A 129,799-nucleotide genomic window follows, 5' to 3' on the forward strand; every position below is an offset into this window, starting at 1 on the left:
ATGAATGGATAAACGAACTATGGCACATACACACAATGGAGTACTATGCACCAATAAAGAACAATGATGAATCTTTGAAGCATCTCATAACATGGATAAATCCGGAGGGCATTATGCTGAGTGAAATAAGTCAACCACGAAAGGACAAATATTGTATGAGACCACTACTATAAAAACTCATGAGAAGGTTTACACATAAAAAGAAACAATCTTTGATGGTTACGAGGGAGGGGAGGGGTGGAGATGAAAAAACACTAAATAGACTACAGATAAGTAGTAACTTTGGTGAAGGGTAAGAGTACAAAATACTGGGGAAGCTAGAACAACTTGTCCAAGGCAAGGTCATGGAAGCTCCACAGACATATCCAAACTCCCTGAAGGACCAAATTGCTGGGCTGAGGGCTATGAGGGGCATGATCTCAGGGAACATCTAGCTCAACTGGCATAACATAGTTTATAAAGAAAATGTTCTACATTCTACTTTGGTGAGTAGCGTCTGGGGTCTTAAAAGCCTGTGACGGCCATCTAAGATACTCCACTGGTCCCACCCCCTCTGGAGCAGAGGAGAATGAAGAAAACCAAAGACACAAGGGAAAGATTAGCCCAAAGGACTAACGGACCACAACAACCACAGCCTCCACCACACTGAGCCCAGCATGGCTGAATGGTGCCTGGCCACCACTACTGACTGCTCTGACAGGGATCACAACAGAGGGTCCCGGACAGAGCTGGAGAAAAATATAAAACAAAATCCTAGCTTGTGAAAAAATACCACACTTACTGGGTTGACAGAGACTGGAGAAACCCCAAGAGTACCGCCCCTGAACACCCTTTTAGCTCTGTAATGAAGTTACCCTTGAGGGTCACCCTTCAGCCAAAGATTAGACAGGCCCATAAAACAAAATGAGACTGAAGGGACATACCAGCCCAGGGGCAAGGATTAGAAGGCAGAAGGGGACAGGAAAGCTGGTAATAGGGAACCAAAATAAAAAAGAGAAAGTGTTGAAATATTGTGGTCTTGATAACCAGTGTCACAAAACAATATGTGTATTATCTGTTTAATGAGTAGTTAGTTTGTTCTGTAAACCTTCATCTAATGTACGAAAAAAAAAAAAGATACAAAGAATGAGCAGAAATTAAATAGGAAAAGCAAGGAAATAAATTCTGTGCACAGGTAAGAGCAAGTGCAAGTGGCCTTCAACAGTAGAGATCATAGTATGATTACGAATGAAAAGTGCGGTTGGAAACCAAGAGGTATGTCTAACTCCAATCTCTCCTCTGGGGTCCACACCCATATATCCACCTATTTGGTATCTCTACCTCAAACTCAATGTGTACAAAACCAAGTGTGATGGTTAATGTTATATGTCAACTTGGATGGGCCATGATTCTCAATATTGTGTAATTGTCCTCCATTTTGTGGTATTGTATATCTGACTTGCAATACTGAAGAATTCTACAGGAAAAATATTAAGCAATGCAGGAAGCATCAAAAGAAGGTGGAAGGAATACACACAGTCACTAGAATGGGTTGACATTCAAGCATTTCAGGAGGTAACATATGATCAGGAACTGATGTAGTGAAGGTAGAAGTCCAAGCTGTACTGAAGGCATTGGTGAAAAACAAGGCTCCAGGAATTGATGGAATATCAAATGAGATGTTTCAACAAACAGATGTAGTGCTGAAAGCACTCACTGATCTATGCCAAGAAATTTGGAAGACAGCTACCTGGCCAACTGACTGGAAGAGATCCATATTTATGCCTATTGCAAAGAAAGGCAATTGAACCGAATGCAGAAATTATTGAACAATATCATTAATATCATATGGCGGCAAAATTTTTCTGAAAATTATTCAAAAGCAGCTGCAGCAGTATATCAACAGGGAACTGCCAGAAATTATAGCTGGATTTACAAGAGGATGTGGAACCAGGGATATCATTGCTGGTATCAGATGGATCCTGGCTGAAAGCAGAGAATACCAGAAAGATGTTTACCTGTGTTTTGTTGGCTATGCTAAGGCATTCAACTGTGTGGATCATAACAAATTATGGATAACATTGCGATGAATGGGAATTCCAGAACACTTAATTGTGCTCGTGCGGAATCCGTACATGGATCAAGAGGCAGTTGTTTGAGCAGAACAAGGGGATACTACTTGGTTTAAAGTCAGGAAAGGTGTGCATCAGGGTTGTATCCTTTCACCATATACTTATTCAATCTGTATGTTGAGCAAATAATCCCAGACTATGGACTATATGAAGAACGGGGCATCAGGATTGGAGGAAGACTCACAAACAACCTGCAATATGCAGATGATACAACCTCGCTTACTGAAAGTGAGGAGGAGGACTTGAAGCACTTACTGATGAAGATCAAAGACCACATCCTTCAGTATGGATTACGCCTCAATATAAAGAAAACAAAAATCCTCACAACTGGACCAGTAAGCAACATTATGATAAACGGAGAAATGATTGAAGTTGTCAAGGATTTCATTTTACTTGGATCCACAAATCAAAAGATGCATTGCATTGGGCAAATCTGTTGCAAAAGACCTCTTCAAAGTGTTGAAAAGCGAGGATGTCACCTTGAGGTCTAAGGTGCGCCTGACCCAAGCCATGGTGTTTTCGGTTGCCTCAAATGTATGTGAAAGCTGGACAACGAATAAGGAAGACTGAAGAAGAACTGACACCTTTGAATTGTGATGTCAGTGAAGAATATTGAATATACCATGGACTGCCAAAAGAACAAACAAATCTGTCTTGGAAGAAGTACCACCAGAATGCTCCTTAGAAACAAGGATGGTGAGACTACCTCTCACATACTTTGGACATGTTATCAGGAAGAATCAGTCCCTGGAGAAGGACATCATGCTTGGTAAAGTAGAGGGTCAGCAAAAAAGAGGAAGACCCTCAACAAGATGGGTTGACACAGTGGGTAGAACAGTGGGCTCAGGCATAGCAACAATTGTGAGGATGGCACAAGACTGGGCAGTGTTTCATTCTGCTGTGCATAGGGTCACTATGAGTTGGAACTGACTCAATGGCACCTAACAAAAACAACATGACTATCCTCCATTTTATGTGTTGTAAATCATAAACCTCTATATGTTAGTGAGGCACGATTAGTGTGGGGTGTATCTTGAGTCACATACGTTACTAAAGGACTTGACTCAAGTACAGCCTTACTCAAGTCATACCCTTACTCAAGTCACACCCTTACTCAAGTCACTGCCTTACTGAAGTATCTGATATAAGGGGAGTTTCCTTGAGGAGGTGACCTACATCCAATATATATGGATGCTCTGGCAAAGCATTATCTTGCTCTAGATCCTGCATCCAGCTCATCATCATCTGACCTCCAGTTTTTGGGACTTGAACGTGTCATCGGACTTGCTGATTCTGGGATTCGCCAGTTTCTGCAGCCCCGTGAGCCAACAGCCTGATGCCTGACCCACAAATTTAGAACTTGCCAGCCTCCACAGCCATGTGAGCCATTTCCTTGAGATAAATCTATACATATTTTTATACATACATTTCACTGGTTTTGCTTCTCTAGAGAACTTAGCCTAAGACACTAAGCTACTGAACTCTCCCCCAATATCCACTATTTTAGTGAATGACACTTCTTTGATGACTTAACCTTAATATATAGCTTTTAAAGTCTTCTACTTTTTACTACCCCTAGGAAATAATGTCTCCATCCTCAATGATATCAAGCAAAAAAAAAAAACAAACAAACAAACCAGTTGCCTTCAAGCCAATTCTAACTCATGGCAACCGCATGTGTTGTAGAGTAGAATTGCACTCCATAAGGGTTTCATGGCCGTGACCTTTCAGAAGCAAATCACCAGGAATTTTCCAAGATTCCTCTAGTGGGTTTGAACAGACAACCCTTACAGTTAGTAGCCAAGTGCTTAATTGTTTGTGCCACACAGGGAATCTAGTGATATCAAATACTGTATAAACGCTTCATCAACCTTGTTGCAGGTTGGGTTGTCTGGGAAGCTGACTTTGCAACAGAGTAGTTTACAGGACATTTATTAGGAAGTACTCTTGAAACCAGTGCAAACGGAAGGAGAGGAAGGAAGCAGGATTGGGGAGAGGCAGAACTGAGCTGAGATGCAGCTTATCCCATGAAGTATTCTGAAGCTAGGATAGCCCTATAGAACTGTCCCAAGTTGGGGAAAGAAGGTCAAGATTTTATACACCCAGGCTGATCAGTCATTAGGTGGGGGCATGACCTTGGCGAAGGCAGTTTCCCTTAGTAGCCACCCCCCCAAAAAAAAAAGTTTAGCAGGGATGTCTTCTGGCAGCATGCCCAGAGTTGGGGAATAAGTCTGTGATGGTTACATTTGTGTATCAGCCTGGCTGGGCCATGATTCTCAGTATTTATACGTGATCACTCTCATGATGGGATCTGCTATGAGTCACCAATCAGTTGAAAGGGGGTTTCCTTGGGTGCGTGGCCTGCATTCAAATATAAACGGACGTTCTGGCTTTTGCCTGCACTGGAACCTGCAGCTGGCTCCTGTTCATCTGACCTCCAGTTCTTGGCACTTGACCTAAGCAGCTTACCTGTCAATTTTGGGATTCATGGATCTTTAGAGCCTGTGGGCAAGAGCCCTGCTCTCTGCCCTGCCAATCTTGCATTCACCAGCCCCTGTGGTTACATGAATCAGGAGAAGCCTCTATTCTGATCCACAGATTTGGGATGTTCCAGCCTCTACAATCACGTAAGCCGGTTCCTTGCTTCTCTAGAGAACCCTGCCTAAGACAAACTTCTTCATTGCTGAAGGGGGGTCTCAGTGATACATCACAGTTTCCACTACAAACTGCATGCTCAAATCAACTCACCATAGCGATACTCTGTGGTATTAAATGTATTTCAAGGAAGGGTCCATTGTATTCAATATGATTTGAGATTTTCGAGGACAGAAACCATGCATTTAAAGCAAAGAGTTTGCTGGGGTCTTAAACACTAGCATGCGGCCATCTTAGACGCATCAATTGGTCTCAACCCACTTGGAGCAAAGGCGAATGCAGAATGCCAAAGACACAAGGGAATTATGAGCCCAAGAGACAGAAAGGACTAGATAAACCAGAGACTACATCAGCCTGAGACCAAAAGAACTAGATGGTGGCCGGCTACAACCTATGACTGCCCTGACAGGGAACACAACAGAGAACCCCTGAGGGAGCAGGGGAGCAGTGGGATCCCACTACCCACTGCTGTCGAGTCGATTCGAACTCATAGCGACCCTAGAGGACAGAGTAGAACTCCCCCATAGAGTTTCCAAGGAGCACCTGGTGGATTCAAACTGCTGACCTTTTGGTTAGCACTTAACCACGATACCACCAGGGTTTCTGGGAGCGATGGGATACAGACCCCAAATTCTCATAAAAAGACCAGACTTAAGGGTCTGAGACTAGAAGCAGCCCAATGGTCATGGTCCCCACACCTTCTGTTAGCCCAAGGCAGGAATCATTCCCAAAGCCAACTCTTCAGACAGGGATTGGACTGGACACAGAAAATGATACTGGTGAAGAATGAGCTTCTTGGATCAAGTAGACACATGAGACCATGTTGGCATCTCCTGTCTGTAGGGGAAATGGGAGGGTGGGGGGGTGGGGGGTGGTCAGAAGCTGGCCAAATGGACACGAAAAGAGAGAGTGGAAGGAAGGAGTGTGCTGTCTCATTAGGGGGAGAGCAATTAGGAGTATATAGCAAGGTGTATATAAATTTTTGTATGAGAGACTGACTTGACATGTAAACTTTTACTGAAAGCACAACAAAAAAAATTATCTTCAGAAAGAAACAGTAATGGAGGTACAATGGCCAAATTAATATACAGCACAATAATGGTGACATATATAAATGCCATACTTAATAAATAATAATAAAGCAGAGTTTTGATTTAATTTTAAAAATTAGTGAAGTAATCATTAAATAAATGGCCCAAGGGGACTGACTCACCAAAAGCACAGGTACCTAATTGACAGAACAATCCTTTCCATTCCACCAGTGTTTTTCAACCATTTTTTCATTATCACTTCCTCAAGGAGCCTTTTAGACATTTTTTCCTAACGACCCCCTCCATAAAATTTTAATACCATAGATTTACTGTATATCTATGTACTATATTATACTGTACTTTATACATAAGATTTTCACCCCCAAGACCCAATAATCTTTCCCTGTATGGAGGAAATGTTGTTCCATTGAGAATGAATGATTTACAGTAATAAATATAACTGTGAAAAGGATCAGATTGCTTAAAAGTCAGCTAGGGGACTCAGTCTCTTATTTAGTAAAGGCCACATGTGAAGCCACATTACTATATGGGTCTGGTGTGTTGAGCATGAAATCAGAGCAAAGGGGATTAGATGACCTTAGGGGATAGCTATCGAGCTAAACAGTCCAATATACTCTTCCCTACTGTAAGGCTATATCCACCCAGCAATCGTGTAGCACGGGAGCCTCCATTATGCTGTCTAGCTTCCATGCAAACTATTACCTGTATCTCTCAATTTTTATCACTTAAATGTTATAAAATATTTCAGGTAGAGATAATAGTGAGCACACTTAAACCCATAACTTAGTTTAAAAATAAAACATTATAGATAACATCTGTAGCCCCTTGTATATTCCCCCAATCCCATTTTTCTCCTGCTCTCCCTGAAAATAGCCACTATCCCGAATTTGGTGTTCATTACTCCCTCCATGCATGGTTTTACATTTTCACTACATATGTATCTATAAACCTGGTTTTTCTGTTTTTCTTTTTAATTTTGCAAGCCTGGTATCAGGGTGTAAATATCCATTGATACGTTTATTACTGCCTAGCACTCCACTTACAAGCTACAAGTTGCACTTTTGCTATATCACCTTCACAGCCCTGGCTGATCCCCTGGTTCCCCTCCTAGTGCTTAAATTAGGTACAACTGATACAATTCCCATTTTTATATCCATGCAGGTTCTAAGCCTATCTCCTAATCTTTTAGGGAGACTTGGAAATACCCTGGCCCTTTCAGCAACTATTATAAACTACTTTTCAGCTTAGGTATTTCTACAGATGATTCATTATTTACTAATTTTTACTAGATTTATTGAGTGTAATGCTTTCCTGACCATATTTCCAAATTCTCAGGACCCTCTAGTTCCCTTCTTTACTGTCAAATCTAAAATCGTCTTCCTAGAGTGCATAACCCTGTGACCCAGCAGGGAACTGATTTCCATTACTCTCTATATTTTGAAGGCCCAAGCCAACTTTTTTCTTTTGTCAGCCCTCAAAAATGAGCTACTTGAGTGGAAGTTAGCTTTCTGCACTAACACCATGGATTGTACAGCATAACTGAAGCGGAGTAACCAAGAGGGCCACTCTGACTACAGGGTATTAATCATCTGAAGCACCCGTCCTCTTCTGGAAGCCCCTGTGCTGTAGTGGTTAAGAGCTACTGGTGCTAACCGAAACGCTGGCAGTTCGAATCCACCAGGCGCTCCTCGGAAACCCTATGGGGCAGTTTTACTCTGTTCTATAGTGTCGCTATAAGTCGGAATCAACTCGACAGCAACAGGTTGGGTTGGGTTTGTTCTCTTCTCGACAGCAGTGCGTTTTGTTTTTTTGGGTATAAGGGGAGAAGCTAAAAGTAGGTAACTTCTTCAGGTCCCTTTAAACTTACAAATTAAGTGTCTAATTCACATATAACAGGTATGGCTTAGGCAATTACAGCACCAGTATCTTATCCTCAGGAAGTAATTATATTCACAAAGAGTTACAAGCATGTTTATGATGGATTTGCTTTTAACAGCAAAAAGAAAAAAAAAAAACCCTATAATCTAAATTTCCAACAATAAAGTATTAGTTAAATAAATCCCAGTAAAGTCGGACAGTAGACTACATAGCCATTAAAAATGATACTGTAATAGAATATTGTGCAAACATGTAAAATACTCCTTTTGTTAATATCAAAGAGATAGTGCTGAGAAACCTTGTTCTCTAAAATCATGGATTGACAAAAACCTTGTTTGAAATCCCGTCAGTCAGAATGAAACATCCCACCCATCTGGAGGATCTGAACAATGCGAGTCACTTTTTTTGAACTGCTTTATTGAGGTTAAATGACATACAATAAACTGCACATATCTAAAGCATACATTTTTATAAGCTTTGCATACATCCCACCACCCACTGCGTACATACATACCCATAAAGCCATGACCACAATCAAGACAGTTAACATACATCACTCCCAAATCTCCTCTCGCCCCTTGATAATCCTCCCTCTCTCCTTACCTCCCTCCTTGCCTCCCACCATCCCCAAGTTACCAGTGATCTGCTTTTTGTCAAGTAGATAAGTTTTATATAAATGAGATCATATAGTATGTACTCTTTTTTGGTCTGGCTTCTTTCACCAAGCATAACTATGTTGAGATGCATCTATGCTATTACACGTACTCATAGCGCATTCATTTCTGAGTGGTATTCCATTGTGTGGATAGACCACACTTTGTATATCCATTCCACATGGGTTGTCTTTATTTCCAACCCAGGTGCAGAGCTTCAGGTAAGGGGTTTTGGACATAACATTTCACATTTATGATTTTCAAAGAATTGGGATTCTGAGTCTACTTCTCAGGCCCAGCTGATATCAACCCCCTTACACAAACTCCTGCGGCAAGTTAATAAAACTAACTTTGTGGGACTACAGGTGTGTCCCCAGTGGGCTTTATCAAGTGATGGGCATGTTCATGACTATGTTAAGTGCAAAGTAGTAAACAGTGTGTGACCTGATTTTTGTTTTCTAAATACAAATCCATGAAAAGATGACTAGAAAGTTATACATGAAAAATGAGTATCTCTGGGTGGTGATACAGTAAACGTATTCTTGTTTTCTAGGTTAAAGGGCAGTCACAGAAAGAATAAAAGTGATATCATTTAACTGAATCAATATTTGCTAGGTTACTCAAGGAACAGGCAAACCCCTCTACTATTATACGTATGTTGTTGGGTGCTGTGAAGTTGATTTCCGACTCATAGCAACCCCATGAGACAAGACATAACTACCTCAAGGGTTTTCTAGGCTATAATCTTTATGGAAGGAGATCACCAGGTGGTTCTCCTGAAGAGCCCTGGGTGGGTTGAAACTGCCAATCTTCCTTGGTTAGCAGCTCAGCTATCAACCTTTGTGCCACCAGGGCTCCTTTGTAATAGCTTAATTTAAAAAATCCACACGTTAGCCCAGAATGGTCAGCGAAACTTCTTAGGCAAAGCATTGCAACCTTCACCTTTCTGGAACCAAAACACATTGTAGGATTATGAATGTAATTTCACAAATATAAATGGAATTTGGAAACTTTTAAAGTTAAAGCAGATCCTGATGACATCTTCTTTAAGTTTTTAGCCTTGTAATTTACACTGTCTTTAATTATAAGTGTGTATATTTTTTTTATAAAGCTTATAATTGCAAGAGTAGTTCATTTTCATTATTTACAAAACTCCCTCCCACTCATTAATCACAACACGCATTACAATATTGTTGCAAAGTAGGTCAAAACGCTCCTTAATACATTTTTGGCATTTGGTGCTTATTATTATTACCCCCATTCTATTATTTGAGAAAGCCTGTTGTATTAAGACACTTGCTTACGCGCTAGTTTTCATTTAAAGGTAAAACCTTTAGTTTCCTTACAGCAGAATGGAACTTAAAAACCCATCTTGTCATTAAAACCTTGAAAAGGCAATTCATTTCCTTCTAAAGCTACCTCCCAGACATGGTCCACCAAACAAACAAAAAAAAAGCAAAACCCACAGCATATAAAAATAAGACTTTCTGCAACTCCTTTTGCCACGTTGCGTAAAAGCTTAAAATAAAGCTCAATAAGGAAGCTACTTCTATACGTAAATAGTCTAATTTGTTTCTTTCTTATTAAAGTTACAAATTTGGAAAAGAATAGTTCCTCCCACGGGCTTTCCAACTTTTGAATTCTGGGGAGTAACAGTGAGAGAGTGAATGAGCGAAACGACGCGAACGTGCCCAAGCCAGGTTGGCAAACAGTAGGCAAGCAACCTGCGTTAGCTGGCCCCGAAGAGAACTATCCAATTTGTGCGTTAAACCCAGGCCCTGGGGGAAAAAAACGAACAGCCTCAGACTCAGCTGAGCCCAGTCTGGAAGCATCTACCCGACCGGTGACCCTATGGGGAAGAAGCCGCTTCCACTCACCCCTAGGAAAAGCAAAAAAACGCTATACCTACTAGGACGACTTTTGACCTAGACCTTGTGACTCGGTTCACTGCTCTTCACCCTCTTCCACTCCCCCACCAGGCTTCCTCGAGAGCTCCTCCTCTTAACTCTCTCAGAGCGACACGTCTCTTAAGCCAGGCCCACCGCCTCCCCTGAACCCCTCGCAGGCTCTACTCCGTACAGTGTCACCCTGCTCCCTAGCTCCGCACCTCGACCGCGCCCGAACCCGTCACTTTCGACGCAACCCCGCGCCTCCGCCCAAAGGCTCCCGCCCCTCCCGGCCCCGCCCTACCCACGTGACCCAGCGCCCCGCCCACCGGCCCCCACGTGACCCGCGGCCAGCCCGGCGTCCCCGCGCGCCGCGTGAATCACGGCCGGGGCCGCCATTGTTCCGCCGAGGGAAGACTGCGGGACCCCAGCATTGGCGCCGAGACGCCGCTTAGCGGCCGCCACTGGAGACACCACCTTCCGCTTCCCTCTTCCCCTGGCGGTGGCGGAGTGAGGCTGACTAGGGGGAACCTGGGAGCCCCCTCTGTCCTCCCCGCGGCGGCAGCGGCCGATCCCCGGCTCCGGCGCGAGGGGCGGCCGCGATGCGTTCGGCCTGAGGCCGCCTGGCCCGGCCTTTCCTTGCTTCCCTTGACTCTTCCACGGCGTCTCGGCGCCCCAAGGTCCTCCTGCGAGTCGCTCTGACGGGGGGAAGATGGCTGCACGGAGCTGGCAGGACGAGCTGGCCCAGCAGGCCGAGGAGGGCTCGGCCCGGCTCCGGGAAATGCTCTCGGTCGGCCTAGGCTTCCTGCGCACCGAGCTGGGCCTCGACCTGGGGCTGGAGCCGAAGCGATACCCGGGCTGGGTGATACTCGTGGGCACGGGCGCGCTCGGGCTGCTGCTGCTGTTACTGCTCGGCTACGGCTGGGCCGCGGCTTGCGCTGGCGCCCGCAAAAAGCGGAGGAGCCCGCCCCGCAAGCGGGAGGAGGCGGTGGCCGCGGCGGCCCCAGCCCCTGACGACCTAGCCCTGCTGAAGAATCTCCGAAGCGAGGAGCAGAAGAAGAAGAACCGGAAGAAATTGCCGGAGAAGCCCAAAGTGAGTAGGAGAGTAGCGGCGTTAGAGTAGGGGCGAGGGGGTCGGCGCAGCGGGCGGGCTTGGAGACCCTCCTGTGGGAGGCCGTGCGCTAGCCAGGAGTGGAAAAGAGTGAGGTTCGTCGAGAGCCGAGACGCACGTCTCCCAAGGTGGAGGAGGTGGTAGGTGGACATGTCACTGACGAATGGTGGAAACTCAGGAAGTATAGGACGAGTGGAGAGGACCAGTTTCGAGGAAGGAGTTAGAAGGTCTGGGGGATATGTTTAATGACAACGCCCAGAGGTTAAGACATTGGGGGAACCTTGACGGCTTGAGTAACACACCAACCTTAATCGAGGCCTACTGGGTAACCTGTATGTGGAGGTTAATGGGACCTTAAGGTGGTGCTGGGAAGTTGTGGAAAGACTTCACCTGGAAGACAGATGCTATCTCGAGTCACATTGATACTCTAGCCAATGGAGGAAATAACGGTGACCTAAAAAATCTGGGGCTTACAGAGCATTAAAGGTGCCCAGGTCTAGACGCACTTTCATTTTCGCAGGAACTGTTAATGGCAAATGGTTGCACACTCTTGGGCTGGTGACTGTGGCCCGTGGAGGCCAGAACCACCAGCAGTTGGTTACCTCATATACTTTAGGGTATCTAGTCCTGTGAGAGAAGTGGTCTGTGGTACACCCCATGGTGTGGCAGGTGTTTGACAAGGGTGTGACAGAGCACAGTGGTGCAGACAGAGAGAGGGTTCAGATGCCGAATTACTAGACCACGTGTGGAAATGCAGGGAGCATCACATCCCTTTTATCATGACTCCTTGCTGTATTTATACGTTGTTTGTTTCCATCTCCCCGTAGTTCTCCCACTATACTTTTCATAGTGTTATTCTTTAAATGCTCACTTTACAGCTGAGCAAACTGAGGGTATGAAGGGTGTGTGAAAGTAAAAATACATCCTAACGTATTTTGAAATCCACTAATTAAGCTCATCTTCCTTTCGGTACAATTCAGCAAGCCAATACCAAGGCCCTACTATGTGGAGTGCACTGCTGTTTGGAGGGCAATGCAAGGTATACACGTAGAAGTCAGATTTAATCATGGAGGCCGAGGGTAGGAGACGGAGTTACAAATAATTCCAATATTGCATAGACTGATGAGTGCTACAGAGGGGTGAGCAGAGTGTTAATGAGGTTTAGAGAGTGGGAAACTAGTTCTGTTGGAGGGATTTAGGTAAGTTATTAGAGGAAGTGGAATTTGAGTTCAAAGTAGTGTAATGAAAGTATTTTTGGAAACAGTGCAAAGAATAAAGCTGTATTAGAGACATGACAGCCCCCAGTTAATTCATTATTAAACCTAGATAAGCATTTACATTTTGCTTGCTGATTAAAAAGATGCAAGATATGTACAAAACCTAGAAAAGAGCACAGCTTTTTTAGGGGGAGTACTGCCTTAAGTTAGGAGAAGTTGTTAGGGGTACTAAACCCAAACCAAACCCACTGCCTTTGAGTCCAACTTATAGCGACCCTAGAGGAAAGGGTAGAACTGCCCCATAGGATTTCCAAGGCTGTAAATCTTTACGGAAGCAGACTGCCATGTCTTTATCCTGTGGAGCAGCTGGTGGGTTCAGACTGCAGCCTTTTGGCTAGGAGCTGAGCGCTTCAGCCACTACACCACCAGGGCTTTTTTAGGAATACAAGTATATATAATTAATTTTTAGAGAGCGTTAAGGGGATTACCAGTAGAACTGCCCCATATGGTTTCCAATGAACTGCTGGTGGATTTGAACTGTCGACCTTTTGGTTAGCAGCCGAGCTCTTAATCACTGCGCCACCAGGGCTTTTAGGAGTACCAAAAAAAAAAATAATAATAACAACAACAAATCCGTTGCTGTTGCGTTGATATACCTGTACTCCCATGAGTTTAGGAGTACAGGTATTTATAATTAAATTTATAGAGAGCGTCAGGAGGATTACCAGAAAGTCATGTTATGGTGGAAATAAATAACCTGGCTCCAGGGTAAGGAAAGAAGGTGATTTTGGAAAAAACCGTATTCATTAAGCCTAAGCCTCGTATGGATGAAGCAGGTTGTGAAAATTTCAGTGCCTTATTTGGCATGGCTAGAATTTCAGATAGACTTGAGTTGCAAGACAGGTGCTCCAAGAGCCGGTCTGAAGTGCATCATAACACCCATATGACTCATCTAAAGAAGGATCCCAGACTTGAAGGCTTGTACTGTGAAGAGTGCTCATTAGACTTAGGATCTATCATTTCCCCCTTTTCATTTGAGTTAAAGGGGAAGAGGTTGTAACTAAATAACCTAGTATTAGCTTTGATGAGTGGAGAATGAAAAAACTGATTGGATGGTTGAATGTGAAGTGGGTGAAAAGTATCTTTGCCAACAGAATGGTGAAGACGTATGGGAGTTCAGCTCCATCAGCATTTACCAAATCGTGCCTTTCACACTTTGTTGATTGCAACCCACAGTAAAATATATATTTTCCATTAAAATACCCACCCCCCACAAAACTGTTCAGTTTTTCTTTGATGATACTAGTGACCCACAGTTAGAAAAACACTGTTTTATAAGGCTAAGGAGTATAAGCTGCCATTTATTTAGTTCTCATTTTGTGCCTTGCACAGTGCTAAGAATTTACTTGGAGAAAAGCAGGATACGGTTTGCAGATTGAAGGCAGTAAAAAGGAATACAGTATTTGTATGTGTCACTGTGAAGGGGATATAAGAGTAAAAGCTCAGTTTCTCCCCAGGGAGCTTTTTATTCCAGTTGTGGAAAAAGATAAACTCACTTAAAAAATCAACGATACCACCCCAGTGGGGACTGAGATGGGCACGGAAGGCCATATCCCAAAAGTTGGCTTTCAAAGTAGGTGAAGGAGGAGGACATTGAGAGAGGCCGACCAAATGGCCCATAAGGAAAACTTTGTCAGCCTGGCAGGAATGGGGAGCTCTAAACTTGAGTAAGGTACTTAACCTTGCTCTGTGTAGCTTATCTTGTTTATAAATTGAAGTTTTTCATTAAGTTAAAACACTGCAGGATTTCTCAAAGTTATCCCTGACTACTTGCAAAAGAGTCACTTTGAATGCATGTTAAGGTTTGTAGATTCCTGAGCCTCAGAAATCATACGCATTCACAATTCCTGGAAATTGGTCAAGGGAATCTCATTTTTAACAAGCTCTCATGATGAATCTTCGCTTGCTTTGAAAATTACTCACTGGCTAGGGCCATAATACCTTTAGTGAGAGGGATCTCCAAGTGGAGCCCTTAAATTTTATAATCCATCTCTTTCTTCATTACTACATCCTTCTGATGAACATTTTAGAATATACTTATTCTGGTTCAGATGGCTTCAGTAATGTAAACTACTACAGCTTTTTAGAAAGGGCATTGCAAGTTCTTTTAGGACATTTTGCTTAAGTATAATTTTATTGTCATGTTTTCTATTATTTTTAGTTTTTTCTTAAATCATTCCAGTTTTGCAACTTCAATTTTCAAAATTTGTTTCTGGGAACTTGTCTTTATTTGTAGAGCAGTTGGCATTTAGCTTTTCAGAATCTGTGTTTGGACCTATTCATAAACATTTTTTGAAATTATTTTTATTGTGCTTTAGGTGAAAGTTTACAGAGAAAAGTAGTTTCTTATTAAATAGTTAATACACAAATTGTGTGAAATTCTTATGTCAGTTTGGCTTTAGCCCCTAATAAAATCTTAGCATAGGTCTTTTAGGGCTATGAATTATAGTTTGTTGCCTTACTTAAAAGAGGAGGCTGGGGTACACTTTTCATTAGGCTTAGTTCTTGTTACTTTTGGAAATCATTATTATGCAATGAATATTTTCCATGACACCTAGCTCAGTGTAGGTATTTAATAGGCACTCAACAAATATTTTTTCACGTGGCTTTTAGTGGTTCAGAATGTTCACTTTCTGTCTGATGGACCCAGGTTTGATTCCCAGCCAGAGCACCTCAAGCTCAGCTGCCGACTTGCCTGTCAGTGGAGGCTTGTGTGCTGCTGTGATGCTGAATAGGTTTCAGCAGAACTTCCAGACTAAGATAGACTAGGAAGAAAGGCCTGGTGATCTGCTTCTGGAAATCAGCTAGTGAAAACCCTATATGGATCAGAGCCGTTCAAATGGATTGTGCATGGAGTTGCCATGAGTTGGGGGCCAACTTAACAGCAGCTGACAAGGCCTTAGATAAGTAATCTTACCAATTGATGCTTTGGATTTTAACTGAAAGCACATAACCAGGGTCAGCTTCAAAGAAATTTATTTTAGTGAACAAGTTGTTCGTATTTTAATATAGGAGTTTTCATAAAGATTTGCCATAGCGTACTTATAAATATCTGTAAATTCCACGAAGAAAAGAGCACTCTCTTGTTTTGTTTGCTACTGTATAACCTTGCATAGTGCTTGGCACTCAGTAAATAATGATTGAATAATAGTATGATCAAAGTATTTATACAACTTAGATTCATATTTTTCAAGCCTGCTAAACAGCCATATGAGCATCTTTTTATTTTTGCAGCAGAGTTACGATGGCTTATTGCCTCATCTGCTACACTATTCCTCATCTGGCTAAAATTTCTTAAGGTCCACCTTTCTACAGTCAATAAACTATCCTAATGGTATCCAGTGCCTTTTGTAGTCATTATTTCCCATTCTAGTTTCTCCCGCTGCTGCCCTCCTCAGGGCTTAAACACCTTTTTCTTCTTCCAGTTACTTTGTCACCAGTCCTTTCTATCCACTTATGCCACTTGCTTGAATCTTAAAGCCCAGCTCTGATCATGTGACTTTCATGTTCACATCTTTTCAGTAGTTTCCCTATTACCTATTGAGTAAAATCCAAAGTCTGTGACTTGGCATTCAAGTCTGATCCTGATCTAACCCCATCTTGTCTCTCTTCGTTACCCCTAAGACAATTCTGCTCAGCTAGACTTCTGTTACTCTTTGTTGGTATTATTTATCATCTTTTAGAAAGGTCTTGCCACCTGCAGGGATACCCCTACTATAAAGCTCCCCCACCCTCTCACCTAGATTTAGTCTTCTTTTTTAAAAAATCATATTGGGCCACATTGTATAAATAATTGGTTAATAATAAAGTCGTTAGTTGTTGGTGACATCCCAACTCATGGCAACCCCACTTGTGCAGCATAGAATTGCTCCAGAGGGTTTTTAAGGCTATGACCTTTTGGAGGTAGATCGCCAGACCTGTCTTCTGAGGTTCCTCTGGGTGGCCTAAAACCACCAACCTTTCATCTAATGGTCGAGCACTTAACCACTTGCACCACTACGCTACCTGTATCACTTTTTTATGTTTCTTGTAGCACCTGGCATGTTTAGTGGAAACTGCAGTTGCCATATTTGTAGGTCCAAATGGTTGGATATCAGAATTTCATGTGGTTAAGTCTAACAGTCATTCAACAAGTATCTGAGCATCTACTATTTTGTCCATTATCATAGCAGTAGCATAGAGTACAGGAACCCTAGTGGGACAATGGTTAAGCACTCAGCTGCTAACCAAAAGGTCAGCAGGCCTTTCTTTTTGAGGCATCTCTGGACAGACTTGAACTTCCATCCTTTTGGTTAGCAGTTGATTACATCAGCCATTTGCATCACCCAGGAACTTTATAACACACATAGAACATACTTTATTAAATAAAAATGGAATGAATAGATGAATATAATAATCTGTATCTCTAGCTGGACCGTTCCTTTTATCTCCAGAATCTCATGCCTAGGTGTGTACTTGACTTTTCCGTTTAGAAGTCTGACAGCTATCTCAAACTTTAACATTTACCAAACTCTTAATTCTCTGTTCTCTTCCAGTCTCCCCCCATTTCTGTCAATGGTAAGTGTGTCGTACACTTTCAGAGATTACTCCTAGATTTTTCTGTTGTCCTTAGCTCATCATATTTTCTTACCCCCTTGTATCTAATCCATCAGCTTGACGATGTTGTCGTTACGTACCATGGAGTCAGTTCTGACTCACAGAGATCCTGTGTACAACAGAACAAAACACTGCCTGGTCCTGCGCCATCCTCACAATCATTATGCTTGAGCCCATTGTTGCAGCCACTGTGTCCATCCCCTTTGTTGAGGATCTTCCTCTTTTTCACTGACCCTCTACCAAGCATGATGTTCTTCTCCAGGGACTGGTCCCACCTGATAACATGTCCAGAGTATGTGAGACAAAGTCTTGCCATCCATGCTTCTAAGGAGCATTCTTAAAAGCTGTACTTCCTCCAAGAGAGATTTGTTCATTGTTCTGGCAGCCCATGGTATGTTTAGTATTCTTTGCCAACACCATGATTCAAAGGCACCAGTTCTTCTTCGGTCTTCCTTATTCATTGTCCAGCTTTTGCATGCTTATGAGGCGATTGAAAATACCAGGGCTTGAGTCAGGCACACCTTAGTCCTCAAAGTGACATCTTTGCTTTTTAACGCTTAAATGGGTCTTTTGCGGCAGATTGCCCAATGTAATACATCATTTGATTTCTCGACTGCTGCTTCCATGGATATTGGTTGTGTATCCAAGTAAAATGAAACCTTTGTCAACTTCAGTGTTTTCACCATTTATTGTGATTTTGCTTACGGATCCAGTTGTTGAGGATTTTTGTTTTCTTTATGTTGAGGTTTAATCCATAATGAAAGCTATAGACTTTGCTCTTCATCAATAAGTACTTCAAGTCCTCTTCACTTCAGGAAGCAGAGTTGTGTCATCTATATATCGCAGATTGTTAATGAGTCTTCCTCCAGTCCTGATGCTTCATTCTTCATCAGCAAGTACCGTTAATTTTAACTCTAAAATAAATACTCAGATCAGTTACTCTCCAATACTACTATCACTGCAGTTCAGGCCACTATTGTTGTCCGAATTGCTGCAGTAGCCTTCAGTTGACTGCCTCCAACCCTTTCCTAACACCTTAATATGAATTTTTTCAAAACAGATCACTGTTCTGCCTAAAAACACTTCAGTAGCTTTTGCGTATAAAATAATTCTAAACTTCTTTTCCTGGCCTACGTCGGCCAACACCTGCTTATCTTCCCAAGCTGATTTTGAGTTACTTCTCATTTGCTACCTCTAACTATACTGATCTTTTTTCAGTTCTTCAAACTCTTTCACAACCCAGTGCCTTTTTATGAGCTATTGTTAACACTCTGTGGAACAATCTTTACCCCCACTGTTCTCATCATCTTCAGATCTCACCTTCTCAGAAAATCCTTTCCTGATCACCCGGTTTCACATAGGCTTCACCTTCTATTTTCTGTCTCAGCTCTTGTATATTTCCTTCACAATACTCATTAGTTTGTAGATGATTTACTTTTATGGGGTGTTTTCACTCTACTAAATTATTTATTTTCTGGACATATAATTGCAAACAATGCCCGGCATATAAAAGAGCCTTTGATAATTATTTGGTGAACTAAATACTGAACAATGTGGCTAAAATGACATCGCATAGTTTTACTGGGTAATCAGCTATTGAGCTAAGTAACTTTGTCTTTTAAGGTATTTCCAATAGAATTGTGGCTTTTATTCTAAGATGGTGGTTTTGCTGTATCACCCCAGGTAATATTAAAGGTAAATTGTCATTTGCCACCTATATATGTCATTATCAAAGAAATTTGTAAGATTTCTTTTCACCTTTAGATCACTGTCCCCTTAGTTGAAATTCTTTAAAGAATAATCATTTGATAAAACAACCCTGAGTGATAGATAAAATAAATATTCCTGATTTCACAGAATAGGAATCTTGAAATTCAGACCATTTAAATAACTTATTCAAGGTTAAAGAGCAAAGGAGTTTCAAAGGCAAAACAGTATCCTGATCTCTAGCCTAAGAACTCACCATTATTTTCAGTATACCGGTCTGGTCTCCATAGCGTGTTCCAGGATATTGAATTACATTCAGAGAACAAATCTAATTTTCCCAGTGAGTTACACCTTTCTTTATTGCTTTTAAATTTTACTTTTATAATCATAAGTTTCTGCTGAAAATTATGCCGACCTTTACAAAAGCTCTAGAATTTTGGCTCCATTTTTTGGGCTTCTTTTAGTTATGTGGTGGAATTTTTTCATCTTTTCATTCTCTTATGCCAGAGGCCTAGCAGAAAAGACCTTTAATAGTTATGACAGAAAAAGACCTGTAATAATTGTGCTCATCGTAGTCAGACACCAAGAACAGCAGTAAACCCTCTGAATACATGTTTTGTTGTACTTTGGCATTATTGCCTTAACTGTACTGCTTCTCAGGGAGCCTTTGGGTGGTGCAAATGGGTAACATGCATGCCAAAAGGTTGGAGGGTTGATTCTACCCAGAGGTGCCTCAGAAGAAACCTGGCGGTCTGTTTCTGAAAAATCAGCTGTTGAAAACCCTATGGAGCACAGTTCTACCCTGACACACATGGGGTTGCGATGAGTCAGAATTGATTCCACGGCAACTGGTTTAACTACTTCTCAAGGTTGTGAAATCCTTGAAGTTACTTTATAATTAGTATTGTTCAGGCATAATCAAGAGATCTAAATGAGGAGTTGGTGTTAGTCCACCAGTTTTAAAATTCACCATTTTTTCTCCAACTATGCCAGTAGTCTTCAAACTGTTGCATAGAGCATCAGGATTCCAGAAAGCATCCATCAGGATTTAAGAAAGAAGAACATGGATATGTGTCTAATATATCACTTTAGTCGTTATGTCAGTACCTATCGGATGGAACCTTGAAATCAGTGTTCCATTTAGTTTTTCACAAGTCATCATTAGTGTAATTTGGCCCTTTGGACAGATACTGAGTGTCATCTCCTCATCCCATAAAAATACCCCAGAACCTCCCTGGTACAGTCAATAAGGAGATAGTGTGGAATACTGAAATAGCTGAGTTTTTGACTAGCTGTTTAAAAGGCACTAGGAAATACCTCAGAATAAATAGCAAGATTTTATAAATTTGAATTATTAGTCATATTTGTAAGATTGTTCTTTTGGTTATTAAGAGTTTCAAATTGGGGTTGAACTGAAAAATGAGTAGGTAAATTACTATGGCTGACACCGTATGTGTACGTTCACGTTCACGTTTAGGTATCATTTGTGTAGTTTATATACACACACAGTTTGGCAGAGAAAAAACACAGGGTTTGTGCTTTCAAACAGACTGCCCACAAATTGTTCTGTTTTGAATTTGTATCAGAACTCTTCACAACTAAAACTATGGAACAAATCAAGACTAGTCTTTTCCATTAAAGGAGATAGTCCATATAAAGCATCTATTAAGGTGCCTGCCACGGCACGTACATACTCAGAGATCATTAGTTGTTATCATCAGGCTGTCTCCTAGTCTAATCTGTGATACCTCTTCTGAATTTCCATAACATCTTGCCTTTTATTTTTTTAATATATATATACCTCTTGTATGTTTAGAATATTTTTGAGCTAATAATGTTGAGATTTCAGTAAAGTAGTAACTTGTCCATGGTAACACATTTGGAATTTCAACTGTAGTTTCTCATCTTGGCTTCAAATCCCCTACTTTTTCCCTTAAAGGATGGGGGCGGGGGGAGGATGAAAGTTTACCTTTTGTCTTGTGTTTTAGTATGTGCTGTTGCATACATTTCTTCTTCCTTTACTTAGGCTCTAAGATTCTTGAGGGCAGGGATTGTGCCTTACTTGTCTTCGATTCAAGGTTTTAAGGGTTCAACATATTGCTATACCATGTTCACTTTGTATTGAGTGAATGAACAAATACTATATAATTTCTTAGAAAATGATGAGATTATAAGCTGTTTTAAAAAAGAACAACAGCATTACAGTGCTGTGGCTGGAGTTAGTCTGAACTGTTTTTAGCCTCTGAGAGAATGTTATCTACTTAAAATTTGTATTCTATTAACTTCCCAGAAGAATTTGTGTCTGGGCCTGGTGGACACAACTTTTTCTTGGCCCCTTTGACCACCAAAATTTAACATTCATTTTGAACTTGCTAGTTTTTTTTTTTTTAGTATAAAAAATAACCCAAGTGCTTTAACATGGGAATAGAGGGCGCGGTGCAATGAATCGCTTTTATATGGTCTTTCTCACCATGGTCTTTTAACTCCCACCAAATGATTGGGTGAGACTGTGTGAATAAGGTTCATGAACCTCTTGTGGAGGGGATGGGACCATGCAAATAAGATGGAACCCTAGCGAGGGATTGGTCAGTTTTGACATCCTGCTAGAGAAGCAGTAGCAGGCAAACAGCAGCAGCAGAGGCAGCAGAACCAGAAGACCGGCAGGAGATGGCATGGTGGGCTTTCTTGCCTGTGGAGTGAGAAAGCTGAGTGCCTTTGAGCAGGGAGCTTGCTGGTGGAGTGGGTGTGTCTGGGCACTTGGCAGAGCTCACCGACTCACGGAGTGGGAGAGCTGAGCACCTTCAGGCCCGGGCTTACTGGTGGAATAGGATGTCCATGGGCACTTTTTTTTTTTTTGTCCACGAATTTTTTTATTGTGTTTCCTTTGAAAGTTTACACGGCAAGTTAGGTTCTCATTGGACAATTTCTGTACAAATTGTTCAGTGACATTCATTAGATTGTTCACAATCCAAAGCCCACTGTTAAAAATATAATTTATATTTTCTTTTTTTTAACCGTACTTTAGATGAAGGTTTACAAAACAAACTAGTTTCTCATCAAACAGTTAGTACACACATTGTTTTATGATATTGAGTAACAACCCCACGACATGTCAGCATTCTCCCTTCGCAACCCTGTATTCCCTATTAACCAGCTTTCCTGTTCCCTCCTGCCGTTCAGTCCCTGCCCCAGGGTTGGCTCACCCCTCTAGTCTTGTTTTGTTCCATGGGTCTGTTCAATCTTTGGCTGAAGGGTGAACCTCAGGAGTGACCTCATCACTGAGCTGAAACAGTGTCAGGGGGCCATACTCTCAGGGTTTCTCCAGTCTGTCAGGCCAGCAAGTCTGGTCTTTCTTTTTGATCTGGGCAATGATCTGGTGGAGTTAAAGAGGTTTGTAACACTTGGTGGGCAAGGGCCGGAGAGAGGCCTGCCTGCAGGCACGGCTGAGAACAAGCTGTCCTGATAGAAGGGCTATATCCTGAGTTGTCCCTGATCCTGAATTGTACCTGTTCCTTCCCTAATAAACCCCATAACTTCCACCTGGTGGCTCAGTGGTTAAGAGCTCAGCTGCTAACGAAAAGATCGGCAGTTCGAATCCACCAGCTGCTCATTGGACGACCTATGGGGCAGTTCTACTCTGTCCTGTAGGGTCGCTGAGTCAGAATTGACAAGACGGCAGGGAGTTTTCATAGGAATCAGCCTTGGGCTGATGATGATGGTGATTCTGCCTCCTCTTCATGAAGTTAGAGGAGGTCAGACGCCCCAACACCACCATTTTTACGGAGGATAATGGGCCATCATAGCTCTGAAAGAGAAGAAACTGTTTCTTGAGTAAGTGGTCTTTCATGTGTTCTCTCACTTAATGTAATTCTAACAAGAAAGTTGTAGGGTAATGACATTATTTTCTCTATATACAAGGGATGATAATTTACAAATGATGAAATCAAAGGGGTAGGTTAAGGAAAATGCTTAAAATCACAGCAAATAAATATTGAACTTAGGTTTTAATTTTAGGTTGTCTGTCTTCACATCGTCTTCTTTTTTTAATAGATTTTATTTTTAGAGTAGTTAGTTTTACAGAAAAATTACATAGGAAGTCCAGAAAGTTCCCGTATACTTCCCCCCAAACACAGTTTCCCCATCTTTACTGTGGTACAGTTGTTATAATTGATGAGCCAGCACTGGTTTATCATTATTAAGTTATTGTTAACTGAAGTCCATAGTTTACATTAGGCCCACTTTCAGTATTGTACAGTTCTGTGGGCTTTGGCAAATGCTGAATGACATGTATCATCATTATAGTGTCTTACACTGTTTTCCAGCTTTTCATCCCTTTCCCTTTTCTCCTGAGTCCCTGGCGACCTTTGATCCTTTACTGTCAAGTTGAGGAAGTTTCCCTCTATTCCTAGTTCGCTGAGAATTTTTATCATGAATGGGTACTGGATTTTGTCAGATGCCTTTCCTGCATCTGTTGATATGATCATATGGTTTTTCTTCTTTACTCGTGATGGATTACATTAATCAACTTTTGAATGTTGAACCAGCCTTGCATACTTAGTCCCTTTTACAATGTGTAATTCTTTTATACATCGTTGGATTCTATTTGCTAATATTTTGTTGAGGATTTTTTGCATTGTGAGAGGTACTGGCCTGTAATTTCCCGTTATGGTAATGTCTTTGTCTGTTTTTTTTTATTAAGATAATGCTGGCATCATAAAATAGGTTAGGAAGTGTTCCATATGCTATTTTCTGGAAGAGACTATAGAGAATTGGTATCATTTCTTCTTTACATGTTTGGTAGAACTCACCAGTAAAGCCATCTGGACCTAGTGCTTTCTGTTTTACAAGGTTATTGTTAATTCAAGGCACATAGTCTTTTCATATTTCATTAGTTCCTAGTTGATAGGCTGCTCTTGGTTTCTAAAACTAAGAAGTTTCCAAGTAATCTGAAGTCATGGGTTTTACATTCTGTGGCTAGGAATAATATTTACGTAACTAAGTGAAAATAGGGTTCTAAATGGTTTCATTTTAGAAGTCAAATGCTAAACTTTTTATATATGTTTATCATTCAGATACAGACTTGTAATTTGGAATCAGTTTAATAAATACGTGAAGGCTGCTCAGATGAAGTAGAAGTCTATTATTAAACATACCTTCTTATTCTGAACCTTATAACTCCTTAAGGGCAGGTTCCTTTTATATGTCTTGTTTGCATAACGCCTAGTCCTAGTACTTAATAAACATTTATGGAATTTTATGGAATTAATAAATGGAATATTGACTAACCTGAGTATTGTTTCCTTAAAATCACGAGTCATGAAATAACCCCTTGCTCCCCTGCTGTTTAGCCCCCTCCCTCATTCCATTTGGAAACCCTGGTGGGATAGTGGTTAAGAGCTACAATCTGCTAACCGAAAGGTCAGCAGTTCGAATCCACCAGGCGCTCCTTGAAACTCTATGGCGCAGTTCTGCTCTCTCTTGTAGGGTTGCTATGAGTTGGAATTGACTCACCGGCAATGAGTTTGGATTTTTTTTTTTTTTTTTTGGTTCTCATCCCTTTCTCCTTATTGTCAGCTAGGTGTCTTCATTCTGGCTTACCACTACCCCTCTTAGCACACACACAGTGTCTACTGTGGTCATCTGTTTACTGTTGTATCCCTAGCACAGTTCCCGAAATATTTTAGAGATACAAACATTTATTGGTTGAAAGAATGAAAATTTAAATCTGGGAATATATGTCCCCAGACTAAAAAGTCATATATTCTAAAGCAGTGGTTCCTAACCTTCTGGAGATAATTAGTAAGTACAAAACCCAGACAAAAAATGAATGTGTACATACGTTCCTACAGTTTGGGAATGCCAGGTAGGTCCTTGTCCTAAGTTTAAAAAAAAAAACTGGAACTTAAAAGAATCTTTCCTATCTACTGTATACATTTCTACTTAAGAGGGAATGAAACCGCCTAATTAAAAAGCCCTTTAGTACTTCACTTTCTTTGCATGAAGTCTGAGATTGAGAAATTTGATATAGGGTTGGTTCTCTAATAAATGGTGGTATAAACAACAAAAAAAAAACCAAACCCATTGCTGTCGAGTCGATTCCGACTCATAGGGACCCCATAGGAGAGAGTAGAACTGCCCCATAGGGTTTCCAAGGAACAACTGTTGGATTTGAACCACCGACATTTTGGTTAGCAACTGAGCTCTTAACCACTGCCCCACCAGGGCTCCAAATGGTGGAATAGTAGTTTTCCAATATACATCATAAGCCACTTTTTTAAAACATGCTTTTATTTTGACTGAATTTTTAACCATGCATTTGGGACTTCTTCATGTGAATACTTTTTAGAAGTTAGTGTAATTGTGGTACTTGAAGTAGTTTCTCTTCAGTTAACCATAAAAGACTGGCATTAAAAATAATGGAGATGCCCAGTTAAGTCAGTTCATAATTATTTATGAAGAGAATTGAGGTATAAATGAAAAGCCTTGCTTGTGATGACTTTCTTTGTGTTTGCACATGTCAAATACTTATTAGTAAGTTGATTTTGTCAAATTGCATTTGTAGTTGAAGTTCTACAAAAATATTTACATATATATGCATACATGGAAGCCCTGGTGGCATAGTGGTTAAGTGCTACGGCTGCTAACCAAAAGGTCGGCAGTTCAAATCCACCAGGCGCTCATTGGAAACTCTATGGGGGTAGTTCTCCTCTGCCTTACAGGGTCACTATGGGTTGGAATCGACTCGATCACAGCGGGTTTGGTATATGCATACATACATAGAGATTAGAAGGTGCGGCAGTAAAGTTGGAAGTAGCACAGTGGAAAGGAAACCAAGTCGAGAGTAAGGAGACCTGGATATTAGTTCCAGATTTACCATTAGCTATGTCTTTTTCCCCCACTGCATATGTCTGTTAATTTTTAACAAATGCAGGAAAAGTCAATTACAGGAACTTTGAACATTCAGATTGTTTTGTTGAGTATATCTTTGCTGTATTGAGTAGACAGTCTTTTTTTTAATTCTGCAAGAACTGGGCAAGTGAAAAGAAGTGCTGGGGTGCAGAAAGATGTTAGAACACCGAAAACTGGGCCCCGTTCATCGGAATCCTAAATCTACATAAATTTTTGGTAATGAGGTTCAGAAATGCTTATTGAAAAAAAATCAGTGATTTTGATTAAAGAGCCAGATTGGAGGATCATAGACTCAGTTCCACTCATGAACACCTCTAAATTCTATCTGTTATTTTAGGAATGTGAGAGAAGTTGAGATAGGCTTTTTTAGTTGTGGCAGTGATTTTGTAAGATTTTTAATCCCAGAACAATAGTACATTGTAGGACTAGAGGAGACATTAAACATTACCTAATACCCAGTAAAAAAGGTGCTCCTTACCTAATACAGGGGTCAATAAACTATGGTCCATGGGCTAAACCTGACCCTCCATCTGTGTTTGTAAATAAAATTTTATTGGAACACAGCCATGCTTATTCATTTACATATCATCTGTGGCTGCTTTTTTGCTACAATGGCAGAGTTGTGCAGTTGTAACAGAGACTGTATGGCCTGCAAAGCCTGAAATATTTACTATCTGGCATTTTACAGTTTGCCAACTTTTGAGCAGATCAAATGTATTGTTTTAGAGATGTCAAAATAAGGCTCATGGATGAGTAAAATGTGTGATTACACAGCTAACTGGTGGTCAGACTGCAAATATAGTTTAGTTCACCTTTTCCTGTCTCCATTCTAGTATTTTTTATTGAAGGAACTGATATACCTGGGTGAGATCAGAGAATACACTTGTGGTACAGAATTTTGTGTATAAGTTCATTATATCATTATACAACAAACCACTGTTACTTGGGGGCAGTGGTGCATCAGATCTTCGATAACATTGCTGCACAAAAGCCTTTTTAATTTGGGTCAGGGGTAGAATTTGATTGTAGCATATACTGTTGCCTAAGTAAAAGTCTTTGGTTTAATCTGCCGAGTGCTTTTATAACATGCTTTTTTTTTTTCCCCCTCACATACAGCCAAATGGACGGACTGTTGAAGTGGCTGAGGATGAAATTGTTCGTACTCCTCGAAATGTGTCAGCAAAGCAGCCATTAGAGCCAGACAAGAAAAATGAAAAGGTAAGTTTGGGAGCATATGAAATACACAAAACCCTTAATAATGAAAGTGACTTGTTATGAAAATGATGCTTTTCTGTTTCAAAACATTGTAAGGATACCCCATTAAAAGGAAAAATATGAAAATAGGAATTTACAGCAGTATGTGGATGGGTAGTGAGAATTTAAGTTTATTTTAATAGGAAGTGCTCATCACCAAGTATTTTAAAATTCCTTAGGGATTTTAAATATTCATTATGCCAAAAAAGGTTTAATCATGACTTCAACATTTTTTGAATGAGTAAGATTCCAGATATATAACATATCTCTTACTAGAAAACAGAATCGTGTTATCTTTGTTAATAGTGCACCTCTGATATAAAAAGCTTAGCAGGATTGTCCAGTGGTATTGTTAAAACAGATTTCTGTTGTGATGGAGACATAATCATCTTCATTTTAGAACGAAGTCCTGTACTCAGGTCATTATTAAAAGGTTTATAACCCTGGGGGTGTTGTAGTTAAGAGCTATAGTGGCTAACCAAAAGATTGGCAGTCAAATCCACCAGGCGCTCCTTGGAAACCCTATGAGGTCGTTCTGCTCTGTCTGTAGGGTCGCTGTGAGTCGGAATCGACTCAGCAGCAGTGAGTTTGGTTTGGGGTTTTTTTTTTACAAGCACTCTGAAGCTTTCCAAAAAGACTATTACTCGTACCCCAGTAAATGGTACCTTCCTTTAATTTTATTAATTTTCCAGTTGCCAGTGTTAGAATTAGCCCATTTTTACTCGACTTAATCTGGTTTGGAATTAAGTAAAATTGTGCAAGAAACTGTTAGCAGTCGTTCCTCCAACTGTGGGAAACTTTTCATTGAACTCATTTTCATACATTGAATACTTTCTCTCCCCCCACCCCCATTTTTTTCACCCTGTACATAACTGCTTTTGAGGGAGGAGTGTTTGCCTAAGTGTGTTAGTAGTTTCTAAGAACCGGGGTGGAATATCGTCACCCCCATAAAATAGTGGTGTGAAATGGTTGCTGCAGTTTCTTGATGTTTTTAAATTTCAAAATAGCTTTGAAAGAATTAATGATATCAATTCACCTTCTGTAGCCCTGGTGACGCAGTGATTAAGCGTTTGCTAACCAAAAGGTCAGCAGTTCGAATCCACCAGCTGTTCCTTGGCCATGACCAGTTCTGCTCTCTCCTGTGGGGTCTGTATGAGTTGGAATAGACTCGACGGCAACAAGTTTAGTTTTGGTTTAGCCCAGTGAAACTGGTTTAGGGCTAAGACGGTAGGAAGTGTGATGGCTTGAAATAAAAGATAATTGTGTAGAAGAATTAAATTTATATCTGACTTTGCCTTTGGCAGATGAGTAGTAAATGACTTGCATAAACAAGTAAGTGCTTAATTTAGGGATTGTTGAGTTTACAGGGTGAGTAGTTTACATGCCTATTACAGATTTATACTGTTCGCACCTAGAGTTTCCTTGTTTCTGTGCTTTCCCTCTATTAGTGACTAATTTGTATTTACTCCTGCTTCCTATTCCCTGAATTACCGTGACAAATTTGTTCTTGGAATAATTCATGAACTATCGTTAATCTCTGATTGATTAATTATATGTAGATTAAGGGTATCAGGGTGTAAAACCACAGTTTAAAGTTTATAAAATCATGATTCTGAAATTTTTATGGTAGGAAATAATTGTAATAGTTGACATTTATTAAAACAACAAGAAAAAAACCCAAAACCAAACCTGTTGCCATTGAGTTGATTTGAACTCATAGTGACGCTATAGGACAGATCGGAACTGCCCCATAGGGTTTCTAAGGAGCAGCTGGTGGATTCAAACGGCCTACTTTTTGGTTAGCAGCCGACCTTTTAACCACTGTGCCACCAGAGCTCCCTCTGAGATTTATTAGGTATCTGTAATATTCCAGTCATTGTGCAAGGTGAGGTATTTTTATGAATATATTTACGTGTATCTAGTAGGAACAACTTATGGAGTATAATGGCGCAGTGGTTAAAGTGCTTGGTTGCTAACTGAAAGTTTGGTAGTTTGAACTCACCAGCTGCTGTGCAGGAGAAAGATGTGACAATCTACTTCCATAAAAATTATAACCTTTCAAACCTTATGCAGCAAGTACAATTGCCCCGTTAGTGTCACTATGAGTCAGAATCAACTCAAGGGCAGTGCCGTTTGATGTGCCTTTTTTTTTTTCTTTTCCTTTTTTAGTAAATGCTAGGTGTACTTTTATGACTCTGTAGAATATTTACAGGTATTTTATTTATCCTCACAAAAGTTCTGAGAAGGTGTTATTATACCAAACTTACAAATGAGAAACCTGAGGCTTAAGTCAGTTACCTAAAGCTGTAAAAAGTATGCTTGGTTCTCAGCTTGACCTGATAGACATATACAGAACACTCCACCCACCAGGGAGGCATCCAAGTAGACTTTCTTTTCCAACGCACATGGAACACTCTCTGGAATGAACCACTTATTAGGTCATAAAGCAAGCCATAACAGAATCCAAAACATCGAAATACTACAAAGTATCTTCTCTGACAGTAAAGCCATAAAAGTAGAAATCAGTAACAGAAAAAGCGGGGAAAAGAAATCAGAAACAAGGAAACTGAATAACACTTTGCTCAAAAACTACTGGCTTATAGAAGAATTAAGGACAGAATAAAGAAATTCATAGAACCCAACGAGAGTAAAGACACTTCCTATCAGAACCTTTGGAACACAGCTAAAGCAGTCCTCAGAGGTCAATTTATAGCAATAAATGCACAAATCTAAAAAGAATAAAGGACCAAAATCAAAGAATTATTCCTATAACTTGAACAAATAGAAAGAGAGCAACAAAAGAAACCCTCAGGCACCTGAAGAAAGCAAATAATAAAAATTAGAGCAGAATTAAATGAAATAGAGAACAGAAAAACAATTGGAAGAGTTAACAAGACCAAAAGCTGGTTTTCTGAAAAGATCAGCAAAATTGATAAACCATTGGCCAAACTGACAAAAGAAAAACAGAAGAGGAAGCAAATAACCTGAATAAGAAATGAGATGGGCGTTATCAAAACAGACCCAACTGGAATTAAAAGAATCATAGCAGATACTATGAAAAATTGTACTGTAACAAATTTGAAAACCTAGAAGAAATGGATGAATTCGTGGAAACACACTACCTACCTAAACTAACACAAACAGAGGTAGGACAACTAAATAAACGCATAACAAAAGAGGAGATTGAAAAGGTAATTTAAAAACACCCAACAACAACAACAAAAAGCCCTGGCCTTGACGGCTTCACTGCAAAACTCTACCAAACGTTCAGAGAAGAGTTAACACCACTACTACTAAGGGTATTTCAGAGCCTAGAAAAGAATGAAATACTCCCAAACTCATCCTGTGAAGCCAGCATTTCCCTGATACCAAAACCAGATAAAGACACGCCAAAAAAAGAAAATTAGAGACTTATATCCCTTATGAACTTAGACACAAAAAATTCCTGAACAAAATTCTAGCCAATAGAATTCAACAACATATATTAAAAAAAAATTAACCATGACCAAGTGGGATTCATTCCAGGTATGGAGGGATGGTTCAACATTAGAAAAATAATCAGTGTAATCCATCGTATAAATAAAACAAAAGATAAGAACAACATGATCTTAGAAAAGGCATTTGACAAAGCCCATTCATGATAAACACTCTCAGCAAAATAGGAATAGAAGGAAAATTCAGCAGCATAATAAAGGGCATTTATACAAAGCCAACAGCCAACATCATCCTAAATGGAGAGAGTCTGAAAGCATTCTCCTTGAGAACGGGAACCAGGCAAGGATGCCATTTATCACCACTCTTATTCAACATTGTGCTGGAGGCCCTAGCCAGAGCAATTAGGCTAGATAAAGGAATAAAAGGCGTCCAGATTAGTAAGGAAGAAGTAAAAGTATCTCTGTTTGCACATGACATGATCTTATACACAGAAAACCCTAAAGAATCCTCAAGAATACTACTGAAACTAATAAAAGAGTTCAGCAGAGCATCAGGATACAAGGTAAACATACAAAAATCAGTTGGATTCCTCTACACTAACAGAGAACGTCAAAGAGGCAATCACCAAATCAATACCGTTTACAGTAGCCCCCAAGAAGATAAATACTTAGGAATAAATCTTACCAGAGACTTGAAAGACCTCTACGAAGAAAACTACAAGACACTACTACAAGAAACCAAAAGAGACATCCGTAAGTGGGAAAACATGCCTTGCTCATGGATAGGAAGACTCAATATTGTAAAAATGTCTACCCAAAGTGATGTATAGATACAATGCAATACTGACCCAGATACCAATAGCATTTTTTAATGAGTGGAGGAACAAATCACCAACTTCATATGGAAGGGAAGGAGGCCCTAGATAAGTAAAATGTTACCGAAAAAGAAGAACCAAGTGGGAGGCCTCACACTACCTGATTTTAGAACCTATTATACCACCACAGTAGTCAAAATAGCTTGGTACTGGTACAACAACAGATACATAGACCAGTGGAACAGAATTGAGAATCCAGACGTAAATCCATCCACATATAAGCGGCTGGTTTTGACAAAGGCCCAAAGTCTGTTAAATGGGGAAAAGATAGTCTCTTTAACAAGTGGTGCTGGCTTAACTGGATATCTGCAGAAAGATAAAACAAGACCCATACCTCACACTATGCACAAAAACTAACTCAAAATGGATCAAAGACCTAAATATAAAATCTAAAACGATAATGATCATGGAAGAAAAAATAGGGAAAACACTAGGAGCCCTAATACATGGCATAAACAATATACAAAGCATTAGTAACAATGCGAAACACCAGAAGAGAGACTAGATACCTGGGAGCTCCTAAAAATCAAACAGTTATACTCATCCAAAGATTTTACCAAAAGAATAAAAAGATTACCTACAGACTGGGAAAAAGTTTTTGGCTATGACAAATCCAGTCAGCATCTGATCTGTAAAATCTACATGATACTACAACAACTCAACAACAAAAAGACAACCCAGTTAAGAAATGGGCAAAGTATATGAACAGGCACTTCACCAAAGAAGGCATTCAGGTGGCTAACAGAAACGTGAGGAAATGCTTATGATCATTAGCCGTTAGAGAAATGCAAATCAAAACTACAATGAGATACCGTCTCTCCCCAACAAGGCTGGCATTAATCCAAAAAACACAAAATAATAAGTATTGGAGAGGTTGTAGAGAGATTGGAACACTTATACTATGCCGGTGGGAATATAAATTGGTGTAACCACTTTGGAAATTGATTTGGCACTTCCTTAAAAAGCTAGAAATAGAACTGCTGTACGATTCAGCAATCCCATTCCTTGAAATATATCCTAGAGAAATAAGAGCCCTCACACGAACAAATATATGCACAGGCATGTTCAATGTAGCACTGTTTACAATAGCCAAAAGATGGAAGCAACCAAGGTGCCCATCAACGGAGGAACAGGTAAATAAATTACGGTATATTCACATAATGGAATGCTACACAACAATTAAGAACAACGATAAGTCTGTGAAACATCTCATAACATGGAAGAATCTGGAAGGCATTATGCTGCGTAAAATTAGTTGGTTGCAAAAGGACAAATATTGTATGAGACCACCATTATAAGAACTCAAGAAAAAGTTTAAACACAGAAGAAAATATTCTTTGATGGTTATGAGAGTGGGGAGGGAGGGGATATTCACTAATTAGATAGTAGACAAGAGCTATTTTATGTGAAGGGAAAGACACCACACAGTGCAGGAGAGGTTAGCACAACTGGACTAAACCAAAAGCTAAGAAGTTTCCTGAATACAACTGAATGCTTTGAAGGCCAGAGTAGCAGGGACAGGGGTCTGGGGACCGTGGTTTCAGGGGACATCTAGATCAATTGGCATAACAAAATGTATTAAGGAAACATTCTGCATCCCACTTTGGTGAGTGGCATCTGGGGTCTTAAATGCTAGCAAGCAACCATCTAAGGTGCATCAATTAGTCTCAACCCACCTGGAGCAAAGGAGAATGAAGAACACCAAAGATAAAAGGTAAAGATGAGCCCAAGAGGTAGAAAGGGCCGTATAAACCAGAGACTAGGTCAGCCTGAGACCAGAAGCCTAGATGGTGCCTGGCTACCACCAATGACTGCCCTGATAGAGAATGCAACAGAGAATCGCTGATGGAGCAGGAGAACAGTGGGCTGCAGACCTCAAATTCTTGTAAAAAGACCAGACTTAATGGTCTCAGACTAGAGGGACTCTGTAGGTCATGGTCCCCAGACCCTCTGTTAGCCTGAGACTGGAACCATTTCCAAAGCCAACTCTTCAGACAGGGATTGGACTGGACTATAAGACAGAAAATGATACTGGTGAGGAGTGAGCTTCTTGGCTTAAGTGGACACATGAGCCTATGTGGGCAGCTCCTATCTGGAGGCGAGATGAGAAGGCAGAGGGGGACAGGAGCTGGTTGCGTGGTAATGGAGAATACAGGGTGGAGAGGAGGAGTGTGCTATTTCATTAGAGGGAGAGCAGCTAGGAGTACGTAGCAAGGTGTGTATAAGTTTTTGTATGAGAGACTGTCTTGATTTGTAAACTTTCACTTAAAAAGCACAATAAATAAATTTTTTTTAAAAAAAAAGTACACTTCGTTCTGATCAGATCCATCTGATTTCAAAGTCTGTGCTTTTGACTGCCCTATATTATTTCTGACCCCCTTAAAAACTGTCAGGCAGATAAGAGACCCATTTTACAGATAAGGACTCCAAAGCTTAGAGGGATTTCATGATTTCACTCATGTCATACAGTTTCTGAACTAGGATTTGAACCCAGCTTATTCCATCACCAAAGTCCATGCTCTTTTTATTACTCAGCAGTGCTACGTCCTTTCAGTTGCTGTTGCTTTTCCAGCACAAAGCTTCTTTCCTTTGGTTCGTTACCTATTTGTTTTTTTTTTAATTTTATCATTGTATTTTCTGTGTAATAATAAATGCCACAATTCAAGGCTGGTGTTCTTTTTTAGCTATCCTGCATCTTCAGTTCATACTTTTTAACTTGGTTCAGTCCAAGTAACTTGTTTCGGTTAATTTTTTATACTATTACAACTTTGTGTGTGTGTTTTAAATATGTGGTGTTTTTTAGATTTCTTAGTACTATCTTCCTTTATAAGCAGACATCTTAGAGCCCTGGTGGCACAGTGGTTAAGAGCTTAGGTGCTAACCGAAAGGTCAGCAGTTGAAACCCACCAGCTGCTTCTTGGAAACCCTATGGGGCAGTTCTACTCTGTCCTGTAGGGTCGCTGTGGGTCCAAACCAACTTGCTGGCATCCAACAACAACAACATTACTATCTTCCTTTATAAGCAGACATATCCTAGATCTACTTATGCACCTTGATATACATTATCATATCTTTGTTTTCATCTCAAAGCCACATCTTGGGCACTTAGAAAAGTATGATTTTTTGCTTATAATCACACTCTAAACTAGGGTGTTGGGTTCCTTACCTTGTTACTTAGTAAGCCTCATTGATAGAAACTGTTTATGACAAAAGCTATAGATCTTATGGCTGTAAAGCAGGTTAAATTACCATAGTTTTCTAAGTCTTTATTTGGATATGCAGGTCAGTGCCTCATTGATGCTGGTCTCTAGTAAAGTGCACGTAGGACCATTAGCCAGGCTGAATGCATTGTGCTAATATATGGTGAAAGGAATAAAGAAGTATAAGATGTACTTGCCCTCACAGAAGATTAATCTAGTTAAGGAATGACAGGCATTAAGTGCCAGATAGTCAGAGGAGAAAGATAATCCTACTTGGGTAGTCAGAAAAGATTGACTAACTTGGACTATTAATGTGGGTGTGGTATTTCAGTAAGAGGAACAGTTGAACACAATCACATTTTTCAGATGAAACAAATGAACAAATTCAGACACATTTGAGGGAAAGCCCTAAACCAGTTGAACTGGTCAGGATTAGGTGACTTTATGATAAAACTTAAATGTGTTAAGCTAGCAGCAACACTTATACTTAATAGATGCATCTTGCATCTACAATAATAAAAAAATAAGGATCAGAATTAAGGTAGCAGTATTAATACCGGTAATGAGAGAGATAGTAAAAGCAAAAATGTGTAAAACTGGGTCACCAAGGTTGTCCTTGAAGTCATTGGTGTGCCAGTGTAGTTGACCACTTTAGTAGTTAAAAGTACTAATAATCCCTTAGATTTTTTTGATGTTACACAATGTACAAAATATTTCTACATCTCTTAATCCTGACTAACAACTCCAGGAGAAATATGAAATTTTTTCCCTTTATACAGCTCAATAAAGAGTTTAGTGAATGGCCCAAGATCACATAGCTAGTAAATAATGTTCCCTCAATTTATCTAAGGCAGCAGTTCTCAAAGTGTGATCTGTGAACCTCCGGGAAGAGATCCCAGGGACGCTTTGTGGGTCCCTGAGAGCAAAACTATTTTCGTAATAATTGAGACATTTGACTTTTTCACTGTGTTGATGTTTGCAGTAATGGCACAGAAGTAATAGTGTGGCAGACTCCTAGTACTAATTATATTTTTCACTGCCATTCACATGCAGATAAAAAAAAATTAAATCCTAGTTTCACTAGCATCAAGTGTCCCTGATGAAGCAGTAAAAATAAAAATTACTAGTTTTGTTAAATATCAGTCCTTGAATGTATGCTTTTTAAATGTTCTGTGTGATGAAGTGAGAAGTATGCATAAAGTAATGCTGTATATTGAGTAACAATGGTTGTCTTGAGGAAAAATACTTGTGTAATTGAGTTGCAAGCTGAACTACCTGCTTACTTCATGTTACCCCATTTTTACTTCAAAGAACAACTGATGGACAAACCATGGTTATTCAGTTGGATGTATGCAGACATTTTCTCAAAAATAACCAAAATGATTTGTTGCCAAATGAAAATTAGAATTTTGGAAAATTTGTGTGTCTACCATGAGTCTGACAACTTCCCAGTACTTTACTAATTTCTGATGAGAGTGGTTGTTATATTAACATATGTGTGTGTGTTTTTTTTAATATTGTATAATGAAATATGTTAACATTTGGAAGAAATGTGTAACTAAGTGAACCAGTATTTTCTGAATGACCAATGCTTTCTTGTTACAAAATCATGCAAGATTAAAAGATCAATTCACAGTGTGAGGTAAACCAGTGGATTTTAATGTAATAGAGTACAGAAAGTTCATTGACAGTTTCAGATTCCACATTGTAACTGATTTTAAGAAACTACCACTCAATGGATTTTGGTGTAATATTTTTTTCCCTCCTCTATCTGAAGCCTTTCATGACTTTCACATGCTTTTAGGGAACACTCCAGAATTTTTAACATGACCTAAAAGGCCTTGTATATGGCTCTGTCTCATCTCTCATCTCTTACCCTCCTCTAAGCTCTAGCAACATTGATTTTCTTTCTTTCTTTTTTTGCTAAACAGCTTTATTTTGAGGTATACTGTAAAATTCATTTAAGTGTATAAATTTAGTATATTTCTAGAATTGTACAGCCATCACCACAAAATGTATAATTTTAGAACATTTCCTTGACCCCAGAAAGAAATTTCATGCCCATTAGCAATCACACTCCATCTCCCTATCTTTCCTTTTACCCCCTCAATCTCAGGCCCTGGCAACCACTAATCTGTGGTGTATTTTATCAAAGAAGAATATCCACAGTTATCTAAAAATACTGTTAAAATAATCAAACCCATTTCTGTCAAGTTGATTCTGACTCATTGCAATCCTATAGGACCGAGTAGAACTGCCCTATAGAGTTTCCAAGGCTATAATCTTTTTTTTTTTTTAGCTTGTAAAACTGATTTAATGGGTTAACAAGGAAGCACACATATTTAAAATTTTTTAATTTATTTTGTTTTTGAGAATATACACAGTAAAACATACCAATTCAGCCGTTTCTACATGTGCAATTCAGTGACATTGATTATGTTCTTTGAGTCCTGCAGCCATTCTAACCCTTCTTTTCTGAGTTGTCCCTCCCCTATTTACATAGACTCTCTGCCCTCTGATGTTCCTATCAAATCTTTTGAGTTGGTGTTGTCGATTTGATCCCATGTAGATAGTTCTTAAAAGAGCACAGTGCTCAAGGCAGACATTCTTTACTAGTTAGGCAAAACTATTATTTGGTTTAAAGAAGACTTCAAGGGATATTTTTGGTTTGAGTTTTAAAGATTATCTCAAGGCAGTAGTTTCAGGGATTCATCTAGCCCCCATGACTATAGAAAGTTTGGAGTCAATGAGAAATTGAAATTCTGTTCTGCATTTTCCCCCTTGTGATCAGGATTCTTCTATAGAAATCTTTGATCAAAATGTTCAGTAATGGTCAAGGCTGTAATCTTTATGGGAGCAGATCACCAGGTCTTTTCTCCGGCAGAGCTAGTGATGGGTTCAAACTGCCTACCTTTCAGTTAGCAGCCAAGCGCTTAACGACTGCACCATCAGAGGTTCTTTTATTATTAAAATATTCCTCCCTTTTCCAGTTACATGTCTGTATGAAATCAGATTTTCTTCACGTTTCAATCAAAACAACTTATCATAAAAGCAAAAACAGGTGTGCAGATCCAGCTGTTATTAAGCCAGTCGTTAAAGGTATTTGCAAAATGTAAAACATGCCACCCTTCTCACTAAAGTTTTTTTTGTTTTGGAAAATATAGTTAGTTATATAGGTATAGCTATTGTTTAATATTAATATGTAATATTAATATTATTGTGAAATAAAGTAATCCATATTTAAATAATTTCTCAGTTTAAAAATTTATAATATGATAAATATCAATATATATAATTCACATAAACAGAGGCTCTTTGAAGTCCTCAGTACATTTTAAGAGTATAAAAGGATCCTGAGAACTGCTGCTCTGTGGGTGATTGGTGTTTAGAAGGCGAAAGATAAAATAATTCAGAGGCAGTGCAGATTAAAGCAAGCATAAGCCAGAGCAGTCCTTAGCAAAACAGAATACCTGCATTCCCAGAGAGCTTATGTACATTCATGTTTTAACTTCCATGATACATCTTAGAAATTGTAGTTTAAGACCAGGGCCTGGCAGACTATGACCTGCATTCTAAATCTGGCTCTCCGCGTGGTTTTGTGAAAATCAAGTTTTACTAGAACACAGCCATGCTCATTCATTTGTATATTGTCTGCAGCTGCTTTCCTGCTAGAGAGCAGAGTTGAGTCACTGCAACAGAAACTTCATGACCTGTAAAGCCTAAAATGTTGACTGTCTGGCCCTTTTTTTTTGCCAACCCCTGGTTTAAACCGTTACAGTCTTTTGCATTTGTTAAAATGTGTCGTAATCCATTGTGCTTTGATAGAGTCTAGTTCTCTGGGCCTTAGACCTTTGACCTCTCGGGTTCCCTGGTACCACAATGTTTGTAGCTTTGTGATTTCTTAGAATTAGTTTTCAAGGTCATCTTTAAGGTAAACAGAACAGTTTTCTATGAAAGAGAATTGTGTCTTCCCAGGGAAACCTTATTTCCGCCCCAGAATTCTCTGTTCAAACACCTAAAAAGTAACAGAACTGAAACCAGAACCAGGACTTGTATCCCAGTGCATTGTTTTTTCACTGTACCACAGTAGTACCAGGGAGGGGATTGAAACACAGCAAGATGGTGGATTTGGTTTTAATATAACGCTGAGGTGAGAATGGGAACGCAACATGGAACGAATTGATTAATTAGTGTATTGGAAATGAAGGAACCACATCTGGGAATGTTCAGGGCTAGATAAAAGTTCTTATGAAAGGTTTCTTATAAATGTTCTAAGATTGTGAGTTGATAACCATGCTGCTGCTACATGAGCAGTATACCATGCCTTGTGAGCACACACCATTTAAATAATTTAGTGACTTGAATTATGGATCAAGTATACAAATATGATAGCTCAGCATTTTATTGGGCAGGGAGTAGTGGCAGAAGGAGAGTTGGACGACCTAGTTTTAGATTCTTTGCTTGATTGACCAAGTATTTATTGAATACGTTCTGTGTGCAAAGTACTAATTCTAGGTACTAGGAATATGGCAGTTAATAAAACAGGAGTCCCCACTCTCACGAAGCTTGATGGAGGAAACCACTTAAAAAAACAACAGATATATTCTCTGTCAGGTGATGATAAATGTTGTGGAAGAAAAGAATTAAACAGGGTAAGGGGATAGAGATAAAGTGCAGGTCGTGGGGAATTTCCTGTACTTAAAATTGCACTCCTGTTTCTTTCACTCAGGAAAATGTATCAGAAGAACAGTAGCAAGGAGAATAATTTTCAGTCTAGTTTAAAATAACCAAAAAAGCAAACTCGGGCAAAGGATATGAACACACATTTCACTAAAGAAGATATTCAGGCAGCCAACAGATACATGAGAAAATGCTCTCGATCATTAGCCATTAGAGAAATGCAAATTAAAACTACGATGAGATTCCATCTCACACCAGCAAGGCTGGCATTAATCCAAAAAACACAAAATAATAAATGTTGGAGAGGCTGCGGAGAGATTGGAACTCTCATACACTGCTGGTGGGAATGTAAAATGGTACAACCACTTTGGAAATCTATCTGGCGTTATCTTAAACAGTTAGAAATAGAACTACCATACAACCCAGAAATCCCAGTCCTTGGAATATACCCTAGAGATACAAGAGCCTTCATACAAACAGATATATGCACACCCATGTTTATTGCAGCTCTGTTTACAATAGCAAAAAGCTGGAAGCAACCAAGGTGTCCATCAACGGATGAATGGGTAAATAAATTGTGGTATATTCACACAATGGAATACTACGCATCGATAAAGAACAGTGACGAATCTGTGAAACATTTCATAACATGGAGGAACCTGGAAGGCATTATGCTGAGCGAAATTTAGTCAGAGGCAAAAGGACAAATATTGTATAAGACCACTATTATAAGATCTTGAGAAATAGTAAAAACTGAGAAGAACACATACTTTTGTGGTTACGAAGGGGGGAGGGAGGGAGAGGGTTTTTTATTGATTAATCAGTAGATAAGAACTGCTTTAGGTGAAGGGAAAGACAACACTCAATACATGGAAGGTCAGCTCAATTGGACTGGACCAAAAGCAAAGAAGTTTCCGGGATAAAATGAATGCTTCAAAGGTCAGCGGAGCAAGGGCGGGGGTCTGGGGAACATGGTTTGAGGGGACTTCTAAGTCAATTGGCAAAATAGTTCTATTATGAAAACATTCTGCATCCCACTTTGAAATGTGGCGTCTGGGGTCTTAAATGCTAACAAGCGGCCATCTAAGATGCAGCAATTGGTCTCAACCCACCTGGAGCAAAGGAAAATGAAGAACACCAAGGCCACACGACAACTAAGAGCCCAAGAGACAGAAAGGGCTACATGAACCAGAGACCTACATCACCCTGAGACCAGAAGAACTAGTTGGTGCCCGGCCACAATCGATGACTGTCCTGACAGGGAGCACAGCAGAGGACCCCTGAGGGAGCAGGAGATCAGTGGGATACAGACCCCAAATTCTCATAAAAAGACCAAACTTAATGGTCTGACTGAGACTAGAGGAATCCCGGCGGCCATGCTCCCCAAACCTTCTGTTGGCACAGGACAGGAACCATCCCCGAAGACAACTCATCAGACATGAAAGGGCCTGGTCAGTGGGTGGGAGAGAGACGCTGATGAAGAGTGAGCTAATTATATCAGGTGGACACTTGAGATTGTGTTGGCAACTCTTGTGTGGAGGGGGGATGGGAGGATAGAGAGAGAGGGAGGCTGGCAAAATTGTCACGAGAGGAGAGACTGAAAGGGCTGACTCAATAGGGGGAGAGCAAGTGGGAGTACAGAGTAAGATGTATGTAAACTTATATGTGACAGACTGATTGGATTTGTAAACGTTCACTTGAAGCTTAATAAAAGTTAATAAAGAAAAAAAGTAGGTAAGAAACATTAAAAAAAAAAAAAAGCAAACTCATTGCCATTGAGTAGATTCTGACTCAGCAGCCATATAGGACAGGGTAGAACTGCCACAGGATTTCCAAGGCTATAAATCTTTATGGAAGCCTGCTACCATGTCTTTCTCCTGTGTAATAAATAGCTAGTGGGCTCAAACTGCTGACACTTCAGGTTAGCCACAGGGGCTCCTTAGTTTAAATTACACTTCCCCCAAAAAAGGGGGAGATCAGTTGCAAACATTTCTACTTTAAAAAGATTTATTTGCAACACTTCATAATTAACCTGACATTGTGTTAAAAATTAAGATTGCGAACTGCTGGTATAGAGAAAGTAAAGAAATATAATCGGTACATCTCTTGGAGCATCCATCCATCCTTTCCCATTTAACCATGTCCAATTTGCCTGTGTGTTTGAGACAAGTGAGAAAAATGAATAGTGTCAAAATACGGAGCAATCTAAAGTAGGGACTTGCAGATGATAATATTATGTGGCACAACAACTAAAAAGTGACAGAGTGGACACTACTGTTCCTAGTAGGAATTCTGTATCAACATCATCATCACGAGATTACATATATGTTGTAGAGATAGCACCACGCATGAAATTCATTTAGTGCCTTACTTCTAGGAAACTAGGATGACAGAAGAGATCGCACATTGAAAGGCAAAAATTTTATAGTAAGGACAAGGTGGTAGTCTTCTAAGAGGATTCATTGGTTATCTTGTGACAAAATAATTTTATAGTGGTGACCAACTTTTAAAAAGTGAGCCACACGTTTTTCTTTTACTGAAAATCAAGTATTCCAAATGTATGTTTTCTTATGTCAAATGGCTCTGTACTTAGCAGATACTTTGGGGGGAAATTTTATACTTTATCTGCCCATTTAAGGTTAACAAGGACTCAAAAAGCAGTGGGTTTTTGAAAGAAACTCATGCAATGAAGAGAGTATTCTGAAAAAAAATTACATCATTGTGTGATTTTGTTACTAAAAATGATTTGTGTATTACTCATAAAAATTCTCATGTCTGTACAATTTAACAGCTTGGAAGTAGTTTCTAACAGAAAAATTACATAGTGGTTAGAAGCCCAGAATCTGGAGCACTATTTAGGATCAAAATCCCAGCCCCTACCCTTACTACACATGTGATCTTGGGGTTAACCAATCAATATGCCTCTGTTTTCTTATCTGTAAAATAGAGATAATAGCATTACTTATAGGGTTACTTTGAGAATTAAGTGGGTTAATTAGAGCTATGTAATAGCTGTACAACCAACTTAAAAATCCATAAGACATTTTAGTGAAACCTTTCGTTACAAATACAAAAAAAATTCGTAAAAATTTCTCAGGAACAAATGATGTCGAAGATTAAATTTTATTACTTGAATTTCTACAAAAACCTTTGCATAACTGGAGGATGACATTGAAAAATTAGTGTCATGATTTAGTAAGACTTTAGAAAAGATTTTTCCTTACCATTAATGGAATAATAGTCGCCGAAATTCTATAGTCAGTTCATTAACAGGTCTCTTTCCTATTGCCAATTTTGTTTTTAACTAGTCAAACCAAATATATTCGCCTATCTCAAAGTTTTGGGAATAAAAAGTTCATTCACTTGCCAGTTTGAAGAAGGAAGAGAAAAGAGGGGCATAAATAGAAAATGATGGGTTTTAATTTATCAAACAAAATTTGTGTGTGGTAACTTTAAAGCACTAAATGTAAGGTACTTCTTACTCCCACACTAAATTACCCTTAAGACCAGCCCTGTCCGATATGGTAGCTGCTTGCCACATGTGGCTACTGACCACTTGAAATGTGACTAGTCCAAATTGAGATTGCTGTTAAGCATAAAATACACACCAAATTTTGAAGACTTAGTTTATGTTTTTTAATATTATCTTTTAATAATTATTTACATTGATTACATGCTAAAATGATAATATTTTGGATACGTTGGGTTAAAGATGTTATTAAAATTAATGCCACCCATTTTAATTTTTTAAATATGTCTCCTAGAAAATTTTAAATTACATTTGTGGGTTGCATTATATTTCTGTGGGACAGCCCTGCTCTAGACCGGGGTTTGGCAAATTAAGGCCAACCAAATCTGGCCCAAATCTACCCAGACATGTTTTTGTAAACTACATTTTTTGGAACAGTCACACCCTTTCATTTATGTATTGTCTGCACACCAGAGAAACACTTGCATGGTTGCAACAGATACCACATGGATCACAAAAGCCTAAAATATTTACTCTGTTTTTTTACAGAAATGATTTGACCCCTGCAGTAGACTGTAGATGATAGATGCTCAAATGTGTTATCTTTGCTTAAGAGTGAATGTGATAGAAACAGAGAAGGGTAGAGATAGAAGGCAGATTAGTGGTTGCCTTTGAAGAGGAGAAATGGGGAGTGATTACTAATGGGTAGGGTGTTTCACTTTGGGACAGTACACATGTTCTGGAATTAGATAATGATGCTACTTAAGCAATTTTGAATACTCTAGAAACCACTGAAGTATACAATACGCTTCAAGAGGGCACATATTATAGTATATGGAGGATATCTCAATTTAAAAGAAAAGAATGGGTATGAGCCTAATTTGGTAAATGGGATACAACAGTGTATTAAACATGATACATGTTAATGATAATCAAACATGGAAAGAAACAAGCATGCAGGTTAATTATGGGGACAGTAAAAACTGCCAAAAATAGGTTTTCGTATACTCCCATTGTCGATTTTTGATGGCCTTTAGAAGGTCATGCCCCATGAAAATATTTGAGAATTGTTTATTGATAGGAAAGGCAGTTAGTTGCCATTTATTGCTTACTCTTTAGAAGCTTATCATAAAAAAGCTTATAATCAAGGTGCAACCTCTTACATAGTTGTAAACTTAATTAACTTAGTTGTAAACTTAAGTTCACAATAACACATACCAAAAAAAAAAAAACCAAACCCAGTGCCATCGAGTCAATTCTGACTAATAGCGACCCTATAAGGACAGAGTAGAACTGCCCCATAGAGTTTCCAAGGAGAGCCTGGCAGATTTGAGCTGCCAACACTTTGCTTGGCAGCTGTAGCACTTAACCACTATACCACATTGCTAATCTCAAATAATTAGTTGGATAACTACAAAGTATATATGAAAACACTGTTTTGTGAATGTTAATTATTTTCTCCTGGAGGCAAAGCTTGGTAAAGTTTTTAGTAAGCAATTGAAAGGAGAAAAGAATATAATTTAACAGAGGGAATTGGAAGGCCATTCCACAATGCCTGTATCTTGTGTGTGTGAATAGTTTATTGAATTATTAAACACAGATCCTAGATATTTTCACATTGCTTTGAAGTTGACAAAACATTACCTACTTTGTACAATTGGCTCATAAATTTATTATAGAAACAAAAGATGTGCCAACAATCTGCTTTATGCAAATTCAAAAAATCAATAATCAAAAAATCAATTCAATTGTTCTGAAAGCACCATATTATAGTACCTCACTTAGGATGTCAGTTAAGATAGCATGGTGGCTGAGGGCACAGACTTTGAAACCAGGACGACGTAGTTTGTAACTTACTGCTGTTACAGTTTCTACTATTTACTAACTTAATGTGGTTTAGTATAGCCTACCTAACATCTCTAAGTCTTTGTTTCCTTGTCTCTAAAACGGAAGTGATACCATCCCCAACAAGTTTTTTTAAGGAATAAATGAGAAAATGAATGTACTCGGCACAGAGTAACCACTCAATAAATAGTAGTAGCCTCATATTATTATGTCCATATAATATATGTTGTTTTTTAAATCAAACTTGTTAAATTATATTGGTTGTCAGCATCATACATTTCATTATGTATTTTACTGACTCCTGTCTTTTCAAGAATACAATGAAGTATTGTTAAGTAACATTCTATTTTACTTTCAGTCAAAGAAAAATAAGAAGAAATCAAAGTCAGATGCTAAAGCAGCGCAAAACAGTTCACGCCATGATGGAAAGGAAGTTGATGAAGGTACTTGAGCAGGGGAAAGACCGTAGAAAAAATTGTTAATTCTTTTTTTACCAAAGTGTGTTATATAAAAGCTGCGTTTGTTTCACTTAATCGTGTATCTGTAGCTCTTCTTTTTAATAACTGCAAATTTTAATGTACAGATGTGTAACATTGTTAGGAAACACTTTTGCTATCTGAATTATTTAAGGATCCAAGAATGCCTTTCCAGAAGTGGGAACCACCTTGAAATCTGAGGTCTAGCTCAATATCTTAAGCGATTGAATAGCAGTTTTCTTGTCATTGTTTCCTAGAAATGTGGTTTTAAATATACCATCCCTAGAAGGCCGTGTAGAAAATGCCTGAACCATTTATTGTCATCACCTAATAAACCTATTAGTGATTATATATAACTTTCTCCTATTACTTCTACCCAGCAAGATAAATGATTTATACCTATCACCTTCCTAAACCATAGATGAGAGATTTAACAAAATTACCATAGTAAATAATGACAGTTTATTGGTTAAACAAGAAAAATGAGAGTAGGATAAATTAATACAATTAACACTCTTGGATTTTAGCATAATATCTAAATTTATCATGATACTGTGTGTGCCCCACCCCATTTTCCTCCCAAAGCTACAATTCTTTTTGTCTCCCCTTACTGAATTAAATTTTTTTTCTGGGGCTATGTTAGGAGCCTGGGAAACTAAAATTAGTCACAGAGAGAAACGACAGCAGCGTAAACGTGATAAGGTGCTGACTGATTCTGGTTCATTGGATTCAGCTATCCCTGGAATAGAAAATACCATCACAGTTACCACCGAGCAACTTACAACTACATCATTTCCTGTGGGTTCCAAGAAGAATAAAGGTATATTAGTGGAACATAAGAATGATACATCAAATCAAATTTCTTTTTAATCAGATGTACAAAATATCATTACATCAAAATCTGACTATTCTGAACTGCTTCCATCATGATGCTGGTACACCCTTCTTCGTGAGAGTATTGTGAACCATGTATTGGTCTACTTAGTACTAGCAGTGTTACTCGTTACATGTTGCCTAATGAATGGCCTATCAAATTAAGATTTGCTTTCTGCCTTCAGTCAAATGAGAAAATGATGTTGGCACTTTTCCTCACGTGTGTTGCTTTGCCCCAACTCTGTTGCATCCGTGTTTCTTATAGGGGATAAGGTATTTAAGTGGAACTATTTATCATCACTCTGCATGTTGAGTGTTTTCATTCCAAGATGAAGCAAGCATGTTCAGGTTGGTGTAGGCCCTGTCCATATTCCTTATCACCCCAACTTTTTGAAAGTACCCTAAGGTGTTTAATAAAGCTAAACTGGAACTTCAAAGATTATTGAGCCAATGTTCTTTTTCCTAAGTATTGGAAATGCTCAAACTATTCAATAGTGGTGGCCTCTTGGTAGCTCTTTAGATTGCCATCGTTTTTATCCTTGATGAGGTCAGTCTACAGAGTGGTACTGTTCAACTTGCTTCAAGACGTTGATTTATCTTCCTTCACCTTTTTATTAATTGCTTCTCACCCAGTTGTCTTCAGACCACTTTCTTAGCCTTGTTACCTTTTACTTTTTTTGCTTGTTGACTTAGTGGAATTTACTGCCGTGGTACAGCAGTGACTGGTAACCCTCTTTCACTGTCTTTTGCATGCCTATCTTGCTAGCACAATCCTACATTATGTTGTTGGTTTTGATACATTGTGATCATTATGCTTTTTAGTGTCCGAGAAATAGTATTTTTGTGTTGTAACATGTATTTTCACCTCTTGCCGTATTTCCTGAGTCCTGGTCCCAAATACTGGCAAAGTTCTTAAGTTGATGTGTTTGCTTCCAGGATTGTTGAAAAGGCAGCTGGTATTATTGAGAGGTGGCAAAGTTGAATCCAATTACAGAGCGCAGCTCTCTGGTTCCTACTTTAAAAATTTTTGATAACAGCTGTAGAACAGCAGACTCTATGTATACTTGAGCATTTGTCAGGCCTGTTAATTGGCATTTTAGTTGACTTAAGAATATGATAACTAGAGAATTCAATTCTTAAAACGTATGAATTATCTTGTGGGTAAGCCGACTATTTTCCAGTGTAATAATTTAGCATTTGCAGGAGCAATTCATCATAGCTAGTAAAAATTAATTTGTACATTAGTCCTAATTTAATTTAATATGCATAGTGGCCTATTTAGTATTAAATACATTTTATTTCTGTTTCAACCAGGTGATTCTCATCTAAATATTCAAGTTAGCAACTTTAAGTCTGGAAAAGGAGATTCTACACTTCAGGGTGAGAGAAATTATGTGTAACTTAAACTGAAGGCCCGTCAAGATAGAAACTTGCATATGTGTCTCTTTCCTCACATGAGAAAATAATGCAGGAGGGGAAGAAGGGTTTAAAAACTATTTTTAATTACTAAAGTAACAAAATCACAGTCCAGAGATTTTGGAAAGTAGATCAGTAGTTGTTTTTTTCAGTAGCTTGTATGTAATTTTGATTCTTGGTTACATTCTTTAAGCCACCAGAGAAAGATCTTTTTGGACTTGGGCTCAATATAGGCATACATGGAATAAAAGATTTACCACTATATAATAAGAAAAAAAGCCTTTTTAAACTGCCTACACTAAGGAAATATCAAATGTTTCACAATAAATAGACTAGTCTAAAATTATGCAGTGCTTCACAAACAAAATATCTTTTATTTACTCATTTGTGATAAAGATTGAATTAAGTACGGTGGTGTACCTAACCTGAAAACAAAAGTGTTGTACTAAAATATAAATTCGGAAATGAGAAAGTACCTTCTCATCTTCAGACTTGTTCTTGACCCTGTCACCTTCCTTCAGGTCTGTGGTTGTCAATCCTGGCTCCACATTAGTTATCTAGGAAACAAAAAACAAAACACACACGTATATAAAAAGAAACATGTACTTATATATACACAGACACACCTGTGTGCATTTGTGTGCACATATACATACACATGTATGTATACATACTGATGCTTTGGCCCCACCTCCAGAGATTCTGATTTTAATTAATCTGGACTGAGACACCAGTGTCTATATTTTTAAGAAGTGTCTCAGCTGAATTTAATGTGCAGCCAAGTTTGTGAATTACTGCCTTGTACGTGATGTATAAGATATTTAAGGAAAGAACATGTAACTAAGGAAAAGTCTTCATATTCTTAGTGGGTGAGTATTCTGAATGTTCTAGAATATGTGCTGTTTCTCTCTTTATTCTCTTGTACTTCCTTTGAGCAAGTCATTTCTGCTGTTGAAAATTTTGTTAGTGTATATATATATTACAAGTTCAGACATCCTGTTTTTAAATTATCTAAAAGGCATCCATGGTGATCATATTACTTTTGGAATTCAGTTTTTCTCTTTAAAACACAAACTATTTAAAGGACAGTAGGAAAAAAAATAAGTGATAAATATAATCCAAGCAATCACAGAAATTTAAAAATACCCTCGTTTTAACAGTGAGTCACATACAAGTTTTTAATCTTTATTATTTTTTTTCTTCAAGTTTCTTCAGGTCTGAATGAAAGCCTCACACTAAATGGAGGAGGCTGGAATGAAAAGTCTGTGAAACTGTCCTCCCAGATCAGTGCAGGTGAGGAGAAGTGGAACTCTGTTTCACCTCCTTCTGCAGGCAAGAGGAAAACTGAGCCATCTGCTTGGGGTCAAGACACTGGAGACGCTAATGCAAATGGAAAGGACTGGGGAAGGAGCTGGAGTGACCGTTCAATATTTTCTGGCATTGGTAAGAACTGTTAGAAATTTTAAGTTTGTTCAAAATTGTTTATCCAGCACACTGAAAATTTCCAAGCGTGGGGAAAAAAAGCCATATATAGAAAAATTAGTAATACCGTGTAGAAATAATGCTAAATAACTCATCTTAAATCGTTCACATGGAACAAAGTAGGAACCAAGTAAGTGAATAATAGCATTTGTTCCTTATTTACTCTTTACAGAGTGCTCTCACCTATGATAAGTGCAGTGTGTGAGCAGACTTTCTGATTAATTTGAAAACAGTTCTGGTGGATCTAAATAAAAATAGTAAATTGAAGTATAGTTTAGCATACGTTTGTATAGTATTTTGCAGTCTGCAATTCTGTTTATACTTAATTTTCCCCCTGGATTTTAAAGGTAAAGACCAGTAGTTGAGAACCTTCTTTCTGTTGAGGGTCCATCAAGTTAAAAGCTGTGTGTGTGTGTGTGTGTGTGTGTGTGTGTGTGTCTGTGTGTGTTATAACTGGTTATAGAAATCTGTGTTCAATGTGGGAAACTACAGACAGAGAAGAGAAAAACCACTTAGAGATAACTGTTACTTTTTATATTTCTTTGTGGGTTTTTCCCCCTCTGTATAGGGCTTTTTTTCTTAAAAAACATAAATTGGATATGCATTTCTATGTTCCTCTTTCCTCCACTTAACATTGTAAATAAGAAGTTTCCTTCCTCTTTGTAAGTATTTCTATTTAATGACCTGTAATATTTTTTTAATATATATTACGTAAACATAGCATAATTTACTTAACTGTTCCTGTGTTGTTAGAGAAATAATTTTTCTTTTTTAAAACTTTTTAAAATAACTTTGCATTGACTGTTTTTGTTTGGGGGTAATTTCTTTAGGCTCGAATCTTGGGAGTGATATTATTGAATTAAAGGAAATACGAGTGTTTGTAATGCTCTTACTACGTATTGCCTAAGTATTTTCAGAGAGTTCTAATCTGTACTCTCAGCATCACTGAATTCCCATTTCATCGTATGCTTTCCAGGGTTGGGTATTCTTACATTTTTAAATCTTCTCTAATCTGATAGGAAAAAAAAATAGTTTTAACTTTTTTTTTCCACACAACTTTTCTTGATCGTTTCTTTTTCATTTATGAATTGTCTGTGTCCTTTGTCCATTTGTCTAGGGACTGTGTTCTTATCAAGATATAATTCCTTGTGTATTAAGCATATAATTTTTTCTGTTGTGTTTGTTGCAGATTTTTTTCCTTAATTTCTTTTAGTTTGGGCGGAGCGGTTGACTCTAGAAAGTTTTTAGTGTTTAAGTAGATAACACATCACTTTTAAACTTAGAAAGAGTCCTGTTAACTAACATCAGCAAGAAGCAAATTCTAGATCATTTACTAATATTGCTCTTAAGCTTTCTCTCCCCACCTTCCCCTGCCATGTCCAAAAATTGTTTAGGAATATGAAAATTGGGGGGGGGAAAGAGTTACTCCCTAAATTCCAAGCCTTTTTTCAACAGAAAAGCTTAAATTAGATGGCACTTGCTTAATGTTGCTGCAGGTAAAATTAAACAGCAGATTAGAGTTCATGCCAGGATAGATTGAGACATTTGTTGAAATTGAAATGGAACTGTATTAAATTAGATTTGCAGTGGGCCACTGAGAAGAAAGATAAGTGTCAATAGTCTCATGTGGGGGTATATGAACTTGAATGTTACTTAAAATACTCATATATAAGAAATCCCTTGAAGAGATTGAGAGGGTAGCATGGTGTAGTAGAATGCACTTGGGCACTAGTTCAGATAGACCTATTAGATATGAATCCCTGTTCCTTCGCCTGCTAGCTTTTATGGACACAAGACTTCTTGTTTAACCTGTATGAATCTCACACTTAAGTTGTGAGGATTGATTATAATGAATATCAAGTACCAAGTTCAGTGCCTGGCCCAAAGTAATTGCTAAACGATGGTAGATAATAAGGTAGCTTGGTATAGTGGAAATTGACTTGTTCCTGTCATGGCTCTTCTGTTTTCTAGCTATCAGCAAGTCACTTAACTGCTCTGAAACTGCCTAACAGGGTTAGAACTCGTTGGTATAAGGGGCCCAGCATACAATAGACATTCAATAAATAGTAGCTATTGCAATTAAGTGGTTCTAATTTCTAAGGTTATCTTTAAATATTGTTATCATAGTTTTAAATCTGTACATATTTTTCAAGTTTCATTGCAAATTGAAGGTTCCAAGTGACGTTCTTTATTTTGACAGCTGCTTGGTCTAGTGTGGATAGGGGAATGAATACCTCTGAACAGAATTCTGCTTCTTTTGCATCTCTCACACTTAACTCTGCTGTTTCTGGTATGTGAAAACAGTCTTTCATTTAGTTAACCAAAAAATTTGTTTGAATTAATTCTAGTGCTTGCTATTTGGAAAAATAACCAGAGACAGGTACTGCTGTTCACCATAAATAGTAGGTAGCGTATTTTTTTCACAAATAACACATGCATTATACATTCTTTTTTCCAGCTGCATAAACTTCCTTCCCACCCCACATGCAAGTTATTTTCGTATCAGTATTATGCCAATTTTTTTTTCACATGTTGCTGACTTCAGTTGACACCAGGAAGACATAATTAAACTATGAAATATGCTGACCTAACAACTTAATGGTTTCACTTAAGATGATAAGGTTTTCACATTCAACTGTTGAGCTAATGCACTATAATTATCAACTGAAATTAATAGAAACAAACACAGTTTCAATTGTTTATTTTCCGATTACTGGGGGATTACCAAACTCGATCTATGACTTCTTGACCGTGGCTTACACCTTTATTATACAGTTACAATCAAAGTTACATTTTTGGACTCTTTATACACATAAGCAGATTAAATAAAATGAACAGAACAATATGATTTACCTGTAATATGGAAGGATGGGTGAATGGGGTCAAAATTCACTTTGGGAGCTATCGTAAGACATTTGCGGTATATGCATGGATATGCTACCTCTGGACGGTTTTACTTAATTGCGTCATTTTCGCACATTGTGTGTGGACATATTATTTGTGAAAAATACGGTATATGATATAAAATGACCCAGGCCTTAAAAGGGGAGGAGGGGACTTAAAATCATATCTACGGGTGGCTTAGTTCCTTTCTGTAGGGGAGATAGGAAGATTCTGTGACCTGACGTAGTTGAAAATACATTGGCACACAGACAGATGTACATGGAAGGCCTTCCCTTCAGAATCATGGTACTCTTCTGTCACTAGTGTTCTCTGCCCATTCTTATACTTGCAATTTGACATTTTATTTCCATTTACCCTTATTCATTATGACTTCATAGCTAACCCTTTTCAGGTTATGTAGGCTCCCACATAATAACTCTACTTTGGTTATCTGTTGATTTAGAAGATACACTATTACTAACTAATAAACTACTATAAATTCAGAATTACTTAAGTAAATTATGTATTTAATAAATCTTATATAAATGTGGGAGACATCTGTTTAGTTTGCAGTGTTGGTACACATTGGAATTCATGGAGCCAATGTACTACAATTCTGTAGTTTCACAGTGTCTGGGAGCACTAGCCTTGAACAAGTGTCAACAGACTTTCTGTAAAGAACCAGATGGCAAATATTTTAGGCTTTGTGGGCCATACCGTCCCTGTTTAACCACTCAACGCCATTGTAAAGCAGAAAAGTAGCCAGAGACAATACATCAACAGACAAGTATAGCTGATTACTGATAAAATTTTATTTATGGTATTCGTTTTTTTTCCCCCCTCAACCATTAAAAAATGTAAAAACTATAAATTCAGAATTACTTAAATGAATTTATCTTTTATTAATTATAATAGAAGTTATATTATTCATGGGTTGCACAAAATGGGATAGCCAGATTTGCCCATAGGTCGTAGTCTGCCAGACTTGGTCTCATAGACCATGTTTTAGTCCCAGAGGTACGAGTGAATTGCCTCACTCATTGGGTGACTTCGTATAACACAGATAGTATTCCCTTTATATATTCAGAGAAAATACTACAGACTACTAACAGTAGTCCTTCTAAGTGGCTAATATGTTAATTATATTTGGATTTTATAGAGTTGTCCCATTTGTTAAAATTATATAAAAATACATGATTATTTTGAATATACATCAGGCATTATCATATTAGTGGAATACTAGCAGTAAGATTATTACCAAGTGGAAATATGTGAGTTGGTAAGGACTCTGGTAGGAGGAAGTGATTGTATATAAGTCATTCATACTTACAGGTATCTTTTCTTCTTAATCATTTTATGTCAGTGGCTCTGAATTCAAAGTGAATGTCAGAGTCACCTAAATACCCTGATTTAAAAAAAAAAATACCCTGATATACATGGAAACTGATTGAGCGGGTCTGGGATATATATATCTTCGATGGAGAGCCACTGCGTTACATTTGTATTCTAAAATGAATTTATGGCTATAGATCAAGGTTTTTGATTTAGCATCCATGAATTTATATGCCCCCAAACTATGAAATTTTATCTAAGTTCTAGACAGTAGTCCACCACATCTTTCATCAGATTCCCAAAGGGCTATATAATCCCCACTCTCTCTCACTTATTCCCCTACCCTGTAACCGCTCCAAAAAAAAAAAACTTCAATGATATTCTGTTCTCTAAATACACCTGAACTTAACGTGGTTTCTAAACCTCCAGCAACTCTCTTGTGCTTTGGCTTCTCTCTGCCTTTCCTCTCTAGGTAATCACCTATCTATTGCTTTAACTTTTTCTCAACCAAAAGGTTCTAGCTAACTCTATCAGTAAACTATTATAAATAAAATAGGTATTTTCTAATTCTCTTCTTTAGGACTCTAAGGATATACGTATATACTAAAACATCTAGGACTGAAATGATTAATAATAGATTTCTTGTCTTTTATTGTTTTCCATTAAGAAAAATAAACTTTCGTGACTTCTCAAAATTTATAATTACTTGGAAGTATACACCACAAAAGACAGAAATCTAACAGATTGGTTCTAGAGAAAAATATATTTCCGATTAAATGATTGACATATGTAATCTAAAATTACACTCAATTCTGCTTTTCTTTTTGGCCTCTTACTCTAATGTCTGAATTTTTCCTTTTAGGGGAAATAAAAAATAATTTAAGTCTCCGTGTACAAAGTTTAGAGCTATTGTTATGAAACATCACTAGAAAATTCCATTTTTAATTTTATTGCATTCGTTTTTTATTTAAGGGTCTACTGCTGAGCCAGTTTCTCAGTCTTCCACTTCTGATTATCAGTGGGATGTTAGCCGTAATCAACCCTATATCGATGATGAATGGTCTGGGTTAAGTATGTCCTTTTAAAAATTATCAGTTATTTTTTTCAGAATTTTCTTTCTAGAACCCTGAATTCTTTATGTTTTAACTTTAATCCTAATCTCTCAATTTTTAGGTCTTAGCAATATAATGTAATAACCAAATACACTACTTGTAAACTGATCATTGAATACCTGTAGAATTAAAACTAAAGTCATTTTTCATAGCAATTGAGATAATATTTAGACGTGAAGTTTTCCTATAATTCTGTAGTATTTGTAGTTTTTAATTTTTTTGTTTTATTTTAAATGAATGTCCTATTTCTCTTCCTAGTTTTAACAGAGTGAATAGAATATGGCTTCGACTTTTTGAAATTTAAAGTGTGCTCATTTTTGTACTGCTAGCTACTTTCTTAGCATAATTATGTTCAGAAAGCTCATACCGTGTCATCTTTTTAAAAAGTCTGAGTTTTATTCCCCATAACCCCAAACCTCAGAATTTACTCTTCTCTGAATTTTTATAGCACATCCTTTTCTACTATTAGCACTTAATATCCCACCTTGTGAGATTTTCCATTTTGGTCTTTGTAAAAAAAAAATTTTTTTTTTTAACATGTTTTGTTTCTCCAAATAAATTTGAAACCTTCCGAAGACAGGAGCTATCCCTTACTCTTGTATACTTACTACTTGCTGCGGTGTTTTATACGTTTAGTAATAGTAATAACGGTAATAAAAGCAAACACCAGCCACTGTTCCAAGTCATTTTATGTATTATTTATTTAATGCTAATAGCATACTATGAGGTAAGTTTGTTTTGTTTTTCCTCCACACTTTCCAGAAGAAACTGAGGCAAAGAAATTTATGTAACTTGTTCCAGGCCATTCAGCTAGTTAGGTGGTGGAGGTGATATTCAAACCCTGGTAGTTTGGCACTACGTGGTATATATAGCCTTGGTGATGATTGTAAATTATGAAGTAAGCTTGCAACTCAATACATAAGTAGTCTGGGTGAAGCAGAATTCTTACAGGTTGAGGGAGTTGAGGTTGAAAAGGTAGACTAGGGACACATTGTGAAAAATCTTGAATTGCTTGCTAAAGATTAGGAAGTGCGGGAGTTGGAGAAGTACTGGCTGAGTTCCAGTCCTGACTGTAAAGCATAATACCTCACATGGGTTGGGCTTTGTCACTTATCTTACAATCTGTATGTATTCAGCTCTATAATGGAGCTAATAATCTGTTATATTTACTTCCATAGGTGGTTGTGAGATTTTAAAAAGATTATGAATGAACATGAAGCTCTTTGTAAATTATAAAGTATTATATAAATCCAAGGTGTTTTTAGGAATAGTGATCAGTGTGCTGATTAGAATTGAAGAGTGACTGTAAGAATAATAGAAGCCATTATAGAAAAATAGCACTGAGGTATGTTAGGCGGCTGTGGGTTGAGGCTGAGGAAAATTGCAAACAGGGCTCAAGGCTTCTCCACTTGTATAGAATAGCTCCACTTTTGTCTTATCTGTATTAGAATTCTTTGAACGTGAAAAACACGATTGGCTGCTGAAATTAAAGATTGAAAATATGTATGTGTGTGTGTATATATATGTATCCCTAAGATTTTGTAATTAAAGTAACATGTATCAAGAACACCATCTCTGTTACACTGTATTGGCAGTCTTTTTGGTCCAAACCTTCTCTTTAATTTCATTTTCTCTGAATTTTATTTTTGCAGTCTTGAATGTGGCTGTTTTGGTGGCCAATGACTATAATTGTTACTTCTGAATTTGAAGAATACATGATTTAGTATGCAAGCATGCATATTTGATATTACTAATTCATAAAGTTTATTATATTAGCTTTACCTTTACAATGTGATTAATGTATCACCTCTCTGGTTTGAGGCATAAACATCATCATTTAACAAAAAGGCATTGAATTTGCCCTAGCGCTTGAATATGAATAAAAAAGAAGAGATACTAAGGTACGAAGATAACATTTTGGCTTAAACATTTTTTAAAGACAGATGTTAATCTATCCATTATCTTTACGGTAAAGGAAAAATATCATTACAACCCCTATAAAAAGTAAGATTTTTAATAAAACTTAATCCTCATTGGCACACAGGAGTGACTGAGTAGTGTAGCATATAGTACTAGTGAATGGAATAGTATTTGAATAATGTAACAGATATGAACAAATAGTGTAGCATAGTGAAGTGGTTAGGATCATGAGCTTTGAGAATAGACCTCTTGGATTTGAAACCCAGCTCCCTTGCCCTTGGGCAAGTTACATCATCTCTCTATACCTTGGTTTCATCATCTATAAAATGAGAAAAATAATAGTTCGTCCCCACAGCATTGTTGAGAGAGTCAAATGAGTTAAAATGTATAAAGTGCTTAGAACAGTACCTGGTATACAGTAAATATTCAGTAAGTCCTACTGGTGCTGTTGCTGTTACTCCTCCCCTAGTGGCAAAATCAGGAGTCGTAGTGACGCAGTGGTTAAAGAGCTTGGCTGCTAACCAAAAGGTCTGTGGTTCGAACCAGCCAACCACCCTGCGGGAGAAAAGACCTGGCAGCCTGCTCCCATAAAGATTACAGTCTTGGAAACCCTGTGGGGCAGTTCTGCTCTGTCCTGTAGGTTTGCTCTGAGTTGGAATCGACCTGACGGCCATGGATTTGGTTTTGGTTTAGTTTTAATGGCAAAAATAATAATCTCCTTAGTGGTGTTAATTAATATTGTCTGTTAAACACTGGAGAATGCCTTTCTAGAATAATTGTTTTTGTCTTATTAAAGTTAGTGCTGAATTAAATTCTGACAGGAAATAGCTGATAATCATTTTCTTACTCTGAGATAAAATAAAGACTAACAATGAGATGCTTAAACTTAAAACATTATTAAATAGCAAGTTAAATAGAGACAAATTTCTTACCATATTGAAAAAACTCATCGGACTCTTTGAAAAGACAGACTGGCAGACTAATGGGAGAATTTTGAGTAATGAGAAATTACTCTATTTAAAAATGGGGAGAACTATAATTTGAATCATTTCAAAGGGAACTATGTCTAAGAAGTTTACTCGCAAATTAAGCCCATGAATCTGGTGGCAATTACTAGGTTCAGGTGATTGATCTGTTGTTTGAAAATATTATTTGATTTATCTGATCCCACTTAATAAAAAAATTAAAACCCTGAACCTAATAACATGGAACAATCACCCTAAGGCTTTATGAAGTCAATAGATTTGTCCCTTTATTAATGTTCTTATAGAAGTTAAACCATAGGCCACAGTTTCTCCCCAAACTTAGTAGTTGCTTCTTTTCTGGCAAGTGGCCTTGGAGACATGGCTTACGAACAAATAATATCCCAAACCCGGATTTTTTATTTGGGAGATTTAAGCTAAACCAGTGTGACAGAAGTGATGTGTCAGGATTGTGAGGAATAAATTCTCATTATATGTGCCTGATGGCTTAGAAGCTGGCTTTCTAACGTTAATATTACCAGTGATACATAAAAACAGTAATACCACTTACTGAGCATTTGCTACATTGTTATGAACTGCTTTACCTGTATCTCTCATAATCCTCTGGGTTATCCTATGAGGTTGATATGTGGCCCATTAAGATTGAGAAACTTGGCCCAAGTCACATACTTATTACATAGTAGAGCAATATTCAAATGTGGATTTGTTTGACCTTAATGCCCGTGCTCTTAACCTCACAGAGATTTTCCCTTTGTAACACATTGCATACTTGTAAGCACTTGTTCAGTGTTTTTCCCTCACTAGACTGTAAATTCTTATCTTTTCAACTTCTCCAGTCCTCTACTAGATTAGCCCCTCTTCTGTTTCCATGACCCATGATAGAATCTATCATTCTGTACTTACTTTTGTCTATTGTCCTTAACCTTTCTCCATCCCAGGATAGACTCCGCTCCGTGTCGGGAGGGATCATTTTTGTATATCTGGCACCTGCCTACAAGATAACGTATAGATTAACACCTGCCTTTAATAGTCCTAGCACATAGTAAGTGCTTAGGAAGAGATGTATAGATAAAATTCTTAAAATACTACTATTGAGATATAGCTATTATAAACATGTTATTTTCTTTTATTTCTTTGTCACATATAAATCTGGGATTATACTGTCCAAACAGTTGTGTGTGTGTGTGTTTTTCCTGTGAACATTTTTCCAGATTCTTCCAAAACATGGGTTTTAAAGCCTTCATGATGGTGTATCATAATACCTCCTCTTTAAGGAAAAAGTAATACAGAGTTCACCTAGAAAAATAAGAATGACGAAAATAAGTAATGCAGGCAGATTTGTCCTTCTAGATGCTAAAACTATTACAAAGTTATATTACATATGACACTATCCCAAGAATAGATGAGTGGAATAGAACAGAAATTTCAGAAACAGACTAACAGGTACATGAAAGAATTTAGTATTTGCTAAAAGTGACGTTTGATGTGAGTGGGAAACAGTTGGATTTTTCGGTTAAGCAATTTTAGAACAACTTGTTAATCATTTGGAAATAAATCCTAACCTCAAACCATTGTAAATGAAACCTGACTATAAGTGTGTATTACAGGAGTATGTATATGGGAATGTATGGTGTGAGGGGAGAAGAGGGAAGAATTAATTTTGAGAGCTGCGTATTTAGCCAAAGTAAAGCCTATAGGATCGTTTTCCCTTTTAGGATAAGCCAATGATAGCTTCCTAAAAGAGAGAGAATTTAGTCCCTCCTGGAGTGAGAGAAACAGATTTGATTTGAAAGTCTGGAATAATAATTCATTCTTGAAAATAAGATGAATAAAGCCCTGAAAGTGACTCAAATACTTTTGAAATGGTCCAATTAAAGGAGCATTATATAAGTTAAAAAATGTAGGGTGGTACAGGTTAAGTTATTAAAAGAGGAGAAAAAGAAGAGGTTAAATGTTCCGTCGTGACTTGGTGAATTTGAAGAGAAACCTAATCTTGAAACGCTCATAAGAAAGGGTAGGTATATGACAAGTGGAGTTATAATTTTGGCACTGCTGTTAAAGATTGACTAATTCTGGAGCCTAGAAAATAAATCCGTTACAAAAATCTTGAAATAATCAGGACAAAAAAAAAGACACCAACTCCTAGACCAAGTTACAGATTTGTAGTGAAAAGAGAGCAGATACAGGAGACAGATAAAGAAAGCAGGGAGAGTGGAATTGAAAGGTTAATTTTAAGTTTTCTGGAGTTTCTTAGAAATTCAGTTTAATTAACCATATAATAGGCCTAGCAGAAGTTGGGATGAAGGTTTTTACCATCATTTTATTGGGTTTTTCCCCTAGCCCTTAAAATGTACTTGGGGAAAAAAAAAAAACAGTCGTTTTCAAATTCCAGTTTAGTTCAACTTAGAGAATTTTATTTTTTGCATTTGGTTTGTGGTTGATGCCTAATTCACACTTCTGAATTATAGATGGTCTGTCATCTGCTGATCCTAGCTCTGATTGGAATGCACCAGCAGAAGAGTGGGGGAACTGGGTAGATGAAGAAAGGGCTTCACTTCTAAAATCCCAGGAACCAATTCCTGATGATCAAAAAGTGAGTAAACAGAGTGGTTGGTGTGTTTTTAGTCTTTATACTTCATAATTCCCATGAGAAAGGATTTACTTCTATATTAACAATTATTATGTTCCTTGGTCACTGAAGAGTACAGTAATCCTTTATGTTTTCTGTCCTCAATCTTTGGAGCATGTGGTTCATGATTTACCTCTTTAGATGCAGAGGATTTACATCCAGAGAGAATACAGGAGAAAAGCTAGTTAATTGGGGGAAAGATCGTTAGTTCAGTTTGGGTATGTTAAATGTGGGATGTTTTGTAGATATACCTAACAGAAGTCGAATATACGAACAGGTTAGAGCTTAGGGAAGATATCTTTGTAAATTATTAGCATGTGTTTGTTAAAACTATGAGGCTGGGTGAAATATCTAGGAAACATCTTTAGAGTTGAAAAGAGCATTGGAATGAGCGTAGACATCTGAGGAACTCTCAACTTTGCAGGAGTGAGAAACCCCATGGACGGGACTGAGGGAGGAGAGTTCTGGGTCACGGAGGCTGAGGCAATTAGGAAGAGGCAGCGATCAACAGCATCAGAAGCAACAGAGGGGTTAGTAATGTTAGGACTGAAAAATATCATTGGATTTGCTCCTTGGTAATTTACCAAGAGCAACTTTGTTAGAAATTTTGGAATAGAAACCATGTTGCAGTAAGTTGAGTAATAACAAGTATGAGTTTGTTTTTGTTTTTTAAGAAAGTTTTCCTATGAATGGAGGAGATAGTGGTTAACAGCAATGTGTGGTAGGTAGCAGGAGTGTTTTGTGAGGGGTTGTTTGTATTTTAATGATTGGAGAAGTTCTAGGATAGGGGGCTGGCAGACTTTCTGTTAAAGGGCCATATAGTGTGACTCAGCTAGCTATTCAACTCTGATACGGTAATGCAAAAGCAGCTGTAGACACTACGGAAAGAATGGGTTTGGCTGTGTTCTAGTAAGACTTTATTTACAAGGACTGGGTTTGCAGTTTGTAGACTCCTGCTTTAGCTTATCTGTAGACAAAAGGAAAATGGTGTAGAAGAAAGTGTAAAAAAAAAAAAAATTATGTTTAAGTAAAAATTCATTAAACATAAATGAAAGAAAAGGTTTAACTAATAGTAGGGTAAGGTCCTGGAAGAGGCAGTAGGGGAATGGGAGCCCTAGGTACAAGTGGATCAGTTGAACTTTAGTAGGATATAGCACCTTTCATTTTTGGAGACCAGAGAAAGAGAGGGACTAGTAGGTTAAGGGTATAAATAAATGTAGGGAGAGACAGTTGGCAGGCAGTATGAAAGTCAAGGGGAAAAATGAGTTTTTGACTGGACCTACAAAAGCTTCCTAGTACAGTACCTTAACACACAGTAACCATTCAAATATTTGTTGAATGCTTAGTGGACGTAACAACCGTTAAGTCTTCATTTCTCCAGTTAGAACTTCTCCGTGCTGATCATCAGAATTAAAAAGTAGATCCACTCAGTGAAGTAAGACTTGATCACACATCAAAGCAATTCTTTTTCTGACTATATTTAGCAATCATCATGTACATTCCTAAGCAAAAATAGGACATGATCTAAATGGCCTGTCAGTTGGGGAATGGAGAAATAAAGTATGGTATGTTTGTGCAGTGGCATATTATACAGAAGTTAAAAACTAATGAAATAAAGCTACATTAATATCAGTGTGGATAGAATTTTGAAAATGCTGAATGACGAAGATCAGTTACAGGAAATATGATGCCAGTTACGTAAAAATTTTTATGTGGATTTGCATAAATTTATAGAAAAATTGGTTGGTTGGACACAGAAGATAGATGCTCATAAAAATAAGTTACCTTTAGGAAAATAGGGTGAAAATGAGATGGGGTTTAAGGAAACTTTAATTTACCAATAATGTCTTTAATTGTTAAAAATCTAAAATTGTCAAAATGTCCAACATTTATTAAATCCAAAGGGGAGGACACAGATGTTTGGTAGTCTCTCCATGCTTTTAGTATTTTTAAATTTGTTCATTCTTCAAAAAAAAAAAAAAAAGACTCACACAGCCACAACATTGCTAAATCTTAACTCCAGCCCTTTTATATTAGTTAAAAGATGGTATGGAGTTCATTTCAGACTTCCTCCTATTATCAAAAATAAAGTGTTTTGCCATAGGGAACTACATTTCTTTTATGGTTGGATTATAATGAGCTGAGAAGCAGACTGATGAGTGTGTTATGACCTGATTGTCTTACATTGGATGCTTCTATTCATATGTGTTTTAAGCGTTATTTGAGTATTTTAGAGACCAGAGAAAGAAAGGTACTAACAGGGTAAGGGTATAAATAAATGTCAATAAACTCTTAGTGCTGAAAACTTCTGTGGCAGTTTCTCCACAACTGACAGGCAGGTTGGACTGAAAATCTCTTAGCTTGCTTGCTTGCCTTTTTCTTTTTTTTTTCTGTAAGCTATTTGTTCGTAAAACCTCCAGAATCATTAAAATGACCATGATGCTGAGCAGATAAATAGCAGTTACCCACATCATCTCTTCCTCTAAAGATAGTCTGGTAACCTAGGCTGTCATTTTCCATAGTGAGTTCAACCACAGGGTATATGTGAAAAAGTATCATGAATGCTAATTTAACAATCCTAATTTACCAGGTATTTTTATTGTTACTTTAAAGACATTTTGTTATATTTAAAGGCATTTCTTCTCAAGTTCAAGTTTTTTTAATTAAACATTAAACAGGTTATCGTACATTCACGTGCAGTTGTAAGAAGTAATACAGCAAGATTCCCTGTATCCAGTAGATTGCCCTGCTGGTAACATCTTGAAAAACTGTAGTTCAATATCACAACCAGGATGTTGACATTGATACAGTCATGATACAGAACATTTCCATCACCAAAAGGATCCCTTAAATTGCCCGTGTAAAGCCACACGTCTTCCCTCCCATCTTCACACCCTCCATAACCCGAGGCAACCGGTACTCTTGTCTCTGTTTCTATAATTTTATAATTTCAAGAATGTTATATGAATGGAATCATACAGTATATAACCTTTTAGGATTGGTTTATCTCACTTGCATAATTTTCTTGTCTGTTCATCCAGGTTATTGTGTGTATCACTGGTTCCTTCTTCTTCACTGCTAAGTGGTATTCCATGATCTGGATGTTCCTCAGTTTAATGATTCATCAGTTGAAGGACATCTGGGTTGTTTCCAGATTTCGGCTATTACAAATAAAACTGCTATGCACATTCGTGTTCAGTTTTTTGTGTGAACACAAGCCTTCATTTCTCTGGCAGAAATGCCCAGGAGTGCAATTGCTAGAATCTATAGGGGTTACATATTTAGCTCTTTAAGAAACTACCAAACTCTTTTCCAGAGTGACTGTACCATTTTACACACCTGCTGGCAATCCAGTTTCTCTGCATCCTCACAAGCATTTGGTATTGTCACTATTTTTCATTTTAGCTGTTCTGATAGGTACCTTAGTGGTAGCTAGTTTAATTTGTATTTCCCTAGTGGCTAATGATATTGAACATCTTTCTGTTTGCTTTGTTGCCACTGTATATCCTCTGGTGAACTACTGGTTTGTGTCTTTTGCACATTTTCTTATTGGATTGTTTGGGTTTTTTTACTTTTGAGTTTTGTGTTTTCTTTATATGTTCTAAATACTAGTCCTTTGTTGGATATATGGTTTACAAACATTTTTCCCACTCTATAGCTTGCCATTTCATTCCCATAGCAGGGCAAATATAAATGTAATGCAAGTAGCTCTGCATTTAAAAGCTACAATAAAACAAAGAGAACTCTCCGTCCAGTGCCTTCTTAAAACACCAGGGTTTGCACAGCTCTCTAATTGATCTTGTAATGAATAATAAAAGACATGGGAAAAGCAGCCTATTATGAACAATAAGAGGATGGTGCGTCCATGTATTGTTATTCCATAAATGTGTAATATTAGATCAGTTTTATTATTTGTTACTAATTCTTATTTAGAATTTGGGGGACAAAGAATGAATCTAATGGATGAAATTATTCCATAATTTCTGAATAATGAAAACTTAACCAGCTGGCTCACTTTTAATATTTTACACTTTTAACAATAGGTGTCTGATGATGATAAAGAAAAAGGAGAGGGAGCTCTTCAAGCTGGGAAATCTAAAAAGAAAAAGAAGAAAAAGAAGAAGCAAGGTGAAGATAACTCTCTTGCACAGGTAAGAATATCAAAACAACAAATATTCATTAAGCACTGAAAATATGTAGAGATAATATGCAAACACTAAGAATATGAAGAGATGAAAGTCACAGTGTGAGAAATCAAACTTTGTTGAAAATAATTTGAAAAATCACAGAATGTTTTAAAGAAAATTCCATATTACTCAACTTATTTTTGATTATAATGGTGCACAACATTTCACACATAAAAAAATTTGCTTTGAGTAACTGAATGGTAACGTTCAGTGCGATTAGAAAAACCACATAACAAGTGGGGTTTTTCGTACGACGTTGATTTTGCTGGCTGTTCCACTTAGTATCTTTCCTGCTTTTTTAACTTCTCATCAACAGACGCTAGCTGTTCGTGCCCTTTCTACTGTGTAAGCTTAATTTACCTAGAAAATTCACTTATATGTAAACATTTCACTTGTTGAAGAAATTATTAAGCAAAATGCTGTTCTAAAGTCTTAGTTAAGTATCCACTAGTTCACTGTGTACTTTTTGAAAAATAGAAGATACACTAGTTTAATTTACTCTGTGTTGGTTTAGTAAGTTAGGATGGTTCCCATTTAAAGGTGGGGTGTTTTTTGTCTTTTTTAAAATTCACAACTGATTTAAAAACCTTGGAAAGCCAAGGCAATGACTGTGTACAAATGTTCATATGTATTATATATCTTCGAGTAATTATTTTTATATCATCTCTTTTTAAGCTGTTGAGCAGCTTCTGAAATGAAATTATTGGGACATCTTCTGGATATTAGTACAAATGCCAAGTAGATTTTAATTACAAAAGAATTGACTACTTTTCTCTGTAGGACACAGAAGAATTAGAAAAAGAGGTTAGAGAAGAGCTTCCAGTGAATACCTCTAAAGCTCGTCCAAAACAGGAAAAAGCTTTTTCTTTGAAGACCATAAGCACTAGTGAAGCAGCTGAAGTGCTCGTCAAAAATAGCCAGGTACATAATAAAGTCTATTAAGAAAACATTCTACGTCGCACTTTGGAGAGTGGTGTCTGGGGTCTTAAACGCTAGCAAGTGGCCGGCCATCTAAGATGCATCAATTGGTCTCAACCCACCTGGAGCAAAGGAGAATGAAGAACAGCAAAGACACAGGATAGTTATGAGTCCAAGAGAGAGAAAGGGCCACATATGCCAGAGGCTACATTAGCCTGAGACCAGAAGAACTAGATGGTACCCGGCTACAACCGATGACTGCCCTGACAGGGAACACAGCAGAGAACCCCTGAGGGAGCAGGAGAGCAGTGGGATGCAGACCCCAAATTCTCATAAAAAGACCAGACTTAATGGTCTGACTGAGATTAGAATGATCCCGGAGGTCATGGTCCCCAGACCTTCTATTAGCCCAAGACAGGAACCATTCCTAAAGTTAACTCTTCAGACAGGGATTGGACTAGACTATGGGATAGACTGATACTGGTGAAGAATGAGCTTCTTGGATCAAGTAGACACGTGAGACGATGTTGGCTTGTCCTGTCTGAAGGGGGGATGAGAGGGTAGAGAGGGTCAGAAGCTGGCCGAATGGACTTGAAAAGAAATAGAGTAGGGAAGTAGTGTACAGTTTCATTAGGGGGAGAGCAATTAGGAGTATATAGCAGGGTGTTTATAAACTTTTGTATGAGAGTCCGACCTTGATTTGTAAACTTTCATTTAAAGTACAATAAAAAAAAAAATAGCCAGGTAATTTTTCTATATTCAAGGAACAAAGTTTTGACAATTTGAGAATTGTATTCTGATATTTTATCAAAGCACTGTACTAAGCATTTTAAATACACTAATGCTCATGACAACCCAAGAAAAAAGTAGGACGCATTAGAGCCACTAGACTATATTTTCTGCTATTAAATATCTGGGCATACAAGGGATAGACAGCTTAGAGAAAATATAATTGGTTGCATTTTCCCCAAAGCATATACATTATGTAACTATGATTCTCAAATCATGTGCATTCTATGGAAGATACTGATGAATCAGAGGAACCACTTTACAAAAGGTCTAGACCAATGACAAAGACCATGGCTCTTCAATATCTGATTTCTGGTTGGGTAAATTACACCATATCAAAGTATGTTAAATTCTGCTTTAGTTGCCCGTGATTTACTCATTCAAAAAAAATTTATTGGGAAACTAATACATGTCACACACTATTGGAGGTGCTGGAAAGCCTAGAAGAACAACGAGCAAGAGAAACATTACTTAGCCTTGTTTCTGCGTTCAGAATAATGATCACAGGTTAAAAAAAAAAAAAAAAAGCTAAAGGATAAAATGATCTCTGAGCTGTTACAGCCTCAGGACACGCCAAATATTAGAGTTTCTGTCATTACCTGGTCCTGACCACTCATTAACAGTGATACCTCAGTGAGGCAACTCAGTTAGTTTACCTCTTTCCTGCTCCCAACTGGGGAGAAGGAATAAGGCTCAAGTATGCCCTAAGCATTCTCATTTCACTACCAGACTGGATAAAATTCTGAATGTTTGGACCTGAGATTACTAGCTGTTGTAATCAGTAAGACTGGTGGCCACGGTCTGCTTTTGTATGTGGCAGGACTTCGAACTGGTTCTGTCAGGTTCAGTCGTGGCTTAGGAAGCATCACCTGAACAGACTCATGTTTTTAAAGTTACAGTGAATGGGAAAGGTGTCCGGAAAGGGAAAAATTACAGATGGAAGTCTGCTAGACACTTAATTTCCCTCTTAGAGAACAAGAGTAATGTAGTATTGATAGCAACCAGATCTCTTGCTTTCGGATTTTGAGCCCAGTCTAAAGCAGCACTGGCCAGCTGAGGATGGAGGTGCCCCATTCACGGATGGTGGCCGACTGAGCTGCTTTGAATGTGTGCCACTGTCTTGCAGTCCTGCCAATAATCCAGCCTCGTGCATCAGGCTCCTGAAAGGGCTCACTATGCCCCTCCTGAATCTCCCATTCCAGGGCATCAACCTGTAATTTTTCCAATTCTGGTACTGCTAAATTGTAAAACTTCAGGTCTGTACCTGTTTTGTCAGCCATGACTGAACTGGTTCGAACCAGCTCAAAGCCCTGGTATGGGGCCATCTTTTTCCTTAGTTGGGAAACTGAAGCTATTGCTGGTGCTGTTTGGGATAATATTCTCAGTGCTCATCCTGCCTCTTTGGAAGGAGAAGAGGTGGTATTACCTACCAGTAGTTGAGAAATTAACTATTTTTCGTTTTGTTTTTCACACAAAAAAGGTTTGAGAAGTTGAGAATTGGTGGGAAATGGGCTTAACTATTGAATCATTAAGGAGCTAAGGATCCCTGGTGGTACAATGGTTATGCACTCAGTTGCTAACCAGAATGCTGGCAGTTCGAACCCACCCAGCAGCTCCACAAGAGAAAGACCTGCCAGTTTGCTCCCTTAAAGATTACAGCCTAGACTAACTCAAAAAGAAAGACCAGACTTGCTGGCCTGACAGTGGAGAAACCCTGAGAGTATGGCCCCCAGACACCCTTTCAGCTCGATAATGAGGTCACTCCTGAAGTTCACCCTTTAGCCGAAGATTTAACAGGCCCATGGAACAAAACAAGACTAAAGGGGTGCAGCAGCCCTGGGGCAGGGACTGGAAGACAGGAGGGCACAGGAATGCTGGTGTAATAGGGAGCCCAGGGTTGAGAAGGGAGAGTGATGACGTGTCATGGGGTTGTTAACCAGTGTCACAGAACAATGTGTGTACTAACTGATGAGAAACTGGTTTGTTCTGTAAACCTTCATCTAAAGTACAATTAAAAAAAAAAAAAGATTACACCCTAGAAACCCCATAGGACAGTTCTGTTCTGTCACTTAGGGTTGTTACCAGTTGAAATTGACTCAGCGGCACCTGACAACAGCAACATTGAATCACCAACAAATACAAAATCTGGCTATTTATAATGAAAAAGAAAAGTATAAAAGTTAATGCAAATGGGAAGAATTATTCACTCCTGTTTGAGGTTTAGTAGACGTTTTATAGTTTTATACCTGTACCCCTTTTTATCTCAACCTGTATTCGTGAATATTGTAGGTCAGGGTTTATCTAGTTGCATCACTAGAGGGCAGGCATGAATTGCAGCGCTTCTGATGATAAATTATTTAGAAACCGTCTTAGCATTTGCTTGCTGTTAAAAAGCCTTTTGATAATGACTAAAATGTTTAATTTTATTAGGATGTTTCTACAAAAGAAAAACTAACATAGTTTTATTCCAAAATAGCCTATCAAGACTCTTCCACCTGCTGTTTCTATGGAGCCATCTATAATTTTATCAAAAAGTGATTCTGACAAGAGCTCTTCCCAAGTGCCACCGATGCTACAAGAGACAGATAAATCCAAGTCTAGTATTAAGCAAAATAGTGTGCCTCCTTCACAGAGTGAGTAATCCTCATTTTTAGTTCTTTGAGTGTTTTATGGGCTGTATTACTTTTTCTTATATAAGTGTTAAAGTTCTGAATTTAGAAGTCTGATGTATTAATATGTCAGCTTTTCCAAAGACTGAGGTCTTTGGAATCTTGTGAACTCAGTTGTTGTGGAGCTGAAATAACTCACGGAGAGAGGAGGACTTCGTACCTGCCTGCTTCTCTGTCTTCTCCCTCTGCTTTCTTCTGTGCTCTTGTTCTGGAGACTGCGCAGTGGTCTATGCCTTTCCCCTTTTCTCTGTTCAGCTACCTTTATCGTCCGTTTTCCCGTTACCGCTCTGATTGGTTACGTTGAGCCATATTAAATGGTGGTTTCTCTAGATCAGAAATAATTGAATATCAGTGATTATAATGTGTTATGATTGAAAGGAAGGGAGGAAAGCAGGCGTAGAATACTTAAGATGAAACTGGGACTTGAACATAAAATTTGAGGCATTACTAGTGGATTTTAGAGCATTTTTTCATTGTCACTACTTTTATATTATTGAGAAAATGTGACTGGTAATAGTACTTACTACCCTTCTAACTTTTTTTTCACTGTTTTCGGTTTTTTTGTTGTTGTTGTTCATTCATTTGCTTGCTTGTTTTTTAGCCAAGTCTGAAACTAGCCGGGAATCTCCCAAACAAATAAAAAAGAAGAAAAAAGCCAGACGGGAAACGTGAATATTTTTCCTGAATTGGACATGTGTTTGCAAACACTGTCTTGAAGATTATGCTGTTTATGCAATAATTTGTGAACATGTACAGAGTTTTATATAAATTTCAACCAATTTTTAAAACAAAACTGTGAACACAGCCACCATAAAAATGGAATCAAAGGAAAGTTAATTTATGAAACTAAAGTCAGCAGAACATACTACAGTGCTGGAAGACACTTGAGAAAGTTTTCAATTTAACAAGAATAATCTTAATTTAAGAATATTATCCTGGTTTTACAACAGTGCCCTGTTTACAACAGATTGTGCCCTATCTCATCTGCAGCTGAGGAATAAAGGATTCTGATTAGAGAGAGGGTTGCCTACAAGTTAGTAGGTACTTCTTGAATCTTATGCACGGAACTTGTACCATTTGAATCTGTTTTATGCTTAAATCAAAGTGCTTTGATCAAGTGCATAATCTGCCATATCTTTACATATTCGTTGGTAACAATTTGTATTAAAGGAATCACAAGTGCGAATAAAAAGTCACTTATCATTTAACTAAACTGTCATAGTTGAGTTTACAGTTTTTAAAAAGTTCTTAAAACATTGAAAATGCAGTTGACACTTGTATGGTTTATGAAGTAATTTTTGATAGTTTACATTACTTGAATTGTTCAAAGTACAGTATATTTTAAATTAAAGGTAAACTATATGTAATTGTTTTATACTTTTAAGATTCAGACTCACAATTAATGCTCTTGTTTATGATTTGAAAACTTTTAGGCAAAAGCCAACTTACGTATTTTCTTTCCCTAGCAGTTACTTTTTCCACTGTCGGCTCTTTTTAGTTGACTAAGATTTTTTTACTTTAAAAATAAAATCATTCACAAACTAGTTATACAGACAGAACTTTGAGGATTTGATGGAGAATGAAAAACTAGCATCAGACAGCTTTAATTGACATTGTCAAGACCTCCAGTTATCAGGAATACATTTTTTTACTGCCTTAACCTGTAGTGTGTAGAATATGCATCAATTTCCTGAAGGGGATTAGTGTTTTTATAAGAATTTTCATGTAACTATTGCAATTGTGATCAAATAAGGAACATTTCCTGCTTGAAACTGTATTGATTACAATGACGTGTGAGATGTTTCAACTTTTGCAGGCACTGTGTAATTCTATCGTAATAAACTGGCAGGTATCTTTGTAAGTATAAATAGTGCATGCTCAGCCATGTACACTGTATATAGCCTTTACCAAACGTGTTTGACAAGGACCATAATTAACATCACTTAGTGAATTGTGATAAAGAGAAAAAAAGCCATGATTTATTTGATGTAATTGGCTTACTTGTTTTTCTGTGGCACCAAGAATGAAACCGTTTTAACAGCTGTAACCAATGGTACTGATATATCCATCCAATGTTGTCTTTATTATATATGATTGTGGTTTGATAGTATTGTATTGTCAGACTAGGAAAGCTAAAGAAACAAAATGGCTTTAGTTTTGCTGAAGACTGGCCTTATTAATGAACAGCTTTCCTAACAAGCGATATTAACTTTCATGCAGGTGTTAACATCTGTTTCAGGAACATGGCAGTATGTTTACATGTCAGAAGTTTTGTTTAATTCAGTGATACTTTAAGTTGATTTGTTTAAATAAATTCAGCAAATGGATAGCATTGTTTTTATTTGCTTCAATATGGGGATAAATGACAACTAAAGTGCCAGGAATGCATTTCTTCAAATGACTTTATTGTATTAGCTTTACATAGGTGTTGCCTAAATAGATGTGAGGATTCCTAAGTTGCCAGCACTTTGTAAAGGTATCGCAAAGGAGAATTTGCTAGGGAGTCTGTGTGATTTTGGAATGTGCCAAAAGGTCTATGCTCAAAACATTTAATTGAACTCTCTCAACTCTACCTCACTATTTCTTTAGTTAGAATTCTGTTGACTGTCAGATGTTACACTTTATTTCTCCATCCACGTATCTCCCCATTCAACCAGCTACACCAGGTGGTAGAAACACCCACCGTCTTTTGAGGAGAGAATTATTGTGGAGGTGGAGAGCACACTGATTGCTAAGTTGGGATGGATCCAGTATGGAGATCCCTCTGTCCTTCCTGTCTCGCTTATAAGCTAGAGAGTAGATTTTACGTTTTAAGAGATGGCAGCTATGTGAGTGATAAAATTAATGTATTCATCCTTTTTCATATTTATGAGGTGTAGATCGTTTGCACAATGAAGTGTCATTGTCCAGTACTGTTTACCTATTCCATAAGATCTTTGTATGGTATTAAAGCTTTTTCTGGAATCTGAACAAAGGAACTGGTTTTCATCATCAACTCGCAGGGCACTAAAATCTAGGTTGACACAATTACCTTGATTTTAGTGCTCTCTGGGGGCACTAGTACACGGAGGAGGGAGCTACTTGGTGGCTGTATAGACGTTTCCGGAACTGTTAGGAGTATAATTGACCCCTTCAGGCTTAGCCAGGCCTGCAGGGGAACCTTATTCCTAGTAGCAAACAAAACTTCCTGGAGAAACCACTCAAAAGTCTCCCTCCTCCTGGCCAGTCCCCACATACTGAAAATCCTACTCTGTTCTGGAGCAGGCAGTAGTGGCTTAGGGTTTCCCCAGACTGGAATCCTACAAACTTATACCTTGGATTGAGCAAAACAACAGTTGAGAGAGTCCAAAGGAAAAAATATATATATATTGAAATAAAATGTCTTTAATGTAATTTGCCATATTTACTTTGTGCATGCATTTTATGAGGGGTGGTGAAAATAATTCATGCAAACCTAATGGTATTATCTAATAGGCTAATCAGGTTTTGTATTTGGATTAAAGATACTGCAGGGCAATGTTTAACTACAGAGCTTAGTTTTCTTTTCCTTAATTAAAAAAAAATCCTCTATTAATATAGTATGAAATATCTTTCAAAACTTAAAATTTAGTTTTAAGATGTCTAATAGATGTCTTCAGATTTTCCTGTAAACTAATTGCACAAACTGGAATTGCTTTCCAAAAGACTTAGGGAATGCAAATATATTATTTGTAAGATGCTTTGAATATTGTAAATAAAACAAACCATTTTTGTTTTGTTTTAATTGCTCATTACAATTCTCTTTTGGGAAGGAACTTGGCCAGTCATTTTGCAGTTGAGCACCTCTTAAAATGTCCATGTTTGTGACACACAATGCCTGTGTCCTCTATAGGAAACATCTTCCATCTTATGTCATTTTAGCAGTTAGATGTAGCAGCCACCAGGTGCGATATATCACCTGTGTACAAATGCATCTTTTAGGTTAAGCAAGTTAGACTCAAATTTGGGGTTATGTATTAGGATTTTTTTATTAGGATTAGATTTGGCTTTGTCTCCAAACAATAGTGACTTAAACAAGATAGAAGTTTCTCTTGTGTATAAAAATCCAGGAAGGCAGTCCAGGGCTAGTATGACACTTATGGTCAGGGATCTGGGTTCCTTCGATCTTGGCTGCTCCCTGTTCTCGCCATGTGGTTTTCATGTTGTGGTTGAAGGTGGCTTGCTGCAGCTCCAAACTTCATATCAGCATTTCAGCCAAGTGGAAAAATGGCATGCCGCCTTCTTTAAGAACACTATCTAGAAGTTCTACATACCACATAGGTTTATATTCCAGCTCAGTCACTTGATCCCACTACTACAAAAGAGGATGGGAAATAATAGTCCATTATTTATTATTAATAGACTGTCATGGGCCAAGTTAACATTTGGGAGCTCCATTACTGAGGAAGAAGAGACTTGGACGTTGGGGCCAGCCAGCAGTCTCTGTCGCGGGCTTGACTCACACTGCATGTCCTGCTGCACTGCATCATTTTTAAGGTCACATCTTTCCTTTTCCAGCTGAGCAGAAAATTAGAAGTGTCTTGGATGCCACTCAGGGTAGTAGCTGATAATGTTCCAAGGCCTACATAAAGGACACTGGAAGGAATTTCTGCCACTTAATAACTCTGCTTTAAGTTCTAGAGACAGAAGCTCAGAGACTCTCAGTAGCCTTCCATCAAACCTCCAGGGCAAGCAGAGATTATAACAAGTTTTAATAAAATGATTACCCTGGTGTACAATCTTTAAAAATTTCGCAGTTACTACTGTCCTACTTTTTCTAAATAGTTTTCCAGGCCAAGGATTTCTAACCTTTGTAATCAAGACATGTATGTGAAGTGTGTTGTAAGTTAACTAGTCACAGTCATGGTACTGAGGTTTGTGAATAAGTTACTTTGAAGAAAAAGCAGATTTGAGGTCATCCCCATGGTAATGATATTATTTGTATTTATATGCACTTTCGTTTTTTGATTTGTTGTGATCAAAGCATTTAGAATGAATATATGTAACATGTACATAAATTATAAAGCATAATAAAATGAACACCTCTGATACTACCATTCTGCTTAAGAAGGAACATTACCAGTAGAGGGATACTGGGGACAAACCTGAATTTGGTAGTTGTGTTGTTTGGTAACAGGATTAACAGGAAAAAGGCACGGATGAAAATGGCTGGCCTCAAACACCCTAACTTGGCACAAGTTCTTTTTGGTGCCAAAACTGGTCATAGGTCCCAGGTAACGTGACGTGGCCTGAAAGGTGTTAAAGACAATCTCACTGCTTGCCATCCCTTCCTCAAAGCACCGTACTGCCATCTGTTGGAAAATCGTAATAAATACGTGTAGATACAGAGACTATGAATGTGTGTGGTGCCCTCAGAGTTGACTGTGTCCTGCATAACTGCATTGCTGCTTTGTTAGGATTTCCCTGAGGGTTGGAAGGAGGATACCAAAAAAAAAAAAAAAAAAACCATTGCCGTAGAGTCGATTCCGACTCGTAGCAACCATATAGGACAGGGGAACTGCCCCACAGAGTTTCCAAGGAGCACCTGGCAGATTTGAACTGCCGATCCTTTGGTTAGCAGCCGTAGCATGGGAAGCGTTTTCTACACAGGGACTTTTTGCTGGGATTCAGGACAGCAGCAAATGCTCAGTTTAGGGTGAGAGTACCCATTAAGTTTTCTGAGGACCTGGAGACTTTCTGACAAACACCAGAAAGAGGTATGTTGTAAAAGAGCAAGAGCTGTTAGTAACTTGTGACGGTAGGATTGTGAATGATTTCTTTCTCTTCTAAACTCTTTATGCTTTAATAATTTAAAAATACTAGGTTACCTGGAAAATGTAGCTATTCCCATTTCTAATCAAAAGTGAAGCCTCAAAAAAATGAAAGATCTGAGAAAACTACCTTAGAACTGGAACTAGAAAAGGGGGCATCCAAATGCCAAAAACTTCGGGACATTTCTGTTATTAGCAAATAGAGTCCAGCATGTATCAAAAAACTATCAAGATTGCAAATGTGGATCTATATGAGAAATCTATTAACATTATGGAAACCCTGATGGTGTAGTGGTTAAGTGCTACAGCTACTAACCAAGAGGTCCACAGTTCAAATCCACCAGGCGCTCCTTGGAAACTATGGGGCAGTTCTACTCTGTCCTGTAAGGTCGCTATGAGTCAAAATCAACTCGATGGTAGTGGGTTTGGTTTTTTTGGTTTATTAACATTATGTCACCACAAAATTAGAGCTGAAAATGTGTGTGATTATGACACTTCTGAAGAAGTACTTAATAAAGTTCAATGCCATTCCTAATTTATAGATTTTTTTCAGAGTAGGTGAGATAAATAATTTTAATAAAAATCAGAGCCAGGTGGGGGTTACCTGCTAATCAGCAATGTTTTGGAGGTATTAACAGATGCAGTAGGAAAAAACAGTGATGTAACATTGGAAAAGAAATTCTTTTTTGTAGTGTGTAAACCCAGGAAATCCAAGAGATTCTAATAAAAAGCTACTAGCACTAAAAAGAATACATTGAAAATTGATAAACCATTGGCCAAACTGACAAAAGAAAAAGGACAGAGGAAGCAAATAACCCAAATAAGAAATGAGATGGGCAGTATCACAACAGACCCAACTGAAATTAAGAGAGTCCTATCAGACTACTACAAAAAATTGTACTCTAACAAATTTGAAAACCTAGAAGAAATGGATGAATTTCTAGAAACACACTACCTAGACTAAAACAGAGGAGAACAACTAAATAAACCCATAACAAAAGAAGAGATTGAAAACATAATTTAAAAACTCCCAACAAAGCCCTGGCCCTGCCGGCTTCACTCTAGGGTTCTACCAAACTTTGAGAGAAGAGTTAACACTACTACTAAAGGTATTTCAGAGCATAGAAAAGGGTGGAATACTCCCAAACTCATTCTATGAAGCCAGCATATCCCTGATACCAAAACCAGGTAAAGACACCACACACACACAGAGAAAAAAATTACAGACCTATATCCCTCATGAACTTAGATGCAAAAATCCTAAAAAAAAATTCTAGCCAATATTATCCAAAGACTTCACCAAAAGAGTAAAAAGATTACCTACAGACTGGGGAAAAGTTTTTAGCTATGACATTTCTGATCAGCACCTGATCTCTAAAATCTACATGATACTGCAAAAAGACAACCAAATTAAAAAATGGGCAAAAGATACGGACACTTCACTAAAGAAGACATTCAGGTAACTAACAGATACATGAGGAAATGCTCATAGCTATTAGAGAAATGCAAATCAAAACTACAATGAGATTTCATCTCCAACAAGGCTGGCATTCATCCAAAAAACACAATAAATGTTGGAGAGGCTGTGAAGAGGTTGGAACACTTATACACTGCTGGTGGGAATGTAAAATGGTACGATCACTTTGGAAATCGATTTGGCGCTTCCTTAAAAGGCTAGAAACAGAACTACCATACGACCCAGCAATCCCACTCCTTGGAATATATCCTAGAGAAATAAGAGCCTTTACACGAATAGATACATGCACACCATGTTCATTGCAGCACTGTTTACAAAAAAAAAAAAACCACCAAACCCAGTGCCGTTGAGTCGATTCCGACTCATAGCAACCCTATAGGACAGAGTAGAACTGTCCCACAGAGTTTTCAAGGAGTGCCTGGCAGATTCGAACTGCCGACCCTTTGGTTAGCAGCCGTAGCACTTAACCACTATGCCACCAGGATTTCCACACTGTTTACAATAGCAAAAAAATGGAAGCAGCTAAGGTGCCACCAATGGATGAATGGATACATTATGGTGTATTCACACAATGGAGTATTACGCATCGATTTAGAACAGTGATGAATCTGTGAAACATTTCATGACACGGAGGAATCTGAAAGGCATTATGCTGAGTGAAATTAGTTGCAAAAGGACAAATACCGTATAAGACCACTATTATAAGAATTCAAGAAATAGTTTAAACAGAGAAGAAAATATTCTTTGATAGTTACGAGAGGGAGGAGGGAGGGTGGGAGAGGGGTATTCACTAATTAGATAATAACTAGGTGACGGGAAAGACAACACACAATGCAGGCGAGGTCAGCACAACTGGACTAAAGCAAAAGCAAAGAAGTTTCTGGAATAAACTGAATGTTTTGAAGGCCAGCACAGGGGCAGGGGTTTGGGGACCATGGTTTCAGGGGACATCTAAGTCAATTGGCATAATAAAATCTATTAAGAAAACATTCTTCATCCCACCTTGGAGAGGGGCATCTGGGGTCTTAAACACTAGCAAGCATCTATCTAAGGTGCATCAATTGGTCTCAACCCACCTGGAGCAAAGGAGAATGAAGAACACCAAGGACACAAGGTAATTACAAGCCCAAGGGACAGAAAGGGCCACATAAACCAGAGTCTACATCTGCCTGAGACCAGAAGAGCTAGATGGTGCCCGGCTACAACCGAAGACTGCCCTGACAGGGAACACAACAGAGAACCCCAGGGGGAGCAGGAAAGCAGTGGGATGCAGACCCCAAATTCTCGTAAAAAGACCAGATTCAATGGTCTGAGACTAGAAGGGCCCCAGTGGTCGTGGCCCCCAGACCATTCCCAAAGCCAACTCTTCAGACAGGGATTGGACTGGACAATGGGTTGGAGAGGGATGCTGGTGAGGAGTGAGCTTGGATCAGGTGGACACTTGAGACTATGTTGGCATTTCCTGCCTGGAGGGGAGAGGAGAGGGTAGAGGGGGTTAGAAGCTGGTGAAATGGACACGAAAAGAGAGAGTGGAGGGAGGGAGCAGGCTGTCTCATTAGGGGGAGAGCAAATGGGAGTATGTAGCAAGGTGTACATAAGTTTTTGTGTGAGAGACTGACTTGTAAACTTTCACTTAAAGCACAATAAAAATTAAAAAAAAAAATCACCTCAAAGATGAAAGAATTAATGTTTGAGAAAGATCAACTTGGAGGGAAGGGGTAGGGGGGCTAGCCTTAGGAATACCTGATAGCAGAATAAAACAAAACTGCTTGGATCAGTTAGGGTTCTCAGTTGTAAATCCCAGAATCCACACTGACAAGTTTAAGCTGAAACGGAGTATTACACAGCTCCCAGAATATCTGGACAAATATCTCCCAGAGATCCAGGCCCTTACACAATCACGAGTAACACCTAGCCACGTTCAGAGATTGTCTAGCAAGAACAATCCACTCACCAGCTCCTTCTGAGGGTGCTCAGAATTGAATGCCAGAAGCTCCACTACTAATGGCCTCTGAACAGTTGAAGTCTCTCCACCATGTTTCCAAAACTGGATCCTACTCGGGCCTACCTTGCTCCTTCGTGTTTGACAGAAGCTAGGTGGTAACTTATGTCTGTGTCAAGCAACAAGGGTCACTGGATGAATTTTGACTTCTATTTGGGAAACTCCAAATGTAAAAATTGTATTCAAAATACATTGAGCAGCCAACACCTGATTAATGTTCACTACACTAATGTAATCTAATATGGTATTCACAAGAGATTGTCAAATAGGTTGGTGGAACAGAGCAGTGAATCCAGAAATTTTTATACGTGAGCATGTTGCATACAACTTATTTCATGTTTTAATTCAGGGGTAAAAGTATGATTTACTTAAGGGATGCTACTGACACATCCAGAAGAAAATAAAGCTGGACACCCATTATTCCATGAACGAAAATAAATTTCAGGTGGATTAAAGACTGAAATGAAAAAAAGAAAGAACACAGGAAACTATACGTAAAACCTAGGGTTAGGGAACGTATTCTTAACCAAGACTGGAAACGTTGTTGTTGTTAGGTGCCATCGAGTCAGTTCTGACTCATAGTGACTCCATGTACAACAGAAAAAAGGAGTGCCCTGTCCTGCATCATCATCCTCACAATCGTTGCTATGTTTGAGCTCATTGTTGCAGCCACTGTATCAATTCATCTTGTCGAGGATCTTCCTCTTTTTTGGTGACCCTTTTCCTTACGAATCGACTCAACGGCAGTGGCTTGGCTTGGCTTCCTTACCAAGCATGATGTCCTTCTCCAGAGACAGTTCCCTCCTGATAACATGTCCAAAGTATGTGAGATGATATCTCCCCATCCTCACTTCCAAGGAGCACTCTGGCTGTACTTCTTCCAAGACAGACTTGTTCATTTTTCTGGCAATCTGTGATATATTCAATATTTTTCACCAACACCATAGTGGAAAGGCATCAATTCTACGGTCTTCCTTATTCATTCTTCACCTTTCACATGCATATGAGGCAATTGAAAACACCATGACTCTTAGTCCTCAAAGTGACATCTTTGCTTTTCAATACTTAACAGACATCTTTTGCGGCAGATTTGCCCAATTCAATACATTGTTTGATTTCTTGACTGCTGTTTCCAGGCGCATTATTGTGGGTCTAAGTAAAATGAAATTCTTGAAAACTTCAATATTTTCTCCATTTATCATGATGTTGCTTATTGGTCCAGTTGTGAGAATTTTTGTTTTCTTTATGTTGAGGTATAGTTCACACTGAAGGCTGTGGTCTTTGATTTTCATCAGTAAGTGCTTCAAGTCCTCTTCACTTTCAACAAGCAAGGTTGTCATCTGCATATATCACATTGTTAATGAGTCTTCCTCCAATCCTGATGTCACGTTCTTCTTCATATAGTCCAGCTTCTCAGATTACTTGCTCAGCATACAAGTTGAATAAGTATGGTGAGAGGATACAACCTTGACACAGACTTTTCCTGTTTTTAAACCACACAGTATCCCCTTGTTCTGTTCAAATGACTGCCTCTTGATTTATGTACAGGTTCCTTGTGAGTACAATTAAGTGTTCTGGAATTCCCATTCTTCCCAATGTTTTCCATACTTAGTTATGAGCCACACAGTCCAATACCTTTGCATAGTCAATAAAACACAGGTAAACATCTCTCTGGTATTCTCTGCTTTCAGCCAAGATCCATTTGACATCAGCAATGATATCCCTCATTCCACATCTTCTGAATCTGGCTTGAATTTCTGGCAGTTCCCTGTTGATGTACTGTGGCAACTGTTTTTTAATTATCTTCAGCAAAATTTTACTTGCATGTGATATTAAGGATGTTGTTGTTGTCGGTTCTGACTCATAGTGACCCTGTGTACTACAGAACGAAACACTGTCTGGCTCTGTGCCATGCTCACAAATGTTGTTATGTTTAAGCCCATTGTTGTAGCCACTGTGTCCATCCATCTCATTGAGGGTCTTCAATGATAATATTATTCGATAATTTCTGCATTCTTTTAGATCACCTTTCTTTGGAATGGGTACAAATATGGATCTCTTCTAGTCGGTTGGCCAGGTACCTATCTTCCAAATTTCTTGACATGGACAAGTGAGCACCTCCAGCACTGCATCTGTTTGTTGAAACATCTCGCTTAGTATTCAGTCAATTCCTGGAGACTTGTTTTTCAACAATGCCTTCAGTGCAGTTTGGACTTCTTCCTTCAGTACCATCGGTTCTTGATCATATGCTATCTCCTGAAGTGGTTGAATGTCAACCAGTTCTTTTTGGTACAGAGACTCCGTGTATTCTTTCCACCTTCTTTTGATTGTTTTTTTTTTTTATGCTTCCTGCTCATTCAATATTTTACCCATAGAATTCTTCAATATTGCAACTTAAGACTTTAATTTTTAGTTCAGTTCTTTCAGCTTGAGAAATGCCTAGTGTGTTCTTACCTTTTGGTTTTCTAATGCCAGATCTTTGAACATTTCATTATAATACTTTACTTTGCCTTCTCAAGCCACCCTTTGAAATCTTCTGTTCAGCTCTTTTACTTCATCATTTCTTCCATTCACTTTAGCTACTCTACGTTCAAGAGCAAGTCTCTTCTGACACTCATTTTGGTCTTTTCTTTCTTTCCTGCCTTTTTAATGACCTTTTGTTTTCTTCATGTATGATGTCTTTGATGTCATCCCACAACTCGTCTGGTCTTTGGTCATTAGTGTTCAATGCATCAAATCTATTCTTGAGATGGTGTTTAAATTCAGGTGGGATATACACAAGGGTCATATTTTGGTTCTTGTGGAAACCTAGAATCTAAAAAAAGATAGCCAAATTTATATACAATTTTTTATAACTCTTTCTAATGCCTTATTTTGGAATAATTATAAATTCATAGGAAGTTGCAAAAATAGTCCAGAGAGTTCTTGTGTACCCTTCTCGACCCTATTCCCTCTGATTATAACATCATGTATACAATGTTATAACCAGGAAATAAGCATTGGTACAATCTACAAATCTTATTCAGATTTCAACAGTTTTTAATTGCACTCGTGTGTGTGTGCAATCTATGCAATTTTATCGTGTTTAGATTGGTGTAATTACCACAATCAAGATACAGAACTGTTTCATCAACATCCTAAAAAAAAAAACCAAACCCTTTGCCATTGAGTCAATTCTGACTCATACCAATCCTATAGGACAGAGTAGAACTGTCCCACAGAGTTTCCAAGGACAGCTGGTGGATTTGAACTGCTGACCTTTTGGTTAACAGCTGAGTTCCTAACCACTCTGCCACCAGAGCTCCATCAACATCCCACTGCTTACTCATAGTCACACCCATCAGACCAGCCACTAGGCTGAAGTCTTTACTGGAGCAGATTACAGGCCTTTGCTCCTGGGGAGTGACTGGTGGGTTCAAACTGCCAGTCTTTTGTTTAGTAGCCAAGTGCTTAACCACTGCATCACGAGAACTTCTTGACACCAAATCTAGACACCATAAAATAAAAAATGTAAAAGCTTAACTGCATTAAAACAAAAAAAAAAATTTTTATTGTGCTTAAGTGGGAGTTTACAGCTCAAGTTAATTTCTCATACAGAAATTTATACAAAAATTGTTATGTGACATTAGAAGAACTAGATGGTGCCCGGCTACCACAAATAATCACCCTAACAGAACACAACAGAGTCCCAGACAGAGTGGAAGAAAAGTAAGAAGCAGAACTCAAATTCACATGAAAAGATCAGATTTAATAGTCTGACTGAGGCTGATGGAACCCCAAAACTATGGCCCCTGGATGTTCTGTTAACCCAAAACTAAAACCATTGCAGTCTCTACAATGTGACAACACACTCCGCCTTTCCACCCCACGTTTCTTGTGTCCATTCAACCAGTTTCTGTCCCTTCCTGCCTTCTCATCCTGCCTCTGGACAGGAGCCACCTATTTAGTATCGTGTATCTGATTGACCTATGGACCACACACTTTATGAGTATTTCTGTTTTATAGTCCAGTCTAATCTTTGTCTGAAGAGTGGGCTTTGGGGGACATGGTTTTAGTTCTGGGCTAACAGAACATCCGGGGGCCATAGTTTTGGGTTCTATCAGCTTTGGTCAGACCATTAAGTCTGATCTTTTTACGTGAATTTGAGTTCTGCTCCTCACTTTTCTCCCACTCTGGGACTCTGTTGTGTTCCGTCAGGGCGATCCTTGGTGGTAGCCAGGCACCATCTAGTACTTCTGGTCTCAGGCTAATGGAGTCTCTGGTTAATGTGGACCTTTTGTCTCTTGGGCTAATATTTTCCTTGTGTGTTTGATGTTCTTCATTCTCCTTTGCTCCAAGTGGGTTGGGACCAATTGATACATCTTAGATGGCAGCTCACAAGTTTTTAAGGCCCCAGATGCCACTCACCAAGGTGAGATCCAGAGTATTTTCTTAATAAACTTTGTTATGCCAATTAAACTAGATGTCCCCCAAAACTATGGTCCTCAGGCCCCACCCCAGCTACTCTGTCCCTCGAAGTGTTTGGTTGTATTCAGGAAACTTCTTAGCTTTTCTCCGATCCATTTGTGCTGACTCCCCCTGTATTGTGTGTTGGTGTGTTGTCCTTCCCTTCGTCTAAGATGCTTCTTGTCTACCATCTAGAGAACTCCCCTCCCACCCCACCCTCATAACCATCAAAGAATGTTTTCTTCTTTGTTTAAGACTTTTCTTGAGTTCTTATAATAGTGTCTCATACAATATTTATCCTTCTGGGATTGACTAATTTTGCTCAACATAGTGTGCTCCAGATTCATTCATGTTGTGAGATATTTCACAGATTCATCATTGTTCTTTATTGTTGCTTAGTGTTCCATTGTGTGAATATACCATAATTTATCCATTCATCTGTGGATGGGCACCTAGGTTGTTTCCACCTTTTTGCTATTGTAAACAGTGGTGCAGAGAACATGGGTGTGTATATATCTATTCATGTGTGTGACGGCTCTTATTTCTCTAGGATATATTCCAAGGAGTGGGATTGCCAGATGATACGGTACTAGACAGACTAAGACAGACTAGGAAGAGGAACCCAGCGGTCTACTTCTAAAAAGCATTAGCCAGTGAAAACCTTATGAATAGCAGCAGAACATTGTCTGATATAGTGCTGGAAGATGAGCTCCCCAGTTTGGAAGGTATTCAAAAGATGACTGGGGAAGAGCTGCCTCCTCAAAGTACAGTCCACCTTAATGACATGGATGGAGTAAAGCCTTTGGAACCTTCATTTGCTGATGTGGCGTGACTCAAAATGAGAAGAAACAGCTGCAAACATCCATTAATAATTGGAACCTGGAATGTATGAAGTATGAATCTAGGAAAATCGGAAATCATCAAAAATGAAATGGAACACATAAACATCAATATCCTAGGCATTAATGAGCTGAAATGGACTGGTATTGGCCATTTTGAATCAGACAATCATGTAGTCTACTATGCTGGAAATGACAACTTGAAGAGGAATGGTGTTGCATTCATCGTCAAAAAGAATGTTTCAAGATCTATCCTGAAGTACAAAGCTGTCAGTGTTAGGATAATATCCATAAACCTACAAGGAAGACCAGTTAATATGACTATTATTCAAATTTGTGCACCAACCACTAAGGCCAAAGATGAAGAAATAGAAGATTTTTATCAGCTGCTGCAGTCTGAAATTGATCGAACATGCAATTAAGATGTGTTGATAATTACTGGCAATTGGAATGCGAAAGTTGGAAACGAAGAAGGATCAGTAGTTGGAAAATATGGCCTTGGTGATAGAAACAATGCCAGAGATCCAGGGATAGAATTTTGAAAGACCAATGGCTTCTTCATTGCAAATACCTTCTTTCACCAACATAAACGGCGACTATACACACCTTGCTAGACGAAACACACAGAAATCAAATTGACTACATCTGTGGAAAGAGACGATGGAAAAGCTCAATATCATCAGTCAGAGTAAGGCCAGGGGCCGACAGTGGAACAGACCATCAATCGCTCATATGCAAGTTCAAGCTGAAACTGAAGAAAATCAGAGCAAGTCCACAAGAGCCAAAACATGCCCTTGAGTATATCCCATCTGAATTTAGAGACCATCTGAAGAATAGATTTGATGCATTGAACACTAGTGACCAAAGACCAGACGATTTGTGGAATGACATGAAGGCCATCATACATGAAGAAAGCAAGAGGTCATTGAAAAGACAGGAAAGAAAGAAAAGACCAAGATGGATGTCAGAGGAGACTCTGAAACTTGCTCTCGAAAGTCGAGCAGCTAAAGCAAAAGGAAGAATTGATGAAGTAAAAGAACTGTACAGAAGATTTCAAAGGGCATCTCAAGAAGACAAAGTAAAGTATTATAATGACATGTGCAAAGAGCTGGAGATGGAAAACCAAAAGGGAAGAACATGCTCAGCATTTCTCAAGCAGAAAGAACTGAAGAAAAAATTCAAGCCTCGAGTTGCGATAGTGAAGGATTCCATGAGGAAAATATTAAACGGCGCAGGAAGCATCAAAAGAAGATGGAAGGAATACACGGAGTCATTATACCAAAAAGAATAAGTTGATGTTCAACCATTTCAAGAGATGGCATATGATCAGGAGCTGATGGTACTGAAGGAAGAAGCCCAAGCTGCTCTGAAGACACTGGCGAAAAACAAGGCTCCAGGAATTGATGGAATATCGATTGAGATGTTCCAACAAACGGATGCATCGCTGGAGGTGCTCACTCATCTATGCCAAGAAATATGGAAGACAGCTTCCTGGCCAACTGACTGGAAGAGATCCATATTTATGCCTATTACCAAGAAGGGTGATCCAACTGAATGTGGAAATTATAGAACAATATCATTAATATCATATGCAAGCAAAATTTTCTGACGATCATTCAAAAACAGCTACAGCAGGGAAGTGCCAGAAATTCAGGCTGGTTTCAGAAGAGGACGTGGAACTCGGGATATCATTGCTGCTGTCAGATGGATCCTGGCTGAAAGCAGAGAATACCAGAAGCATGTTTACCTGTGTTTTATTGACTACGCAAAGGCATTCAACTGTGTAGATCATAACAAATTATGGATAACATTGTGAAGAATGGGAATTCCAGAACACTTAATTGTGCTCATGAGGAACCTTACATAGATCAAGAGGCAGTTGTTCAGACAGAACAAGGGGGTACTGATTGGTTTAAAGTCAGGAAGGGTGCGCATCAGGGTTATATTCTTTCACCATACCTTTTCAATCTGTATGATGAGCAAATAATCTGAGAAGCTGGACTATATGAAGAAGAACAGGGCATCAGGACTGGAGGAAGACTCATTAACAACCTGCGTTATGCAGATGACACAACCTTGCTTGCTGAAAGTGAAAAGGACTTGAAGCACTTACTAATGAAGATCAAAGACCACAGCCTTCAGTATGGATTGCACCTCAACATAAAGAAAACAAAAATCCTCAGAACTGGACCAATGAGAAACATCATGATAAACGAAGGAAAGATTGAAGTTGTCAAGGATTTCATTTTCCTTGGATCCACAATCAACAGCCATGGAAGCAGCAACGAAGAAATTAAACGATGCATTGCATTGGGTAAATCTGCTGTGAAGGACCTCTTTAAAGTGTTGAAGAGCAAAGATGTCACCCTGAAGACTAAGATGCACCTGCGCCAAGCCATGGTATTTTCAGTGGCATCATATGCATGTGAAAGCTGGAGAATGAATAAGGAAGACCGAAGAAGAATTGACGCCTTTGAATTGTGGTGTTGGTGAAGAATATCGAATATACCATGGACTGCCAAAAGAACGAACAAATCTGTCTCAGAAGAAGTACAGCCTGAATGCTCCTTAGAGGCAAGGGTGGAGAGACTGCGTCTTACATACTTCGGACATGTTATCAGGAGGGATCAGGCCCTGGAGAAGGACATTATGCTTGGCAGAGTACAGGGTCAGTGGAAGAGAGGAAGACCCTCAATGAGGTGGACTGACACAGTGGCTGCAACGATGAGCTCAAGCATAACAACGATTGTAAGGATGGCTCAGGACTGGGCAGTGTTTCGTTCTGTTGTGCATAGAGTCACTATGAGTTGGAATCGACTCGACCGCAGCTAAGAACAACAACTAACAACAACATGATACTTCTGTATCTAGCTTTTTAAGGAAGAACCAAATGGATTTCCAAAGTGATTATACCATTTTACATTCCAACTAGCAGTGTACAAGTGTTCCAGTCTCTCCACAACCTCTCCAACATTTATTATCTTGTGTTTTTCGGATTAATGCTAGCCTTGTTGGGGTGAGATGGTATCTCATTGTAGTTTTGATTTGCATTTCTCTAGTGACTAGTGACCGTGAGCATTTCCTCATGTATCCATTAGCCACCTGAATGTCTTCTTTGGCAAAGCGTCTGTTCCTATCCTTTGCCCATTTTTTAATTGGGTTATTTGTCTTTTTGTTCTTGAGGTTTTGCAGTATCTTGTAGATTTTAAAGATTAGACCCTGATTGGATATGTCATAGCCAAAAACTTTTTCCCAGTCTGTAGGTTGTCTTTTTACTCTTTTGTTGAAGTCTTTTGATGAACATAAGTGTTTGATTTTTAGGAGCTCCCAGTTATCTAGACGGCACTGGGTTGGGGAGTTATCTAGTTTCTCTTCTGGCATTTGTGCATTGTTAGTTATGGCTTGTATACTATTTATGCCATGTATTAGGGCTTCTAACATTGTCCTTAATTTTTCTTCCATGATCTTTATCATTTTAGATATTATATTTAGGTCTTTGCTCCCTTTTGAGTTAGTTTTTGTACATGGTGTGAGGTATGGGTCTTATTTCATTTTTTTGCAGATGGATATCCAGTTATGCTGGCACCATTTATTAAAGAGATTATCTGTTCCCCCATTTAACAGACTTTGGGCCTTTGTCAAATATTAGCTGCTCATAAGTGAATGAATTTATGCCTGGGTTCTCAATTCTGCTCTATTGGTCTGTGTATCTGTTGTTGTACCAGTACCAGGCTGTTTTGACTACCATGGTGGTAAAATAGTTTCTAAAATCAGGTTGTGTGAAGCCTCCTACGTTGTTCTTATTCTTCAGTAATGCTTTACTTGTCTGGGTCCTCTTCCGTTTCCATATAAAGTTGGTGACTTGTTTCTCCATCTCGTTAAAAAATGCTGTTGGAATTTGGATCGGGATTGTGTTGTATCTGTAGATTGCTTTGGGTAGAACTGACATGTTCACAATGCTGAGCCTTCCCATTCGTGAGCATGGTATGTTTTTCCACTTATGTTGGTCTCCTCTGGTTTCTTGCAGTAGCGACTTGTAGTTTGCTTTGCATACGTCTTTTACTTCTCTGGTTAGGTTTATTCCTAAGTATTTTATCTTCTTGGGGGCTAATATAAATGGTATTCATTTAGTGGTTTCCTTTTCAAAGTTCTTGTTGTTGTTATAGGGAATCCAACTGATTTTTGTATGTTTATTTTGTATCCTTAAGCTCTGCTGAAATCTTCTATTAGTTCCAGTAGTTTTCTTGTGGATTCTTTGGGGTTTTCTGTGTATAAGATCATATCAACTGTGAACAGGGATACTTTTACTTCTTCCTTACCAATTTGGATCCCCTGAATTTTTTTTTCTTGCCTTATTGCTCTGGCTAGGACCTCCAGCAAATGTAAAATAAGAGTAGTGATAAAGGGCATCTTTGCCTGGTTCCGGTTCTCAGGGGGAATGCTTTTGGACTCCATTTAGGGTGATGCTGGCTGTTGGCTTTGTTCAAATGTCCCTTATCATGCAGAGGATTTTCGCTTCTATTCCTATTTTGCTGAGAGTTTTAACCAGGATTGGGCGTTAGACGTTGTCAAGTGCCTTTTCGAAATAAAAATTTTATGCACAGCAAAAACTGCCATAAATAAAGTTGAAGACGAAAGGAAACCTGGAACTCATATCAAAAAGGAATAATTTCCTTAATAAAAATTAATAAGAAAAAGATCAACAGACAAATAGAAAAATAACAAAGAATCTAAAGAGACAGAAATGTAAATGACTTAAACATAGGAAAAGATACTCAGCCTTACACATACTAAGGGAAATACTGGTTATATTTCATGACTGGCAAAGATGAGGAGGTTGGATAACACACTGTATTGGCTAAGGTGTGAGAAATTAGGCATTATCATATGTGGCTGATAGGAGTACAATTGTTGAAAACTGTCTTAGGGTAATCTGGCAATCTACCAAATTTACAATGCTTGTATCATTTGACCCAGCAATTCTATGACATAGGATTTTATCTTCATCTATACTCATACATAAAGAAAACTTCCAAGGGAATAATTATTTTATTCAGTGCAGGATCGATGGAATTGGAAATGATAGGCAAAACCTTAATGTCCACCAGTAAGGAGCTGGTTAAATAAATCAGAGTATGTTCACTCAGTGAGGCACTGTTGTGTGTCATCAAATCAATTCTGACTTATAGCAGCCCTTTAGGACAGAGTTGAACTGCCCCATTGGGTTTCCTAGGCTGTAATCTTTATGGGAACAGATCTCCAGGTCTTTTCTCCTGCGGGGCCACTGGTAGATTCAAACAGCTGACCTTTCAGTTAACAGCTAAGCACTTAACCAGTGCGCCACCAGGGCTCTTTCAATGCTGTGATAAAAAAGAATGATGAAAATCTTTATGGAGTGATATGGAGAGATCTCCAAGATGCATTATTAACTGAAAGAAATAAGGTGCAGAATACTATGTGTAATATAGAGTAAAACCTGCAAAAGCCAGAACCTGTGTAAGGTGGAAACCTGTCGGAGAAGGAAAATGCAAATATTTTTCACTGAAACAAGTGGTAAGAAAGTAGTAAGAGTGTACCCTGTCCAAGGTGGAAAACTTAAGAGACCCAAAAAACAAGACAGTGTCATCAAGCTCTGGCTCTCCCAGGCTTCGCTACACTACCATTTGTTTAAGATGAGGGGGAATAAATAAAGATTTATATATTCACATATCCACATGCCTATTTTTTTGGATTTGAATAAAATGACTCTGAAAGAACATACAAGAAATTAGTGACATTGCTTGCCTGTGCAGAGGGAAACTAGGAGGCTGACAGACGAAATGGGGCCTGCCTAGGAGTGAGATTTCCAGGTCATATGGCACTATTTTTTTTTTTTTTATGGTATTTGCATGTTTAGCTTTATGAGAAACTGACAGACTATCTTCCAGAATGGCTGTACCATTTTACATTCCCCGAAAGCAAAGCTTTTGAAATAAGGGCTCACTTTTGAAAATAAGCTCAACTCCTATTGAAAATCAGGTGTGCTATTAAAATAAATTTGCTTTAGACCAAGGTAAACTCTAGCCTCCAATTTAGATTGTACTGCTGCTGGATAACAGAGTTGAAACCCCACCTGGGGGTGACTGATTTGGTTTATCTCCTAAAGCTTGGACATGTCTGAAATAACCGAAGTGAATATCAAGTCGATAATAGTCATTTCCTCACGCACCCTGTGGCTAACTGATAAAAACGTGATGAAGCAGTGAGTTCTGGGCTGATCATGATCATTAGGAATACAGAAGAAAAACCAACAGAGATATTTGCCATGGTTAAATGTTAAGCACTACTGAATTAAAAAATATATATACATAAGCCCCAAGTTCTTTAAGACAGCCTTGGTTAAAATCCAAGTTTATGCCAGAGAACACAAGTTTCCAACAGCAAGACCCTTGAGAGATAGAAAATCTTTGAGCTTTGATACTAGACTTTAAGAAGAGAATGCTCTGATGCAGCCAATTCAGCCATTGCCTGTCGTCATACGGATAAGGGTAAAATGTTGGAGAATATTACAAGTCAGTTACCTTGAAGACATGAGCAATATAAACACTAGCCAGGCTGGGATAAATGTCCTTCTCGAAAAATGTGTATATATCCTGTCATGTCATCATACATTTAAATACTTTGTTTGCAAGAAGTTCTGTTTGTGAGGTATTACTTGAACTCTAAATGGTTAAATGTTATAAATAGCCTTGAACTTCAAGGCTGTGTAATACAGTAAACATGTGGTCATATGTGTATACTGAGTCCAAAATATCCAATCATAAAATATGAGGTGGTGTCTTGCAAAATGAGTGAAAATACAATTTTCAGCTAGTCTCATAAAGCATGAAAGTAAAGATAGAAAAACTTTATCATATCTGACCAAACCCCGATCTGAGAAGGTCCTGAATGACCATCACATGACGGTCACTTCTTCACCTTCCCCACAAGAAGGGATGAACTTCCCTCCACCCTGTCCCCTCTCAAGCCTAGAGAATGGCACAGGGTGGAAACAAATTATATCCCAGCCCCTGCTATCTCGGCACACATCATGCAGGGTTTTACTTGTTTGTTTGATGCAGGAAATTGTGTTTACTCATTGCATGCTTGTATCAGGAAATTGAGCTTTCTTATTTTTAACCTGCTGTGACTTCACTGATTTTGAAGTTAACGTGCCCAATATAAAAACTGTTCAGATCTAAAGTATACTCATTTTCCTCCATGTATCAATTTCAAAAAATGGAAAAACAAAGGGTGATTATAGCAGAAATCTTTTTTTGGAACCCAAATCAGAACATAGACTTTGTCCTTAGCAGCACATCACACATTTGATTGTTCTGACATCAAAACATGCACACTTACTGTCTCACTGAATTGTACCCGGGAAAAATGTGGAATTGGTGTATGTTGGGCTATGTTTTATGACAACAAGAACAATCAAAAAAAGATATATATGTACTGATGATGGCAAAATGGGTTAGGGGTCGACGCCACATTCATGAATCTCAGATCTTATTAATAGTAATAGCCATTCTTTATGGAGCATCTATTCTATATTAGATGCTTTACGTATGTCATCTCCAGTGCTCACAAAGGCCCTGCAACTTAAATACCAGTCCCGTTTCATACGCATGGAGGCTCAGACACACTGGGCATCAGGGAGGAAGCAGATCAAGGAGTACAGCCACAACTGATTCTGATGCTATGTGCTGTGCCGGGTCCCCTCTCCCTGTTTGGCGTCAGCTAGTTGAAGCTGTTTCCTTCCTTTACATTAAGCTGTGGCTCTGGGTCCTGTTCAGCTGCTGTGTGTGTTCCCTTATTGGAGCAGGTTGAAACTAGGCCCCTGAAACCATCTGAAACTTTAGGGGTGTTCTACATACATGGACCTTGCAAACTGCTGCCTTTTGAATAGTGTATCACGGTATCCCAGGCTAGGGTAGGGGGAGAGAAGAGGAACACTGGCTGGTCTCTTTATTTTACATTTAATTTTTTAAATCATACAGGATGAATACAGACATTATATTATGCCATTTATATAAAAAGATACAAGACACACAGTAAAAGGGTATAGAAATATGGGGTAATGAGGAACATCAAATTCCAGATGGTGGTTCCCTGGGGGGCAAGGGGAGAAAGATCAGCGAAGGATAGAAAGGGGGCATTTAACTGGTTTGGCAAAGTTTCCCCTTGATGGGTACATGGATATTTGTGCTGTTATTATTCTTTATACCTTTTTGTATGTCTAAAATATTGCAAAATAAATTTAAAATTTTTAAAATTTAAAAATAATGAAAAAAAGAAAAAATAATGAAAAACAGTCAATATGTGATATCTTTGGAAACCACATATTGGATAAGAATCTAATAACCAAATATATATGTAAAATTTTAACAATCTAACAACAAAAAGACAACCCAATCATAAAATGGGCAAAGGCCTTGAACAGACATTTCACCAAAGATAACATACGAATGATCACCAAACACATGAAAAGACGCTCAGCATTGTTAGCCATCAAAACCAAAAAAAAATAATAATAATAATAACCATCCCATTGCCATCTAGTGGATTCTGACTCATAGCAACCCTATAGAACAGAGTAAAACTGCCCCATACAGTTCTGAGGAGTGGCTGGTGGATTCGAACTGTTGATCTTTGGTTAGCAGCCAAACGCTTAACCATTGTGCCACCAAGGCTCCCATAAGCCATCAGACAGATGCAAATCAAAACCACAATGAGATATTATTTCACTCCCACTAGGATGGCTAAAATAACAGAAAATAACAAATGTTGGCAAGGATGTGGGGAAATTGAAACCCCTCTTCATTGCTGGTGGGAGGGCAAAATGGCACAGTCACTGTGGAAAACAGTGGGGTGGCTCCTTAAAACACTAGAAATAGAACTACCATATAGTTCAGCAATTCCACTCCTGGGTATATTCCCACAAACTTGAAAGCAGAGACTCAAAAAGAGACTTGTACACCAATGTTCATTGCAAAACGCTTCACAATAGCCAAAAGGTGGAAACAACCTAAAAACCCATCAACAGATGAATGGATAAACAAAATGTGGTACATATGTGCAATGAAATACTACTCAGCCAGTAAGAGAAATGAAGCCTTGATACATGCTACCATATGGATCAAGCTTGAAGACATTGTGCTGGGTAAAATAAGTCAATCACAAAAGGACATACATAGTATGATCTCACTTATATAAAAAGACAAGAAAAGGCAAATATATAGAGACCAAAGTCTATTAGCGGTTACCAGGGTCAGGGTCAGAGAGAAAAGGGGGGTTAATGGTGATGGAAAAATCATATTGATCAAGGGTAGGGTTGCACAGTTGATTATGTAAATGCTGTCAATAAGTTGTGCACCTATAAAAGTTGAATTGGCAAAAGTCGTGTGACACTATACTTACAACAATGACAAAAAAAAAAAAGAGTAGCTATTGAGGCTTTTGTACAACCACATACCTCGAAGAATTTGGTTGCTTGATTTGGAGGTTTAGGGTCATGGTTTCATGGGACATCCCAGTTAACTGGCCTAATAAAGTGTTTAGTGCTTCTGTTCTACCTCCTAGTTCATTGAGTAGTGCCTAGGGTCTTATAACCTTGCAAGTGGCCATCCAAAGCAAAACAATTTGTCTCTATTTGCCTGGAGCAACAGAGAAATGCGTGGCTAATTGCCTCCATGAACAACTGCCTCCTTTGCCATGAGACCAGAAGAACTGGATGATGCCTGGCTATCATTATTGAACATTTTGATCAAAGATCCTATAGAAGAACCCTGATCAAAATGGGAAAAACACAGAACAAAATTTCAAATTCTCATAGAATCCAGATTTTCTGGAGCCATGGAATCTAGACGATCCTTGAAACTATTGTCCTGAGATAATCTTTAAACCTTAAATCAAAAATATCCCCTACAGTCTTCTTAAAACCATACAGTAGTTTAGCTTAACTAGTAAAGAATGTCTGCCTTGAGCATTCTGCTCTTTTAAGATCTGTCTGTATGGGATAAAAGTGACAACGGCAACTCGGAAGATTAGATAGGTATCTTAGTATGTAGTGAATTTATGTTAAGAGAGGAGGAATAACTCAGAAAAAAGTGTGAGGATGGTTGCACAACTCAAAGAATGTAATCAATATCACTGAATTGTACATGTAGAAATGGTTGAATTTTGTTTCACTGTGTATATTCTCAACAACAACGACAACATTAATTATTTTTAAAAAGTAAAAAAAAAAGTCAACCCATGTACATGATCTAGAATTCACAAAGTACTTTTTCCCCCCACCATCCAGGATTTTGCCCAGGGCATCCTGCCTACTTATCTCCCAGTCAAACTTGCGATAGGGGTAGGGATGATAGAAGCTGGTCAAAGATTCTGGCACTCAGCATCCTGGTTACCAGCTGTCTCACTAATGCAGTATTTCCCAAAAAATACTGGGAAACACTTTTTGGGAGTTCTTACAAGGTGAGTCTTAAAACTATGCTCCAGAGTGAGAGTTTAGGAATTACAACAAACTGTTTCCTCTCTCAGGGCTCAACATGCACGTCAGCATATTAGAGTTTCAGAGAAGTCCTTCATTAAAGAAAAGTATTTAACTCTATTTCATCTCATGGTACCAAATTATCTTTGGACTTGGAACTTTTTTTTTCAAGGAATGACTAGATCATCCTGGAAACTTATTGTGACCGATATTGAGTTTCCCTGGAACGGACTACTGAGTCCTAAAGCTGAGGACCAAAGGACATTAAGTACCCCACATTCTAAAGAGAACAACCACCACTGGGGCAGAACACCTGGGGCATCATCCTGGTCCATGCCCTCCCACCTCATCAATCCCCAACACCCCCCAAAAAAAGACTAGGTAGATGGGATGGGAAGAGAATCCCAAGGGTAGGCTGTTGTTGGCTTAGAGCGGTGCACTGTGGCTTTTCTCTCCCTTCCATGGAGGAAGGGAATGTCTTTCACCACCACCCCCCTCAGCTAAATGAAGAGATCCTCCCGGAGAATCTCTTCTGAAGATGTGGGTGCTTGCAAGAGGGTCCTCTGGAGAATTCACACATCTGGGTGCCCACCACATGCAGGCCATTGACACAGACCAGTCAGTGATGGGCAGAGAAGCAGAGGAAACCCCGAGAGAGGAACAGTAGTCAGTTAGCAAAAAAGATTCAGGGAGTTACCTCTCTCCCACCTCCTTACCCTAACACATCAGAGAAACCAGGGTACAGAGGGGAGGTAGTGCCCCAGAGATAGACCACAACCTTCCACTTCACTCCAAGGGGAGAGAGGAAAAGAAATATAAGCACAAAGCAAGCTAACCCCACTTCCAAATCCCTAAGCCACCAGCCTGGCCAGTGCTGGGAGGGCAAGGGATGAGATTTAAACTGGAGTTGTCAACTGGACTTGACTTTTAATTACCAAAAATGACTGGCAAATGATAGAATCTTCTGGAGACATCTCTAAGGGGCAGGAGGGGAGGATTCAACAAAAAATGGATGAGGGCAATGACAGGAGAAAATAAACCATTTTGTGTTTAGACTCCGCTGTACTGACATCAATAAATAAAAGGGTTGTGTATGTCTTAGGAGACTTCATTTTATGTTGCACCCTGTTGCACAGATACTAATTAATAAACTGGTTATATATTAAGATTCCAATTTGGGATACGCTGCTTTCACTTATCTCTATCAACATTACCTTAAGAAAGATAGGTGAGCAGAGAAAGTTTCATAAATGTGTGTGTGTGTATGTGTGTGTGTGAGTGATTAGAAAATAGAAAAATATTTGGATGAGAAATTGTTCAGGCTTAGGAGGAAACGTCTCTGAGAATCCCTACAGAGATTATGATGGGGCTTTCATGGTACATCAGATCTTTAATGCTAAGCACCTGGGACCAGGAAAGAACTTCAACACTGTGAGGCTCAGGTCATTCCAAAAACCTCTTCTGCGTGAATTTCTACAATATCCAAAGTTCAAAGGAAAATGGTATTCAATCTTACAGAATACATTCCAGGAAAGGAAATTAGAATTTATATTCAACCCTTATTGTCCAATTGTTCGCTTCTTTGGGGCTATAAAACTTAAAAAGGAAGAATGACCAAGGATCATTTTTAAAAAGGAAATTGGGATGATAATGAGGACATTTAAAATCTACCACTCTGTCCTTGTTTCAATGAGAGGCTCAATTGAGGTTTTTTGAATACTTACAGTAAAAAGCCCAGAATTTGAACTCCTCTGAAGGAAAAAGGAAGGTGAGCCCAGCAAGGCTTAGATGTGCTGCCAGGAATTTATTCTAAACATAGCACTGAATAAAAGCCATGTCTGTTTAGCTCACCACTACATCGCTAGCACCTAGAACTAACACGTCGCCTGATTTAGGGACTAAAAAATATCTGTTGCATAACTACATAAATAAGTGGACCCATGTCAAATGTGCTGCCCATTTTACAAAGTAGGCGGGCTTAGCCTAACAATGCAGGCACTTGTTGGCATTGTTCCTAATTTAAGGATCCACAAGCAACCCTCTCTTTAGTGATGTTGAGTACCTACATGGTTCAAGGCAGTGTGCTAGGCTCAGGGATGCAACAATGGACAAGTAAACACGATAATCAATCCATCATCTTACCAACATGCCCTTAGAGAGGTGACAAACAACTAAGCAGGCCATTACGGAGCAATAGGATCACTGCTGGGAGGGGAAGTGCAAGGAGCCAGGAGAGCATATAGTATGGTCACTGTAGTGGGTTGAACTGTGTTTCCTCCAAAAGACATGTTAAAGTCCTAACCCCTGGTATCCAGTGACTGGTGTCCTTACCAGAGAAAGGAGAGGGAGATTTGAGATGCACAGGAAAAGACTTGTGACTATGGAGGCAGACATTGGAGCGATGGGCTAACAAGACAAGGAATGCCAAAGATGTGGCAACCACCAGAAGCTAGGAGAAAGGCATGGAACAGACTCCTCCTCAGAGACTCCAGAAGGAAAGAAGTCTGCTGACATCTTGATTTTGGATTTCTGGCCTCCTGAACTGTGACAGGATGCATTTCTATTGTTTTAAGCTATTGTGTTGGTACTAATTTGCTTCTGCAGCCCTGGGAAACCAACAGTCACCATAACAAAGTACCGATTTATTTGGCACAACATTGCACACTGCTAGCCTCTTCTGGAGCCAGTGTTGGGGATGAAACAACACTGTGATCATAATCAGCAGTATAGTGCAGGACATATGGAAGGCTGTTTAAGGAGATCTGACCCCCTTTGCCTGCAGTGTGGACACGGTGCCTGTTATGCTTTGCTTATCCGAGGCTTCTTTCCCTTCCATATGAAGTTGGTGATTTGTTTCTCTATCACCTTAAAAAATGACATTGGAATTTGGATCGGAAGTGCATTGTATGTATAGATGGCTTTTGGTAGAATAGACATTTTTACTATGTTAAGTCTTCCTATCCATGAGCAAGGTATGTTTTTCCACTTAAGTATGTCCTTTTTAATTTCTTGTAGTAGAGCTTTGTAGTTTTCTTTGTATAGGTCTTTTACATCTTTGGTAAGATTTATTCCTAAGTATTTTATCTTCTTGGGGGCTATTGTGAGTGGTATTGATTTGGTTATTTCCTCTTCGATGTTCTTTTTGTTGATGTAGAGGAATCCAAGTGATTTTTGTATGTTTATCTTATAACCTGAGACTCTGCCAGACTCTTCTATTAGTTTCAGTAGTTTTCTGGAGGATTCCTTGGGGTTTTCTGTGTATAAGATCATGTCATCTGCAAATAGAGATGATTTTACTTCTTCTTTGCCAATCCGGATGCCCTTTATTTCTTTGTCTAGCCTAATTGCCCTGGCTAGGACTTCTAGCACAATGTTGAATAAGAGCGGTGATAAAGGGCATCCTTGTCTGGTTCTCGTTCTCAAGGGAAATGCTTTCAGGTTCTCTCCATTTAGAGTGATGTTGGCTGTGCCCCTTATTATGTTGAGGAATTTTCCTTCAATTCCTATTTTGGTGAGAGTTTTTATCATAAATGGGTGTTGGACTTTGTCAAATGCCTTTTCTGCATCAATTGATAAGATCATGTGGTTTTTGTCTTTTGTTTTATTAATATGGTGGATTACATTAATGGTTTTTCTAATATTAAACCAGCCTTGCATAAAAAAAAAAAAAACCTGGTATAAATCCCACTTGGTCGTGGTGAATTATTTTTTTGATATGTTGTTGAATTCTGTTGGCTAGAATTTTGTTGAGGATTTTTGCATCTATGTTCATGAGGGATATAGGTCTATAATTTTCTTTTTTTGTGATGTCTTTACCTGGTTTTGGTATCAGGGAGATGGTGGCTTCATAGAATGAGTTGGGTAGTATTCCGTCATTTTCTATGCTTTGAAGTACCTTTAGTAGTAGTGGTGTTAACTCTTCTCTGAAAGTTTGGTAGAACTCTGCAGTGAAGCCGTCCGGGCCAGGGCTTTTTTTTGTTGGGAGTTTTTTGATTACCGTTTCAATCTCTTTTTTTGTTATGGGTCTATTTAGTTGTTCTACTTCTGAATGTGTTAGTTTAGGTAGGTAGTGTTTTTCCAGGAATTCATCCATTTCTTCTAGGTTTGCAAATTTGTTAGAGTACAATTTTTCATAATAATCTGATATGATTCTTTTAATTTCAGTTGGGTCTGTTGTGATGTGGCCCTTCTCATTTCTTATTCGGGTTATTTGTTTCCTGTATTTCTTTAGTCAGTCTAGCCAATGGTTTATCAATTTTGTTAATTTTTTCAAAGAACCAGCTTTTGGCTTTGTTAATTCTTTCAATTGTTTTTCTGTTCTCTAATTCATTTAGTTCAGCTCTAATTTTTATTATTTGTTTTCTTCTGGTGCCTGATGGATTCTTTTGTTGCTCACTTTCTATTTGTTCAAGTTGTAGGGACAGTTCTCTGCTTTTGGCTCTTTCTTCTTTTTGTATGTGTGCATTTATCGATATAAATTGGCCTCTGAGCACTGCTTTTGCTGTGTCCCAGAGGCTTTGATAGGAAGTATTTTCATTCTCGTTGCGTTCTATGAATTTCCTTATTCCCTCCTTAATGTCTTCTATAACCCAGTCTTTTTTCAGGAGGGTGTTGTTCAGTTTCCAAGTATTTGATTTCTTTTCCCTAGTTTTTCTGTTATTGAGTTCTAGTTTTAATGCCTTGTGGTCTGAGAAGATGCTTTGTAATATTTCGATATTTTGGATTCTGCAAAGGTTTGTTTTATGACCTAATATGTGGTCTATTCTAGAGAATGTTCCATGCGCGCTAGAAAAAAAGTATACGTTGCAGCAGTTGGGTGGAGAGTTCTGTATAAGTCAATGAGGTCAAGTTGGTTGATTGTTGTAATTAGGTCTTCCGTGTCTCTATTGAGCTTCTTACTGGATGTCCTGTCCTTCTCCGAAAGTGGTGTGTTGAAGTCTCCTACTATAATTGTGGAGGTGTCTATCTCACTTTTCAGTTCTGTTAAAATTTGATTTATGTATCTTGCAGCCCTGTCATTGGGTGCATAAATATTTAATATGGTTATATCTTCCTGATCAATTGTCCCTTTTATCATTATGTAGTGTCCTTCTTTATCCTTTGTGGTGGATTTAAGTTTAAAGTCTATTTTGTCAGAAATTAATATTCCTACTCTTCTTCTTTTTTGCTTACTGTTTGCTTGATATATTTTTTTCCATCCTTTGAGTTTTAGTTTGTTTGTGTCTCTAAGTCTAAGGTGTGTCTCTTGTAGGCAGCATATAGACGGATCGTGTTTCTTTATCCAGTCCGAGACTCTCTGTCTCTTTATTGGTGCATTTAGTCCATTTACATTCAGCGTAATTATAGATAAATAAGTGTTTGGTGTTGTCATTTTGATGCCTTCTTATGTGTGTTGTTGACAATTTCATTTTTCCACTTACTTTCTTGCGCTGAGACATTTTTCTTTGTAAATTGTGAGATCCTCATTTTCATAGTATTTGACTTTATGTTTGTTGAGTCGTTACGTTTTTCTTGGCTTTTATTTTGAGTTATGGAGTTGTTATACCTCTTTGTGGTTACGTTAATATTTACCGCTATTTTACTAAGTAAAAACCTAACTTGTATTGTCCTGTATTGCCTAGTATCCCTCTCCATATGGCAGTTCTATGCCACCTGTATTTAGTCCCTCTTTTTGATTATTGTGATCTTTTACGTATTGACTTCAATGATTCCGTTATGAGCTTTTTTTTTTTTTAATTAATTTTAATTGTTTTTGTGATTTCCCTATTTGAGTTGATATCAGGATGTTCTGTTTTGTGACCTTGTGTTGTGCTGGTAGCTGATATTATTGGTTTTCTGACCAAACAATTTCCTTGGTATTTCTTTTAGCTTTGGTTTGGTTTTTGCAAATTCTCTAAGCTTGTGTTCATCTGTAAATATCTTAATTTCGCCTTCATATTTCAGAGAGAGTTTTGCTGGATATATGATCCTTGGCTGGCAGTTTTTCTCCTTCAGTGCTCTGTATATGTCATCCCATTGCCTTCTCGCCTGCATGGTTTCTGCTGAGTAGTCTGAACTTATTCTTATTGATTCTCCCTTGAAGGAGACCTTTCTTTTCTCCCTGGCTGCTTTTAAAATTTTCTCTTTATCTTTGGTTTTGGCAAGTTTGATGATAATATGTCTTGGTGTTTTTCTTTTTGGATCAATCTTAAATGGGGTTCGATGAGCATCTTGGATAGATATCCTTTCGTCTTTCATGATGTCAGGGAAGTTTTCTGTCAGCAGATCTTCAACTATTTTCTCTGTGTTTTCTGTCCTCCCTCCCTGTTCTGGGACTCCAATCACACGCAAGTTATCCTTCTTGATAGAGTCCCACATGATTCTTAGGGTTTCTTCATTTTTTTTTAATTCTTTTATCTGATTTTTTTTCAGCTACGTTGGTGTTAATTCCCTGGTCCTCCAGATTTCCCAGTCTGCATTCTAATTGCTCGAGTCTGTTCCTCTGACTTCCTATTGCGTTGTCTAATTCTATAATTGTATTGTTAATCTTTTGGATTTCTGCGTGCTGTCTCTCTATGGATTCTTGCAACTTATTAATTTTTCCACTATGTTCTTGAATAATCTTTTTGAGTTCTTCAACTGTTTTATCAGTGTGTTCCTTGGCTTTTTCTGCGGTTTGCCTTATTTCATTTCTGAGGTCATCCCTGATGTCTTGAAGCATTCTGTAAATTGTTTTTTTATATTCTGTATCTGATAATTCCAGGATTGTATCTTCATTTGGGAAAGATTTTGATTCCTTTGTTTGGGGGGTTGTAGAAGCTGTCATGGTCTGCTTCTTTATGTGGTTTCATATTGACTGCTGTCTCCGAGCCATCACTAAGATAAAAAAAAAAGATATAGTAGCGGTTTACTCTATAATTGCTCACTGAGTCTTATCTTGTTTTGTTTTCTTTCAATATGCGTGGATGGGCTACTAGATTGTGCTGTCTTGTTTGTTGTAGCCCTGGACTTACTTATGACCTATTACCAGCTGGTTTGGGCTGTTGCCAGATATATATGCCTGAGTCTATTCACTATTCTTGAGTAGAATCTGATTTGGGGTCATCAAGTGTGTGCTGCACCCTAACACTTATCCACCTCGAGAAGTAGTAGTGATGGTTGCATGCACCAGATTCTATTAGCAGCTGGGGTTCACACTCTGGGGGGGCAGGATGCTGACAGGCTTCCCCCAAGTGTCAGTGAGGTAGGTGTGTCTCTATTCCTATAGCACCTTGGTGGGAGGGCACTGCAGCTGTACCTTAGGCCTCCAATGTAAGTACCTCTACTGATTGGTAGGTGTCACTCTCCTTAGACCCCTAAGGCAAGAGGCTAGGTGGTCTGGGGGGAGCTTCAGCCCTCAGTTCCTTGTTGTGGGTCAGTTAGGACTCTGTTGAATAAGCAGAGATATCAGACCTGGGAAACTTGTTTTTCCAGTAAATCCGCTAAAAAAAAAAATGCAGTCAGATCCCTATCAGAACTGCCTTTGGATTATAACCGCCACCTTGTTCCCTGTAAGGATGAAAGCCTGAGGTTTGGATCATATATGCTTGGCTGGAGCTGGTTCTGTGTTTTCAGTCCAATTAGGGAAGGATTTTTGGTCTCTGGGTTTTTTTGTGGTTGCTTCTCTCAGGCTGGAAGAATGGGTTAGGAAAAGACCAAAAAAAAAAAAGGGAAAAGCAAGGCCGCCACGGAGCCGGAGCCGTTCTCCCTCTGGCTCAGGAAATGCCAATGTTAATGAAGCCGCCTGGGAAGGGGGGGGGATTCAGAAAAACAGGAGAGTAGCACCCCAGAACATAGCCAAAGTTGCTTATCTTGCTTGGGATGACTATTTTCTCTCTCGCCTATGTGTGCTGGCTGTGTGGAGATTGTCCCCGAGGGTCTGGCCCACTAAAGCCACGGTCAGATCCTCCGCTGCCAATCCAAAGCCCAGAGTCAAGGTTCCCCTGCTGGGACGCTGCACTCCCAGCTCCAAAACGAGTCACTGCCTCCCGGGGACTTCTCGTCTCGCGAGCGGCGTGGCCGCGCCGCCTCCGCAGACCAGCTGGGCCCCCTCCCGGGGTTAGTTTAGGGGAGTAGGGCTGCACCCCGTGTTTGTGCCGTGAGTAGATGCCATGTTCAACTCCCCTGCACCCAGTCCAAAGCCCAGAGCCAAGGTTCCCCGGCTGGGACGCTGCACTCCTGGCTCCAAAACCAGTCACTGCCTCCCGGGGAGTTCTCGCACCAGCTGCCTCGCCACGCCGCCCACTCGGACCGGCTGGGCCCCCTCCCGGGGTCAGTTCAGGGGGGTAGGGCTGCGCCCTTTGTTTGTGCCGTCACAAGATTTTTTTTTTTAATAACTTTTATTAAGCTTCAAGTGAACGTTTACAAATCCAATCAGTCTGTCACATATAAGTTTACATACATCTCACTCCCTACTCCCACTTGCTCTCCCCTTCTTGAGTCAGCCCTTTCAGTCTCTCCTTTCTTGACAATTTTGCCGGCTTCCCTCTCTCTCTATCCTCCCAGCCCCCCTCCAGACAAGAGTTGCCAACACAATCTCAAGTGTCCACCTGATATAATTAGCTCACTCTTCATCAGCGTCTCTCTCCCACCCACTGACCAGGCCCTTTCATTTCTGATGAGTTGTCTTCGGGGATGGTTCCTGTCCTGTGTCAACTGAAGGTCTGGGGAGCATGGCCGCCGGGATTCCTCCAGTCTCAGTCAGACCATTAAGTTTGGTCTTTTTATGAGAATTTGGGGTCCGTATCCCACTGATCTCCTGCTCCCTCAGGGGTCCTCTGCTGTGCTCCCTGTCAGGACAGTCATCGATTGTGGCCGGGCACCAACTAGTTCTTCTGGTCTCAGGATGATGTAGGTCTCTGGTTCATGTGGCCCTTTCTGTTTCTTGGGCTCTTAGTTGTCGTGTGGCCTTGGTGTTCTTCATTTTCCTTTGCTCCAGGTGGGTTGAGACCAATTGATGCATCTTAGATGGCCGCTTGTTAGCATTTAAGACCCCAGACGCCACATTTCAAAGTGGGATGCAGAATGATTTCATAATAGAATTATTTTGCCAATTGATTTAGAAGTCCCCGCAAACCATGTTCCCCAGACCCCCGCACTTGCTCCGCTGACCTTTGAAGCATTCATTTTATCCCGGAAACTTCTTTGCTTTTGATCCAGTCCAATTGAGCTGACCTTCCATGTATTGAGTGTTGTCTTTCCCTTCACCTAAAGCAGTTCTTATCTACTGATTAATCAATAAAAAACCCTCTCCCACCCTCCCTCCCTCCCCCCCTCGTAACCACAAAAGTATGTGTTCTTCTCAGGTTTACTATTTCTCAAGATCTTGTAATAGTGGTCTTATACAATATTTGTCCTTTTGCCTCTGACTCATTTCGTTCAGCATAATGCCTTCCAGGTTCCTCCATGTTATGAAATGTTTCACAGATTCGTCACTGTTCTTTATCGATGCCTACTATTCCATTGTGTGAATATACCACAATTTATTTACCCATTCATCCGTTGATGGACACCTTGGTTGCTTCCAACTTTTTGCTATTGTAAACAGAGCTGCAATAAACATGGGTGTGCATGTATCTGTTTGTATGAAGGCTCTTGTATCTCTAGGGTATATTCCTAGGAGTGGGATTTCTGGGTTGTATGGTAGTTCTATTTCTAACTGTTTAAGATAACGCCAGATAGATTTCCAAAGCGGTTGTACCATTTGACATTCCCACCAGCAGTGTATGAGAGTTCCAATCTCTCCGCAGCCTCTCCAACATTTATTATTTTGTGTTTTTTGGATTAATGCCAGCCTTGCTGGTGTGAGATGGAATCTCATTGTAGTTTTAATTTGCATTTCTCTAATGGCTAATGATCGAGAGCATTTTCTCATGTATCTGTTGGCTGCCTGAATATCTTCTTTAGTGAAATGTGTGTTCATATCCTTTGCCCACTTCTTGATTGGGTTTTTTGTCTTTTTGTGGTTGAGTTTTGACAGAATCATGTAGATTTTAGAGATCAGGTGCTGGTCAGAGATGTCATAGCTGAAAATTCTTTCCCAGTCTGTAGGTGGTCTTTTTACTCTTTTGGAGAAGTCCTTAGATGAGCATAAGTGTTTGATTTTTAGGAGCTCCCAGTTATCGGGTTTCTCGTCATCATTTTTGGTAATGTTTTGTATTCTGTTTATACCTTGTATTAGGGCTCCTAGGGTTGTCCCATTTTTTTCTTCCATGATCTTTATCGTTTTAGTCTTTATGTTTAGGTCTTTGATCCACTTGGAGTTAGTTTTTGTGCATGGTGTGAGGTATGGGTCCTGTTTCATTTTTTTGCAAAGGGATATCCAGTTATGCCAGCACCATTTGTTAAAAAGGCTATCTTTTCCCCAGTTAATTGACACTGGTCCTTTGTCAAATATCAGCTGCTCATACGTGGATGGATCTATGTCTCGGTTCTCAATTCTGTTCCATTGGTCTATGTGCCTGTTGTTGTACCAGTACCAGGCTGTTTTGACTACTGTGGCTGTATAATAGGTTCTGAAGTCAGGTAAGGTGAGGCCTCCCACTTTCTTCTTCTTTTTCAGTAGTGCTTTGCTTATCCGGGGCTTCTTTCCCTTCCATATGAAATTGGTGATTTGTTTCTCTATCCCCTTAAAATATGACATTGGAATTTGGATCGGAAGTGCGTTAAATGTATAGATGGCTTTTGGTAGAATAGACATTTTTACTATGTTAAGTCTTCCTATCCATGAGCAGGGTATGTTTTTCCACTTAAGTATGTCCTTTTGAATTTCTTATAGTAGAACTTTGTAGTTTTCTTTGTATAGGTCTTTTACATCCTCGGTAAGATTTATTCCTAAGTATCTTATCTTCTTGGGGGCTACTGTGAATGGTATTGATTTGGTTATTTCCTCTTCGGTGTTCTTTTTGTTGATGTAGAGGAATCCAAGTGATTTTTGTATGTTTATTTTATAACCTGAGACTCTGCCGAACTCTTCTATTAGTTTCAGTAGTTTTCTGGAGGATTCCGTAGGGTTTTCTGTGTATATAATCATGTCATCTGCAAATAGTGATAACTTTACTTCTTCCTTGCCAATCCGGATACCTTGTATTTCTTTGTCTAGCCTAATTGCCCTGGCTAAGACTTCCAACACGATGTTGAATAAGAGCGGTGATAAAGGGCATCCTTGTCTGGTTCCCGTTCTCAAGGGAAATGCTTTCAGGTTCTCTCCATTTAGAGTGATATTGGCTGTTGGCTTTGCATAGATGCCCTTTATTATGTTGAGGAATTTTCCTTCAATTCCTATTTTGGTGAGAGTTTTTATCATAAATGGGTGTTGGACTTTGTCAAATGCCTTTTCTGCATCAATTGATAAGATCATGTAGTTCTTGTCTTTTGTTTTATTTATGTGATGGATTACATTAATGGTTTTCCTGATATTAAACCAGCCTTGCATACCTGGTATAAATCCCACTTGATCAGGGTGAATTATTTTTTTGATGTGTTGTTGGATTCTATTGGCTAGAATTTTGTTGAGGATTTTTGCATCAATGTTCATGAGGGATATAGGTCTATAATTTTCTTTTTTTGTAATGTCTTTACCTGGTTTTGGTATCAGGGAGATGGTGGCTTCATAGAATGAGTTGGGTAGTATTCCGTCATTTTCTATGCTTTGGAATACCTTTAGTAGTAGTGGTGTTAACTCTTCTCTGAAAGTTTGGTAGAACTCTGCAGTGAAGCCGTCCGGGCCAGGGATTTTTTTTTGTTGGGAGTTTTTTGATTACTGTTTCAATCTCTTTTTTTGTTATGGGTCTATTTAGTTGTTCTACTTCTGAATGTGTTAGTTTAGGTAGGTAGTGTTTTTCCAGGAATTCATCCATTTCTTCTAGGTTTGCAAATTTGTTAGAGTACAATTTTTCATAATAATCTGAAATGATTCTTTTAATTTCATTTGGTTCTGTTGTGATGTGGTCCTTCTCATTTCTTATTTGGGTTATTTGTTTCCTTTCCTGTATTTCTTTAGTCAGTCTAGCCAATGGTTTATCAATTTTGTTAATTTTTTCAAAGAACCAGCTTTTGGCTTTGTTAATTCTTTCAATTGTTTTTCTGTTCTCTAATTCATTTAGTTCAGCTCTAATTTTTATTATTTGTTTTCTTCTGGTGCCTGATGGATTCTTTTGTTGCTCACTTTCTATTTGTTCAAGTTGTAGGGACAGTTCTCTGCTTTTGGCTCTTTCTTCTTTTTGTGTGTGTGCATTTATCGATATAAATTGGCCTCTGAGCACTGCTTTTGCTGTGTCCCAGAGGTTTTGATAGGAAGTATTTTCATTCTCGTTGCTTTCTATGAATTTCCTTATTCCCTCCTTAATGTCTTCTATAACCCAGTCTTTTTTCAGAAGGGTGTTGTTCGTTTTCCAAGTATTTGATTTCTTTTCCCGAGTTTTTCTGTTATTGATCTCTAGTTTTATTGCCTTGTGGTCTGAGAAGACGCTTTGTAATATTTCGATGTTTTGGACTCTGCAAAGGTTTGTTTTATGACCTAATATGTGGTCTATTCTAGAGAATGTTCCATGTGCGCTAGAAAAAAAAGTATATTTTGCAGCAGTTGGGTGGAGAGTTCTGTATAAGTCAATGAGGTCAAGTTGGTTGATTGTTGTAATTAGGTCTTCCGTGTCTCTGTTGAGCTTCTTACTGGATGTCCTGTCCTTCTCCGAAAGTGGTGTGTTGAAGTCTCCTACTATAATTGTGGAGGTATCTATCTCGCTTTTCAATTCTGTTAAAATTTGATTTATGTATCTTGCAGCCCTGTCATTGGGTGCATAAATACTTAATATGGTTATGTCTTCCTGATCAATTGTCCCTTTTATCATTATGTAGTGTCCTTCTTTATCCTTTGTGGTGGATTTAAGTCTAAAGTCTATTTTGTCAGAAATTAATATTGCTACTCCTCTTCTTTTTTGCTTGTTTGCTTGATATACTTTTTTCCATCCTTTGAGTTTTAGTTTGTTTGTGTCTCTAAGTCTAAGGTGTGTCTCTTGTAGGCAGCATATAGATGGGTCGTGTTTCTTTATCCAGTCTGTGACTCTCTCTCTCTTTATTGGTGCATTTAGTCCATTTACATTCAGCGTAATTATAGATAAATAAGTTTTTAGTGCTGTCATTTTGATGCCTTTTTATGTGTGTTGTTGACAGTTTCATTTTTCCACATACTTTTTTGTGCTGAGGCGTTTTTCTTAGTAAATTGTGAGATCCTCATTTTCATAGTATTTGACTTTATGTTAGTTGAGTCGTTACGTTTTTCTTGGTTTTTATCTTGAGTTATAGAGTTGTTATACCTTTTTGTGGTTACCTTATTATTTACCCCTATTTTTCTCAGTAAAAACCTAACTTGTATTGTTCTATATCGCCTTGTATCACTCTCCATCTGGCAGTTCAATGCCTCCTGTATTTAGTCCCTCTTTTTGATTATTGTGATCTTTTACCTGTTGACTTCCATGATTCCCTGTTATGTGTATTTTTTTTTTAATTAATCTTAATTTGTTTTTGTGATTTCCCTATTTGAGTTGATATCAGGACGTTCTGTTTTGTGACCTTGTGTTGTGCTGATATCTGAGATTATTGGTTCTCTGACCAAACAATATCCTTTAGTATTTCTTGTAGCTTTGGTTTGGTTTTTGCAAATTCTCTAAACTTGTGTTTGTCTGTAAATATCTTAATTTCGCCTTCATATTTCAGAGAGAGTTTTGCTGGATATATGATCCTTGGCTGGCAGTTTTTCTCCTTCAGTGTTCTGTATATGTCGTCCCATTCCCTTCTTGCCTGCATGGTTTCTGCTGAGTAGCCAGAACATATTCTTACTGATTCTCCCTTGAAGGAAACCTTTCTTTTCTCCCTGGCTGCTTTTAAAATTTTCTCTTTATCTTTGGTTTTGGTGAGTTTGATGATAATATGTCTTGGTGTTTTTCTTTTTGGATCAATCTTAAATGGGGTTCGATGAGCATCTTGGATAGATATCCTTTCTTCTTTCATGATGTCAGGGAAGTTTTGTGTCAGGAGTTCTTCAACTATTTTCTCTGTGTTTTCTGTCCCCCCTCCCTGTTCTGGGACTCCAATCACCCGCAGGTTATCCTTCTTGATAGAGTCCCACATGATTCTTAGGGTTTCTTCATTTTTTTAAATTCTTTTATCTGATTTTTTTTCAGCTATGTTGGTGTCGATTCCCTGGTCCTCCAGATTTCCCAGTCTGCATTCTAATTGCTCGAGTCTGTTCCTCTGACTTCCTAGTGCGTTGTCTAATTCTGTTATTTTATTGTTAATCTTTTGGATTTCTACATGTTGTCTCTCTATGGATTCTTGCAACTTATTAATTTTTCCACTATGTTCTTGAATAATCTTTTTGAGTTCTTCAACAGTTTTATCAGTGTGTTCCTTGGCTTTTTCTGCAGTTATCCTAATTTCATTTGTGATATCATTAAGCATTCTGTAAATTAGTTTTTTGTATTCTGTATCTGATAATTCCAAGATTGTATCTTCATTTGGGAAAGATTTTGATTCTTTTGTCTGGGGGGTTGGAGAAGCTGTCATGGTCTGCTTCTTTAAGTGGTTTGATATGGATTGTTGTCTCCGAGCCATCACTGGGAAACTAGTTTTTCCAGAAAATCCGCTAAAAAAAAAAATGCAGTCAGATCCCTATCAGAGTTCTCCCTCTGGCTCAGGCTATTCAGATGTTAATGAAGCCGCCTGGGGAGGGTGGGGGAGGGAACAGAGAGATAGGAGAGTAGCACCTCAGAATATAGCCAGAGTTGCTTGTCTTGCTTGGTATGACTATTATATCTAAGACTCCCGCGGGGCGCGTCGCCTATGTGTGCTGGCTGTGTGGAGATTGCCCCCGGGGGGTCTGGCCCGCTGGAGTCACGGTCAGATCCTCCGCTTCCAGCCCCACGCCCAGCGTCAAGGCTCCCCTACTGGGACGGTGCACTCTCGACTCTAAAATCAGTCGCTGCCTCCCGGGGACTTCTCGTCCCTCCAGCCGCGTGGCCGTGCCGCCTCCGAGAACTAGTTGGGCCTCCTCCCGGGGTTAGTTCAGATGGGTGGAGCAGGTCCCCGTGCTTGTGCCGTGACCGAGTGTCCCGGCTGGGACACTGTTCTCCCCGCTCCAATACCAGTTGTTGCCTCCCAGGGACTTCTCCTACCGGCTGCGTCCCACGCCGCCCGTGGAACCGGGTGGTCCCCCTCCCGGGGTTAGTTCAGGGGGGTGGAGCCGCTCTCTGTGCTTGTGCCGTACCTGACTGGTACGCTGGCTCCAGGCTCTGGAAACAATCGCTGCTTCCCCGTATTAGTTCGTTCTCTGTCTCTAAATCTGTGTTTGTTGTTCAGGGTTCGTAGATTGTTATGTATGTGATCGATTCACTTGTTTTTCCGTGTCTTTGTTGTAAGAGGGATCCGAGGTAGCGTCTGCCTAGTCCGCCATCTTGGCTCTGCCTCCCGTCACAAGATTTTGTGTTCAGCTCTCCTGGGCTCAGTCCTAAGCCCAGCGCCAAGGTTACCTGACTGGAACCCTGGCTCCAGGCTCCAAAAACGGTCACTGCTTCCCCGTATTTGTTCATTCTCTGTCTCTGTCATTCAGGCCAACTCTTTAAATCTGTGTTTGTTGTTCAGGGTTCGTAGATTGTTATGTATGTGATTGATTCACTTGTTTTTCCAAGTCTTTGTTGCAAGAGGGATCCGAGGTAGCGTCTGCCTAGTCCGCCATCTTGGCCCCGCCTCCTGAAAGTCATGGTACCTGTTATGGATTGAATTATGTTCTCAAAACAGATGCCACCTGTTTGCTCCTCCCCCCAATCTGCACATATAACATCCACGTGTTTAAACAATCAGAGAAAGTGGGAGCGTAATAATAAACTTCTAAATCATGCAAATTCAAGTAGAGAACACAACCATCTGTGCTTAGATGTTACCCTATAAAGAAGGCAAGATGCAACAGTTAGAGGCAGAGCTGAGATGGTGGAATAGTCAGATGCTTCCAGTGGTCCCTTTTACAAGAAAACAAGTGAATCAATTATATATGACAGTCTAGGGGCCCTGGACATCAAAGACAAAGTTGAAGAGTGGGACTGAGCAACGGGGGGAGGGAGAGACTGTTCAGAAGCAGTGAGAATTTCCCAGGCCTGACCTGGCTGGCATCCTGCAGCCTGGATCAGCTGGTGCATGAGGGCTGAGGCAACTGGTAGTGCTCGGGACACATTTTCCGCACCAGGAGAAACCAAGTGGCAGAGAGTCTGCTCGAGTCTCCAGAACCAGGGAGACGCTGCACTGAACCTGCGAAACTTAAGTACAAGCGTCTAACCTACTGTGTGAGATCAAAAAAAAACCTACCCTTCTCTGGGGAACCTGTCTCCCATTGACCCAACTTCTCCCCACTCTGCTCTAGTACCTGTCTGTCTTCAGCGATTGCCACACTCCCTGGGCTGGAAGTGGGATCCATTGTGTGCCCCAAGTGATTCTCCTCGCTTTGGAGAGGGAATGAATTAACAAACAGGAAAAAATAATTAGCCAGCTCCCCTAAGCTGGGAACTCAGGGCAGGCACAGCCCCTTTGCCTAGGCACAGGCATAAGGAGTTCAAGGACTTTGAATGCCTTCCACCCCTGCCTAGACCTGTGTGGACCCATTTCAACAGCTTAGTGCCTCACTAGCACAGTATAACAGGGTATATAAGCCAAACCAAACCAAGTGCCATTGAGTCAATTCTGACTCATGGCTACTCTATAGGACAGAGTAGAACTGCCCCATAGAGTTTCCAAGGAGTGCCTAGTGATCAAAGTGCCAGCCCTTTGGTTAGCAGCCATAGCACTTAACCGCTACGCCACCAGGGTTTCCAACAGGGTATATACCTGAAGCCTGTTTTCAATTGCAACAGCTAAGGCAGAGTGGCAGATTCATGACATTTAACATTACCCTGCCCATTAAGCAAGATCCCCACCTACCCACATCAGGGGCCTGAGAACTGATGGCTCCACCTACTCCACCTAGCCACCCATGATAGGAGTCCAAGAATAAGTGATGCCTCCCAGTCCTTACAGCCAACTGCATTGGCTGCCCCAAGTCCAGCTGCAAAACCCACCCCCCTACACACTCTAGGGAAAAAGGGACACGCCTTCCACCCAGGCACTCAAGGGCAGCTATCAGCCCTCTACCTTGCTCAGCACACAACCCCCTATGGCAGCCACATACCTGTGCCTACTCCAATCACTCTTGTTTAGCCCTGCCCGTCTAGAACTGTAGGTGAGAGCCTGTACCACATACTCAATGACTGACAACCTGGACACCTGAGCCGAATCCACACAAGAAATGTAAATGAACTCCTCAGCTCACATACCTTGTAGCAGCTCTAACCACCTGGTGACAGGACGTGAGAGCTTCAAAGATGCTAATAATCAAAGAAGCTCACATGATCAGCCTATTTGGGCATATCAAAACAAAACAAAACAAGAAGCTGGGACACAGTAAGCAAACATAAAATAAATAAATATAATAACTTATCGATGGCTCAGAGACAACAGTCAATATCAAATCACATAAGAGGCAGACCATGATGGCTTCAGCAAATGATCAAAGAACCAAGAAACCTCTCAGAGGAAGATAAACTCTTCAAATTACCAGAGGTAGAATTCAAAAGATTAATATACAGAACTCTTCAAGACATCAGCAAGGAGATCAGCAAAGTATCATGATACAAGACAAACATACAAAAATCAGTTGGATTCCTCTATACCAACAAAAAGAACTTCTAAGAGGAAATCACCAAATCAATATCATTTACGATAGCCCCCAAGAAGATAAAATACTGCCTCGGATAAGTAAAGCATTACTGAAGAAGAAGGACAAAGTGGGGGGGCCTCACACTACCTGATTTTAGAACCTCTTATACTGCCACAATAGTCAAAACAGCCTGTACTGATACAACAACAGATACATAGACCAATGGAACAAAACTGAGAATCCAGAGGTAAATTCATCCACCTAAGAGCATCTGATATTTGACAAAGTCCCAAAGTCCATTAAACGGAGAAAAGACAGTCTCTTTAACAAATGGTGCTAGCATAACTGTACATTCATCTGCAAAAAAAAGAAACTTCACACTATGTACAAAAACTAACTCAAAATGAATCAAAGACCTAAATACGAAATCTAAAAGATAAAGATCATGGAAGAAAAAATAGAGACAGTGCCAGGAGCCCTAATACGTGGCATAAACAGAATACAAACCATAACTGGCAATGTGCAAACACCAGGAGAGAAACTAGATAGGTGGGGGCTCCTAAATATCAAACACTTATGCTCATCAAAAGACTTCAACAAAAGAGTAAAAAGACAACCTACAGACTGGGAAAAAAGTTTTGGCTACAACATATCCCATCAGGTTCTAATCTCTAAAATCTACAAGATACTCCAAAACCTCAAGAACAAAAAGACAAATAACCCAATTAAAAAATGGGCAAAGGATATGAACAGACACTTCACCAAAGAAGACATTCAGGCAGCTAACAGATACATGAGGAAATGCTCATGATCATTAGCCATTAGAGAAATGCAAATCAAAACTACAATGAGATACCAAGGCCGGCACTAATCCAAAAAACACGAAATAATAAATGTTGGAGAGGTTGTGGAGAGACTGGAACAGTTACACACTGCTGGCGGGAATGTAAAATGGTACAACCACTTTGGAAATCGATTTGGTGCCTCCTTAAAAAGCTTGATATAGAAGTATCATATGATTCAGCATTCCCACTCCTTGGAATATATCCTAGAGAAATAAGAGCCATCATATGAATAGATATATGTGCATACATGTTTGTTGCTGCACTGTTCACAATGGCAAAAAGGTGGAAACAACCTAGATGCCCATCAACAGAAAAATGGATAAACAAATTATGGCATATTCACATAATGGAATACTATGCAAGGATAGAGAACAATGATGAATCTGAGAAACGTCTCACGGCATGGATGAACCTGGAAGGCCTTATGCTGAGTGAAATTAGTCGGTCGCAAAAAGACAAATATTGTATGAGACCACTATTACCAGAACTCAAGAAAAGGTTTAAACACAGAAGAAAACATTCTTTGATGGTTATGAGGGTTGAGAGGGAGGGAGAGGGGAATTCACTAACTAGGTAGTAGACAAGAATCATTATAGTTGAAGGAAAGGACAATACACAATACAGGGGAAGTCAGCACAACTGGACGAAGCCAAAAGCTAAGAAGTTTCCTGAACACAGCCAAACACTTCAAGGGACAGAGTAGCAGGGGCGGGGGTCTGGGGATCATGGTTTCAGGGTCATCTAGGTCAATTGGCATAATAAAGTTTATTAAGAAAATGTTCTGCCTTCTGCTTTGATGAGAGGCATCTGGGGTCTTAAAAGCTTGGGAGCGGCCATCTGAGATACATCCAGTTGGTCCCAACCCACCTGGAGCAAAGGAGAATGGAGAACACCAAAGACACAAGGAAAACATTAGCCCAAGAGACAAAAGGTCCACATAAACCAAAGACTCCATCAGCCTGAGATCAGAAGAACTCGATGGTGCCTGCTACCATCGATGACTACCCTGACAGGGAACAAAACAGAGCCCCCGAAGGTGCAGGAGAAAAGCATGGTGCAGAACTCAAATTCACTTAAAAAGAACAGACTTAATAGTCTGACTGAGACTGGAGGAACCCCGGGAGACATGGCCCTGAGGCTCTCTGTCGACCCAGAACTAAAAACGTTCCAACTCTTCAGACAAAGATTAGACTGGACTGTAAAACATAAAATAGTACTCGTGAAGAGTATGCTTCTTAGTTCAAGTAGGTACACTAAACTAAATCTGGAGGCGGGATGAGAAGACAGAAAGGGATCAGAGCTAGTCGAATGGGCACGGGAGGCCTCGGATGGAAAGGGGCAGTATGCTGTCACATTATAGGGATCACAGCTAGGGTCACATAACAATATGTGTATTAAATCTTGTATGAGAGATTGACTTGAGCTCTAAACATTCACCAAAAGCACAATTCAAAAAAAAAAAAAGATGCAGCAGTTAGATCAGGGAGCACTTTGGCACCCACAAGGGAGCTGGGGTGAGGAGGGATGGAGGTAGAGATGAGAAGGGCAACATGAGTAAAACTAGAGAGTGAGAGAAACAGGATCAAGTGAAAGCTTTCTCAGCTTTGAAATAAATAACGTTTAGCTTTTGAGTCCCATGTGTATTTTCAAAGAAGAGCCCATTTGAACTTGGAGCTGACATTGTCAATCTTGGGGATATCAAGCTAGTTTTTGTGAGCTATTTTTGAATGGAAGCGGCTCTTGTGTTTTGGTGTTATGGTTAGGAGCGCAAACAATGAGTCAGACTCTGGGGGTCAATTTCTGGTGCTACTACCCATGTGAATTTGAGGAAGTAACTTAACCTCTCTGTGCCTCAGTTTCCTCTATGTGAAAATGGGCTAATAATTGTACCTACTTCACAAGGTTGTTGTGAGGATTAAAGGAGTTTATATATGAAAAGTGGTTAGTGTGGTGCCCGGCACAGGGTAATTTCTACACGTGCTGCTGTTGCTGTTGGGCACTGTTGAGTAATATTCAACTCATAGCAACCCCATGTGATACAGTAGAACTGCCCATGGAGTTTTCTAGATTATAACCTTTAAGGAAGCAGATGGCCACGCCTTTCTTCTGTGGAGCGGCTGGGTGGTTTCGAATTGCTAACCTCTGTTTGCACCACCAGGCTCCTTCTGTATGTATTCCAGACCAAACCAAAGCCACTGCCATCAAGTCGATTCCGACTCATAGTGACCCTACAGGACAGAGTAGAACTGCCCCATAGGATTTCCAAGGCTGTAAATCTTTACGGAGGCAGGCTGTCACATCTTTTTCTCGTGGAGTGGTTGGTGGGTTTGAACCACCGACCTTTCGGTTAGCTGCTGAGCATTTAACCACTGTGCCACCAGGGCACCTTCTGTATGTATTAGCCATTATTATTATTACTGAAAAGAAGAGCCTCGTGTCACAGGACCAGAAAGTAAGTAGCAGTCTCCTTCCTCCCTTATGCCATTTCAACTATGTCTCCTCCATAAAAAACTCTCCTCCTCTGAGGCTCACGCATCCCACTATGCCCTGGACCCTGCCTCATCAGCCATATACCCAGGGCTGCAGCTAGAATGCCCTTTCTCTCCGGGTGAACACGGTCCTGCGCTGGGGTGTCTGTTTTTTCAAGAGGAGTGTGAGCTGGATTTCAGCACCCACCTGGCCTCTGGCCAGGGCAGAGCACACCCACATAGGTACCTGCGGCCTGCATCCATGAGCTCTGGACTATTCTGCCTTGCATTGAAAGCCTCGGCATCCGGCTCACAATCTCTCCCTCTAGCCTGTTTTGCCATCATGCTGTGTTCTTCCATGTCCATGTGGACAACTCACCCAAGACCCTGCCTCTCGGTGCCTTATCTCCTTTGGGGCTCTCCACTAGCCCCCATGCCTACATCCAGGGTGGCTTCCACACGGCATCCTCTCACCACAAACTCTGGAAACCCTGTCCACTTGTCTTTCAACCTCTGTTGAACTCAGATCCTTGAACTTTCCTTTTTTTTTCTCAGTCTCTCAGCCATCTCCTGGGCCCTTCTTCCTTCAGGTTGCTGACTGAAGGGATCTAATCTCCCTTGAGCCACTGTTCTTTCCCAGCCTCCCTGCAAAATTGCAACTCTCTGTCAGCTCCATCTTCCACCTGGGCTTTCGAACAGATTAGGGCACCCACCAAGATCCAGTGGCCAATCTTGATGAGCCCCTCAGTCCTACCTGAGAGAAGGAAACATACCTATAATCTATTGCTTGTTCTTATGGAGATTTCTGTGTTTTTACTGAATAGGTTGTCTATAGACGAGAGAGCTTTTTTTTCTGAGATATTTGTGACCTTTTAGTCACAGGTAGGAGTCCCTGGGTAGTGCAAACAGTTAACATGCTAAACTACTACCTGAAAGATTGGAGGTTCAAGTCCACCCAACAGCACTTTGAAAGAAAGGCCTGGCAATCTTTCAAAAAATCAGCCATTGAAAATTCTTGGAGCGGAGTTCTGCTCTGATACACAAGGGATCACCATGAGTTGGCATTAACAAGATAGCAGCTGGTTTGGTTTCTTTGATTTAGTTAGTGGTAGCTCTACTTCCAGGACACAGGGACACAGGGCAGCCCAGTGGGAAGGAAACAGCCTGCCAGCCTCTGGACAGAACACAGCCCTGTCCGTTTCCTCTAAACATGTAGGCTTTGGAAGTGTCAGGAAATAGTCCTTGGGGCAGGGTTCACGGTGAGGCTCCTTTAAGCCCTTTGTAACCAGGGGGCCTCACAAGAAGAAGAGGAAGAATGTGGGAAATATGGTAAAACTTTTTTTTTTTTTGTATGAGAAGCCTGGAGCTGACAGACTAGTTGTTAGCAATGAGAGGCTCCTCTTTAGGGTCAGACACTTGGGAGTGAGTATGTAAAGAGGGAACAAGATCCCACAGGCACAGCAGAAGCAGAAATAGAAACTTGGGACTATTGATGTGACTTAATGCCCAGCAATATTTGGGTCTCATACTAAAATCACCTGATGATACAACTCTTTCCCAGTCTAATTCATACATTACAGGAGGATAGTGACTGTGTCGTAATCTACTTTGAGATCCAGGTGCCTGGCACAAAATAGTTGCCAATAAATCCCCGTGGAAATGAACCAAAAGACCTCCAATAGCTGCTCTGTGTGGCCCCCAATCACATCCACGTGAGGAAGTCCTCCCCATCAAGAGCCCAGGCTCAGTCCAACTGATGTAGCATATTAGCATTTTTAACTTTATATTTGAGGTTCTTCCCCATTTAAAAAATTTACCGGGAATTCAAAGAGGGCATTTGCAGACCGATAAGTAAAGGTAATTTGAGGAGTATCACAGGCTCACTTAATTCACTGAAATGTATCTTCATCATATTTTCATTAACTCAACATCGTTTTCTCCCTCTACAAAGATGATGATGAGGCTAAATTACTTGACCTAAGTGGTGTCAAACACAGTTAGAGATCTAAAAAAAATTTTGTTTAATGATTATCTGAGCACTTTAAAAATTTATCTGAGATTGTTTTAAAATCACTTTCCCCTCTCTGTTACAGCAAAGGAGCCCTGGTGGTGCAGTGCTTAATCACTCAGCTGATAACTGAAAGGTTGGTGGTTTCAACCCATTAGTGACTCCTTAAGAGAAAGATGTAGCAGCCTGCTTCTGTAAAGGTCACAGACTTGGGAACCCTCTAGGGCAGTTCTACTTTGTCCTATAGGATCTCTATGAATCGGAATTGACTCCACAGCAATTACTTTGGTCATCAGGTCTTGTTACAGCATAGATCCTTATTTTTTTAAATAAACTTCATTTTTTAGATTTACAGAAAAATTGGGAAGATAGTACAGGAAGTCCCATACACCCATCACCAGCTTACCCTATTATTAACATTTACATTAGTACGGTACATTTGTCACAATTGTTGTTGTTGTTAGGTGCCGTCAAGTTGGTTCTTACTCATAGTGACCCTGTGTACTACAGAATGAAACGCTGCCTGGTCCTTCACCATCCTCACAATCATTGTTTCGCTTAAGCCCACTCTTGCAGCCACTGTGTCAGTCCATCTCATTGAGGGTCTTCCTCTTTTACACTGACCGTGTACTCTATCAAGCATGATGTCCTTCTCCGGGAACTGATCCCTCCTGATAACATGTCCAAAGTATGTAAGAGGCTGTCTTTCTATCCTTGCTTCTAAGAAGTATTCTGGTTGTACTTCTTCCAAGACAGATTTGTTCATTCTTTTGGCAGTCCATGGTATGTTTAATATTCTTCACCAACACCACAATTCAAAGGCATCAATTCTTCTTCGGTCTTCCAAAGACCAGCTTTTACATGCGTAAGATGCGATTCAAAATACCATGGCTTGGGTCAGGTGCACCTTAGTTTTCAAGGTGACATCTTTGCTTTTCAACACTTTAAAGAGGTCTTTTGCATCAGATTTGCCCAATGCAATGCGTCTCTTGATTTTTTTACTGCTGCTTCCACCGGTGTCGATTGTAGATCCAAGTAAAATGAAATTCTTGACAAGTTCAATCTTTCCTCAGTTTATCATGGTGTTACTTATTGGTCCATTTGTGGGAATTTTTGTTTTCTTATGTTGAGGTATAATCCATACTGAAGGCTGTGGTCTTTGATTTTCATCAGTGAATGTACATGCAGCCCACGTTCATGGAGTGTGGAGTTATGCCTCCCCCTTGGAGGGTGGAGTAGCTACATAAATAATTTGAAAAATTTCTGCATGGGAGATATGTCTTTTCTTCCCCCATTTATTGTTTATTCAATCATTTATTTATATCAACATGGACTCACGGATATTAGCACAGTTCATTTTTGAAAGTGCAAATTTTCCCCTTGGGTAAAACAGGAAAGGCTGCCAAATAAGTCCTCTTCACTCTCAGCAAGCAAGGTTGTGTCATCTGCATGTCACAGGTTGTTATGAGTTTTCCTCTAATCCTGATGTCCCATTCTTCTTCATATAGTCCAGCTTCTCAGGTTGTCACAATTAGTGAATGAATATTGTTACATTATTATTAATCCATGTCTATACTTTATTCAAATTTCCTTAGTTTTTACCTAACACTCTGTCTTTTCGGAGATCCCATCCAGGATACCATGTTCCATTTAGCTGTCATGTCTACTCTGGCTTCTCTTGGCTATGACAGTTTCTCAGGCTTTCCTTCTTCTTGATGACATTGACAACTTTGAGGAGCACTGGTCAGGTATTTTGTAGAAGGTCCCTCAACTGGTATTTGTTTGATGTTTTTTGTTTTGTTTTGTACTGATGGTTAGATTGGGGTTACGGGTTTTGGAGAGGAAGATCACAAAGGTAAAGTGCCATTTTCATCACATCACATCAAGGGTACATACTATCAACATGATCCATGACTGTTGATGTTGACCTTGGTCACCTGGCTGAGGTAGGATTTGTCAGTTTTCTCCCCTATAATGTTACTCCCCCATGCCTTTCCATATGGTACTATTTGGATGGAAATCACTACATGCAGCCCACGTTCATGGAGTGGGGAGTTTTGCCTCCCTCTTGGAGGGTGGAGGAGCTACATAAATAATTTGAAATTTTTCTGCATGGGAGATATGTCTTTTCTTCCCCCATTTATTGTTTATTCAATCATTTATTTATATCAACACGGACTCACGGATATTAGCACAGTTCATTTTTGAAAGTGCAAATTTTCCCCTTGGGTAAAACAGGAAAGGCTGCCAAACATTTCCGTAAACAAAGTGCCCTCAGCCTTTTTTCAAGCACATTTCCGAAATGTGTTAAATCCTCTGTGTAGCAAGTGACTGGGCATCAGTAAACAGAGATTGCCTCATGCAATCCGAAATGATGGAATAACTAAAATACTCCTGTGAAAATTTCCCTGGTATTTGCTTAATCTAAAACTCTCTTTTCAAAAAGGAAACAATTTAAATGCATTTCTTTGTTTCTGATTATTATTATTTAAACCACAGCAAGAGATGAACAAATCAATCTAAAAAGAAGATAGAAAATGTCCCTCAGACTATAAAAACAAAACATGTAAACAACAGCAACAGCCTTTGATGATTTGGTCAGAGAGTAAGAAAGAAGCAAAAATGTCCTTTACATCTCACAGTCTTGCTGGGGCCCTAAGAATTCCCAGGCCCAGAAATCTCAGCTTAACTGCAGGCTTTACGAAGTCCTAAGGCCAGCCCATAGCCTTGGTGGTGTGGTGGTTAAGAGCCTGGCTGCTGTGATGGTTAAGGTTGTGTGTCAGTTTGCCTGGGTGATAATTCTCAGTTGTTTGGTAGTTGGGATGCAGTTTGGCAGTTGTATAACAATGTAATAGCCTCTGTCATGGATCGAATTATGTCCCTGAAAAAACGTGTGTATCAACTTGGTTAGGCCATGATGCCCAGTATTCTGTGGTTACCCTCCATTTTGTGATTGTAATTTTATGTTGAGAGGATTAGGGTGGGATTTTAATACCACTCTTACTCAATTTTTTTTTTTTTCTTACTCAGGTCACCTCCCTGATCTAAGGTAAAGGGAGTTTCCCTGGGGTGTGGTCTGCACCACCTTTTATCTCTCAAGAGATAAAAGGGAAGTGAAGCAAGCAGAGTTGGCCACTTCATACCACCAAGAAAGCAGCAACGGGAGCACAATGTGTCCTTTCGACCTGGAGTCCCTGCACCTGAGGAGCTCCTGGACCACAAGAAGGTTGAAGACAAGGACCTTCCTCCAGAGTAGACAGAGAGAGAAATCCTTCACCTGGAGCTGATGCCTTCAATTTGGACTTTTAGCCTACTTTACTGTGAGGAAATAAATTTCTCTTTGTTAAAGCCATCCATTTGTGGTATTTTCTGTTATAGCAGCACTAGATAACTCAGATAACCTCCATGATGAGACCTGATATAATATGATCACCTCCATAATGGGATCTGCTGTGAGTAGCCAACCAGTTGAAAGGGAGGTTCTTTGGGGGTGTGGCCAGCATCCAATATAGGTGGACCTTCTGGCGAAACTCAATGACTTTTGCTCACTCTGGATCCTGCAACTGGCTCCTGTTCATCTGACCTCTGGTTCTTGGGATTCATCGGCCTCCTTGGTCTGGATCTTGAGTTCGCCAGCCCCTGCAGCTACATGAGTTGCGTAGAAGAGTTTCCATTATCTACAACCTCATGAGCCGTTTCCTTTATATATATTTTTATCTCTTGGGTTTTTTTTTTTTTTTAGTATATATAGAGAGAGAAAAGAGAGAGAGAGAGACTCTTCATTGGTTTTGCCTCTCTAGAGAAGCCAGCCTAAGATATTTTGTACCGGGAGTGGTTCTAGAGAAACAAAATTGTGAGAATGAGTTTTCTAAATTGGTTCTCAAGCTTGGTTAGTCTTAAATATGTTGAAGACTCTGCTTCCAGTAGTAAAGAGGGTACTGCTAATCCATGGCATGAGGTGGCAATAGAAATACGCAATGTATCACCACCAATAGATCAAGTATTGGTGAGAGGCGAAGCTCTGGGTGATTGCATGTTTGATATCTTTCTACAATTTTATCATAATGTGAAGTATAAGGAAGCTGGTTGGTTGGTCCTACTTTTGCTAGACAAAGTGGTGAAAGAAAGAGATGAACTTAGGGCTTCAGAGTCAAAGCTCAAGTGCCACGTGAACAACCTAAAAGTTTCCATTTGTGTCTTGAAAGAAAGGCTTATTTCTTGTAGTAACAGAGCTGATATTGCCAAAATCCAAATCCAGAGTCTTATTGTAAGGGTGGGTGAATTACAACAACTGAGTTCCCAACCTCAAGTTGTGCCTGAAGTTAAAGTGAGGTCATAGATTGGGAAGCAATAGGATCCTGAAACTTGGGATGGGACCTTATGCCACCAAGAAAGTGGTGTCGGCGGCAGGGGGGGCGGGGGGGTGTGTGTCCTTTGAACCTGGGGTCCCTGCTCTGAGAAGCTCCTAGGCTAGGGAAGATTGATGACAAGGACCTTCCCCCAGAGCTGACAGAGAAAGAAAGTCTTCCCCTGGAGCTGGCACCTTGAATTTGGACTTCTAGCTTTCCAGACTTTGAAAGAATAAATTTGTTAAAGCCATCCACTTACGTTATTTCCATTATAGTTGCACTACATAACTAAGACAGCTGTTAACCAAAATGTCGGCAGCTCAAATCCACCAGCCTCTCCTTAGAAACCCTACCGGGCAGTTTTACTCTGTCCTACAGGGTCACTCTGAGTCAGAATCCCTTTAACTGCACTGGGTTTCGTTTGGTTTTTTTAAGACCAACCTAGTCTACCAGTGAAGTTTCTGGTGGTCAAGGTAATCCTAGCAGGGCAGCTGGCCTTCAGATAACCACTACAGGTTATGATCCTGGGTACAGGTGGGAGGCATTTCCTGACTCGTAAGGAAGTCAGTGTCCTCTCCACAAGACTGCCCCCTCCCTTTCCACTTCACTACCTCCAACACCTCAGGATAGTTCCTCTCAGACCCCCAAAACCTGGCGTGTGCTTTGCACCCCAGTCTCCCTTACTAGTTTTGGAAGGTAATACTACATGGGGACAAAGTTTTAGCTCTGCCACAAATTACCTGCGTGATTTTGAGCAAGTTGCTTCACCTCTCTGGGACTCAGTTTCTTCAGTATAAAATGAAAACACTGGATCAAATCAGCTCCAAAAATCTTCCCAGCTCTGAAATTTCATGACTTTGTTGTTAGTTGCTATTGAGTAGAATTTCAGCTCATGGTAGGGTTTTCAACGCTGTGACCTTTTGGAAATGGATCACCAGGCCTGTCATCCAAGGTGACTCTGGGTGTGTTTGAACCACTAACCTTCAGCTGATAGTCCAGCGCTTAACCGTTTGCACCACCCAGGGACTCCGTTAGACCCTTAAGGGCTGGGATACAATGGTTTCCTAATACTGTGCAAGCATAAAAAAAGTTTCCCTTGAATCATTTCAGACTGATAGTGGCCCTATAGCACAGAGTAGAACTGCCCCATAGGGTTTCCAAGGAGCAGCTGGTGGATTTGAACTGCCAACCTTTTGGTTGGCAGCCAAGCTCTTAACCACTGTACCACCAGGCATAATACTGAATAAAACAGTTATCTATTTTTTTTTTTTTTAGTCATTAAATAGTGTCTTATCTCCCCACCCCCCTACCGCCTCACCCCCATTCTTTCTTCTGACTGACTGGTCTTTTTTAATGATTGTCTGGCATTTATACCTAGATATAATAAATTGTGTTTCATTTAAAGAAAAGCGTGCTTCCCAATTTTGCTGTCAAACAGATACACTTTTTTTTTTTTTTAAATGGGATTTTTATTTTGGTGGTTTCTAGCTGTTTTTAATGACTAAGTTATTGAGTTGTAGAATGTGGCCTTTTTGAAGCAAAAAATAGTATTGGAAAGGACATATGAGCACCTTGAACTTACTGTTTCTGTAAAGTTTTATTTTATTTTATTTTTAGAAAAAAGGTGAAGCAAAGATTGCAAAAATCTTCCATGATGAAATCCGAGTGACAGATATAAAATTGTTCATTATATTATTCTGACTATATTTTAGCTTACCTGGACTATTTCCTTAAGAACAAAAAGTTCTCATATCCTTGTTTTTCCTTTTTTGACATTTTAATTATTTGTTATTTAAAAATGCATAGTCAGACTAGCATGAAGAGGCAAAACACACGACTTGTCTAAGTCCTCCTTTTCCTTCAAACTTGTCTTAGGTCCCAACTCCTCTATGAAACTTTCCTGTTTGCCTCAGCCCTTTATGTCTAGTTTTTCAGGAAATATCCTGGAGCCTTTGCTATCTGTGCCACTTTTTTTGGCCACTTAGCCTCTATTTTTTAATGCTCTCCTGTGGGACGATCCACATTTTCATACGTGGCACACTGATGCCCGTACCAGTCAGGGGGTGCTAGGGCATTTGTGCTCACAAAACCAGTTGCTGTCAGAGTAGAACTGTGCTCCACAGGGTTTTCGGTGGCTGATTTTTCAACAGTAAATCACCAGGCCTTTCTTCTGAGGCACTTCTAGGTGGACTCGATCTCCAACCTTTTGGTTAGCGGTGAGCACGTTAACCTTTTGCACCACCCATGGACTCCCTATGCTAACAAATAACCCCCACATTTAATGCCTTCCAACAAAGGTTCATTTCTGGTCCGCACTCCACGTCCACTGTGGGTTGGCTGTGGCTCCAGTCCATGTTGTCTTCCCTCTGAGACTCCTGACGGAGCAGTCTTTATTTGTTTCATCACCAGTTTCAAGGCAAAGGAAAAAGCCTAGTGAACCACCATCAACTGACTTCTAAAACTTCTACCCATATTGCTTCTGCCCATATATTATTGGCCAAACAAGTCACATGGGCACTCCTGCATTCAAGAGGGCCCAGGCAAAAGAAGCAAACCCATTGCCATCAAGTCTATTCCAATTCCTAACGATCCTATAGGACAGAGCGGAACTGCCCAGTAGAGTTTCCAAGGAGCGGCTGGTGGATTCAAACTGTCAAGCTTTTGGTTAGGCACCGAGCTCTTAACCACTTCGCCACCAGGATGTCTAATCTTCCTACTGGAAGGAGCACCATGGAGAAGGAACCAGATCATTTGATGAACAGGTCAGTAATACAATCTACCACACCCTCTTAGAAAATGTTTCTTATGCTGAATTTGAACTTCGATCTCTCAGCTGAGAATCCTTCTGTGATCTGGCATGCTGATGCTGCCAATTCCGGCCATGTTGCCCTCTTGAGGAAGTATGTGTGCAAGCTTTTAAATATTTTATTGCACTTTATCCCTTATTAATTTATGACTATAGATGGAAAATGCAAGTGCTGACATGACTCATAAAATCACAGGTCTCAAACTTAAAACACTTGTGATGAATCCTTGGGGATAAAAGAAGCTGTGAATATCTCAGTCAGAGGCTCTCTGAACATTCTAAGTTAATTGACTCTGCTCAGCTGTGAAGGAAACAGATTAAGAAACGTGTATAAAGCCAGGATAATATCATCAAAGCTTGTGTTTAAAAGTTGAGGTGTAATTAGAAAGATATTTTTAGCTATCTGGAAACAGAAATCCTTTCATATCTGCTTCTAGATATCCTAGTTTCATATAGATTTTCAGGAGCACATTATGTATGGGCTGCCTCTATTGGCTGACTTTTATACATATGCCTTTTTCTTAAGATCGTGAATCCCTTGAGAGTGGAAACTAAGCGGCAGCATGGAGAACAGACACAGTCTAAGCTCTGCAGTGAGATACTCCTGGATGCAAATCCCAACTCTGATGCTGCCTAGCAGTGGGACACTGGGCAAATTACTTAAAGCCTCTGAGCCTCAATTTTCTCATCTGAAAAATGGGGATTATAATACCTAGTTTACAGGTTTGTTGTGAGCATTACATAATACGTGTAAAAGACTGTTTTTGTTAGCTACCATCAAGTCAGCCCCAACTCTTGGCAACCCCATGCACAGTGGGATCAGACTGTTATGATCTGTAGAGTTTTCTTTAGCTGATTTTTGGAAGTAGATTGCCAGGTCTTTCTTCCTAATGTAAAAGACTACCAAAAAACAAAAACAAAACTCATTGCTGTCAAGATGATTTTAACTCATGGCCACCCCATGTGTTGCAGAGTAGAACTGCACTTCATAGGGTTTTCATGGCTGTCACCTTTTAGAAACAGATTGCCAGGCCTTTCTTCCTGGTAGGTTCAAAGTGCCAACCATTTTGGTTAGTAATCAAATGCTTAACTGTTTGCATCACCCAGGAACCCAATGTAAAAGACCAACCCGTTGACGTCAAGTTGCTTCCGACTTACAGACTAAAAAAAACCCTTTGCTGTCAAGTACACTCTCTCTTAGTGATCCTATAGGACAGAGTAGAACTGCCTCCTAGCAGCTGGTGGCTTTGAACTGCAGACCTTTGGGTTAACAGATGAGCTCTTAACCACTATGCCACCAGGGCTCCGACTCATAAGCTGGCAGGTGCTAAATAATGTTAATTTTGCCAAATCTATCATTCACTCACTTAATATAATTTACACTCTAATTCCCCCAACAAGTAGAAAGGTAGGATCATCATTTCCATTTTTTAAAATTCAGAGAGATTATGTGATCCTCCCAAACCCCAGTCATTGGCAAATTCAGTCTGGAACTCATGTCTTTCTAGTATAAAACAACAAATGGAGAAAGGGGAGACAAGCTGGTCTTCCTGCTTCGTGACCTAAGGCATTGCAAGATTCTGCCTTTTTAGATCATCAAAGGTGACAAATTATGTTTGACATAATTTTAGTCTAGATGTTGCCTAAGTTGCGTGCCTGTTTGCTCTCAAATCCCTCCCCCCTCTTCCTTGTGTTTTTTTTTTTATGGCAGGAAAGCCTGTCTCACAGGCTCCCTTGTCAGCTGGTTTCTGGGAGTTCAGCCAATGGGAAGCACTAGCAGAAGACTGGAGGGTGGGAGGAGGAGAGAAGCCAGAGTATTTCTCCTCTTCCCTTTTGCTTTAGGAGGTGATCCAAAGGCAGCAGTGTGTCTGAGAGTTCCTCTGTTGCACAACCCTTTCCTCCATGGTCTCAGCTCCAACCAGGTAAATGGTGGTAGCATCCTTCCTACTTTTCCTAATCTCTGAGTTTCCTCACTGTGCCATGTTTGTCTTCTCATCTGTGATCAACTAATTCTTTGTTGAATATCCCTTCTGTTCAGAATATCTAGAATGGTTCCTATTTTCTTGACTGGACCCTGACCAATACAGATGTACTTGATTGCATCCCAAATCTTAAAACATTAATAAACCATGTAGAGTATTACATACCACTATTAATCTTAATAAAAGCCGCTGCCATCGAGTTGGTTCCGACGCATAGCGACTCTATAGGACAGAGTATAACTGCCCCATACAGTTTCCAAGGAGCACCTGGTAGATTTGAACTGCTAACCTTTTGGTTAGCACACGTAGCTTTTAACCACCACACTACCAGGGTTTCCTATTAATCATAATCCTGTTGTCTTATCGTCAGCCACATTTTCTACCATTAATGTCTCCATCTGCCTGTCTGTCTCCCTCATTATTTTATAAATTTCTTGCAGGCAGGGACTAAGCCTTATGTGCTCTCTCCCAACCTCTAGTCCAGAACCCGACCATACCCCAAATGTGTGCTTTAATGAGTACAGGATTAATTACATGGGTCTCTGAGAGTGTATTAATCATGATTTTTGACTTCCGCCTTGGCTGCCATTCAAGGCTGGAGCCGGCTCCACGTTCTGACCTTCGCAGTCCTGACCCCAGCTTGGACAAGATCCGGACACCTCAATGAATCATCTGGCGTACTCCTTTTCTTCCACTCACTCCTGTAAAATTGACATTAATCACAGCCTCCATGAAGGCGTTTCTTGTTATCTGACAGAAAAAAAAGACAGTTCTCAGATGGCTTTTCAGTTTCGTTTTTTCATTTCTAAGAGAGATACGAAGCCTATCTCTAGGGCAGGCTTTGTGGGCAGATGACCTGGGCAGTTGCACAGGGCCCGGTGCTCAGAAAGATCCCATGCTTAGTTTAATGCTCCTCTGTCACCATCTTGAAATCCCTAATATTGGGGGGGGGGGGCGGGGGGGTGAAGCAGATAGAGAAAGTTGAAGTATAAGAAGACAAGGGAAAGGAACTGCGTGACAAAGAGGTTGCAAATCTTAAAGTCCTAAAGGTGAGAAGAGCTTAAAATTTGGTAATGGAGGCCCCATGGAGGCAGAGAAGAATGGGAGAGAAGTATTAGTGAATTTTAGGGCAACTTGATCAAGTTATGGAGTCTGTTATCCTTTGTTCCAGTCATTGAGTGGTACAAATTATTAATGTGCTTGGCTGCTAAACAGAAGGTTGGCAGTTCAAGTCCACCCAGAGGTGCCTTGGAAGAAAGGCCTGGCAATCTACTTCCAAAAAATCAGGCATTGAAAACTCTAGGGAGTATAGTTCTACTCTGACACACACAGGGTAATCATGAGTCAGTGTTGACTCGATGGCAACTATTGGTTGGTGGGAGGGATCCTTTGCTGTAGCAGAAAAGGACCCAGTGTGGCCCCTAAAGCAAAGTCTCCTGGCAACATAAACCAAGTAGCTTGTCTAAATAACTGTACTAGTGCAATCAGTATTCCAGTTAATTATGCCATTGTGTAAAAACAAGGAACCCAGCCATGACTAAGTTCCTCAGGAAGACTTTGCTCTTGTTTTGAGGCCAATTCATATACTCTTTGCATCCAAAGAAATTCAAATCCAAAAACACTGACATGTCATGTCAATTTTATTGTATCAAATTTCCCCAACAGATAAATTGTTTCTCTCTTCTTGGCTTCTCTCTCCAGCCAAGTTTCCTGTTTCCTAAAATTCCTCTCTCTTTGCCATCTCACTCTGTCTCTTATCTAGAGCGATTTGGCAATAGTCTATAAATTTGGATCTTGAATAGCGTCTTAGTTATCTAATGCTGCTATAACAGAAACACCACAAGACGATGGCTTTAACAAAAGGAAATTTATTCTTCTCTCACAGTCTAGTAGGCTAGAAGTCCAAATTCAGGGCGTCAGCTCCAGGGGAAGTCTTTCTCTCTCTCTTGGCTCTGAAGGAAGGTCCTCATCAATCTTTCACTGGACTAGGAGCTGCTTCACACAGGAACTCTGGGTCCAAAGGATGCGCTCTGCTCCTGGTGCTGCTTTCTTGGTGGTATGAGGTCCCCCTGTCTCTCTGCTTGCTTCTCTCTTTTATATCTCAGAAGAGATTGGCTTACGACACAGTTTAAGCTCATCAACATAACTGCCACTAATCCATCGTATTAACATCATAGAAGCAGGATTTACAACACATAGGAAAATCACGTCGGATGACAAAATGGTGGACAATCACACAATACCGGGAATCATGGCCCAGCCAAATTGATACACATATTTTTGGGGGACACAATTCAATCCATGACAAACAGTAAGCTTTCCGAAATATAAAATCCCCTGAATCAACAAGTCATTTGCCTAACAAAATTCTGGTGGGGAGAGGAAAGAGGAAGGTAACTATGGGAACTCTCTGGGAGTTTGAATTTGAAAGTCTCTTTCAAGGCAGGGCTTTGAACCAGTTCATTGTGGTTCAAACCCATCCTGAGAATTTGCATTTCTAACAAGTTCCCTGCTGACAATTTGAATTTTAACCCCAGATATACTGAATCAGAATCTAAATTTTAACAAGATCTCCAGGTGATTCTTACATATAACTTTCTGGGAACTTGTTAGGTGCTGTCAGGTTAGTTCCTATGTACAACATAATGAAACACTGCCCGGTCCTGCCCGTCCTCACAATCGTTGCTATGTTTGAGCCCATTGTTGTAGCCACTGTGTCAATCCATCTCACAGAAGGTCTTCCTCTTTTTCACTGACCCTCTACTCTATCAAGCATGATGTGCCTCTCCAGAAACTGGTCCCCCCAATAAAACGTCCAAAGCATGTGAGATGAAGTGTCACCATCCTCACTTCTAAGGAACAATCTGGCTGTACTTCTTCCAAGACAGATTAGTTTGTTTTTCTGCCAGTCCATGGTATATTCAATATTCTTTGCCAACGCCATGATTCAAAGGCATCAATTCTTCTTCAGTCTTCCTTATTCATTGTCCAGCTTTCACATGCATACGAGGTGACTGAAAATATCATGGCTTGGGTCAGGTGCAACTTAGTCCTCAAAGTGACATCTTTGCTTTTTAACACTTTAAAGATGTCTTTTGCAGCAGATTTTGCCCAGTGCAATACATTGTTTAATTTCTTGACTGCTGCTTTCATGGGTGTAAATTGTGGATCCAAGTAAAATGAAATTTTTGACAACTTCAATATTTTTTCCATTTATCATGATGTTGCTTATTGGTCCAGTTGTGAGGAATTTTGTTTTCCTTTTTTTGAGGTGTAATCCATACTGAAGGCCATAGTCTTTGATCTTCATCAGGAAGTGCTTCAAGTCTTCTTCACTTTCAGCAAGCAAGGTCGTGTTATCTGCATATCGCAGGTTGTTAATGAGCCTTCCTGAAATCCTGATGATCCAGCTTCTCCAATTATTTGCTCAGCATACAGAGTGAATAAGTATGGTGAAAGGACACACCCTGAGACACATCCTTCCTGATTTTGAACCACGAAGTATGCCCTTGTTCTGTTTGAACGACTGCCTCTTGGTCTATGTACAGGTCGTAAAACTAACCAGTCCGGCACTTAAACAGCCTTATCTAAGATGCCTCTTTCTTCCTATATAACCTGTCCTTAATAAACTTAAATTGAACCGGTTTTTCTCTTGCTACAAGTCTGAAACAAAGCTGACACGTGCTGATAATCTAACCCATCTTGTATGCTTGGCTTTAACACTGGTCAGAGGCTAGCCTAGGAAAGAGGAGCTTGAAGACAAAACACCAGATGAGAGAAAATAGACCCCACACTGGAGTGTTTCTCTGTTATCTCTTAACTCAATGTGTTTTGTCTTGCAGAGACATTGTGGCAGTAACTGTGATAGTTTCTTTAGAGCTACAGTCATGACTGAAAATGTACCCGAGGCACAGCGAGGATGTCCTTGACACATATCCTCTCTCCTGGGAAAAGATTACTACCACAATAATTGAGCTGGGAAGCCGAGGCAAATTGCTATTAGCGGCTTCAGCAGTGGTTCAAAGTACTGAAGTTGGATAGTCCCCCCCGCCCCCCGTCCCCCAGTTTGCAAAATAGTAAGAGTGACAGCATTGCACCTACGGGTTATCTGCAAGACAGAAGGGGAATAAGACCCCAATTAACTAAATTGTAAAAGAATCTCAAACCCATAATAGAGTTGCTTAAACCACCAAATCAAAGGCGGAAGGCCCGGAACTCCACTGCTGATTGACTCTGGGACCTGGCGAGGGCGCAGA

General features: G+C 39.4%; 1 protein-coding gene across 3 annotated transcripts; it reads left to right on the plus strand.

The window, feature by feature from the left end:
• Nucleotides 1-10,620: 10,620 nt before the first annotated feature.
• Nucleotides 10,621-73,758, plus strand: MTDH (metadherin). 3 transcript variants are annotated; one of them, XM_064267927.1, is made up of 13 exons: nucleotides 10,621-11,328; nucleotides 26,952-27,053; nucleotides 44,951-45,035; nucleotides 45,712-45,888; nucleotides 47,256-47,321; nucleotides 48,564-48,800; nucleotides 51,040-51,129; nucleotides 54,027-54,125; nucleotides 59,538-59,662; nucleotides 63,742-63,849; nucleotides 64,666-64,806; nucleotides 68,069-68,225; nucleotides 68,863-73,758. In XM_064267927.1, exons 1-13 carry the CDS (start codon nucleotides 10,948-10,950, stop codon nucleotides 68,931-68,933), a joined length of 1,839 nt encoding a protein of 612 aa, XP_064123997.1. In that variant the 5' UTR covers nucleotides 10,621-10,947; the 3' UTR covers nucleotides 68,934-73,758. The 3 variants fall into 3 exon arrangements, with proteins under 3 accessions (XP_064123997.1, XP_064123999.1, XP_064123998.1); XM_064267928.1 differs by lacking the exon at nucleotides 51,040-51,129 and having other exon boundaries at nucleotides 10,622-11,328; XM_064267929.1 differs by lacking the exons at nucleotides 51,040-51,129; nucleotides 54,027-54,125.
• The last annotated feature ends 56,041 nt before the right edge of the window (nucleotides 73,759-129,799 follow it).

Source organism: Loxodonta africana, chromosome 14 (assembly GCF_030014295.1).
Source record: "Loxodonta africana isolate mLoxAfr1 chromosome 14, mLoxAfr1.hap2, whole genome shotgun sequence".
NCBI classification, from domain to species: Eukaryota; Metazoa; Chordata; class Mammalia; order Proboscidea; family Elephantidae; genus Loxodonta; species Loxodonta africana.

Bases quoted from the DNA above. Each gene is read 5' to 3' on its own strand.
- MTDH (XM_064267927.1), top strand. From the start codon at position 10,948: ATGGCTGCACGGAGCTGGCAGGACGAGCTGGCCCAGCAGGCCGAGGAG. The intron at 27,054-44,950 runs GTAAGTTTGGGA...TTTTACTTTCAG, and splicing joins CAGACAAGAAAAATGAAAAG to TCAAAGAAAAATAAGAAGAA. The intron at 59,663-63,741 runs GTGAGTAAACAG...TTTTAACAATAG, and splicing joins CAATTCCTGATGATCAAAAA to GTGTCTGATGATGATAAAGA.